The sequence below is a fragment of the Cyrtonyx montezumae genome, unplaced genomic scaffold (genome assembly GCF_038088225.1).
Source record: "Cyrtonyx montezumae isolate F1298 unplaced genomic scaffold, pur_monq_1.0 scaffold_14, whole genome shotgun sequence".
In the NCBI taxonomy this organism is placed as follows: Eukaryota; Metazoa; Chordata; class Aves; order Galliformes; family Odontophoridae; genus Cyrtonyx; species Cyrtonyx montezumae.
Window position 1 is genome coordinate 9,678,433 of NW_027071870.1, and position 144,179 is coordinate 9,822,611.

The 144,179-nt window shown below is 39.2% G+C and overlaps 1 protein-coding gene across 2 annotated transcripts; it reads right to left on the bottom strand.

The window, feature by feature from the left end:
* Positions 1-13,553: 13,553 nt before the first annotated feature.
* Positions 13,554-116,925, bottom strand: MPP7 (MAGUK p55 scaffold protein 7). Of its 2 annotated transcripts, XM_065731425.1 has the most exons (16): positions 116,786-116,925; positions 104,335-104,453; positions 80,392-80,469; positions 75,849-75,929; positions 54,336-54,467; positions 47,378-47,459; positions 46,366-46,451; positions 44,558-44,632; positions 43,785-43,981; positions 43,202-43,266; positions 26,110-26,280; positions 20,249-20,329; positions 18,400-18,493; positions 17,211-17,319; positions 15,647-15,790; positions 13,554-14,233 (listed from the first exon to the last, which is right to left on the bottom strand). In XM_065731425.1, exons 1-16 carry the CDS (start codon positions 116,820-116,822, stop codon positions 14,054-14,056), a joined length of 1,731 nt encoding a protein of 576 aa, XP_065587497.1. In that variant the 5' UTR covers positions 116,823-116,925; the 3' UTR covers positions 13,554-14,053. The 2 variants fall into 2 exon arrangements, with proteins under 2 accessions (XP_065587497.1, XP_065587498.1); XM_065731426.1 differs by lacking the exon at positions 13,554-14,233 and having other exon boundaries at positions 15,701-15,786.
* Positions 116,926-144,179: the final 27,254 nt, after the last annotated feature.

A 144,179-nucleotide genomic window follows, 5' to 3' on the forward strand; every position in this document is an offset into this window, starting at 1 on the left:
CGATTTGTGCAGTGTCTTGCCAAAGCTGATTTACTCTGCTAAGAAATGGAGTAAATGAGACAGAATGCAGCACGAAGTGATGTGGTGAAGCCGCTCCCTTTACCCAGGCTGGCTCCTCCTGAGCTGCTCTGGTGATCTCTGCTCAGCACCGTGTTGTGTAGTACAGGCACTCCTTGAGTGGCATTGATGTGCATGAAAAGTGTTCGAATAGGGACGGACTGATGAACTGTACTTATCCTTTCTTCTCCAGAAAGAAAAACTGTCCTCGGATACGTGCAGAATGTACAGCAAAGCATGTCTTCGAATACCTACGGTGTAACTGTCATTGCAATTGACCTCAGGAATGTGATTCTCTGAGTAAACACAGAAAATGGAGGCAGCGCAACTGATTGTAATTAAATATAAGTGGCTAAGCACAAATCTGTGGTATAAATAGATGTGTTAGGGCTGACAGCAAAAGTCTGAGTTCAGCTTACATCTGAGTTTTTGCATTACTCATGTAAATCAATGTTCTCACTTAGCAGAGAAACCTCATAATTTACCACTAGCCATAAAGTATCCTCTCTGTAATCAGTGGTGATTCTGCTACAGAATTATTGTGCAGAGCACCCTTTCTCTCATCCATATCCTCAGCGTGATTGCCGTATGGTTTGGCAACCCAACAGAAGATTATCCAGTGAGCTCAGTACCCCTCTGTGTGGAAGGACTCAGCTGCCCTAATTTGGTACAAAACTTCCATTCAGCTTAAAGTAAGCAAAACTGGAATTGAGTACTCCAAATGCTGAGGGACTGAGTGTGACCTTCAGGGGAAGAAAATGATTTCTATCTATCCTTCTGTGTTTAGATTTCACACTGAAATTCAGCACTTTTTATTTTATCTGGAAGTGGAATGCACTTATTGCTGTCTGCCATATGGATAAGAGTAAAGGATGATGCGGTCATTCTTCCTTCTCCACTTTTTGGTTATGTTCATACTTTGCACTTGAGACTGAGTGCAAACTCTATTTAGATGCATCTCAAAATATTTTGCTGCTTTCTGATGAAGTGACCACAGCCTGCCTACAAGGCAGACTGGAGCTGAGGACACTAAAGCTGTGGCTCTGGGTTATACAGGAGCCTGAATGTTTCATGGCTTGCTCCTTCCTTGGAGAGCCCTACAGGTTCCCAGTGACCACCATGGGATGGCCTGGAACAGCTGGCAATGCCGAGAAGATGCCAGAGCACATAGCGTAAAACGAGCACCTGCAGGTCTGTCCTTCCTGGGGCTTTGAAGAAGCTGGAGATGGAAGTTCAGAGAAATTGAAGCACTGGCAACCAGCAAACTTAGAGGACCAAAGTGATAGAACTGAGGGAATTCAGGTTTTACATTTGGTCAAGCAGAGGTTTTCTGAATTGCTTTTGTGGATTTGGATTGCCTGAGCTGCACCTTTGGTTCCTTGTGAGCATCCCGAGTGTGTGTGGCTCTGTACTCCAACAAAAACACAGGCTGCATCTCAAGTACACAACAGGAAGGAAACAAATAACACTTTTTCCATTGCAGTATGTGATCACAAGGACTGAAAAAAAAACCTCATGCAGTACTCTGGTCACTGACGGAACTAATGCCTATGGTGGAACTCAGCACACCGCTATTGAAGCAGGCTGCCCCTGTCGTTCCTCTTTTGGAATGGGCTGCCCAGGGAAGTGGTGGTCACTTTCACTAGGGTGTTCGAGAAGCACGTAGGGATGTGGTCAGTGGGATGGCAGGGGTGGTGCTGGACTAGGTGATCTGAGGTCATTTCCTTAAGAATCCTCGAGGATTCTCTGATTCTTCTGCTTACATGGAACAGATGCTTCCAAATGTGATGTTTCACAAAGCTATGATTATCTAGTGGGGAGACAGAAGAAATTTCTGATAAAATATGGTAAACAAGCTAAATAAATGGCACATTTATAAGAAATCGTAATTTTCCAGGGCATTTGATTAGAAGTAAGATTGAAGAGTGACAGACAAAATGTATTTAAGCTGACAAAGATATATATACAACAGAAATCTGCAAAAGAGTATGCTTTCCTGGCCTCTTTTTTTTCATGAAATCTGTGTTGTTTGTTTTCTTCTTTTCCCTCTTGCTTTATGGCAAGATAGCTGTGTATAGAACTGCTATACATTTTTCCTTTAATTTATGATCTATAAGGTAGATCACATCATTACATAAACCATCCTGTTTTATTTTGAGAGTAAACAGAAGCATCATGCATCACTTCTAGACGTATTTTCAGTAAAGTGTCTGATGTATCTTTTTCAACTTTTAGCAGCAGAGTAAGGCAGTATTTTTAGTATTGCCTTCCTGCTGTACAAGGCTGTGGGGAGAATACACAGCAGCCATTGAATCCCTAACAATTGCTTTGCATATAGGCAGTAAAAATAGATGTACTGATTCATTAATGGCATCGGTGACTGTTTGGGCTGTGATGTAATATGGCCATTTAAAAGCTTAAAAAAGTGACCAAGTGCAAGGCCAGACACGTGCTGAACAGCAGTGCAGGTTAGCAGAAGTATTTCAAACAGTGTTGCTCACAAATTCTCTGTATTTAGCTTGACATTTTCTGCTTTAGTTTTAGGTACAAGGAAGGACAAGTGTGAGAAGTTTCCTTCCCCCTCACAGCTCACAGCCCTCCAGTGTACTCTCCCTTTTCTCTGCCTCTTCTGCCGGTGGGAGCATGGTGCACAAGAGCTCCCCTCGAGATTCCTTCCTGGGCTTGGAGCTTCACAGGGACAGCACTGCAGGTAATTACTGGCTTTGATCCATCCACCGTGTGGCTCCTCAGAGTAGGAATGAGTGCAGTGTGCACTTCTCAGTGGCAGCTATTGGTAGCGATGCATGAACAGGCAGCAAACAAGCAACATTTACTTGCAGAGTAGCCTGCACAATTATCTTTTCCTGGAACAAACTCATCACAGTATGAAAGCTGAATTTGCACAAAGCACTGTCAGAAGCATGGAGCTGAGCAGCCCCACAACTCCTTTCTTACTGATACCTTTCATTTTTAGTAACAAAAGATGCTGCTTCTAACTGTAATCAGTACAAAATCATTTCTTGGAAATGGGACACACAGCGTGCTTTCTTTGCTCTTAAAAGCTACTTGAGAGCAAAACAGGTCTAAGCGCTTTGCACTTACAGTAAGTATATTCATTTTCACTAAAATTACTATGAAGAGAAAAGATTGCCACAGGTGGAAAATCAAAGGAGAAAAGTGCAAAACTTCCAAAGGGGTTCATGCTCTGCACGGCCATTCCATGGTGTGTGTTTTATGGGTTATTTGTACACAGCACAATCCATGCACCTTCTCTGCTCTGTTACTTCCATGTTTGCAGGCAAACAGACCGCTTGGGTTTAGCCTGGCAGCTGGGATGAACACTTCTAACACACACATGCTGCAGTCTGACTGCAAACTGTGGTGTGTGAGCGGGCGTCTGCGAGAGCTCAGGGAGCGATGGGCTGCTCTGATGGGAAACGGAGGCTTGCAGCGAATCTGAGACGCTGCAAAAGGTTCGGAACATGCATTTAACTAAAACTGGATGTTTCTGAAACAAATTATACCAATCATTTATAAATGTAATCTGAAAGCACCGTGGCTCCTGGCTTCCGTTCAGCCGCTGTCTGGCAGCACGCTGTGTATCATCTGCAGCGTCTCGTCCAGAATCCCAGCACCCTGGCTTCAGGGAATGTTCTAAATCTCCCTAAATTCTGATGATTCTGATGTCATTCTCTAAGCTTACAGTGTTCTTTCGAGTGACATCAATCATGGCCCAACCTGGCCTCTACTGCCGCAGATGACAAAGGCTCCTATTTTTAAACTTTCAGACAAATACAGCCTGGATAACTTTTTTGGGGCCAAAAATACGTCAGTTCAGATCTCGCTATTCCGAGTGTATTCTGTTCTTCTGGGATGCTTGTCAGCTGGCCTATTTATATCAGATTTATAAGAAATGAGATGTGTTTTCAGAAGTAAAATAACAGACTTGGTGAACAGTGCTTCCACCTTGCAGTATTAATAGAATTCCTGATAATCTGTGGCAAAATTGTCAGAGAGCACAGAGACTAATTGTACAGAGCCAACAATTCACTCTGCATGGTGGTTACAATGGATAAATGGATAAAAATTATTTGTGTGAGTGCCTGCAGTCTCTTGTAAATGTCAAATAGTTTCTTGGCATTCTAAAGCGCAGGCTGCACAGCAAAAGTGGGAGGGCAGCATTTTGTATGAATTGAAATGTGTAAATGTGATTGTCTTCTTCAAGCACCTCCGCATTTCACTGTTGGTGATGACCCTCGGTGCTGCCAGGAGTGCTGCGTGCCAGCAGCTTACCGTGTCTCTTTTTTTGCATTCAGCAAAGCAGGGACTGTTTTACATTATATAAATAAGATTTTACTTCTTGTGTAACAAGGTATTTACAGAGATTCCCCACAACCACTTCTACGTGGAGAATGCTGTAAGGATTCACAGCCTGTCCTCCGCCGTTCCGTGAACGAGGAGTTTGTTCCATTTGTGCTCCTTTTATGTAACCCCAGCCACATGCGTCCATCCTCATGGATCTCTGTGCTGTCACTTCAGCTCCTCGCTGCTCCCTTTCACCAGCCAGCAGGGCTCAAAGAACACCTGGATATATTCTCATCTGCTATTCCTTGAAGCATTTACAGAATGTTCTCGTGCGGAGGATTTATGATATTTCCTTGCTTCACCCCACTTGTGTACTTACCATACATCTGCTGGGCTCTGCTTTTTACTCCACCGTAGCAGAATGATGCACAGGTGAAACCGCACTGACAAAACTATTAATATTTCTCTAAAACAGATCACTTATATTTAGTACAGCTGACGTGTTGCTCATTGTTCTTGTTAATACCCGCGTTTATTCCAGAAGTGTTGTGAAATGAAATCATCAATAAGCCACCAGCTGTACAAGTCTTCTGAAGCCGCTGTCGTCTGGCTCTGCCTTACGCATTGCAAAAACATGCAGAAAGGCTTAGAGATAGCTTCAAAAAAAAAAAAAAAAGGGAACAGGAATATCCAGGTGGCTTTTTTACTGTGGAATACAATAGAGTTTGGAAAGTATTACACAGAAATATAACGAAAAAACAAGATACGCATTTACAAGTTGAACTTATAGTGCTGTGCCCTCGGAGCTGAGCCCAGCCGGCAGGCACAGCGTGCTGCGTGAGTCCACAGGCGGCAGCCGACAGCACTGGGGACACAATGTGCGTCTGGCAGCTCGCAGGAGTGCGTGGCAACACAACAAAGTACTTAAGCGTTAAGGTTAATTAAGGTTAATTGCTCTGAAATTCAGGTTTGGAGAATTCTGCACTGGGTGTTATCTGAGATGGGGTGAATCGTGGCCTACATCCTGAGAGCTCTTGAGAGCCTTTGAGAAGACTGGGCAGGAACATGCCGTAGGTGTAAGAGAAATAAGACACTGGAGAAGCTGAGCAGCACAGGGCATGCCAGCCTGCTTTGCACAACTCTGCAATTTACAGTAGGCAGTGCAGAGAGTCCATAGATTTGTCAGCAAGTTCATTATCGTTTGCTTATTAGGGTTTATTTGAACCCAAATTCACTCCCAGATTCCAGTCATAGAATGGTTTCGATTGGAAGGGACCTTAAAGCCCACCCAGCTCCAACACCCTGCCATGAGCAGGGCTGCCCCCACCAGATGAGTCTGCCCAGAACCCCATCCAACCCGGTCCTGAATGCCTCTAGGGATGGGGCACGCACAACCGAGTGCCAGGCATTGATCCAAAGATAATAACCAAGCAGCTTCCCACATCTGTTGGCTCACCCGACTACTGACCATCGCTGCTGCTGGCCCCAGTGCCAGGCCCTGTGCCTGCGGGAGCCCTCAGCTGCAGCCCATCGTGGGCGGTGATCACAGCGACCACACAGCGAGCACAAAGCCGGGCAGTACATCAGCCAGGCCTGGCAACAGATTACAGCAGCTTCTAAGCAAAGATCACTCTTCATTTCCCAGGCACAGGAAGACCAGAGGTAAAACCCTGATACTGTTAAAATCAAAATGAAACTTCCCAACCAAGTTCAATAGCACCGCACTTGTTATCCTCCACCATCTCCTCTGTGTTGCGCTTAACTGCATAACCAGGTGCGGATGAGCCCGGCTGTAGGAGGAATTCCTACTGTCGCTCATTTAGGGCTTGAAGTGGTGTCAGGTATCTGCCGATATTTCATCCCTGTCCCACACCCCTAATACAGAAAGCAGCAGCAGCCATTAGATACGAGCAGTGAAGCAATCCAGACTAAGCACTTTCCAATAACACAAAATGAGGCAATTTACCAGGAAGAGAGGGAGTTGCATTAGCATGAAAAAAAAAAAATCTAAGTTATTCTCAAGATGCTGAAAGAGAAGGAAGACGGAAGACTCATCAATCTTGAGCACTGGAACTGTGAGGATCCATAAGGATTTTACATGACACCAGTGAACCCAAGCCAAGGAACCACTGCTGGAGCTGAGCTGCACAGGAGCGGCATGGCACAGTTGCCTCCCTTTGCGCAGTGCGACAGATCTCAGATTTAGGGAGAATCTGGCCCTGTGAGTTTTCCATGGACATTGTGATAAACAAGTGGCTGCTGTTGGGAGCGACCCACAAGTTCCTACAGAAAGTCTGCCTGTGAGCATGAGGGAAGTTTACGGCTAAGGATGCACAGGCACAACAACCATGCACTTCCCAGGACGCAGTGAGCTGACTGTAGGAGAAGGCAGGTCCTGATCCTTGAAAACTCACAGAAATGTCTTCACTTGTTTGGCCTGGTAGCTTTGTGTGGTGGGAACTTTTGGGATGACATTTATACAAAGAGCAAATGCTTTAAGACAACTCTTGCCTTCGAGCAGCCAGAAGAAAAAACAGGAGAGTTTGGAATCATATCAATAACATCTGAAAATTAGAAGTGTCAAATAAATTGCAGAAGATCAAAAATGAAACAATATTTTCCTCTCTTACTCAGTTATTTTCCAATCTTATCTGAAACAGTATTTCCACTTCTGAACATGGCCCATTGCACCATGACTGCCCTCCGTGGCCCCAGGGCTGCAGTGCCCCATCCCGGGGCTGGCCTGGGGAGCACAGCTCAGGAGGGGACACACGTTAGTTGGACGTTTGAAGGGAAAATAGAACCTGATACCTCTGTTCCCACAGGATGACACCACGGAGACTGTCTGCTGTAAAATGAAACCTGCGGGGTGGTGTTTTACACCACAGCGTCACATGAAAGGCAACAGAGCCCAGAGATATTCCTACACCGACGGATCCTGCATCTCCTGACAGCTTCACATTTCTCTATTTGGCAAGCACAAAATTACAGTCTATGTACAAAGCAGCCTTTTTATTTAGAGAACAATTAAGCTAATCCCAGCAAGATTTCATGTTTAACTAGGTTTGTAGCAAACACATTTGTAGTCTGTGTTCAATCAAGCTCTTTCGACTTTTACAAAATAGGGGAAAAACAGTGGAGTTGAAATGTAAAAATCTGCACTGCCTGGGATATGTGCAAGGCCTGAGTGAGTACAAGTGCTGATCTAATGGCTGAAATGTCAGCATTTTATCAGATGGATGTCTTTCTTTCGTTAACCTTCCAACTAAGCAGTATGCAGCTTTTGAAGACCCGCCTTTTCCATCAGAGTGATTTGCTATATACACTGCAGCTCTTGATAAATTCACACATGTGCATATGCCTGCACACATGCACAACACATAATAATAAAACAGAGTTGATGTTGGCATAAGGGAAACGTTTGCTGCCCTCACTGCAAGTCACAGACTCATGGCCCTCAAAGTCTCACCTCTTCTGAAGTGTGGTGCGAGTCTGTGTGGTTGTCGATTTGCTTTGAGTTTGGGTCGGATCCAACTGTGGCCAATGATGATCTGAATTCAACGAAGTCACATGAAGATAATAATTCAGTTTTGTTTCTGGTTTTTGACAAAACAATGGTTCAAATCAATCTTTGGTTTTGGTTCTACTTCCTGCTTAACAGCTGTGTAAAGAAAAACATCTGGAGTAACGCTCCAGTAGGGCCAATAACTGAGGCTGCTCTTTCATATTATCCAGATAGCACCAGTAATAACGAAACGTTCAGACCAGTCTTCAATAACAAGAAAAACAAACCCAAAAGCTCAAAAATGTTGTGATTTACTCCTTGTGGCAGCCAGGACTACAAATGGGATTTCATGTTCACCAGCAATGGAAGGGCCCCTGTCCCAGTGCTGTGGCTCTGAAGGAGTGTGGCCCAGCACAGCCAGCACAAATACAGCCAAACTCTCTCCTCAGCCCAACCTACAGCCTTGCCATCCCAGGGCTGCACCCAGCACTGAAGCCTTGCAGAAACCCCCAGTCCCTTGACCCTCCCTGAGGTGCTGGATCCCAGCTGCCTGCCCTCTTGCACCCACACAGACTCTGGTGCCATCGTGGTGAAAGGCTGAGTCCACTGTGTCACTTTGAAGCCTTTTGCTGGGCCCATGGATTGGCTGTCTCTGTTTTAGTTCACTCAACCAGGGCCTCCATTTTGTCCCCACGTTCACACAGTGCCAGTCTTGATTTAGGAGCAGGCCTCCTGAAGCTGCATCACAGTAGATTTAATGGGAAAATCATCCATACACAGCACACAAAGCTCTCAGGGAGAGTAAGAGGTTCTGTGAAGTGGTCTCAACCCATGCTTCCCGTCTGTGCAGTTTCCACATCATAAAAGTGGAAGTTTTTGATCATGAATTGTGGTGACTACTCCCAGCACCAGCCCCAATTCAGGGAGCCATCTTTTCTTAAGAACAGGCCATTAATGTGCACCTAGGAGAGGGTGGGGGGTTATGAAATGTTGCACACACAACAGATACAACTGCTCCAAGCTGACATTTTCTTAAACATTGGCTCCTATAGCCAGGACTGGCTGCATAAAAATAAAATTGCTCCTGGCCTGTTTCATCCCACACTGCTCTTATGAATCCAGAGCTCTTGTTTCTCCGTGGGACAAAACACTGCCCACGTGCTCTCCACCTGGATCAAGCTCTTCTGTTCAGAAACACACCGCCTCCACTGGGAGATAAGTAAAAAATGTCTCTTGACAAAAATGTCCAATTGTTGGTGCCTCGCTGTTTCCGAGGATGAACCAATTACTGAGACTATTCAACTGAATCTGTACAAGGCCATGAGGAAAACAGAACGCCATTGCTATGGCTCAGCACAGTTCGGTGAGCTTCTGTTAAAGATGCATTATTTGTACTCTTTCTGTAAAAGTTAACGTGAGGAGAAAACAGCAGCAGCCTCATCAACGCCACCAGGACCAACAGTACTCCTCCTGGGTACTACGTTTCAATTCCTCCAAACTAATTTTGGCTTTGCTGACCAGTAAAGATCTACTGGCACTTGTTTATATTTACTGAAGAGGGAACAGAAACCACAGAGCATAGCAGCCAGCTTGCTGAACTCCTCATCTGGTGACTGACAAAACAGAGATGGTTTTCAGCAGTGTCCTCATCTGTAACATTGCCAGGTCCCCTCTCTACCACACCACAGACCTGCTGCCTGCAGAACGCGCACTCAGTCCCTCCAACTCTGCTTCCCCAAGTCTGAATACGATCCTATCAGACGCTCGTGACATCTTTGTTAAACCACAGATCTAAATTTCACTGGAGGAAAATCATAGCGGGCTTTCTGTTTCTTTAACATAGTTAACTCCTAAAAGCATAAATAGTTACAAAAGAAACTGTAACTTAATTTTATTTCTTACCAAGAAATTTTCTAATTTTTTCTGTGCCACTGGAACCTTCTTGGGAACTCTAAAGATATTTATTCTTGTACTGAAACACGTAGCTGGCAGCGTTGTGCCAACAAATCTCAAAGTGTTTGTTCAAACAGACATGTGTGTCCCACCAACACAGATGCCAAACAAAGTGCTGATAGTCACGGTTCACCCTCTTTGTTAAAGTGTTGGACGTCAGCTACACAAATGGGTACAGTATTTTATTGTAGAGATGCAAACTCATTCCATGCTGTCTTCCAAATATTCAACTTGTATTTCAGACAAAGACACCAAGAGGGAAAAAGCACCCAGCTGCCTAGAGCTCCAAATGCTCTCATTTGTACTGTCATTTAAAATAAGACAAAATTTAAGACCAGACCTTAACTGTTTCCAAATGTTTTTGTGTATGCTCCTGCTGAAACCTTTAGCCATTAGCATGTGCCAGAACTCTCAAACAACCAACGCACACTGTGCTCCTTTGACTTTGCTTTCAGACATTTTTCTGTTGAACGCTTGTTGTCACGCATTGATCATGGTAATATATGATAAATACTTAATGACTTTGAGAGCAGTAAACTGGGTAAACTTGGGTAAACTGCCAGTACAAGTTATTCTAAACACTGATACACTGAAAACTCTTAATCCTGTGGGGAACGACTGTAGACACCACGGTAGAGGAAATGCATTCAGATTATAGTTTTAATTGTAAATCTCTGAAGAAACGATTCATCCTTTGAAACAATCCCACAAAAAATCAATACTAGCTTTACTGAGGGAAGAATTCTGCATGCACAGGAGAAACCTGAACCTAAATACATGTGGGAAATGCAGAACGCCGCTCTGAAACAAAACAGAAGGGGCTTAAATGTGTTCTCTCTCATCCTAGCATGTGTTGGGCTTTTATTCCTGGAAAAGATGTAACGCAGTACAAAAAGCAACTTAGTTAAAGTATTATCTTCCCTAAGGGGCAGGAATGAGCACAGCCACCCCCCTGAGCTGCCAGCACCTGCACTGTCGCTCCATGCGCTGTGCAGGCATGGGCACAGCAACGTGTGCCTGAGCTCCCGCACTGCACCCACCTCACAGAGCAGTGGGACAGTGGGGCGGCTGCAGGAAAGGGTCTGATGGTTCTGAGGGAGAATTTGCAAACAGAAATGAGAAATGTAGGATTTCAGTTGCTGCTTTAAGTTGCTTCGTGTTCCCATTTAAAGATCATTGGCGTGTGGCAGCCAACAGACAGACCTACGAAGTAACTTCTTAGGCAGTCTTTTTGTTGGTTTTTTTTACAGTCAACACATTTTTAAGTCCCTGTGTTTTATGGTGCAAATTGCAGCAGAGGAGAAACCACCTTCTGTGATATATCAATAATTTATTGTTTTGCATAAAGAAGGTAAGATCAGACTCCAGGTAAGACATCAAGCAATGACCTGACGGCGAATTCAAGTACAGAGCTTGGTACAATATGAAAAAATAGTAACCTTTTTATGACTATGGCAAACAGCTAGAACACAACAAAAACATCTGCACTTGACTGTCAAAACACACAGTTCCCTAAAAACCTACACAACGCAACTCGAATATGTGGAATATTGAAACCACCTTGAGTCGTCTTCGTTCCCGAGTGTTCGGAGTCGGAGCACGCAGCCCTCCCCACGGAACCTCAGAACAACGCAGCACGTGCGCTCGGAGCAGGTCCTGTGCTGTCAGAACTCGTGGGCTGAGACATCTCTCTGCCTTCAACTTACATCATCCCCGCCTGCCTCGCGGAGCCCAGAGGCTTCTATTTTTTTTCATTTTTTGGAAGCAACCACTGCACTAACATTGATTTTCAAGAGCAGTCTAGTGATTTAACTAACACTGCCTCTCACTGTGCGCACATCTTGCTCTGCAGGATTTATGTTTTTGTGATTCCCTTCCTTTGCAGGTGTTACAACTCAGGACTCGGCTCCTGGCCCGCAGACGAGGCAGGCAGCCATTCGCCTCTTAAGTGCCTGCAGGGCTGCGCCGCGGACCAGAGGCAGCGTCTCCACAAAGGCGGCAGAGCGCAGCGCTGCCCGCAGCTGCCCAGCACACAGCGCTGCAGAACGTCCTCCGAGACCACACCGACCCAGGAATGGGAACTGCCATCTTTTTGTAGAGGACAAAGACAGACAGCATGCAGGACTGCTCTGGACACGGACTTAGGACAACATTCCAGCGTCTCTTTCTTAAAGAGAAAAGCAGGTCCCTTATTGGGAGAGTTATTCTACACTGATGTGCAGATACACTGCGGGTCAGAAGCAGCGCTGAGTCACTCATTAAGGACAAAAGGCTGGAAACTGCCAAACCCCGAGGGATGCAGAGTGCCCCCTCTGAGCTGCTGCTTGGAAGAGGTGGCGAGGGCGCTCGGCTCTTTGCAGGCAAAGGCTCGCAGGCACCCATTTCCAAACCCCCGCAAGAACGGTTTGATTTTCAGTAATTAAAAAAAATAGAAACATTTTCCTAACCCACATAACACCCGCATGCAATTAACTTAGTCAACAAATCTCAATTTATGTTACAAAATAAGTCCACCAGAAAAAAAAAAAAAGTGAAATTTGACAGAAGTTACATTACAGCAATTCCAACACAGCGTTGACCACACTGAAATTCTGTACATCTGTGACTTCTGCATAAACATTTCCAGACTTGAGGGCCTTTGCTGCTGTCCCTTGCATTTCATTTGTTTTACACAACTCTAAGCAATGACCCACAAATTAAACACTCATTTAGAATAAAACTGCAGAATCTGATGGCTTTATCAGCACATGGACCGAAATGAAATATTTACATGGAATGTTGAGCTCAATTTACAGACAGTGTTTCGAATTACAGCCCTCGTAATCTGTTTAATAAATGATCACATTGACAAGAAATTTAAAAACTTAACATCCCTTTTCAACCTTTCCATAAATATATAAAGTTTCACTAAATTCTTTTTCCTTGAAACAAGACATCTATATTCTCTTTACAGATTAACATGAAATAACTGTTACCTGTTTGAATGCCACAGATGCGATGACCTGAATTTACAAGCTCCTATACACACTCTGTACTTACAGACACATTGACAACACAGCTCACAGGTGTTATGTGGTCTTTACAGAGGTACTCGCTTCCTGCGTATTGGTAGTAAGGAAAGAAAAATACCAAATTATCTATATTAAAATACATCATCTATGATACATTTGCTTACACTGCCACATCAAATTTAAGATGAGGTTTCCAACTGTCTCTGACCACTGATGGAGATTTTTTGCAATGAGGACTACAGCATTAATTTGTCCCTGGATGGAGGCAAGCTGTCTGTTACACTACTAACACAAGTACCACTATGTACCAAACAACAGAAAGAACTGCCTTATTGCAACTGCTTCCCACATCTCCACAGAGAATCTCTTCTGAAGGGAAAACTGTTCTAAGGGATGCTAAAAATTCTTGGTATCAATTTAAAGGGAAAAAAAAAAAGACTTTAGTTGGTTGCTACTCGTACTGCTTTACCACGCATTTTACAGAAGATTAATCCCAAAGACTCTGAAGTTATGTACATAGTAACCCTATTTAAATAAATATTTCTGTGAGTTTTCTTTGTTGTGCCACAAAGCATGCATGAAAATATCTTCAACCCGTGCATGCTCACAGCAGGGATTTTTACAATTGAGCCACTAAATACATCCTTTCTTTCATGACTACGTAAGTGCAAAGGATTACTGCAATCACTCTGTACATGTAAGACAAGGGCTCACATCTGAAAAACTAAAAACACTTATCTCGCTGCACATCGGATGTCTTCCTCATAAAAACGTTGGTCACTTTTGCCTATTTCAGTTCTCTCAAGCACTTAAGGGAGAATAACTTCCAAGTGCTGATGTGCTTTTTATGAGAGCAGTTATACTTGCAACCATCATCGTGCTGATCTCCAGAATTAATTACTATCTTCTGCAGACTCTCCATTAAAAAAGCTTACCTTGGAAATGGACGTAACAGTGAGAGATGTTTGGCAGTTTTGTTACATGAGTATTAGCTCACTTTACTGAGCGTAGAAAGACTTCGGTTTGACCTGACTGTCCCAAAACTGTGAACAGGAGGATTGAAGACACAGGAAAACAAGACCAGTGCCAAGTACGTGAAGAGTGCACTTGCTGCTCAGGTAGAGTTAGAAAGCCCTCCTCCCAAGAAAATGGCCCTTAAGTATTGCCTAACCACGCTCCACATTTGGATCGGGACGCATCGGCCGCCCACGTGTGGGAAGCGCTACGAGTGCAGCCAGCTGACGGGAACCCAGAAGGTTTCCGTCTCCAGTCTGTCAAAGGTTGCCTTCAGCTCGCCGTAGGCTGCTGCGAGGTCATCGTTGATGATCACCTTATCGAAGAGGTGGCCGTACTGGCTCTCCATCACTTGGGCAGACTTAATCATCTCTTGAAAGTCTTCTTCCTAATGAGATCAGTGCAAGGAACAGTCAGTCCACAGAAACACGTCAACTGATTTTGTGACGAATGTGAAAGTGCTTGCTCATGGAAATGGAAACCGTGCTTTTTTTAAAAAGAACTACAGAAGCTACCCTTCCAAATTGTCTCAGGGAACACTCCTACAAGCCAATTTTGCTCCACAGGCAATTCTTTCATCCCTCCCCTTGCAGTAACACACTAGGTCACCAAGACGTGTGTTAGCAGTGCCGTGGAAAACATTTCTAGCTGTTTACTTTGATGATGCCTTTAAAGTTTCATTACATAAGTCTCGAGTTGCTGTTAGCACGTGATATACTATGAGGAGGCCTTTATTCTTTCAGAAGCTTGGCAGGAGCTGTCTTCCTGTGCCTCTTTAGTCTTGCTTGGGCCTGGTTGGGTACAGTTCTATTCATGTCTGGGGAGGGAACAAACCTTAGAAATCTAATTGATGACACAACTATGAGTAAAATGGTCCTAACTGAACAGTGTCCTGAAGATTGCTCTTAACAAACTCCTCTTACATGTTATAGATGACAGAAAGCATTGTTATAGCACATTATTTCCAAACTATTTCAAAAGCATATTCCAGAAAGACACAGTCACAGAAATAAAGAGGCGATACTGTACTGTATCTTCTCTATCTGAACTATCCATGTCTGTGACCCCATTCAACTTAAAACAGATTAAAAACAGAATCTAACACTTCCTAAATAACAACCTATATCTGGGTAAAAGAAAATCAGACACCCAGTAAATGTAGATCAGAAAGTGCAACCGTGCTTGGCTTCAGTTTAGCTTCAAGTAAAACAATTTTTCATTGTAATTCCAGGAAGTAAATAAGTTACTGCTGGGTAACAACTAATTTTTTTTTCCTAATTATTGACAAAAAGCAGCATTTGTTCCTTTTGCTTCCTTGGATGTTTCATATTCTTTCTTAGAATATTCATTTCCCTGTAACATTTTTTAATTGTGTGTCTTATTTACAAACGTGGTCTTTTTATTAAGGCAGCATTTACTCTCAATTGATGCTTGATGTTTGAGTTTTCCTCTGAATTTAAGACTCAGAAATAGACTTGATAAAGCAAGGAAACTCATATACTTAAATAGAAACATCTAAGCCCATATGCTTTTTTTTTTTTTTTTAAGGAAATCCACAGCATTACGAGGATTCTTGAGTTACATAAACTCACACCGAGGACCACAGACGTGTGAATATCCATGAGCACAGCAAACAATGAGAACATCACAGCAAGTTTAGGGTGACAGAGATTGGGAAATAGCATACATGTTGAGTCTAAGCCCTGACAAGTACTGTGTATGAGAACCAGCAATGACCTTTATTTCCAAGGTAAAACAAACTCTTAAGTTCTCACACTTTACCATGTTTAAATATACTTACTGTAAAGGGTTTAGCAGTTCCCCTATCATCTTTACTTGAAATAATCTTGGCATTTTTTCTGGTCTCTCTCAAGCGGTCAAGCGGTGGAGGCTTTATAAATATAACAAATGGCTTAAACTCGTATGTCCGTAAGTGTTTCACTGTCTGGGAAGAGGAAACATTTTAATTAATTAGCTTATTTCTCACAATGGAATTTTCCATAGTAAAAGAAACTCTCTGCTAAGCAAACGGACCCCACTGCTAGAAGGCTTTCAGTCTGTCTTTCAGTTACTGCCATCCCACTGTGCTGATCAGCACCCACTCATACAAGGAGAGGTTTCAAGTGAACGGTACGAAAACTCTTTGTTTCCACAAGTGTAAAGTAGTGCCCAAGGCAGCAGGAGGATGGCAGGCAGGGCACAGAGTTCTGAAGGAGCAGAAAACTCGTACGTGTTTTAGAAGTAACATTTTCTGTACCCATGAAAAGCAGTGCGAGCAGGAGTCTGTGGCACCTTCACAGAAGGTGAGCTGCTTCTCTTCAGTGCTGTGTACTCACTAAATGGCCCCCTGCTGCTTTCTGTTCCTGAGAGAGAGAAGTGATGCTACCTATGAAATTTGAAGTCTACAACTCCTACTGCAGCACAGCATGGAGCAGGGATGACCAGTCAGCTTTCGGGCATCTTTGCAATGCTAGGGCTCACGAGAAAACAACGTGCCAGAGAATGTGATCCCAGAAAGGCACAAAAGCCCGGGTCCTCTGGAGGATTCAGTGCTTCACTGAAGAACTGGGCTGCACTGGACACACACTGAGCCCCAGAAGCCCCAGCCCAGCTCCCCTGGTGTGAGTTTGGCTTCCTCAGCTGCTCCTGTGCTGGCACAACCCACTTGCTGCTGCTTTAAGGCAAAGCTCCACATCCAAAAACACACCGGGAACTGCTCACAACCTGCTGGGGTTCGGAAGCCACAGGCTGGCCACCCTTGGAGAAGAAATACTTTGGCTACGTTTAAACAAACTTGTCCAGCTCCTGGAAGCACTGCAGTTATTAGTAGCATAAAAATTCCCAGTGGAGCTGTTCAGCTGGTCTGAAAGACACAGGCAGGGCAAGAACAAACGGTTTAGGTGGGAACGTTCTTCACAGTTATCTGGCCAACAATACACCAGGCGTGTTCCTTAACTCGTGTCTGCCTTATGAAGACACTCTTTGCATGAGCAGTGCCGTGAAACATGGGAGGGCAGCTCGGCTGCATGGCAGCTCAAAGCCATTCTGAGATTTAAGTTTCAGAGAGAACTTCTAATACAAAACAGCAAAAAGACGAATGAAAATTTGGAAGCATTTTATAATAATGCCTCTGGTATTACGCTATGGGCTTTCAGTACAATAACTGCTGAGCTGAATACTTGCAATATGTGCAGAAGTATCCTTCTCCTCCCTTCAGCAACTCTTACTGTGGTAAATTCACCTGGCAAGCCCACCCGACAGCAATTCAGGACAGAATAAAATATTTTGGGGGGGAACAGTTAGGTTCCTGAGTCCTAAAATGCAACACGGAGAACTACAAGATTCCAGAAGATACGCATACTTACATGAGGCTGCACGTCCAACAGGCAGACTTTGTTTTTAGCCATGACTGAGCGAACAGAGTCTAAGCTGGTACCATAGTAGTTGTTCTTATACTCGCCATACTCGATAAACCTATGGCAGAAGGTGAAAACATTAGAATCATTTCCATTTTCTGCAGCAAAAACTTATCAGTTTGGTTTATAAGATCTAATTCAGGAGCGAATATATGTTCTTTTACATTTGAGTTTTACCATGTTTTACAAAGGAAATGCTGTCAAGTACTTCAACATGTCAATTCTAAGAAATCTTCTGTTTTACCACGTTCAAATCAGTAACACCTGCTTGTATTACAGTTAAAGAGAAAAAAGCACTGTAGTCCAACAGCCCACTAATGTTTTCCATCACCTCTTTTTCTGAACTAATGCAATGCAATAAAACAGTGGATAAGCTAAACAATAGAAACTACTGAAATTTCATTGCACACTACAGAATATCCAAATTCCATCTCAGAAGAGGAGGAGGAGCTACAACAGTGCTAATGGAACCAAGGTGGCTGCTTATGTGCTATAAAAGCACAAGTACAATTTGCCAAAAAAGCAAAGCCGGGTTTGAAGTTCCCATAAAACCCACAGCTTTGTGTCTAATACACTTTTGCCCTCTGAAACACTGGGACAGCATTTCAAGCTGCAGTATTTTACAGGCTGCTAGAGAGCACGATGCTACCATTGTCTTCATTTGAGCTTAATTTCTGGAGCGCTCACAGACAGGGGCTTCTCTGTAGGTCTCTAAATTCAAAAGCACAGGAAGTGCCTGTCCTGAAAGAGAGCAGAACTACACAAACATTGATTCAAGCACGTTTGCAGCACGTCCAAGCCTCCCTCTCCCAGTGCTGCAAGGCTTCACTGCCATCATGGATTATGTCCTGTGAAAGATAGCTCCCCCACCTCAACACCTACAATTTCAGTGTCTTACAGAAGAGCTGAAGTACTGAAACTACTCAGAAGCTCAGAAGCATTTGTGTTTGCATGTATTGCTTTTTTCCTGTTTCTTTCAGCTTCTTTGCGCTGCTTATGTATTGAATCATAATTTTACATCTTCAAATCACTACAGTTTACATCCACTTCAAATTATTATCTAAAATCACAACCAGCCCCATTTTGTAATACCACCATTGTCTTAACTGTGGTTCTAGTTAAAACCTCTTCAACATACTTGTTATTCTGTACGTCCGTCTCAAACAAGTGCTTGGAAATGAAAATGTATTCAACACCATCGCTTTCTTGGCTTCTCCTCGCTCGGGTAGTGTCTGCAGTTTCGTTAAAAGGAAAAAAAGAAAAACACAAAACAATATAATGTAATCCAGTTTGGGAAACATTGGGAAGCCCACAGCCCTTGTGCAATCCTCAGCACAGCGGCTCTTCGCTCTGACCGACATGAGGCGGCACTCAGCACGTGACAGGACTGGGTTTAAAAGCACGCACAGGAAAATAAACTACTGGACAAGTGTCAGATTATCATTTTTATTAACTAGCGGTGCGATCCAATAAAATGAGGACAGCTGAATAATAAAATGAGCAGCAGTTCGTAACAATTACCCCAACCTTGCCACTCGTTAAACTTATTAGCATACAGGACCATAAAGGGAAACAAAGTTCATCAACCCGATTTATAAAACAGAACATTCATTAACAACACTTGCAGCTCTGGTATATGGAGCATGACAGTAAAGAGACGGGGCGTGGATTTTATCATTTGGTGCTTTCTGTTTTCCGGCGATTCCTTTTTCTTTCAGTGGTGTTGCATTTTTATTTGCACTCTTTGCTTTCCTTCAAGCCCAAGGCATTTGCTTACAAACTTACTTGTGGGGTTGCCACTTATGGATAACGAACACGTTTAAAAACCCTATTCAACACCAGATGGGTATTACAGCATCACATACTCTTCGCCATATCCGAACGCACACAGCCCGCTGGCAGAAACACAGCCTGCAGTGCCATTTGATGTCTTGCTCTTCTTAGGTCGACACAAAGAGAAACATTTCCAAGAACACCATTTCTCCATGCAAGTCCTGGCTTACTGAATTTCAGAAGGATTTCTTTACTTGTTTGTTTTAAATTATAACCACAAATTTGGAAGAGAAAGGAGAAAAGGCAGCTTGATGAATACTGGCAACTTCTAGAGAAATACTTCTGGGCAATGACTGCATATGCTTCAGTGTGTTAAATATTTGGGAACATCTGGCTTTTTTGTTGTCGTTTTCAATACCCAGCTAGGCAAATATTTGCAAGTGAAATGACTTGCTGAAAACAAATGTATTCGTTTTTCTACCTATCAAATCCATTCGTATGTATTTTTATAGAATACCTGTACTTGTAAAAAAACACATGACAGTATTTCCTGAATTCAGCGCTGGACCCATAATCTGAAGGATCCCTACAGGAGGCAAAATTACAAACGAAACAGACCAAGGAATGGAAGTGCAGCTAAGACTGTCATGCCCTCCACGTGAGAGCAAACCCAATGAAGTACTGCAGAATTTAATACAGAACAGTGTTGTTCATTATTGTTCAGATTATACGACATGGTCGGATGGGGGAAAGAGGAGAGAAAAATCCCCCAATCAACTTTTCTGAAGCTAATCAAAGGGATTAAAATCATTTCTTCACAGAGGTTCAGAACTGTTTATCATCCATCTTTATTTTTCAGCCTAATGTAGAAGGGCATTTTGCTGGAAGCAAGCATTGCTAACAGAGTACTTCTCCCCGCTTTGCAGCTAAAACCAACGTGTTCTTTCGCTGAGTTTCATTTACCAAACATCGCTGACATCAATCATGCTAAACTTGTAGTAAAAACCTGCTGCAGTGCCTCTGAGCCAAAACGCCCTATCAATTTAATCAATGCTACTTAAAATACTACTGCAGCAGCACTTTCAAAAATTAGAAAAGTAATCTGGATGCCAAGCATGCATTTAGAGACTCGAATTTAAAAGTGCCTTAAGTTAATGAAATAATAAAGGGAACCAAGTGTAGCATCAAGAGGATAGAAGTGTGTTTCTACTTACGTGGCACTGTTACGCCGTAATGCTGGGTGTCACTGATCAGCAGTTTTCGTTTAAGTTCATTCAGCCCAACCCCTACTGGTCCTGAAAAAAAGAAACAGTGCCATTTCCCAGCAGCCAGGTCTCATCTTCAGGCACAAGTGCTCTCCGAGGTAAGACCACAGGGCACACAACTATAGCATATACTGTCTTCTAAGCATTTGGAAACAGCTATGATTATAGCCTCTCCTAGGATATACAGTGCTGACAAACACGAGGGGGCAGCTGGCAGCTTTTCTGGCCTGACTCTACCACTGGAAAAAAAACAAAAACAACAGGGAAAAAGTTGAATCATAGAATCGTTTTGAATTGGAAGGGATCCTTAAAGGTCACCTAATCCAAAACAAAGCAATTTCTCCACTACCCTCAACACATCATATTCCCATCCTTGTCCCTACCACAGACTTGGCACCTTAACCTTAATAAAAATCGGCGTGGCTATTCATTTTGCCAGAATATCTCAAACTCTCAGATCCTCCCAGCTAGCAGGTGGAGGCCATCCTCCTCCTCCTCTTCAAGGGGTCAGGCCAGAAATGAGTGCAGAGGAAAGAAGGGCAGCTCCTCCCCATGCACTTGGTACTCCCTAGGTCGCAACCCACTTGGGGTGCTTCTGTTTCCTTCTTTGTTGATTTTCTTTTAAGCTCTGCTGGTATGCTGCCTAAACTGGTCCAAAATAAATGTATCCCTCTTCATGTGGCTGCCAAAGGGAGACCACTCTTGGAAAGAGGTTGGCAGGAAGAAACAATGACTGCATGGTTGTTTTCTGACCCATCCCCTCCACCTCCACCTGAGTGCTGCTGTGCTAGAAGTTACTAGGGAAGTATTGCTTTTGATTTTTCGGTTGCCCCATCTCTCAGCCATTCGATAATGGTTCTTAGTGTTTCTGCAAGGATACTCTGTCCTGTGATATCCCAAAGGCTTCATGAGGCAGCCACTTCCTACCCACAGGAACCCTATTTGGTGTGGGGGGAATTCATGGTGATAAGTGCATGAAGAAGCCCGGCTGTGGGTTCATGGGTTTCTGATGGAGTACTGGCTTTGTCTCCACCAAGTCAGGTCAAGAGCAAAATGTAGAAGAGAATCATCTGAATCAGATCCCAAATGATACGAGAATAACATGTATTATGGAAAATTCTTACTATTGTACGTAAAGTGATACAACCATGCATTCAGCTCTTTCCAAATAAAGACACTTGGAGACTAGAAATACAAAATGTAATAGACATGTTAATGAAACAGTGATATGCTGGTTAATTACTAATGAGAGTCTGGCATCAAAAACCAACAACTGATGCTTCAGCACCTTCTATTTTGGATCCACCCTGTGTGAAGTTAGAAACACACAATGATGAAAAGCCAGTGTCTCCTACTATCCCCAGACTATGGTTGCTCTGTAAAGTCTTAGAGTTTCTGCATTTATAATTTTATATGTTTACATAAGTTAAACACACAACTACATTTCAAGTTCCATCTCTGACCTGCCAGTAAATTAATCTATCAGTAAGTATAAATGTTTATTTAATATGGTGTACAGCAGCCTCTACTGGTGCATGTCTGCAGAGAAAAGCAGTGTGTCATGCAGATAATGACATTACTTCTGTGCTTTTTATTTTTTTCCTCTTTTAATGGCACAGCTATTTCAACAGCAGAAAAGTAGTTAAAATTCTCAATATATGCTGTTAACGTTGAATGAAACAAGTGGAATTCAAGTAAAAAGAATCATTAAAATCCTTTCAAGCAAAAAAATTTTTCTCAGTATATCTACACAAATATTTCCTTAGACTATACACTGTCAAATCAACAGCACGCTTTCAGCTCTGTTTATATATAAATAACCCAGGCTTCGCTTACTGTGATGGATGCTTCAGAAACTTAGATCAGAGCTGCTTTCAGACCTAAACCTCATCTCCATGCTGTCTCCCTTTCCAGATTACCATTGTAAACTCCTCTTTAAATTTAACTACTGGAAGGTGTAGATTCTTGTTTTTCAGCCCTGTTTTCACAGAACTTTCTTAACTATAGCGTTTGGACTCTGAGAACGGATTCCTGATCAGTAATGCCCTCCACTGTGCTTCTTTGTGCACCACATCTCCTGAGTACAAAGAATACTTCTATTCTGATCCTTATTTTCGTGTTGATTCTACAAAGATGTTAGTTTTTAATAATTAGAATCTGAATCTGATTTGACCTAGAGAATAAAGCACCAGGATTAAGAAGAACAATCCAGATTCTCACCGCAGAACGCCAGGCAAGTGGGATACCATAACTGTAGCATTATTTTAGTGTACTACAGCTCACCCCTGGCAGCAATATAAAGTGTTACAGTGACTAATTCAGTGATACTTTGCTTCCTTTGCCTTCTGTTCCATGCTACGTCAACCAAGTAACAGTAGTATGCTGCACAAACTGTTAACCTAACTCATCTTGCTGACAGTCACTTGCAAACCACCACTCAGTAGCATTTGCAAGAAGTTTTGTACTATTCAGACACATCTCGAGAAATTTGAAAAAAAACTGATAGAATAAGTTCAGGTCTCAGGAAGATTAATTTCATAGGTTATTCTTCAGCTGCAGGTACAAAGAGATCTCCTAGAAGTCTGTTTTTTTGCCAGCGGTCCTTCAGAATAGATTCTGGAGGTCACGTGGTACTACCTCTGCTGAGACCATAAAGAAATGTAGAAAATGTGCACTGACAGAGGTTCTGTGTCTCAGTTATTCCTCCTCTAGTAAAATGGATCCGTATGATGCAATGACTATGCATGTTTGTCCAACTATGACACAATGACATATGAAGCAGGAAAACAACATCATTTTTCTGTTTTTCAGTAAATGTGACTAGCAGTGGGAATGTAACTCTAGACTGGCTGCTCACTGAAGCAGTTTAAGGTTTTCTGATTGGCAAGGCGAGCCAACGAAGACTTCTGAACCACGCTGGTCTACCTGTGCATTCAGCCAGGAAGTTTTGATGAAGGTATCAACTCTAAGTCGTTGTTGTCCAAATGGTTTACACGGAGTAGTATGGTCATACAGTAGGTTACTTTCCTGCAGCATTGCTACAGAGCTCTCATTACAGAGTAAATGTAAATGAAAATTCTATCATCTAAATGGTATGTTTCTTATCAAAATATTCTGCCTCGCTTGGTAAGGCTGCCAGGTATCACAGTTAGGATGCAGACAATACTTTTGAAGACCTTAAGGATTTTCTGTAGCCTAGGAATGGTTAAGTTATCAGAACACTGGTCACATGACACTGGTAATTTCACTTTTAGCAGACTCATCACAGTCATAATACCTGAGAGACAGCACAACACAAGCATCTGTAACATTATCGCTCCAGATTCTCCATTATTTTAGCCCCAAGGATATCCAGGGCTTTTTTCATAAGCGTACATTAGCAGACACGGTGAAAGCTGGACAAACTAATACATCTAGCTGAGGCTGAGACTCATACTGTATCACATTACAGGGCACTGAAAATTACTATGCATGCAATTTGCATTCTGTAAATTACAGCAGATCAATTTAAAATGAGGCCAAAAGAAATTTCTCCTTCGCAGCTGTCGAACTCTCTCTGACTAAAAGGACATAACAAAACCCCCAAAGCCTTCCAACAGTAAATTATGCATTAGACACTAGCATAACACAGCAGATATTCAGTGTCCCCACCAATTAAAGCCATACATTCATTACCTGTCCCTTTGTTTTCCCCCTTTTCCTGTGTGCTACCAGCACACAGACTGCTTGCTGCATTCACTCTGTGTACCTGTGTTGCTTAGCTCTGCTACTTTTTCCACATTTTGGCCGAGGCATTTTTACAGTGTTGGCCAGACTTAAGCTGCTCTTAATATCCAGAGAAAAACATCAGAATTACTGAAGTCTGCAATAAATTTCTGGGCTGCTTTTGTTACTAAAAAAGCGCTCTTTCTTTATTTGATTTATTACAACAAAAATCAAATGAAATCTCTAGGTATTCTTTAGATCAGACATAACACTATTTGTTATAAAAAGTCTACTTATCACACTTTCACACCGCATTTTGTTGATGCAAGTGTAAAATCAACTCAGCCATGTTATTACTTGTTGTGCATAGCCCACAATCTCGCAGTGATCACACTAGTAGGTGGCTGAGTTTTAGTTCTAGAAAGTGACAGAGCTGTTTATTAACAACTAAACTTAATGTTCCCTTGGATGTGACTGATATAAAAACATAGCTACTCAACAGTACAAAATAGACTGTGATAGAGTCACATTTCTCTGCTCTGCTGCTTTTAGAATGCAGGAAACTAATGACACAACAGCCCGCGTGCTACTGTAAAAGAAACAATAAGGAATGAGATGTTATTCGTTGGTGGTAATGGTTTCTCTCACTGGGGCTCCAATGGCTACCTCTGAAACAGTTAAGATAATATACCTCCTCTTTTTTTTTAGGAGACCAAGGCTATGCATTTTGATTAGATGATAAATACTACAGGGAACCTATGGCAGTGACAGACTACAGAGGACCAGAAAGCTGAGGGTGACATCTAAAGACTTCTGCAGCTAGATTTACGTCTGTTCTTGGCTCAGAGAAGTCCTCCTCTCATCCACCTTTCTCTCAACCTGCTTATTTACTTGATCTAACACAGTAGGTTTTGTTGCTCTCCGTGTATATGTTCTGTGTTGACTGACCAAAAGTATTCATTCCATTTTTTTCATCTTTTTCTATATTGCTATACTGATCAGTCTTTAAAAGCAGAGCTCTACCTTAATCCTTATGAGTTTCTGTACAGACTGACAACCAGGTTCAGAACGGTAGCTATATTTAACATACCTCCTTTTATTTTAGCAAGGCTAGACGCTGTCTCCAAAAGCATCCTTACACACTAGTTGGGATAATCTCTGTAAACTGGTGGTCTACGAGACAGGTGAAAACTGAATGGGTGGTCACACTCAAAGGGCAGGGGTTGCTGGTTACTGGTCTGTACTATTCTGGGTGACTTACTGCAAGTGGAGCTCCTTGGGGCTTTACTCTGGGATGTACCGTTCCATACCTTCACTAAAGTCTGGAGGAGGACACAGAACAGCCCTTGTTGAGTTTGCAGATGCCAAGCTGGTTGATTTAGGTGACTCGTCTGAGGATAGGGCTGCAATTCAGAGAGACCTCAGCAAGTCACATCAGTGGGCTGGCAGATCTCTGGAAAATTTGACGAGGACAAAAGCAAAGTTCTGCACATATGACAGACTGCAGTACAAGACGAGGACTGACTGGCTGTGGAGTGGATTAGATGGAAAGGACCTGGCGGGTCCGGGTGGCGACTGAGCTAAGAAGGTGACCACAGGGACACGGCAGTGAGGAGGGCTATCCTGGGCCAAATCAGCAAAGGGAAAGACACTAACTGGAGGGAAGTGATTCAGTTAGACACTGCAAGGAACGATCAGCCCATGTTGAGCCCTTTACTACAAGAAAGATGCTGATAAACTGAAGCAAAGCCAGTGAAGAGTTTCTAACATGGCTGAAAGACAAAGCACACGAGATGGGCTGAAGGAACAGGGCTTGGAGAAGAGGCTGGTTCAGGGGGACCCACCAGCACCCTTCCAATACTTACTGAGATCTACCCTGCCTCTTTACTGAGGTGAATGGTGGGAACAGAAGAGAAGACAGAAGGAAGACCAAAGGGGTTGTCATCAGAAACCTGCTCTGAATTGAGGATTGCTCCTGCTTTGAGAGGGAAGTTGGACTAGCAGTCCTCCTAAGATCTAATACAACTGGAAGGATTCTGTGCTAAGTATCGTGCTAATCAGCAGTCCTTTGTTTTACCAGGTTAAAAAAAAGGAAAACAACTTACCAACCAAAACTACAAGCCTGTATTTGTCATTAGGTTGTCGTCTATATTTTGCAACTTCTTCATATGTTGGGATATCTGCTGTATCGTACTGATCACTCTTCTTGCACTCATACATAGATTTGTTTGTTTTTTTATCTTTTCTGCTAAGGCGAAAGCTTCTTCTAAAACCAGCTGCAATAAGAACAGGATTTTTTCAAAATAAGAAAGCAGGTCTATCCAAAGCTGAAAACAGTCTTTTCCAAAGGCTGGAGGACTGGTGCATGAAATAAAAAAGCTCATTGTATATTTAATAAGCCATGGCACTACAATGATTTTTTGATGCTGTTTTAAACTGTATCAGATGCCCACTGAAACTGAAAAATTAGGATTACCAATTAAATCATGACATTTGCAACAAGTTGTAAAAATAATTCCAGCAAATTGTTAACATATTTAGATAATTTGAATATCTTACACATTAGTATGCATACACAAGGAAAACATTCATGCAGTATGGACTCTGATACCACACAGTGCACTTCTGTTAAATCATCATGGCATACAGACACATTAAATACAACATACGAACACATCTGGTGGTTGAAAAGATTAATGAAAATTAATTCCTTGAATAATTCTTTGTGCTCGACTCCACGCTGACACCATAGAAAAGCACACGGAACCTTTCCTGAAGATGTTTCAAAATAAAACCAAACACTGTTAGTTAAATCCCAAAACACAACGAAACACATTAGACAACACCAGTGCTGTATTACGGACATTTCAGCACTGAACCACAAGTTAATATTCCTGTTAAACTTGCATTTACAATTTCTAACTGCATCATCAATGTTACATCTCCAGCATCTACCTGCAAGATGATATTTCCAATAATCACAAAGGAGATTATCATGGGCATTTTCAAGCAGAGCAGCATTAAAAAGGCTCCTAACTCTGTATTTTAAAGACTAATTTAACTCGTTTGTTAATGATCATGTTACAGTTCTTCTGTAAATCCTTTACATTAATTTTCCTGTATCTCTATTCTACTACTTTTGCTCTAGAAGGACTGCAAAACTGATTTCATTATTTGGGAACAGTAAAGTCAAATTCAAACTACACTTCGAAATTATTGAAAAAATCCTGACACCTTTTTTCCCTCCAAGAATATTCTGTAGGACAGTAAACATACACAAACTTCTGGTGACCCCAAATTTTTCAGTAATACATTTTCATAAACTTGTAAAAACACGTCTGTTTAGGTGTTTGAGAAGTAGTCATATTACAATTCCATCTTCAAAGGCAGTATCTGGCAAATTCAAGCCTCACTTCTGCAAATACTTAGAAGCAAAATCTTATTAAGCTTAGTTACAGGCTTAGCGTGTTCTGCACTGTTCCACTTAGCATAAATCTTTGCAGAATCTGGATCAAAAATGACATTATCCAAATTATTTTGCTGATATAAGTCTCTACATTGATGGGAATTTACATACGTGCAATTAAACATTCAAAATACAAATAAGTAAAATAAAAATTGATGAAGTGCTAACATCCACAGAAGAGGACAACAGTATTTTTAAGAGTGGGAGGTGGGCTGAGATAAAAGAATGACCACTGAATTACGCTATTTTCTTCTGCAAATAAAGAACACTGGCACTGAAGTGACTGCAGTGAGAAAAGTCTTGTCAGAATACCGATAACTGTAAACGCATCCAAGGGGGAGCCCAGGCAATCCTGTCCAGAGTGAGAACCCATTAGGGGGCAAGGATGCCGTAGGGAGCTGGCTTTAGCAGTGGGGTTGGTCTTGATCTTTAGAGGTCCCTTCCAACCCTTACAGTTCTGATTCTGTGATGCCACGTAACCACATCTAACTGCATACACAACTGTATAAGGAAAGGTTACAAGTAACACCACAAATACAGACATATAAAAGGGGGTTGTAAATTTCCTGAGGTCTCATCTAGAAGGCTCCACATTTGAAAGCTGCTCTAAAAGCAAGCTGAAAATTGCTTTGAAATCTGTACTCTATAAGCACCTATAGAAAAAATAGTAATAATAATTCTTTTCCATTTGCTTCTCAACAGTTAAGAGAATAAAGAGCTTTGTCACAGCATACAGCATGTGCATGTCTACAGAAGGTTCTGTTCTGTGCTAGAGGGCCAGCAGCTCCCAGCTCCATTGCTGAAAATGAGGGGAGGCAGCAAATGAAGCCAAACCAATCCCCTCTGTACCAGCTGGGCTTTGGTCTTACAAACATCAAGAGCTCCACGCCTCTGCGCAGCTGTCACACAGCAGCACGTTCACCCACAGCTCCTTAAGTTCAGCTTAAATACCTGGAGTCTTTTGGAAAAAATATCCTTTTTGCTAAATCTTCACGATTGATTCAGTGTCCACTGTTAGGTTCTAGTAAGACCTCCTGTAATGTATTCCTGCTGTCTCCACCCACTCTATCAAGATTCCATTAGCAAACCACCAGGACGTGGGTTATTCAGGAATTTTCATTCTTTCCTCTTAAAAGAGAAAAGAACTGACTGTGTGTGTGCGTGTGCGCTTGTAAAAAGGAGAAAAGAAGGAAAGCTGTAGGTGCAACCTTTATGCTTTGTCCCTTGTTGCTTTTATAGGCTACAGATAAAGCATCACCAAGACTCAGCTGACACAGTTCCACTGCCGCTGTGGGTTTCCTTGATGGAAATATGCAGTGTTTCTTTGCCTGAAACTCACCAATAAAAATGAAACTAGTAATAATTTCCTGTATTTTAAGAATGTTCAACAAGTTGACCAAGGGCTTGCAGGCTGCAGGAAAGCTATTACATTAATTAAAAAGAACACCCAAATACTGGGGACACAGGCAATGAAGGAGATTCTCAGCATGGCAGATTTCTTTGCAGCGTGCCAGTGAAAATACTCCGTAGAACTGCATATGAGATAGCTTCATTATTTGAAGACTATTGTTAATCTGAAAGTTGTTTCTTTCTGTTCCTCATCATCCCCGTCTGTATAGGCCAATACACAGCCCCAGGAAAGCTCGCTTTCGGCTACTTCCAGAACTAAGGAAAATGCACCGTACAGAGAGAAGGGATGAGACTGTTTCCAATATACCCCCATCTTTATGGTACTGCTACTGCATTCCTTGAAACATGACTCTCCTCCTCTCACATCTGCCATTATATACCCTCACATTTGTGGCTTAACTGTACTATGACCTTCAGAAACTGTTTTATAAAGAACTGTTAATAAATATTTTCTATTCAACTCTGCATTTATAACAGCATTATATCTTGGGCAGCTATGACCATGTAGAAAGATTAAGCTGAACTGAAACTACGGTATACTCGCAAGGGAGGAGCACATTTGTGAGCAAGCAAAAAAATGCTCTCATAGTGTTTGCATATTTCTCAGTTTAGGAAAGTGAAAATCAAACTTCACATTTAACAACAGAGCATTATTAAAAATACAGTGAAAAAATCACTGTGGAAAAACAAAAGCAAGATTGATTTGCAATAGGAAAATAAAGTTTCTATAAAATGATTAAGCTTGAAAGTGAACTTCTAAAAGGGAACAGAGGGAAAAAGTGTTACTTGCCCAAGATATTTGATAAAATAAAACTCAGTGAATATGAAAGGAGTTGCGACCTTTACTGTCTGCAGAATGTGGATATCAGCAAAAATTAATCTTAGTTGCCAAGTATGCAGACTATAAAATAAAAGGGGAAAGTTCTGTGACTACACAACATAAAACTGTGAGCATTAAGAAGCCTGCAGCAGTTCACTGGTTCCAGCTCTACGACTAGAAGCTACTGAACGTGCTAACCCATAAACTGCCCCGGAATGTCACAGGTTTGGTGAAATAGCTGCTGCGAAGAAAATATGAACAGCAAATGTTCTCCAGCTTCAAATGCTTCCAAACCGTATGGCACTTCTCAACATGAAACAAAAACCATGAGCTGTTCCTAATAACTTCCAGTAAGGGCCAACTACAGTCCCAGAGAAACTACGTCTCTCTCTAAGATTAAGAAGGTAAACACACAAACAAAGCACATCTAGAGTAAAAGCCCGCTTAGTCTTTGAAACGCTAGCAATGTACATCCGTACATATTTGCATAGAGAAATCCACTCAGACTTCATGCAGAAATCCAGACTGAAAACTGGCAGTGCACAGATATAACCTGTCCTAAAATACTTCTAAAGGACAACAATGTAAACTGCTGCATTTCTTCACATTTAATAAAAAGATCCTAAAGAAGGGAACAAAAATTGTGATTATGTCGAGTGAACTTAAATCCACTCAAATATGTTTACGAAAGAAGAAAGCTAATTGCTCAAAGAGAAACTGTGCTCAGAGGAAGTGCTGTGATTCACAGCCACCTGTGCTCCACGAATTCGCCAGTAAGGCTCCAGAGTGCTACACAGCACATACACGTGCTTTGTTCATTTTCAATCTCTAAAACAAGGACCGAGGTACGTGTTAACTCTGTGCACTCTTACACTCTTACAGAACCTGTAGTGAACAAATGGAGTTTATCTGCAAATGAATTTTACAGGTACTTTTGGTATTCACATGGCATACTATTGACAAAAATAACCGTGGCACCGTGGTCATTACACCAAGGTGCAATATTTTCTGAGATATTTCTGGATATTCTTTTTCCCCTTAAAATATTGGCATCTTTTATACCCGCTCGTATAGTATTTCCATTGTTACACAGGAACTGCACAAACACACAGCAGACTTCTTACCCCGCCTGCTTCTGGACCCATTCCCAGCTAGCACATTTAGACAGGGTTAATAAAAATTCAGATTATGTCTGGATTTTTAAGACAAAATTGAGACTAGTAAACAGATGATATTCATCTACATTTACTGTACGTTGATAAAGGTTCAAGCAATGTTACTACATTTTAAGCTTGGCACAGTCAAGGTCCTAATGTTCTCCCCAGCAGTTCCTCAGGAAATTACAGCAGAAACATACGATACTACACTGTAACTTAAGCATTAGAATTCGGTGAAAAATTGTGAAATTTATTTGAGTCACTTTAGAGGGGAAAGTTCAAATTAATTGCATGAAAACCCTGAACACATAACAGATCTGAACCCAAAAAGTAAAAGCATTCTGCCTTCTGAAACCTCTTCGTGACCACCTCACACACATCTGAAGTACACATCCTTTCAGAGAAGTCTGGATATTCTGGTTCACAGATCAAAACCCACAATAAGCCATAAGACTGAATTAAAAATCAAGGACAAAACATAGAACTGTTGTGTTTCATTTGGTGTGGTTATGCAATATCAAAAGCAGCATGAAATACGACTTACTGTTTTGACTTTACAAAGTTGTCAGAGCGTCTATACTTTGAAAACTTTCTAAAATTTAGATGTGCAAAAAAGTCACCATAGTTAGCTCCAAACACAAGGTAATACAGCTCAGCTCCTTCATTATCAGTTTAGGGAAGTCAGACTGCCTTGTTCTTGTCACAGGTTACAGCACACAGACAGGCAGTTAACTCAGGTGTCACAAAAACATCCAGAACTTGGTGGTGCGACCCAAGCCCTTCAGTGACTGTGTTTGTTTTGTTTTCAGTTTAGTGTTGAGACTTCGTGTTACAGTACTGAAGACTGCCTGGAAATTAAGTTAGTTAGTGAGCAAGGACAGCCATAAATGCCTACCATCTTTCAAGAACGCCCAGGGTTCACTGCAGAAAAGAGTGCTTTAAAACATGGATGGGCATTCAGAGTACACTGTTTTCAAAATCAGATTCACTGAGAAGAAGCCTGATGCTTCCTGGGGGAGTGAAGAGTTCTTGTGCTCCTAGCTTTAGATAGATCTCTTTTCTGTGTGTTGTTGTGTCTTCCAGCTCCCATCTCTGTCAGCTTACTTCCAACAGCACAGACCCAGCACAAGAGGGCTGCAGGGCTCTGCGAAGGGATGATGGCTCTCCAACACATGGCAGCTCTCAAAAGATAAAGCTGCTACCTGCACTGTGCACTTGTTCTCCAGTAATATCTATAAAGTTTTGCCTGTATTAATTATACCTCATCTTCATTTTTTGTTCTCTGCATCATGAACATTAGTTTCTTTCTCAAGACATCTCCTCCCTAGATGATGGAGCCATTTGGCAGCTGCTGACCCCCATGTTTCCATTAAAGGGCAATAGTATTAAGATAGATTTTGTTTTGCTGCCTTCCTACTCATATAAAGCAGCACTCCACTAAGATCTGATAGCCTGATCCTGAAAATCCATGCTACCTGTATCTGCAGCTAGAAAGAAAAGATGGAAAAAAATCTTCTTCAAAGAAAATATCTAATAACGAAAACGTAATGCAGCACAAATCACATCCAAAGTGCTACTTTACAAGGACGCCTCAATATCTCAGTGCAACTGCTATTGAGCATGAATGCAGCTGATCTACTAACAGAGCTGAAAGTTTCTTTTCAGCAGTCAGATGACCGTTGGCTATTATGTGAATGCATGATGGAATTGTACTCCACTACGGTTTTGAAAAGAGATTAAAGTTCTTTCAGTTAGACAGTTCATGTGCTCCTGGTGCTGTTTATACACCACGTTTAAAAACAGCATACTACAATTTGAAAACCACCTCTGATTCACAGGCCTGGTTTAAGGTGTTTCAGTGAGCCTGATCACTTGGATGTACTAAAGCTCTCTGGCATGTTTCTTCCTGTTCCGCTTGTAGTAGGAGGATGAAAGCATTGGGAAAAGGGCTGGTTGCCACCACATCCACTCCAGCCAGCCTTCAGCTGGCAGGAATTCTGGACAGTTTCAACTAAAATATTTTTACATAGCTTTTAAAATGGCACAAATTAAGAAGTTGAAACATATAATGGAACATTCACCTTTTTAAAATGTTAGTTTTGTTTGAAATTCGGAATGCTGGAGCTGAAGCCAAAGGACTCCTTGCCCTTCTCCTTCCCACTCCTCGCAATGATACACTGAGCTCAGACTAGCTTTAAAGCTAAATTTAAATGCTTGGGTTGTTACGACTTCTTTTATTTTGTAACATGGAAAAAGAACCAGTGACGACAAATTTGCTTTGTACTCTTACTGTACGATTTTGTGCTCACAAAACTGGTAGACAGACATATACAAAGAAAGAAAAAGTAAGCAAAACTGGGATAAAACCTTGGAAGCGTGTCTTTAAAGTCTTAAGCTTTTCATAATAATGTAACCTTTTTGTTGCATTAAATGCATTGTCAGTATTTCTAAATAGTCAGTATTTCTCCCAGATTTATTTGTTTTTTATTTAAACACTGTTCTAGTACCTAACTATTAACCAGATAGTGGCATACCACACTACATAAATCCTTTATGTCAAATCCAATGAGCCATTTTTAAAACCTTAATATTCATGCTTTTCTCATGCACAGTATTACATTTGTATGCAGATTACCCCCAAGAGCAAAGTGGACACAGTAGTTCCAGGGAAAAGGAGCTGAAAGAAAAGAAGAGATTGTCTTTTGTAACCAATTGCTCACCTAGATAGGATCCACTGTTGTGACCAGCACATTCAGCATCTTCTGGACGAAGGGTAAAAGCATACAGAATAAGAGCCAAGAAATAAAGCAGAACAGTTAGAAGCCCAGCAAAAAATACAGAAGTACTTTAAAATGACAACTGTACAAAGCATAGCACTAGAAAGCCTTCAATAAGCCATTTCCTTAAAAACATAAAACAACATTTATTGTTTTATATTTCAGCTGAAGATGTTCTGGGATTTTGCAGCATGCACACTGATCTTTCCAACTTCTCAAGCGGGATTTTGATGACAGCAAACATTCGAAACAGAATTCTTACAATGTATTATTCACGCTTTATCAGTTAATAGAAATTATGAAGCCACTTAAAAGAAAGCAAAATGTATTTGATGTAAATCAAGCTTTTTCGTAAATTATACATTATCAGACTGCAGCTTTAAGTTTTGGCTCACTGGATTAGACAGAAAGGTTTTTGATCAAAAACACATCCTCTCATTTGATATAACTATCATGTATATTTTTACATACCGGAGGCCCTTTGATCACAAATATGAGCTACAACTTCTAATGCTTTATAAACAAAGGCCTCTTAAGTTAAAAAAAAAGGAATACGAGATCAGCTGCTATTACTTTAACATATGCTGCAAGCATAACAGTAACTGGCTGCACTCGGAGGAAAACCAATAAGGATGATACTGCATGGATGAACTTTCTACCGTCTCAGAGAAATACTTTTTCAGTATTAATTAGAAATGCAAGACTTCTCTTGGCCATGCAATTAAGTCAGAACCACCTCCTTCCAACCCAGCCCACCCAAGTTCTGTGCTGTTTTTTTATGATCTACTTTTCTTTACACATCTTCCAGCAGTTCAAGAGAGGGGGAAAGCAGTTAAAAACAACAGTTCAAATAATACATCTTTGCATTAAGCAACCAAGAGCATTTTGGTACTTTCATCTTCTTTAAAATGATTCAGTCTATCTGGTGGCAATATAGAAGCAGTATACGTACAACATCTCTTAGAAACATTTGACTCCTTTTCAATTTAATTCTAAACACATGTTCTCTAAATAAAATTATTGGGCTATGCAGGGAAACTTTTGTACATGTACCTTCAATTTCCTCTGAGAAGCACAAAGGAAAAATAGGAAAGGAAATCATTAAATGGAGTGAAAGCATAACTTAAGAAAGAAAAGTTAAATCTAAGAAGAAAAATGCACCTACCACACTCAACCGCTTCCTCATCTTAGAACAGCCAAAAAAACAAAGTATTATTGTTTAATACTTCATAAATAGGAAAAAAATGTAGCTATGTAAGCTACTTTCAAATCCTCGACAGCACCTATTATATTGAGGCATTTACCATCACACCGGCACCGCGTTTAACTTACACGTTTAACTACATTCAAAGTCAGAAAAAATATTGTGTGTGTGCCACAAGCTTCCTACAGGAGATCTTCTACTTCTGGTAGCAGTGCTCTTCCCCACTTGTCACAGAAGATCTCTTTTGTATTAAAGGCAGAGTTTGTTAATTCTATTTAATCAGTCTTAACCTAGAATTTCCAAGAACCAGTACCACAGATGTGATCTGGGTATTTTTCTGCACTTCAAATACCAGTTGCTACTGCCCTTGCAGCTGGGTTTCCGAGGTTTCTTTTGTATTTTTTGGAATGTCTATAGCTGTAAGCTTAAATAACGCTGAAGGAATTCCTATACTCTGTCGTTATTTCTCTGACACCACACTAATATAATAGATCTACTTAAGACTTTCTGTTTACCCATAGTAAATCAATACATTTCTGCCTCCTTGACAGTGGAAAATTCCCATTTTTACAATCATTTTAGGGCTAGCCCATAAAAGTAACATATAGATACATATAATGGATTTTTGTACACAGTGATATTAGATATTGAGGTCTAGATTCATATGGAGATTTTACAGTCTAGATATGATTTAAACTTCCTTTGAAGCCTGGATAAATAAATCTGAAATATACACATTTCAAAAGTTTCCATCGAGCTTGTCTACCCTCGGAATGTGAATATTCAAGAGATATCTTCTAATCTTTCATGCATGACTGACATTTCAAGCAAAGGCTGTGGCAAAAGCTGCCTCTCTATCTGAGCAGAAAGAAGAGCTTTCCCATTTCGTCCCATAAAATGGATACAAAAAGATCTTCTGCTTGAGGGCTTATTCTAAAAAGATATTAACTTAAAGACTTCTTTAAATGACATTTAGTCTATCACTACTCAAGGTGATCGTATGGTTTCAGTGGGCTGCAGTAGGAGAAAAAGAGGTACGTGCATATAGGTGTGCACTCACACAACTCTGCCTGCATGGCTGGGAGATGGTGGAGCTACAGCAGCTGAGCTAAGACAGCTGAAAAGAACCCAGGCTTGTGGCAGGAAAGGGAATGGTCTTAATTCATTGATTTAGTTCTTAATTTGATGCTATAAATTAAAGATGTTAGGATTCCCAAGTGAGCTAGCTGATGCCAGAAAGCAGAAGCCAAAATGTCTACAAGTTGAGGTTTAATTCTGAGAAGGAGTTTTGAAGTTCTGCTTCTCTCCTTTTTCTTTTTTTTTTTTTTTTTGTTATAAGATTTTCCTTCTTAATACCGCTCTTGGCTTTCTTGGGCTCCTCCTAAGGTTGAACATCAGAGTTTATAATAAAAAATGTGGGAAATAAGTGGGTTGTCAGAGCTTAATGCAGCTACAGAACAGTCATCACCACATACATCCAAATTAAATTTTACCAGGAATTGTACTAGGGCTATTATCTATCCCTATTAAAGTCAGATATTTTTTGCCAGTAAACTTCATAACTATCACAGCTCTGTGTGAATCAGCTGTATGTATGCAGCAGATATCTGCAGATACATGTCAAAAGTTCCAAAGTTTGGAGAGATGGAAAGTTAGGATAGGACTGCTCAGGTCAGTTTTACTAAATTAAAGCAGCGTGGGAATGGAAGCAGACATGTTTATCTGGAAGGAAAAAATGTGAGACTAAAAGAGGACACAGAATAAGGAGGAAGAAATCTGATGGAAAATGGGAAAATAAAAGCAATGATAAAAATATATTAAAAAAAACAACAAAAAAGGACAATATAGAAGAAATACAACACCGAGAAAAGGAAAAAAAAACTGCTAAGTACTATTTAATGCAATAAGGGAGAAGTTGTTACAAAGAAAATATTCACGAAACAGACTCATGAAACAACAATGAAGTAGCACCATGCCATAAGTGAGATAAAGAAATAGGAAACACAAGTGCAATGGAAGCTTAGGACAGAAGTGGTTTTATTTGTTTTAGAAAGATTTCAAGACAGCCAATATGCTACACTGCAACAATGCAAAACTGTAGTACATACAGTGTATTTTTGTATGTATTCCAACTGAAAATTATTTGGACTGATTTTGGGGGCCTCATCTCAACTATATTGCTTTAGAAGCTCACTTGTGCCTTCTCAGAAACTTCCAGAGCTCTTTGGAACAGTCCAGCACCAGATTAAACTTTTTAACTCCTGCTGACTTTCAATCATATTTCATCCAAGAATCTCATTTGAATGTTTCTCAGTCTGAAATTAAAACCAATAGCTCAGTGCCACATTACATAATCCCTGACATTCTATTTCACTCTACTGAAGAAGAAACTGTGTAAGAAGCAGTGTAATACAATGACCTGCATTACAATGAATACAGTAAACAGTTGACTTTTTAGTGATGCACCACACAGCAATTCCCATTTATACTGTTTTTATCTTGTATGGTCCTATAGGTCAAATGATACACATATGTTCACGTTATGGAAAATATAAGGTGATTTGATTTGATTATCTCATAACATCATCAGATAACAGCATCTCAGCAACATGGAAAATGAAGAAAGATAGTCTTGCGGTGAAGGACAGAGCAAGAGTTTATGAGATCCATTTCCACTTCTGTCTCATGTAACCTTGGTTCAAATGCCATCCAGCTTCAGGTTTCTTTAATTTCTCTGTGGCAGTAGGAAGCTAGTATTTGTAAGGAAAGAAGACTTCTGAACAAAGATGCCAATGTGCTAATTTAACTCTAAAGGTCTGGCGTATTTTTTGTTCTTAATCCTAACTACTTGCAGGTGGGCAATTAAGAATCAAATAGGAACACAGAAAAATACTCAGAAGAAAGGCATAGCTAAGCCCGAGCAACGATTACAACAAGCAAGAGTCCTACTATGCATTTATCCTAAATGTTTGGTCTTCAACTACAAGTGGTACACAGCATTCACTTGTTCACCACGTTTAAATTCTTTTGTTTGCAGAACACAATCTTCAATTCACAAGGCACTCATCTGTGGATCAACTGGGTTACATCTTGTTTGAATGAATACCATTTGGCTGCAGTTAAATCTTTCCTCTTGCTCATACAATGCCAATCACATATGGTAAATCAAAATTGAAAGTAAAATAGGTTTTAAGTCCTTGAAAAAACACATGATGACTTTGCCACAGAAAGCATTTACATTTAGCTTTACATATACAGAACAAATGTATTTTCAAGAAAAAGTCATCTCTAGGCAGCTCTGTCCTGTGTGCATCGTACCTGCCCATATGTACACACAGAGCGTGGACACACCTATGTCATACATGTACACATGTGCATGTACTGAATAAGTTAACAGAAGCTACTGACTATACTAGTATGAAATATAAAGTTACCACTCATTTTCATACCAGAGACAATGCATATATACATAACAACACCTGCTATGAAAGCAAAATTATGCTGAAGGGATATAATATCTAGGCTGATTATTGCAGTTCATAACTGCAGAACTGTAACCAAATTATTTGGTTATTATCCAAAGAAATCTACTTCCCTCTCTCCTTCCCTCCCTTTCCCTTACCCTCCCCTCAGAAAACCAGCAGTTGGTCAATGTTGTATCTACAAATTAAGGTAAAAATTAAAGTAAGCTACAAATGTAAAAATTGCCACGTTTCCTGGCAGCGACTATTACAGTTAGAGCACGATTATTCTTTGTATTCAAGTTAGCAGACTGGGAGCTATTAAATGAATTCTTCTCTGTATGAAATCTCTTGGCACTGCTTGGACTAGATGCAATGAAAGAAGACTTCACAGAGCCAACTGTGGCTACAAAGTTGTGCCCGTGCTGAGTTCCTAAAGCCAGGAATTCTGTTAAGCTCTATTCAGGAATACCATAGAAGCAGATTCCATCCAAGCTGGCCTTCAGCCATGGCTAACAAGCTCAGACACACTTCAGTGGATTTCATGCAGTCAGCACTGCCCCCTCCCTTCTACATCTCAAAGAACACTTCATGCCCCATGTCAGTGTCAGGTGTATGGCAGGTGCACTCTTCCAGCACAGCAGGGTTAGTCCCACTCAAACAATCTCATGCATCTCTATTCCTTTACTTCCATTCCATTTATGCTGCTCCTTCTCATTATTTTTCCAATACAACTTTCCCATAGGATTAACATACAAGGAACACCGCTTTCTGCTGGAAATTTGTTGATATTAAGTAAGGAGAGAAGGGCTGAAAAGGCTTGAGGGGTTTGCTATCCTCTCATCATTTTTGTGCTTGGAAATAATGCTATCAATTTGTTCAGCGGGTCAGTACATCTAACTGCCACTTATCTCAAGCTTTTAAAACTTTTTAAATCTTATTGAAATTACTGAGAGGGCTTTATAGCCATCAACAAAAAACTGAAATGGGTCACAGTTCATATTAGTGATTTTTGCATTCATAGAATCACCAAGGTTGGCAAAGACCTACAAGACCACTCAGTCAACTGTCCACCTATCACCAATAGCTCTCACTAAACCATGTCCCTCAACACAGCATCTAAACGTTTCCTGAACACCTCCAGGGTCGGTGACTCCACCACCTCCCTGGGCAGCCCATTGCAGCACCTGACCACTCTTGCAAAAGCAGTATTTCCTAACATCCAGTCTGAATCTCCCTGTGTGCAGCTTGAAACCATTCCCTCTCATCCTATCACCAGTTACATGAGAGAAGAGGCCAAACTCCAGCTCACCACAACCCCCCTTCAGGCAGTTGTAGAGAGCAATAAGGTCTCCCCTGAGCCTCCTCTTCTCCAGACTGAACAATCCCAGCTCCCTCAGCTGCTCCCCATCAGCCCTGTGCTTCAGACCCCTCACAGCTTTGTTGCCCTTCTCTGGACACACTCCAGAGCCTCAATATCTTTCTTGCAGTAAGGGGCCCAAAACTGAACACAGTACTCGAGGTGCAGCCTCAACTCATTCACTGTTTCAAAAACTTTAGCAAAACAATTATGTTAGTGTTTGATTTAAACTGAATCAAGAAACAACTGAACGACAGTACAAATATTGACTATTGCAATGCTCTCACATAATACTGTTATTTGCCCTTATTTGATCACTTCAAACTTCATCCTCTATGGGGTTGTCTAACAGGTTGATGGGCAACTTTTGCCCACTCATACTTCCACTGTCCTTGTTTCTTTTCCCCATCACCCTCTATTTCTCCTTTTCTTCATCCTTAATACTAAATTTCACTTCTACACTTCTTTCCTTATTCTAAAACTAAAATTGAAATAGAAAGAAGTCTTCCCAAAAGTAATGCAATCTCGCTTCCTGCAGGATTTGAAACATAATTAACAAAGCAAATCCTGAAAGATGTTAATGTTACTGGGAACAGCTGTTGATTACATTTCAGAGAGATTTTCTAGTTAAATATAACAGCTCTCCCCAATTCTCAACATTGCCTTGAAGAGAGACAGAAAAAAAAGTTCTAAGATAGTTCTTGCATAGAATTTTTACTAATTTTTTATATTATCTTTGAGGCAGAAGGACACTACTGCTCTGAAGCCCACCTAGGAAACCAGAGCTGATTCATACTGTCTTGATATTCAAGAAAACAGAATAATCATGTTCAATTTTCCCTGTTAAAAACATGTCATGTATCTAGATATACTCCTCATTACAAAAGGTGGGATGTGGGGGAGTTGACTAAACAGAGCAGGCTGGCATCCAGCACTACTTTCCATTTCTCAAGAAGGCTTCCTAGTACCTGCCTCAGTCCTCCCAGGAAATTGACTTCTATTGGCAGATGTGCTAAAAGCAACAGGGGTTTGTCTTTGGGAAGCTACAGGGTATCATCACTGGCAAACTTCCCTTTCCATCCAAACTGGTATGGAAATTCAGGTTATGTGACTGGGTGGGACCTTCTACAGTAGCAAACCTTTCCCTGTATAGCTAGAAAGATCTACAGAGCATCACTCTCCCCAGACAACTAGCCCTCCAAACAAAGAAGAACCTTGCATCAAGATGAAATCCTGTTGCACAGAACTTAAAAAAACAGATGAAATCAAGCAATACCAACTTCCTACCTTTCTACAAAGGAGTTTGCTAAATAAAACTTTAGACATGCCCAATTCAGCAAAGGGAAAAAAAAAAAGATGGCAGACCTTTCCAATTTTCTAATCACTACATCCCCTTCCTTGCACATTCCTGATATTGGCAATATGCTGTTCGTTCAGCTGAGTAATGCACTGCTTTCCAGCATCTCCCAATTTTGGAATGGTGTTTACTGTGCAGAAGAATAGACAAGACCTCCTTATCTCACAGTTTCACTGCCCTGCTTGGTAAGTAGAAAAACCTCCCTAACTTCAGACAGGTGTAGATTGTCCCAGCTTTTACTGAATCTTCTTGAAAAGCCAAGCAAGTGGAAGGGTCTTCTGAGAACAGCTCAAGCAATATCCTAGTCATGACATTTTTCTACAGGTGAATTATGGTCTTTAAAACTGCTTTCACAATGAAGGAGGCAATTTCCCTCCCAACACTAAAAACATGTTTGATCTTCGAATAAAGAGATGGAACTCAGAACAGTACTGCCTCTCTCCCCATGGAAATCTGGCAGATTTATCAGCAAATTGTCCTCTGAAGAAGATAGGAAGAGAGAGAATGTCAGATCTCCATTATCATGCTGTCTTTCCTTCTTAAAGAATCACCTCTGTTTTCTAGATGATAGTTGCATGGATCTAGCCTTGTTTCGAGAAAGTCTAAAAGAGAATGGTAACAAGTATGCTGTTTCACTTAAAGGCTCTGTTGTGCTTTAAAGGAATAGGGAAGAAGAGAGGAAATCTCCTGTCTTGTTTAAGGTACATAAGACATAGTATCAGCATGAAGGACAATAGCAGCCATCATACCGCAGGATTTATCTGGATTGTAATTATGGCAATTCCAAATCAAGAAGAGTGAGAAGCATCTTGTAAAACCTTTCACTTGAAGGTCACTAAAAGGATGCAGTCCCTTAAGACGGGAATGATGCAGTGTTGCTGCAGCTGAATTACTTCTTCATATGCACCACTGCCCTCTTAATTCAAGAATCTGGAAAGCTCAGGGTATTATCCAGATTCCAGTACAGTGGGCAGACATAAATAGATATAAAATGGGATCAGACATTTTTCCAAAAGTGGGGCAGAGCAGACCTTGAATCTAGTAAAACAACAGATTTACTACAAACCAGAGAAACTCCTCTTTGTTTCTGACCTCTGTAAACTGCAAATGCTATAGTTACTGTAACTACAATTGAGGCCTTTCAAGTTAATAGCATTAGGGCATACAACCAATGGTGAAATGGAATGAAAGCCAGAAAATGCAGATTATTAGAAAGCTAACATTAACCATCAACATCCAGAACACAAAAGCCATAGAAAGGAGTTAGAAAAATTGCAACAGAAGACTCCGTGAGTTTTAAGGTTAAGGGCATTTAGGTTGGAACTTAGTATGCACTGTTTCCCATAATATCCATACTTGTTTTATTCTTAGAGAATAAAAGATGGGTGGAATCTTTGACTATTTTCTGAGTACTTCTAGTTGAACTCACAAACATTTGTATTTATGATTTAGATCCTACTGAAGTGTGATAGTTTCTAACATTGTACTCACTGTTATGAATCTGTACAACTGAAAGAAATAACAGGTCAAGTAAAATATGCAATAATACTTAAAACAGATGTTGATGTAAATTCCAGTGGAAAGAAAATATTTGTTTCAATGTATGCACTTTCTTACAGCTTATTTTTCTTACATTGTGCAACTGCAGTATTTAAAAGCAGAAACTATTAAGACTGAATTTGCTTAAAAAACAGTACGAAGTTGTTCCATGAAAGCCTGTCAAAGAACTGAGTGTTCTGACTTATAAAAAATCATGCTCCTTCATAAGACACAAAAAATTACTAACTATATGGGGAAAGGAAGGGAAGAATAACCAATCTTTTATCTCACTCTCAATATAAATTTCACCATATCCTTGCAGTCTAAATTATATAAACTGTTAAGCCAATTCTGCACTGTTTCAACAGGAAAAGAACACTCCTCAACCTTTGAAATTTTACATATCAAAACATTAATTGGGCTCAGTGCTTTGAAAACAAAGTCAGAGGGCTAGGAATAATTGTTGCTGCTGCTAAACCTTTCATTTCAGCTATTACAGTTATCTATTTTGCTTCTGATACAGTGTGATCAAGTAACTATTGTGCCCTGGAAAAATGCATCCTCTAATTACAGCACTGAAACAAACTGCTATTTTATAAGGTTAGAGATCAAGGGTATGGTTTCTTTTCCACGTTAGCAGACTTACATGATTTTCTGTTGGAAATTTTCAGTGGCTGAATCTGCACTTCTGGTCTTCTTAGTGCAAATCTCCTATAAAATGGGAGGTGGTAGGGTAAAGACACAAACTCCTTAGATTTCACTGCAAATTAGGGATTAATAAACACTTAAAATCATGAGACTATTGCAAAATATCCAGAAGACTTCACAAGAAATGAACTTTAAACAATGCAACCTACGTACAATGTAAAAATCAAATTCTGAGCCTCAAATTTTTTGCGAGCTCTCCAAAATCTGCTGCAGTTCGGATTTCTGCACAGTACATCAGTGTGATTGCAGATACTGATGTGCTATTTTCCATATGTTTTTTCTTTCAATCTGGATCGGTGTTATCCTACCAGTTTTTGTCATTACTAGTTGTAGCCAGACAAATAAGGAAATCCAAAGTATTTCAGCAATAGGTTTCCAAGTTCAATTGTCTTGCTACAAATGCAGGTTTATCATACCCTTGTAATCTACAACCATACATATGACAACTATGCTAACTTGGAAAATAAATTATTTCTTACTACAAAAGAAAGATAATGAAACTATGCTTCTCGGTAGCTCACCTCTCCTGGAAATGCTTTGAAGGGATCAAGCCTGCTCTGGGATTGGCATCACCTTCGTGTTTGGCCTGCCACCAGGTTGCATCATCCTGGCTCATGATCTGAAGGATATCTCCTTTTCTGAAAGCAAGTCCAGCTTCTTTACAAGGGATTGCTTTATCCTCATTAGGATCATAGTCAAATAGGGCTCTGATAAACATCTGAAACAAACAGTGCTCTTTCTTTAGAATCAAAGTATTAACTCACAGGTAGCTCCCATTTTTGCTTACACTATTCAAAAACATTGCATTAAATAACGTTAAGCAATAAACATTTACTGCTGTAAAACATCCCCATGGAAGTCTAACATCAGAAGTTAATAAGGAAACGTTTTATCCATTGCTCCTACAACCACAATCCTTATGTAGTAAAGCTTGCAAGATCCAACTCCCACAGTCAAAGAGAACTTCACACTTTTGGGCAACAGTGTGCTCATATGAGGAAGGGAAGATACTTCTGAACTAAGGTGTTACCAGGTTTCTTTTGCCCACAGTATGATAGGAGGAATACCTGGAAGCAAGCCAGGTGCTCACAGGGGATGAGGATTACCTATGTCAACTTCATGGCTGCAGAGCTAGGACTCACGTGCAAACCTATCACATTAGTATCACATTAGAAAAACTGAGAACTCTGGCACTAAGTCATGTTCTTGGTCTGTCAACTAAGCAAACAATGTTGATCTTCAGCAATAATGTTCACTTCAATATCTTGTGAAATATTCTTGAATACTTGCCTACCTTGCCTTCCTTTGATGGTGTTTCTTCTTTCACACTGGGTATAATTTTAAATGTAATTGCTCCTTGAGACTGAGCCTGTTGAACATTTAAAAAGATAATGCACAAAGAATTAAACTGTACTTTTCAAAGAAAACTTAAGGGAAAAAAGACAAATTAATTCCAAAATACTCAAAATATAACGTGTCTTTCCTCTCTCCAAACATGACTGATGGAGTTCAACAGTTTCACTGTAGAGAACTTTGAACTGCAAAAGCTACAAGTGCCCACTGATGGGCAGAGATGGGACTGCTAAAGCCTGGTGCCTGCATGTTCTGGAGGTTCCACTTCTTCACAGAAAGCAGCAGCACACGCTACAGCTAAAATATGCACATATTAGAAGCTACTGCTGGACTACTGGCACAGTTCGAACATCTCTGGAAAAATCTAACTAACATTTCATTTTTCAGAAAAACCTGATAGAAAAAATCAGATAGGTTTGTGCCATATTTATCATATAAAACTGTTGGGGGGGATTTATTCTTTTGGCAAGTAAAAGAAACTAGAAAAGAAAAATATTTTTGAATAGGCTACGTGTACTAAATGGAAAAAAAGCCCTCCACTATAAATCTTAAAACAAGTTAGCCATCATCAACCACCTCATCCATTCATCTTTTCCTGTATCCCTCTATAAGTGTGTCTGGCTACATTTTACTTATTAACCACAATATATTCCCACTGCCTCCGTGACATTTTGCTATTGAAGGAAGTGCTAATCAGCTGGAGACTCTGCTGCTATTGCATGCAGCCGACAAGTTTCATAAAACTCAGAGTGCAACAGACAGCCAATGATTTAAGCAAAATGGAAACAGGCCTGTCCACTACCAAGTGAGACATACTTCTGCCTGCATGTCTGCGATCCAAGAGCTCACTGTTTGACAAACAGCAGCCAAGGTCTTATTTCACCAGCCACAGGGCTGGAATCAATAATTCTGTTACATTTGAAATAAGCTCTAACTAGCTTTTGATGATTATATTGTACCTCAAGGAGGTAAATGGGGAAATTGTTCACACCTTTTGTAGTGTTATTGTATTTCTAGAGATTTTTAAATATTAATTTTTGCAGGAAGATATGTTTCTGTAGGGAATGCAATGCCATAAAGTGAGTACGAATATCACTGGGCTAACACTTGGAATGAATCATCCTGGTTACTGAATCAGAGGGAACTGCCATTCATCTTAGTAGGACAGTAATGTATGTATGCATACAGAAATGACTACACCATAAAGAGCCATTGTGACCCTCATCAGACCATTTGGTGTAAAAGTATTACATATTTCTGGAAGAATCAAAATTACTTAATTTGCAATAGCAATCCCTAAGAAAGTAAACAGGTTGGCTTTAGAGACTATGCTCAGAGAAGTACAAACATAATCACACATATATCACTATTTACAAATCCTACTCTTAATATATTATCTATTCTTCTATCAAGTGCACATATTATGAATTCATCTTCACATGGAGTTAATGAGTTAGAAATTAGTAAATTTAAACATCTGAATTCAACTCATGGTTGTGTCTTAAGAACTGCAGGTGATACATTGAGGTCTGCAACACACCTACAGCCATTTGGTCATTTGTAATTGCATATATCTAATATGTGGAAAATAATTCTTTTTTAAAGAGAAAGGAAATGGAGATTTGTAAATGATTGCACTAGAAGAAAATGCATTAATATAACATACAGTATTTACTAAGAAACACGTCAGAAATGTTAAGTATAATTATTTGACTCTCCTGAATTAATTTTAAAATGTTTGTTATTTACCAAAATGTGTATTATTTCTTCAGGTTTTTTATCATCGACAGGAATCCCATTCACCTCCCTCAGTTCATCACCAACATGAATAAGACCTACAGAAGGCAAAAATGAGTTGTTAAATGGTAGCTATGTATAACACAAGTGCTGTCAATATTCAGCTTTTTTTTTCTCTAAGCTCTTACTTAAAAGCAGGGATATATGGTGAACACAACTATGGCTACTGTCCCTGCAGATAAGCTTGAGATTGTTGATTTCTTCTTTCACCTCTCTTCCTTCCTCCTAAAAATTAGTAAAATTTCTCTATGACTTTTCCAGACTTTAGCAGATGTTTGAAAAATACGCGTGCCAATTCTTTTTCTACTCATACTACTTGCTGCTACACAGCTGCAAGTACTGCAGAGATGACTTAAGCTGTGAGTGCTAATTTGCAGTACAAATGTTTCCTGGTTTAATGATATTTACACAGATTTACTCACTATCCCATCTAAGTGGGAAACACAGCTCTCTTGGGTTCTCTTCAATGAAAAGAGACACACTAGGAGTGTAATTCAGGATCGCCTGCTTGAGGTCCTGAAGATTTTGAGCATCTGAAGCTAAACACCAGGATTCAGGGGTGGTCTGGTACTTTAATAATTACCAGCAAAACTCCAAAAGGATGTACTAATATAAAATAAGGCAGCCATCGTGAGTTCCTCCATCAGTAGGTTCTAACACGGGCTTGTCACATCACTTCTAAGTGGAATTCTTCAACTGAAAACAAACAATGATAAATCTCCAAACAAACAGCATCCAAAAAAACCCCACCAACTTTCTCCATCTGCTAACGCAGATACCTAATTGCCAGAGAATTTGGAAAAAAAAATCTGCACAAATACTTTCACCAGTATCACTTGGAAAAATTATCCAAGCCCCAAATTCTTTTGATACTGATGTATTTAATGGGTATGAAACAATCCCATTTTACCACATCTTCTACATTTTGTAACTGGAATGGCTTGTGCCAAGAAGCAACACTTACCACTTCTATCTGCAGCTCCTCCACGCATTATCCTCGCCACCACGATTGCACCAGAATGTTCATCCCTTTTAATAGTAGCCCCCTTTCAAATAAAAAGGTTTCTTGGTTAGTTCAACTATAATTTAAAGAACCTACACTGAAAAATATTTGCTATGCAAAAATGCAAAAAGTTGATACAGTATCCCTGCATGAAGAAGCCAGAAAAGACAAGTAAAGAATTAGAAAATCCGTTGTTCTGTTACCAGCCTATTGAAATGTGTCCTTTCCTTCTTTTACTGGTGAATTCGGTATGCAAACTGCTTTCCAAAAGCACAAATGATGCAAAAAGTTTGCTTAGCAACTCAGTGTTAACTGTAACTGTAGGCTATTTGAGTCTGGTTCTAAAATGGTGCGAAACCCAGAAACGCTAAGTTGTGCCGCAGTTAGGGGCTTGTTACCTACCATGGTTACAAAAGGATTAGCTGTGATCCTAATTACCTGGTGTAGGGAACCTGCTTTGGCAGGGGGTTGGATTCGATGATCTCTTGAGGTCCCTTCCAACCCCTATGATTCTGTGATTCTTTGATAATAGTTGCCCTTCACAATCAGAGCAGCCCCTGCAGGCACTAATCCATATTTTGCTTTACACTGTTACCAATACAGCTGAAAAATGCGGTGTAATACAAACAGAAAAAGAGGCCCAAAGTGACGAGTAGGAATCCGGCAGTGGCAGAAACAGGAAGAAACTGGAGGACACCAGAGCCTGGAACTGCTGCTTAAGAGGCAGTGACACTTTGTTGAAGCAGAGTACTTCAACTCTAAGCACAACAATGCTCTGTGTACACTGCCATCACTGATCAGCATTTCTTCCATCAACAAAGGGTTGTGACTGAAATAAGGCAAACAATTTTTTCTCTTTGTTTTTTGACTAAATAAATTGCTTTTATATGTAGTTTTCTGTATTTGATTAAACACGGGTACTACTTCCAGCATTATTTCATTTTTTAAGTATTAAATGAACATAAAGATGAAATATATACAAGTAAAGGGGATGACATTTTACTACAGTTAACACTTCCACCAACTGTAAATAGGAAGTGTTCCTTCCTCTCTGCCTCTAAAATGTAAACATGACACATTACATGAAAAATGGGAGATCAATTTATTTTTAATACATGCAAGCTGCATTTACTGCAAATAGGAAAAATTGCCTCAAAAAAGCTAATAATGTCACTAAATTACTATGTTTTGTTGAAGCTTTAAACAACTCTACAGCAACATTTATGCACTTTGTGCATTTTCTTGTACATCCTAAGTTGTTTTGTATGAAATTTCATCTGCAAGGTAATCCTGCAATTTGCCAAGCTTATTCTTATGCCCTGTATATAGCATTGATATTTGTGGGCATTTGTTTGTATTCCTTAATATAATATAAATTTTAAATTAGTCTGCTCTTCAGAAAAATGAGATTCAGCTGCAGCTATTCTCACTGTAAAAACTCACAACTGGACTTTGAGCAAAATGAACAGAGCAGTATTATGAATGTACAAACACAGCATTAACCCCGCTAGCCTGTATCTCAATATCAAGCTCTGACTTTGCAGCAACAGCAATCAATTTTGTTGATTATTAAAACCTGTAAAGCTGCACCTGTTTAAATGTACATTTTTATTTTTAACATATCCATCAAAAAGAAAAGCATTAGGAAGATACAACCAAACATAAACCCAGGACTTTTACACTACACTGTCCACATGAAACAGAGGCTCCCTCATTCATCACTGAAGAAGCCCTGAACGCAGACACTATGCTATTCTGCTGGAAGTTGATACTGTTAAACTTCATTGGATGCAAAATGCAAGCCATGGCTGACAGCCAGCCACTGCCACCACCCAGCCACTGCACCCCTCATGCCAACATTGGAGACAGTTCCCCTTTCCTTCTCTTTGTTTTAGGATCAACGCTAGAATGAGCTTCTGTGGAATTTGTAGCACTGACCGAAATGACATCTCAAAGTAACAGAAAGGCTCACACCAATGTGCAATGGTCGCTTCATGCAGTTACCACCACCAATATCAGAGTCCCATAATAATAGAATAGCTTGGATTGGAAGGGACGACAAGGACCAAGTTCCAACCCATTGCTGCAGGCAGGTTTGCCTGCTGCTACATCAAGAACTAGACCAGGCTGTCCAGGGCCTCATCCAACCTGGCCATGAACACCTCCAGGGACAGGGCATCCACAACCTCTCTGGGCAACCTGTGCCAGCTCCTCACCACACTCTCAGTTAAAAACACCTCCCACTGACACCTAATCTAAATATTTCCTCCTTTAGTTTAAAACCATTCCCCCCTTGTCCTATCACTATCTACCTGTGGAGAAGTTGATTTCCCTCCTGTTCATAATCTTCCCTTAAATACTGGAAAGCTGCAATGAAGTCTCCTGGCGGTCCCCTCTTTTCCAGGCAGAACAAGCCCAGCTCTTTTAGCCTGTCTTCACAGGAGAGGTGCTCCAGACCTCAGATCACCTTTGCTGCCCTAATCTGGAGAATATACTGGCACAGATTAACTGATTTGTTCCAGCAAAGGTAAAAGGTAATTCGAGATTTTCACACTAAGCACAAAATCAAGTTAGAAATTATTTAATCCAGGCTACATAACTGTTAATAACTCCTTTATGGCAATCTCAAAGTGAATGGTTAGACCCATAGCACTGTTTGAGTTCATGTACTTTTGCTGTACCTACAGAACAGAAAGTAAAAAGGGAGTTGTTTAACCTCCTCTTCACTCCAAATTTGGAATACTTAAAAAGAAATCACCAAACAAATGGATTTATTTTTGAGCACTTGAAGAGTTGATATTTTGAAAAAGCAGCTTTCATTATTCTGCTGCCAGCCCTGCTTAAAGTATGAGGTATATATAATCTAGCAAGAATTTATTATGAGATGTTCAGTCCCAGTACTTGCAGTTACATGTGCAGTGCAGCTCCTCATTTAGAGCTTCAAAAATGGAAGAAGGTTAGGCTGGACCTTGAGAGCTGGAAAATATTTTCAGTGTTGCTGGCCAAAAGTGTAAGTTACTCTAAATGAGACATATACACATGTAATAGCATAGCTCAGTTTAAAATACTTCTAAAGGGAGAAATAAGAAGTTAGGAGCCATGTGGTGATCAGACTGAGAAAACGTTTAAAGGTATACCATGCAAAAACACTACAAATAATACAAGGTCCTTCAGCAAGGAAGATTGTTTTTAATGTAGAAACACTTCCTGATGAGCATCACTCAAGAGTTTCACAAATGTGAGCTTTAACAATTCATCCATTTATCTGATGGTTCCAGAATAGAAACATCCTTTTTTCAAGGAAAAAAAAAGACTATTCTATAAAATAAATTACTAATAAGAGAGTATGAAATATCAGGGTTTTGTTTTTTTGTTTTTTTTTTTACATAATTTTATGTTAAACAAAACTGTATGCAGACATTGAATGTAAAGAAGTACTTCAATAAGGCCTATTTTAATACATTCTTCATTTAGGATGTAAATGAAGACATCAGTTACCTATCTTACAGTGTACAGTTACTTAAAAGTTGATACCCATGCACATTAGACTATGCACACTAAGGTTGTTCCTACACCCAAACCAATACTACATATAACATGACTGGGTTGATTAAGTAACAAGAACTGAACTGTAAGGACTTAAAGGAAGAGGCACAGAGGAAGAATTGGACAATCTGCATCAACAAACATGCATGTGATTATTTTTAATCACTACAAATTGTTTCACTCGAGTTCAGCTACGGAAATCAGATATCTAGTTCAAATTAGGTGTGAAGACTATTGCTGTAGTTAATGAAAATAAGTAGGCAGCTCCAAAGAATGAATCATTCCTTCGTTAGGAGATGTATCTTAAATAGAAGGAATGATTTATTCTCTGGAGCTGCCTGCTTTTCTCTTGACTGTAGAATAAAGTCCTGGAGAAGTGGACTTAGGCATAAGTAAAAATGCTCCATGCTGTCAAAAAGCCTAATTGCAATCTGGTGATTTTTGGACAACCTCTACTTCTCTATATGTAAGATTTTGAGAGATTCTAAAATTAATTTGTTCAGACAAAATTTCCTAACACATGATCTCACCTCACTTGAGCACGAAGCTTTTTGAATAGCATTTGCTAATAGAGCATTTAGAAACAAAAAACAAACAAACAAAATGATCTGTGGATGGATGAACCAGAAGCTTAAATTCTCTCTCACAAAAGAGGTGGAGAAAAGTTAATCAGTGACTTCTGAGCTCAAGAAATCTGGCAAATAGAAGGCCCTCCCACAAACCCTGTTTCCCTCTCTTGTGAGATGATTACTTCTGGACTCAGGCTTCACTAACGTGATTAACACTGGTGGGTTGCTTAACTCAGAGAAAAGCACAAAGGAAATGTGCTGCAGTTTTGCATTAAAAGGTCACTAGATATACTCCAAAGAAGTTCAAAGTGTGCCTAATTCACTTCACAGAGCACTGCTGAAAGTAATCCAAAGGAGATATTAAAAGTCAAGAACTTCCAGGACTTCCAGCTGATGTAAAGCTTACTCCACTGCAGAAAAACAATCTCTGCTACTTGCTTACCAACAGAGAATGAGAATGTACTCGAGGTGAAAGTAAGTTCAAGGAGCTCAATATCTTCAAGTCAAGAAACCAGGAAATTTCCATCCCAGAAAAAATACTGTATGGCCAGTCGCAAATTCAGTAGCAAGAATTCTGATATAATTATGGAAGTGAAAGTTGCCTTTACAGCTGGGGAAGTGTGACTAGATAAACTGGACAAGCAGAGACTCAGCCAGGAACGTGCAAGACTTCAAAACAAGCTCTGAAGGAAAAGCAATTAAAAAGACAGTAAAATAGAAAACAAAATTTTAAATTAGGGCATACCATGGCATATCCTTTCTTTAGTAAAGCAACTACAGGAAACTTAAATGCCATGGTTCTAATATACCAAGTAAAAGACTGTATTTGATTATTCTGCCATGCTGTATTCTCTTAAGACCTTATTTGAATCACAACACGTTTCTTCTCACTCATACTTAAGAAAAAAATAACAATCTGGTGAAGACCAAAAATCAAAAATGTTTGGTATGAATTGTGGCGATGGTATTAAAATAACAAGGAAGCATAAATCTGCCACACATAAATTAGTATCAGACATCAACAGTGATACAAAGATGGATCAAAGGGGAATTATCGAAGAGGAGGAAGGAAGAGGATAATATCCTCCTGGAAGTTTCCTTGGAGAATAAGCAACATGTAAAGCAGAATTTACCACAGGTTGTTCTTTAAGAACAACAACAAAAAAACAGCAAGATAGGCTGGGCATTTGGAGGGTTCAAAAGTGCTCCTTTCCCATGCACTTAATGTACGTTCTTAGAAACATGAACCGAAGGGAAGCTTTACCAGTCATTTAGGTCAAACTCCTGCTCAGAGCAGGACTACTGTCAATGCAAGATGAGGTCAGCCATTGCCATATGACACAGGCTGGAGATACTACAAAGTCTCTGGCTGGTCTGCTCCAGAGCTGCATCTCCCACTGAAAGAAGCGTAAGAATTTTTCTTAATTCTCACTAAACATTCTAGGGCTGTGTCTTGTGGTCCCTGCCTCACACCTTACCATCCTTCACTGGTAAGAAGACTTTGACTCTAATGTTCTTGAATGATTCTCACTCTCAAGTGGCTGTGGGCTGCAATCAGCTTCTTTCTACAGAGATAACTAAGTCATGGATGCCATTATATGGCTGTTCTCATGTTGATAATTAAAGCAAACAATCTCTTAAGAGAGGAACTGAGTTCTCCCATGTGCTCATTTCATACTGTATTTTCTGATTTCTTCATATCTTTCAGAATGAATATTCTGACACCAAAGCAAGTTTATTATTCAAATAATTTCTTAGATTAAAAAAAAAAAACAAAAAAAAACAGAACACAGTTGACACTACTGAAGCTATGATTTAAATATTTTGAAAAAAAAAAAAAGAAAAAAAGAAAGAAAAAGGATGGTTAAAGTGTTGAAACAAACCAAAAACTTTCCATATGGTCAAACTTCTAATTATGTCCACAGGCATCTACAGTCTATCAAAAATAAAACTTCTTGTTTATTGATTCCAGAAATCCATCAACTGTGATGGAAAGATCTACTGAGAGACATGCTATCCCTGTACATCTAAAAGAGAATCACTCTCTGTCATTTCAAGTGTGGGGTTGTGGCTTTCTGAAAGTAATTTTGCAGATATTTCTTCAGGATTGCAATCCATTAAAACAAATACCCAGTATAACATAAAGCAAAGCCCTTACTGATTTGTGGGAGAAAAAGAACACAGGTACATTTTATTCAAGATTACTTCCACACTACAGAAAATAAAAACAACCAAATAAGTAAAACATTTTAATATTCTTGTAATACAATCTAGGTTTAGTCCTTGCATTTTTCCAGATATCCCCATGAAGATATTAACTTTCTAGTATTCATAATCTGAAGTACAACAACAGACATCTTAAATTTGCCCAGATTTCAATTCAAGCATTTTAAAATATGTTTTTATGCTTTCCTTTCAGCATATCAAAAGGTCACTTTTTTTTTTTTTAAACACAGGCACAGTTCATAACGAAGGTCAAGATTTCTTTGGGGATTCATTCTCCCTCTCTCATTTTGAAATAAGTTTATGATTCAAATTCAAGATAAAAGATGACTGTATTACCTATACAAGTGCTCAGACTGGCCCACAGCTGTATAATGGTAAGACACCATGAATGAACAAATTCTTGCTGTTCATTTCATGTACTTTACTAATAATAACTAATTCACAAGTATATTACTGAATGTTATGAAAAAACATGAACAATGCCTATTTACATTCATTATCAACATTATAATTCATTTATAAAGCAAAAATTCTGCAGGCACATTAAAAAAAAAGGAACAATAGAGGGGAAAACTTACCAAGGGTTCCCTGTTTTTGACAAGTCTGATTATTTTAACTGAATCTTCTTCCTCGTCAATATCGTCAGGCATGGGAGGCAAGACAGGATCGTAGTTCTTCTGAGCAACAGTATCATGTACAGAGAGCAAAGCCTGGAAATATTAACAGTCACATGTTATTTGGCATCTGAAAAGTTCATGAAAGACAAAGCAGAAGCTATTATTTATAGCCTGACTCAACTAGTGTGATGCAAATAGATTGAATATAATTTTTCTATATAATTTTAACATATGTAAATGGTGATTAAACAATTCTGTAGGGTATATCTTTTCACACACGCAATGTATGCACCTAGTAAACTGTGGATATAGTTATAACACATGAAAATATTGGGTGCTTCACACATTAGCTGAAATTACAATAATTATGGTTAGGAGAAAACCTAAGTTGCCTAAAGTAAGAACATTCTACTCCTCCTCAATAGAAGTTTCTTCAATACACTATGTAGTCCAATGAATCAAATAAGCAAAATAAGCACCTTCCAGTACATCTGTTCAAGGATCAGGTTCATGACATTAAGCTACTGCCATTCCCTTCAGAAGTACTCTGGAAGCTGACTTGGTTACTGGATCCCTTTCATGCTCACTCCCTTTCATACATGCTCCAAATTATCCTAGGAATGTTTAATTTATTGTGGAATTCATGACTGAGATTGAGGAGCACAGTGCTCAAACGATTTGGCTTACCAACCACCTGTCATGTCTTGCCCCCTTTCTTTCCCTTTGTAGTTTCTCCAGTTCATGCGTGGATTGGCCAATAGATTTATTAAACTTTGTTGTGACACAAGGCTCAATCTTAACAACATAAGAATTTATGACCTTGCCAGAAACTCAAGAGTCTTGAAAATCAAAGGAAGTTGGAAAGCTTGTTCAACTAAGGCTTAAAAAAAACTCTCTCCTAATCCAAAATTCATTTCTCTTTCTAGATACAGAGCTCTTAAAGTTCTTTTCCATTTTGAAAAGTCTACAGGATCTGTAACATCTCTTAAACTGGTGAAAAATGGTTATCTAATGCTTTTTCTTCTCAAATGGAAACTATGAAATAGAGCAGGAGTAACAGCAACTGCCACACTTAGGATTATAGCTACTGCTTTCAGTTGCTTCTGTTTTCAAGTATTCGCTCATAAGCACTTGAATATTTTACATACTGACCTGACATCTTTGCACATGGAGTCAATATTACAAAAGGTATAGACAGAAACCGAAAGTAATTTGCACACTGATAACCTTACCTACCATAAAAATGAAGTGTTTTGGAAAATGTTGAGATGTTTAAGATTATGTAGAACAAATCAACCTTGTTGCCATGAATGACATGAAAAAGTATCACATCAGTGACTGTTACAATGAAGCTAAAGTAACAATTATAATAATAAAGGAGAAACACCTTAATAAATAAGAACAGAAAACGGTCACATTTCTAAGATGCTAGTTTACCTGCTACTAAAGATAACATTAGACTAAATATATAAATCATGAGAAACCTTATGTTCTCAAGGATAACACAAATGTTTTAAAAAGCATGTTACGTTTTCATTGTGCTGTTCCTGGACTTCTTTACTGATTGAAGAAGACTCTAAACAACTTCCAGACAATGCTACACGCTATCCTGACACAAACAGATGAGAAAGATTGCATGGCAACCCTGAAATTCTGCAGTTTCAGTGTGAAGCCAGGTCTTTGGCACAATAAACAGAAGATGACTGTGAATGCCTTATGAAAATTTGTTATTTTTGTCTTCCTGATTTCTATTCATTTTGCACAATTTGATAAAAACATTTTATCACTGTAACAAGTTATTTTGTTTTTCTTCCATATATATCAACTTGAACTATGTACCATTGCTACCTGCTAGGTCTCTCTCACAAAGATTTGTTTTCCTTCAGGTCTCACCTGAAAACCTCTGGCTAACAATTATAGTTCCTCATGGAAATGTGTACTGTGAAGCATTACAGCTGTAAAGACCATGCAGTCACACGCAGTGTTCTGATGATGTATGTGAAACATCAAAGAAACACTAAAACAAAAGTAGCACTTGCTTCTACTCTGAGCTACTTACAGTTCAGACTGCTAAAACTACCATTCTGCAACTACATTTTTCCACATAAAGCTAGGGCATATTCACAGACTGGTTCAGCTTAATGAGGTTCTATACTGCAGTTTAAAATCAATCAGGCAGATAGAAAAAACAGATGAAACTAATCTAAAGTACCAATTCCATAGTAAAAGGCAGCAAGTTATGTTCAGAAGTAACTACCCTTGACAATGAAACTTGAAAACCAGACTGTATCCAATACCAAACAGAACAATGCTATCAGTGTTAATAAGATGCTTCCCTGCTTTGACTGCCAGATCGTGCTCCCGAACACAGCATGCAAAAGAGCCACACGGCACAAGTATTACAATGCAATGCCAGTCAATGTCTGTTCCTTATGATGCTTTTTCTTCACTCACTCACAGCAACTGGAACTAATCAGTCCCTTCCCTCTCTCTCCTAAAAAACGTATTGAATCACAACATACTATACTTTCCCCCAAACTCAAAGTAAAGATACATTCTTCAGGTAAGAATATGAGGGCCAGAAAATATGAGCTTTCTCTTAGTCAAGTCTTCTAGAAGAGCATCACAAGCATTTACATGCCACATGTCTGAACATACTAAGATTTCTTGCCTGCTCATCTTCCATTTCTTCTTTTAACACATTATCCTTTGTCATAGTAGTTGCTCTTGAATAGCAGTAGAAACACTGCACAATGATTAATCCACAAGTAAAACTTATAAAGTTGTTTTGATTTCACTTTATGTTTCAACCAAAGATGATCAGAGTATGTCCTCAGAAGAACTTCCACATGTTTCATACACATGAAAAAACAACTGTACTCACAGAGCAAAGAACCATTTCTTCAGCAGCTTCTTGGGACTGTGTGTTTAATCAGATGTATGCTTAGTCCAAAAAATTATGCATCAGACTAGGCTATATAAAAAAGCAAACAAATTACAGCCGCCAAGAAATAAACCTTGGATTCTATCCTGAACAAGATTTACACAGAGTAATTGTGTAGTAAATTCATGAGGCAATGTAAAGCCAGAAATGTTCCCTTTTTTGTATATAAGAAGTGATTAACTTACTTGTTGCAGTTTTATACTGCATGATATTCATGTTTGCCTAGACAAGAAACTGCAAAAAGTGAAGAAGATTTTTTGTTTGTTTGTTTTCAACTGCACAGCTCTTCAGAACTATGCACAATGACTGAAGATCAGGGTCGTGCATATTTAAGCACCACTGGAAAAAAAGATTTTATTTCAGCTCTAAGTCCTAGGCTTATGATTCACTAATGTAAACATGGTCCATATTTAGAACTTGAAAGAAGGTATGATTCAAACTCCTGCACTACCTAAATATAAATATTGATGTTCAGCTAAATTCTTAGACATGATCTAGCTGGAAATGAATATTTTCATCAGATCTCTGAAACGTCTAATAACTAGTGCTGTATTTTTCATATTACAACTATCACTGGTCATTTCACAGTTTATAAATCGAAATTTTACACTATCAACTTACACAAAGAAAATCTGACACTGAAAACATTTGAGGTTCTTTTTCTTAAACTGTTCTGAAACGTTTAATGTTTATTTAAATTGAGATTGTTATTAAAGAAAACAGTTCCATGTTTTGAAAAATGTGTATCATTTAACTACACTGAATACATTTTTGCTCCTCTAAAACAATGACAATTTTCATATTACTTTTTCTTCTGTTTACATTTTGAGATCTGCATGAATAAAAACACCGCCAATAACCATGAGTTGTGAGCACAGCTCCCCTGTATTTAAAAAGAAAAACATAGCTCTGAGTACTTAAAAAAAATCTCAATTTAATCTTTCCTTTCAGAAATATTTTGCCTTTACAGCTCTATAAAAACATTTTAGAAATCAGCAAGTTGAACAAAGACATGAGACAGAACGGATAAAGAAACAAAAGGACCTTTCTTTATCTCCTTGAAGAAATGTCAGATTGGAAAATTAAGTAATTAAAAGCCAAGACATTATTTCTAAAGCTGTGAGGAAAAGCAAGCAGCTGCAACACATTAAGCCACCACGAATCCCTCTGCTTGCTACTCTGCCTACAGTGGACATGGCTGTCCTGGCAGCAGTCAGCAAAACACCAAAAAACAGCCATGACTTTGCTGACCACAGCTTGGATCATTGGTACAGAATGCATTTCTTGGTAGTTCTGAGCTGCATCAGGTGAGACTGAGACATTTTCCCACCTCTTTGCTTGTTGCGATGATACTAACTTCCACTGAGGCTGGAGAACAGTGAGCTCACCTGCAAGCGCAGCAATATGCCTGCCCCTCAGCTCAGCTTGCAGAGCTCTCATTCTAGAGAGATGTTGCTGTATTTTATTTTCTTTTTAATAAGGTTACAGAAGAAATACAAAAAAACAAGTTGAAAATATCACTAGAAAAATTATTTAACACTGGAAAGACTGATATATGAGGGGACTGAATACACTGAAGGACACTGAGCACTGAAACAGAAGGAGGAGCATTAAAGTTAGGGGAGCTAGTTATATGCAATAATTCAGAATACAGAAGAACAAAACCAGCAGAGAGCTGAAACCTAGTGGTGATGGCATCCAGTCTCTGGGCACAGAAAAGAAATAAGACTGGAGAACAGCTTAGAGAAGAAAAGACTGACAACATGAAGTAGTTAGACTCAAGCCGTCCCATTAAGAACAACTGGTAGGCAGGGCTAAATGAACAGGGAGGTAGGAAGTTAGGTAAGGAGAAAAAAATGGAACAACTCTCCTTCCTCTGCAGAAAAGCTAGTCTTCAAACTAACTATCTCAAGTTGGTAGGGTGGACTTTGCATTGCTGTAGAGCAGGCATGTACAAATGTGATTCCCCTAGCTCCACTCTCCAACAAACAGGAGGTTTTGAAAACCTCCTCCACTGCCTGGAGCAGAAGTACATGTAACCACAGCCCTGACAAGAGGCAAGGGCTGTGTGAGCCAGCATGGGTGGGGACATGCAACAAGAGCGCACACCAGAACGGGTGCCTCAACTAACAGAACAACCATAGTGGCTGAACAGAAAGCAAATAATAAAACTACAGGCAGATGAAACTTGCTAGTGCTGCTAGTGATCAAAGAATGGCTGGGATAACAACAAACTGGAATTTTTGGGGCAGTAGAAGCAGTGGGAGTACACAAGCTACAGTAACTAAGTGCCAGGCAGAAATGGATTAAAATTCCTTCTGAAGGAATTATCTAATCAACTTTCTTGTGGAAATCTGTGGTTTTCTGCTCTAAATAAAATTATCACATGAAATGCACATAGTACACAGTGCTAAAGAAATCATTTAACTTCCAAGGAAATAATGTATCCTACTTTTGCTGCCGAAAAACACACTATTCAATCAACATAAGCAAAAAAAAACTTTGACAGTGATGGTAAGAAAACTGAAGAAAGAATTAGGCATGATCTTCCATTTGCAACCAGAAAACCAACAGATCTATTAATTTACAGAAGAAAAAAAATCACTATGGTTAATTTACTTCTTTCCATACCTCAAATATTGTATTTTCCTATATATCCTTTACAAATCTCCCAGTAAAGATATATATTGTGTGAGAAGACAGCAGTTAGGTATGTATATTATAGAAAAAGTATTCCATGTGTCACTGTCTCATCTGTTCTCAAAAAAGGGTTGCCCTGAAGTTCATGCTTGTCCAGCTGGCAAATAAATTCCTTTCTCTTCCAACTTGACTTTCATGCAGTTGGGTCACAGTAGTGATTCAAAATATTTAAAACACACACAACACGTATGTGGCTTTCTGTTCTTAACATCTACCGTATATTAATGACCTTAGCATAGCAACAACTCAATAGTAAGTATGTATTACTTTTTCCTCTTTACTATAGTGGACTTCATTTCTGAATATATGAACTTCCTTTCACAAAAGCCTAATTTCCTTGCCTTAAAATGTAGTTTCTTAATTTAAAATTCACCAATCTGAACTGATGGGTTTACCTGCAGCTGGCAGTCAGACTGCAATAGCCAACAGAAAACTGAACTTTCGGCATCTTCAGACTCCTGTTTCCTTTCCCTCATTGTTTGGATCCCCTGGAGACATTTCCAAAGTCAAACTATTCTCAGTGATCACAGAAGCATGCAGTCCATCCATGTCATCTGGTAAAGGTGTTAATATTCTTCCAGATGACAGCCCTATGTTTTCCTCGACTGTGGATCACAGTAGAATAACCTCTGATTTTAAACCAATACTGAAGAACTTGAACAAAATTTCTTTTACATTCACAACACAATTCATGTAGCTAAATTGTTCTTGGCACCTTAAGTCCTATTTAAGTAACTTCCAAGATCACAAAATAGAAAAATGCCTAGACATCAGCCCTCTTCCAATATGTTGGAATACATCAATTCCTTAGAACTGGTAGCATCCTGACCATATTAAAACAGTGGGCTGATTGCTTATGTTTTAAGGGTTATAGTAAATGGGGTTAAATCAGGCTGGCAGCCAGTCATTAGTGGAGTTCCCCAAGGCTCCATTTTAGGACAAGTTCTCTAATGATTTTAGAAATGATCTGGATGTGGGAGTCTAATGCATATTAACTGAATTTGCAGATGATACAAAACTAGGAGGAGCTATTGACTCCCCCCACGGAGGAGAGATCTTGCAGAGAGAGTTTGGCAAATTAGTGGGCTGGGGAACCACAAACCAGTTGAGGTTTAGCAAGTGCCAGAACTGGCAGGTGGGACAGGGCAGACTGGAGGATGAAAGACTGCAGGGCAGCCCTAAAGAAATGGGTCTGGGGGCTCTGGTTGATGGCAAGGTGCATGTGAGCCAGCAGTGTGCCCTGGCAGCCAAAGGGCAACCGTGTCCTGGGGTGCACCAGGCCCAGCACTGCCAGCAGGCGAGGGAGGGCATGTCTGCTCTGCTCTGTGCGGCCTCAGCTCCAGCACTGGGTGCAGCTTGGCCCAGCAATATAAGGACATACAACTATTTGATAGCATCCAAAGGAGATGGTGAACGGTCTGTAGGACAAGATGAAAGATGAGCAGCTGAGGGCCCCGGGTGTGCTCAGCCCAGAGCAGAGGAGCTGAGGGGAGCCCTGATGGCGGCTGCAGCTCTCCCAGGGAGCGGAGGGGCAGCGCTGAGCTCTGCTCTGTGTGACAGCGACAGGGCCCGAGGGAACGGCATGGAGCTGTGTCAGGGGAGGGGCAGCTGGGGGTCAGGGAACGGTTCTGCACCAGAGGGGGATGAACTGGAGTTCAAGGAGTATTCAGACAGTGCTCTCAGACAGCAGGTTTGGCTGGTGCCGCATTGAGCCAGGAGCTGGATTTGATAGACCCTGCAGGTCCCTTTCAACTCAGTATGTTCAATTATGATACCACTATAATATATGTCTGCAGCAGTAGCATGAATCTTTTCTTAGCTGAGCAACACCTGAAGATCCTGCCTCACATAAAGCAAAATAAAATATTGACTAAAGAAAAGTAAAAGGAGAGGATGCAGTTGCCCTTTCTAAACAAATGTTTTTGAGATGTGACCCACTTTTTACTTGACAACAGTGTGGTTAAAGCCTTTTAAAAAAATGGGAAAACTTGTATTGATCTGTGAGGCTAAATGAATCTGAATATACTTAATTCCTTTAAATATATATATGTGTGTGTGTGTGTGTGTATAATATATATACACATTTAGGATGAAGATTTAAATTCAGCTACAGAGTTTTTATACTACGTGGAAAGCTAACTAAAAATATTAATCCTGTTTAGTTTTTTAAGATGATTTGTTTTGCCTGGTTTGGAATTTTCCCATATTGAACACCTTGAAGTAGTATTTCTATACATCAGTTGCCCTAATTTCAAACATCGTTTTGAAAAACTGAAAAGCTGAAGTCAGAATGATCTTCCCCATTTTATTACTAGTATGTCATTACTATTACTATATTTACCCTGACTCCCAAACAATCGTTTAGAAAGGCCATAAGCAACATAACAAGTAGGAGAAAAAGCTGTCAAATTCTGGTGGACCTCCAAAATATGTGTGATAAACAAACTCAGATTTACAAACCATGAAGTTGTGGGAAGAGATACAGTCTTGCCACTGACTACAAATCCAGTAATAAGAAGAAAAGGAGAAAAATGATAAAAATAATCGTGACATTGTACAGGACCACTGTTGAATAGATTCATCAATGAACTAGAAATGAGAGGACTGTTTAATTAGTGCATGGAGAGTTCAGGTAGAATGTGGACTGGCAACTGGAAGGGAAAAGCACCAGCGAAGGAAAAAGCAGACTTAAAAGTGACAACTGGTTTTCAGTGGCAGAGGCACTATTTGTTTCACACTGTGCAGTTTTTCCATATCACTAGCTGTATAGAGCTGCTATGTCAAGGGGATGTGGTATTATCCATAGTGATTTTTTTCCTCTTTGTATATTACCAGCTTCAGTAACATTGCCAACTTTTACGTGCTATGGGTGAATGCTATATGTATGCCATTCAGAAATCTTACATGCATTATAGAGGATTAAATAGTGTGGTAAAGTGTGTATATGTAGCCAAATAATTAATTTTTTTTTGCCTGTCCATTATTTTTTGTTTATTATTTATTTTCTCCTGCCAGCTTGTCTGGCTTTAATTTTGTTTACTTTATCTATCACTTTGTTTATTATATCTTAGCTGCCAGTGAGCATTTTCACTTCCATACATCTAAGACAATGGTAACACAGGCTTTCCTCTTGACCTCAGCTCTCTTAACACATGAGACAGACCTGAGAGCCATTCCAGAATAGCATTATGTTTGTTACTTAAATATACTCATAAGTATTCTTTCAGTTCGGTTCTATCATTTTACATCTTTGTTTTATGGCATGCTATATATTGTTATGTGCTATAATTCTTTTAAGAGAAGTACATGAAATCACCTCAGCCTCTCTGCTCTCCTTTCTCCTGGTCTCATGCAAATAAAGGCAGGAAATACTGGGTAGAAGGAACTCACTCATGTCCTAACAAAACTCCCCAGCACTGTCCACTCTCCTTCTCTCCCAGCCTCATGGTTAGCGTGCTCAGGACATTGCTGGCTATCCACCAACCAGCATTATCAAATCATCATTGCTATGTTCCTTGCTTACTGTTGTGGAAATGTCAATATATTAGATAGGTGGAAAATATATTCTTCTTTCTTGATGGCATTTCACAGCATACCACACAAAATCAAGTACAATCTTGCTAATTTACTATTGGCCTTTGATTTTGCAAATGGTATTAGGTCACTTCACTGTTGACATATGAAGTACATTGTGCTCAAGCTCATTCTCCTAACTACACAGTAAAATCTTTTAACCAGTCCTACCAGCAAACCTCAAAGACCATTGACAAGTAAATAGTTACAAATTATGGACAATTATGCTTCCTAAACAAATATTACAGACTGTGTTACTGTACGTGAGCATGAATATTTCATTAAAAGGAGAAAAGTTTCCCAGGACATGACTGAAAACTGAAAACACTGGTGCAGTCAGAGTCAAAAGGTCCTCCAAGTGCTTGGGATGCAGTAACAGCACAAATGGAGCTCAGATGTTAACTGATCTGAAATTTGTGTTTGGCTTTTCCAGATGCAAGACCTGAACAGTTGTAGGCAAATCCCAACAATTTCCAGCGGAAAATGTTGACTTTGCGGAAACCACATATTTCAATGAAAAAGCCCTGATGGAAAAATCCTCAACAAGTCTGAAAACAAAGGAAATGGTAGAAAGAGGGCAAGGTTTAGGTTAAGATCTTTTTAAATTATGTTACAATAAATGTTTCATAAAATTTTCGAAGAGAAAACAGATTTTATTTAGTATTATTATAGCCCAATATTTTCCTTAAATGCTTTGCATGTTACAGTTCTTGGAGAAAAAGTTCTTGAGTCCTCGTGATCAACTGCTTTGGAGTCGGCACAGCCGGAGCTGCAGTGGCTGATTGAGGTACAGGGTGGGTTTTCGGGAGGTTCCAGTCTCTCGGGAACCGAGTGAGAGCAGGCAGTCCCAACGGCTGTTCTCGCGAGAGGTTAACGAAGCGTTAACGAGGCGCAGGTGTTAACGAGGTAGGTGTTAACGAGGCATAGGCGTTGCCAGGGTTTCAGCGCCCTCGCCCACACTCCTCAGCTGATTAGGGCTGAAGAGGTATATCCCTGAAGGGCTCAGGGAGGGCCGCGAAGTATCACATTACAAATCATATCTATATATATATTATTATAAACCATTATTTATTTATTTACTCTCAATTTTTTTTTTCGTTTCTTTGTTTTTATTTTTTTCTGTCATGGTCTCTACAAGACAGAGGGCTTGCCTTAAGAAGGCTGTGGCGACCCAGACAGAAGGTCTGCCTAGAAGCGTGGCTACACAGGTCTCTGGTTGCAAGGAGTGTCAGAGCCTGCTACTACTAGATGAGGGTGCTAAGCAGTTCTCCTGTGCGAGGTGTGAGCAGGTGGAAGATCTGCTTAACATGGTGGTTGAATTGAAGGAGGAGGTTGAGAGACTGAGGGCCATCAGGGACTGTGAGAGGGAGATTGACTGGTGGAGTAACTCCCTAGAGTGCCAGAGAGAAAGGTACCAGGGAGATCCCCCACAGTTTCTGGTGGACTCCCTGACCTGTCCCCGTAGGGCAGAAGGGGGATATCTGAGGGATAGGGAGGGCTGGCAGAGAGTCCCTACTTGGTGCCGTGGGCGATCTCCCCCTCTGCCTCCCCAGTGCCCCCAGATACCCCTAAGCAATAGATTTGCAGCATTGGAAGTTGAAGAGGTGATAAGGGGTGAAGTGCAGGAAGATTCCCGCAGGAGGTCACCAATGGCAAGGCAGTCACCTCCGTGCATTGAGACTGCTGCTACTAAGAAAGAAAGGAAGGTGATCGTAGTGGGTGGCTCCCTTCTAAAGGGAACTGAGGGCCCCATTTGCAGACCAGACCCAAACCGCAGGGAAGTGTGCTGTCTCCCTGGGGCTCGAATCAGGGACATTACTAGAAGACTCCCGGACTTGATTCGCCCCACCGACTACTACCCATTACTAGTAGTTCAGGCAGACTGCAATGAAATATCTCAGAGAAGTCTGCGAACTATGAAAAGAGATTTTAGGGGATTAGGGCGATTAGTTCAAGGGGTGGGAGCACAAGTGGTGTTTGCTTCCATACCTTCTGGGGCGGTGAAGGACACAGAATGGGCTAGGAAAACACAAGTGATGAATAACTGGCTGAGAGGTTGGTGTAGAGATAGACACTTTGGGTTTTTTGACCATGGGACAGTTTACTCGGCTCCTGGCCTGTTATCTGTTGATGGGACACACCTATCCCAAAGGGGGAAACGAATCCTAGCACAGGAGCTAGCTGGACTCATTGAGAGAGCTTTAAACTAGCTGTGACGGGGGAAGGGGATAAAACAGGGCTCTCCAGTAAAGCGCCTAAGGAGGCTGTGCTGGAAAAAGGGGTGAGGCAGATATCTCAGCTGAAGTGCATCTATACCAATGCACGCAGCATGGGCAATAAACAAGAAGAGCTTGAAGCCATTGTGAGGCAGGCTAACTATGACCTTGTAGCTATTACAGAAACATGGTGGGACCTCTCCCATGACTGGAATACTGGGATTGATGGCTACAAGCTCTTCAGAAGGGATAGACAGGGAAGAAAGGGTGGTGGCATAGCTCTCTATATCAAAGAGTGTTTTGATGTTGAAGAACTAGTGGTTGGAAATGACAAAGTAGAGTGTCTATGGATAAGGATCAGGGGGATAGTCCTTAGGAGTGACATCGTGGTGGGGGTCTGTTACAGACCACCTAGTCAGGATGAAGAAATAGATGAGATGTTCTATAAACAACTCGTAGATGTTGCACGATGGCCAGCACTCGTTCTCATGGGGGACTTCAACTTCCCTGATATATGCTGGAAATACAATACTGCGCAGAGGAAGCAGTCCTTGAGATTTCTAGAATGTGTGGATGATTGCTTCCTGACTCAGCTGGTGCAAGAGCCTACCAGGGGAGATGCCTTGCTTGACCTACTTTTCACTAACAGGGAAGGACTAGTAGGGGATGTGAAGGTTGGAGATTGTCTTGGCCAGAGTGACCATGAAATGGTGGAGTTTGCTATTCTGGGTGCCGTCAAGAGGGTGACTAGCAAAACTATTACCTTGGACTTCCAGAGGGCAGACTTTGACCTGTTCAGGACACTTGTTGCAAGGGTCCCTTGGGACTTGCTCCTGAAGGGTAAAGGGGTCCAGGAAGCCTGGATGCTCTTCAAGATGGAAATCTTAAAGGCACAGGAGCAGGCAGTCCCGGAGTCCTGTAAGTCAAGCCGGAGGAGCAAAAGACCAGTGTGGATGAACCGGGATCTTTTGTTGAGACTCCGAGAGAAAAGGAGAGTCTATGTCCTCTGGAAGATGGGTCAGGCTACTTGGGGTGACTACAGAGAACTGGCCAAGATCTGCAGGCAGAAAATTAGAAATGCTAAAGCCCAGCTTGAAATTAGGCTGGCTACTGCTGTAAAGGAGAACAGGAAACCCTTTTACAAATATATTAACAGCAGGAGAAAAACTAAGGAAAATTTCCCTCCTTTACTCAACGAGGCAGGCAATATAACCACAGATGATAAGGAAAAGGCTGAGGTTCTCAATGCCTTCTTCACATCTGTCTTTAATAGACAGGACAGTTATCCAAATGGTACTTGCCCTGACCTGGAAGTCTGGGACGGGGTGCATAATGCACCCCCTGTGATTCAAGCAGAGACGGTCAGAGATCTTCTCCTCCATCTGAACTCCCACAAGTCCATGGGGCCAGATGGGATCCACCCAAGGGTGCTGAGGGAGCTAGCAGAGGTGATTGCCGAGCCACTTTCTGCCATCTATCAGCATTCCTGGTTATCTGGAGAGGTCCCACAAGATTGGAGGCTTGCCGATGTGACTCCCATCTTCAAGAAAGGCCGTAAGGAAGACCCGGGGAACTACAGGCCTGTCAGCCTGACCTCGGTATCAGGGAAAGTTATGGAACAGATGTTATTGAGGGAGATCACACGTCACGTGCATGGCAATAAAGGGATCAGACCCAGCCAGCACGGGTTCACCAGGGGCAGGTCGTGCTTGTCCAACCTCATCTCCTTCTATGACTGGGTGACCAGACAGGTAGATGAGGGAAAGGCTGTTGATGTAGTCTACCTGGACTTCAGCAAGGCCTTCGACACGGTCTCCCACAGTATTCTCCTAAGGAAACTGGCAGCCCGTGGTGTGGACAGGTTCACTCTTCTCTGGGTGCAGAACTGGCTGGAGGGCCGTGCCCAGAGCGTAGTGGTTAATGGAGTTAAGTCCAGCTGGCGTCCTGTAACGAGTGGTGTCCCCCAAGGGTCAGTTTTGGGGCCCATCTTGTTTAATATCTTTATTGATGACCTAGACGAGGGAATTGAGTGTACCCTCAGTAAGTTTGCAGATGACACAAAGCTGGGAGGATGTGTCAAACTGCCTGAGGGTAGGGAGGCCCTTCAGAGGGATTTGGATAGGCTGAACAGCTGGGCTGAGCAAAATGGGATGAGGTTCAATAAGACCAAGTGCCGGGTCCTGCACTTTGGCCACAATAACCCCATGCAATGCTATAGGCTTGGGGCAGAATGGCTTGAAGAATGTAGAGAGGAAAAGGACCTGGGGGTGTTGGTTGATGCTCGGCTCAACATGAGCCGGCAGTGTGCCCAGGTGGCTAAGAAGGCCAACAGCATCCTGGCCTGGATTAGAAATAGTGTAGCCAGCAGGAGCAGGGAGGTGATCATCCCCCTGTACTCAGCTCTGGTACGGCCGCACCTCGAGTACTGTGTTCAGTTTTGGGCCCCTCACTACAAGAAGGACATTGAGGCCCTGGAGCGTGTTCAGAGAAGGGCAACAAAACTGGTGAGGGGCCTGGAGCACAAGTCTTATGAGGAGCGGCTGAGGGAGCTGGGATTGTTTAGTCTGGAGAAGAGGAGGCTCAGAGGAGACCTTATAGCACTCTACCACTTCCTGAAGGGGGGTTGTGGTGAGGAGGGGGTAGGCCTCTTCTCCCTGATAAGTAATGACAGGACGAGAGGGAATGGCCACAAGTTGCGCCAGGGAAGATTTAGATTAGACCTCAGGAAGCATTTCTTTTCTGAAAGAGTGGTCAGGCACTGGAATGGCCTGCCTAGGGAGGTGGTTGAGGCACCATCCCTAGTGCTGTTCAAGAAGCGTTTAGATGAGGTGCTAAAGGACTTAATTTAGTAGTTGGGTAGAGATAGTGATAGGAGGATGGTTGGACTAGATGATCTTATAGGTCCTTTCCAACCTTATGAACTTATGAACTTATGAACTTATGAAAAAATGCCTGCTGTTTCCTGCCTAGTAAATTATATTGTCATTTTTCACCAGTAACTGTAAGGCAGCTTTATAAAGCTCTACTGATAAAAGCTTAAAATGTTTGCTTTTTTTTAACAGAACAAGTAATACTTGGATCACAACAGTCTATTAGGACAGCATACAAATCTAGTAAGGCTCAGGCAGCGCAGGTATCAGCAGTTGTTTATCAAATAAAGACCGGGATTTACAAGCTTCCAACTAAATATAAGAAAAACAAACAGGATAGGACAATGAAAAAGGTACACTTTAAGCTAAAATAAACACTTTTTGATTTTTTTTCTCTTAAAGGAACCTGAATAAATACAGGGAATATTTAAATGAAGAATATTAGCTCCTCTAGTTGAATTGTCTACCATTTTCATTTTAACTCATGGTAATATCCTGAAGGAGAGCCAAGAACATACTTATTTGATGAAAATGTTTACTAATGCAAATTGTTTATTCTTGGTGAAACTGGAAGTCAAATGCATTTCAAATGAGCTGCAAATAAAACAGCAAGTTTTATTTATGTTTATCTGTGTATATAAAACCTTTGTACAGTTTTCTGGTATATGCATTTCTGGTATATGCCATTTCAATCCAATTAAAAAAACAACAACAAAAAAAAACATAGTTTAAAGAATTGCTATTTCAACATTGAAGTTGTCCTTGGATAGATTAATATGAAAACATTCCTGGTCATATAAGAGAGGTTTTCCCTTTACTCTGCAAGTTATCTTAAAATTACTTCCAAAATTCTATACATTCTATAGTAATAAAAGCAAAGCCAAGAAAAATACTTAAAGAATGTCTATGGCTTGTTCCCTGCATAGCTACAGGTACAGCTCCCAAAGTGTTCCATATAATTTACATTCCCTTGTACCGTGATGCATTCAAGTCATTCACAGTCATGCCTTGTGCCTTGTTTGTATACCTGCTTCATGTTTCTAACTAGCAGCTGGCAACCCTTTCACTGTACATAAACAGAAGATAAACTCTGCTGAAATAGGCAGAACCACCACTGGCATTCTTCAGAGGTTAAAAAAGTTAAGTTAAAAAATTTCCTTCAGGACATAAGATGTATAAACATCCTTCAGAATAGTTTTAGCAAAGTGGCAAAGGCTTTTAAAATAATTATTGTTCTGCTTAGTATACTGACAACTGCAAATGATGTATTTTATATTAATTTAAAATGCACAAAATTTATCATAACTGGGATTAACGTCAAATGATAAATTTCTCATTTTAATGCATGACGATTGGGAAAGTAACTGCTGTTATAAACACAAAGTTAAGAGCAAGTGAGATACAAATGATATATCCAGAGTCTGTGTCAAAGTGAGTATAACAGATAAAATTGTTCAATGAACTAAAAGATGGTCCATTGTTTTTACAGACTTCTTATTTTACAGATGCTTTAAAGAAAAAAGGATTTAAAATGTTAATTCCTACAGTTTATTGCTTCGGTTTTTCAGGTTTCCAATAACATAAAGAAAAAAAAAGTGGCACTGTACAAAAAGGAAAGTTTTTTCCAAGTTCTTAGGAAAGAAATTGAGAGCTACTAAAGAAGATAATTTGAAAGCTTTAAAATATTATATGGAATATGCAGATTTAACCAATACTGATTTTTATTTCCTACTGTATTAGTAGGATATTGATTTCTCTGTTTAAGAGAACATCAATATGAGAAAGTCACTGTGAAGATTTTATAGCAAAGACTAAAGACGTAGAAGAACTATACAAGCATCAACTAAGCTGTAAAATACTCTGTAAACATCTCAGAAATCTAAGAATATTGGAACCTTCTGAATGTATTCATTATTCAATTTAAATACAACTACAAACTAAAATATTTTCTCTCCCTCTTTCAGAGTTGATATCAGCTCCTAAAGGAGAAAGTACCAGCTAGATGTGCAATTTCACCTTCCTCACTCAAATTATTTGATTATATTTTTAAAACGATGTAGAGAATTTTCTGGAGAAAAAGATGCTACTATTTTTCCTACTTCCTTCTAAAAAGCAAAGCAGTTTGATGGTAAATAATACTGCTCTAGGGCTATTTCTGTTTTCATATTTCATTGAGAAATGTATAGTGAAAGAAAGATGCAAATATCTACAACAGAAATACTTAAGGGAAAATATTCTTTATAGTCTCTACATAGCAGGTTAGAACTGTAGGCAAAGTTCTAAGTCATGTCAATGAAATTTCCTTGATACTTGAAATGAAAATCTTAGGAACTAACTTACACTGAGAAATGGAATCTGAAGAATTTTTTTCAGTTCAGGTTTCCCAAACGTACAGTTGAATATAAAATAGGGGAGAATTTTTCAGCAGCAAGTCAGTACTCAAAACATGCTCCTTAACTGTTCTCACTGGAGTCCAGAACATATACTCACTTTTAAATGACAGAAAGACACAAAACATTCACTTTCTGAATTCATCTTTGGTTAAAAAGTGCAGAGGATCAAAGTCCTACCACTAACTCTTACAAAACTTTTGTTTAATTTTACTGTTAATTCAATCCCCTCCCCACCCCCACCCCCAGATGAGTACTCTCCAACATTAGCAGTAACTTCAGTGTAAATGTCCTGTCCATCAGTAAAACTGAAATGTAAAACACAAATCTTAAACACACAAACAATCTTTTAAATGTTTCCTTCATAAAATAAGTAAGGTAAGCTTGAAAGATGGTGAAAAATAATCTAAATCATGGTTACACCTCAGAAACTATGAATGTCTTAAAAAGTCATTCCAAGAACTGAGAAGAAAGCCAGAAGCAGGTTGCAGTATTCTGCTTCCAGCCAGTCCAGGAATTATCACCTTCAAATGCAGCACGCTACCCCTGATTTGTACTGAATTAAACTTTACATGCAGCAGCACTGTCCTTCATTGCCCCCCATTCAATGCTTATAATGAAAATAGAGGATAGCTGTTTTCTGTAATTTGCACAGATTACCTAACGTGCAATGAATTTAAAGCACCAATTCCATTGATGAATAAAGTATTAAAAGAAGCCTTAACACAGTTAAATTAAAGGCCAGAACTGTCTGTCAGAGAATTCACTTGGCCTACAGTTAACCTGCCACACTTACCTTTGAGCTACTTTATTGCAACTGAATAGAAACACACAAATAAAATGCCAGTAATCCCTGCATACTGCACAGCTATAGGAAACACAAGCACAGCAATACAAGTTTCAATACAACTAACTCTACTTCTTTGCCACCATTCTAGCTTTCACAAATTCCTAAGCTGCTTTTTAACAAGCAACTTGGAAGAGTTTTTATACCTGCATACATACAGGCTGGAAGTGTAAACATTTATGAACTGTTATCTTGCTGTCAGAGGTTTATGGGCTGGTTCAGCCTGGTTCTGTGATGATTGGGGCAGAGGACCCATGGACCCAACACCCCAGGGAAGAGGAAGAGGGAAAGAACAGTGAAATGCCGTCCCTTTAAGAGCAGTTTCAAAAGAGAAAGCTTTTGGGTTTTTTTCCTCTTTACTATAATAAGCTGGCAGCACCCAAGAAAGGTTACAAATATCCCAGAAAAATTGGCAGTACGCCTGGACTCCAAGGCCGTGTTTTGCAGTACAGCACCTGCAGTACAGATAAGCTTCCTAACAAGAGAGAGATTCGCTCTAAAGGTACATCTCTACCTGGCTAAGGCAGCTAAACCGCCCCACATTGGGCGCCAAAAATGTCAACAGTTTATGGGCTGATTGGGCCCAGTTCCCCACAGAGCCACATCCTGGGGAAGGAGGAAAGGGAAAAGGGAGATGGGCCTAAAAACGAAACAGTGGCAGCAATCTGAGGAGGAAAGCTAATTTACTAAACAAGATATCGGAATGCAAAATAACACAATATAATACAATATAATTGGAATTAAAGCTAATAAATCAAATAAAATGGGCAAGAGAGAGTGTCCAGTAAACTGAAGGCCTTACACTAAATGCTGAAGGCGAGACGGCAGCGAGCTCCCAGTGCTGGGTCAATCCCAAAGGAAAGAAAGCGTCTCGTGACATGGAGACAATTTTTACCTTTCTCTCTGAGCAGAAAAACATAAAAATACAAAGCAATGCAAAGTCCCCTGGGGTGCGTAGTTCTTCTCTTCTGAGACAGGTATGCCCATAACGATCAATGATCCACGCAGCTGGAGCACTGACTCTTTAACTCTCAACACACTACATGATGTTATGATGTGGAATACTACTAACAAAAATCATAGAACCATGACACTTGCTAAACTGATTTGATTGCACATTTGGGATTATGACACAAATCAGCTGAATTAAGTGCTTTGCTGTACTTAATGTTTTCTGAAAGTGAGATGACTATCCATTCTGATGAGTTAAGTTCTGGACAGCTTAATAATGAAACACTGCATTCAACTTGACTCAAGGTCTAAGATACAGGAATACTGTTCTTGTTGATAGCTATATCAAGGTATAACACATCTATATGTCTTATATATGTAAACTACAATTCTTTACTAACCATTGGAAATTAAAAACATACACTGCTGGCCTGTGTCCTTCGACTGCAATTATATTTGAAATCTGTGATGCAAATGCAATATTCTACGTGCAGATAAACAAACCTACTTGATTTCTTCTCACCCAACTAAACTTTCTAATAAATTTCAGGACATTTTGAAAATCTCAGGCCTGATAAACGTAATTTTTCCTGATAGAGTACCTCGCTATGGATTGAAACCATTGAACAATAAAAATATTATGCGCACAATCAAAGCTGGATATATCAGCTGGAAATGCTTAGAAGTGTGTTTAACAAAATATTGTAGTACCAAATGAGAATATGCAAATATTCATGTAATCATGCAGTTGCTGTAAAGACCTTACACAACCAGACCTGTGCAAGCGGTGCTGTAGTGCAATAAACTAATCCTAGGCATCTATAATGGTGCCATGAATGTGCTACAGAAGAGCTGGAGGCAGTGGAAGCACTCCTGCTGGCTCTAGATAGCACTGTGGTTATAAGCCAGGTCAGGAGAAGAGAGTTTCCCCTGCAGAGTAAAACACAGATAGCTTAAATCAATTCCAAATTAAGTCATATACAAATTTTCAGATAAAGCCTATACAGCATCATTGGAAAACATGCATCAGTTATCCAAAGTAATTTCAGATGCATGGAAAAGTTTTGTTCTGGACATCATTTTGTCCTGGGTATCTAGAAAGAAGGGCGAGAAAATGTTCTGCAAGGTACTACATTAGCTCTGATTCAAGTGAGCAGACTAAGGAGAACTACTGCAATTCCTTCATTCATTTCCCCTTCTGCCTAATAAAGAGGAGGGGAAAGCATCTAAATGGCCTGTGAAATGCACACAGCACACTTGCCTTGTCAACGTGATGGAGACAGCAGTGATATTTACCACCTCTTCCAGTCATGTCTGACAGGAGATGGTGGATAGAGAAGACAATCACTAGGAAAAACAGCAGGCATACTAACAGTTCTTACCCTTATCATACACAAACACCTGCAAGCCATGCAGGGCAGCAAAACCTGACTCTTGCTCTGGGTGAACCAATGTGATTGTGCAAAAGACTTGGGACCTTACAGCCACCAGTTCCACTTCCTACAGCCAAGAAAGATATCTGCTCAGTTACTGCTTATGTTCAAGCTTATTAACCCTAGTGAGGGTAAGGCAAATCTTCTAAAACCCTGCTGAGATTGTCGCATCTCATCTAACAGCTTGAATGTAACAGCAAGAGTGAGAGAAATGGGCAGCAAGAGTGAGAGAAATGGGCAGCAAGACACTGAGTGAAGGAGAGAGAGCAAGTAAGAGAGGGGAAGACAGCAAGGGCAGAGGAAGGAGGCAGAAAGAGAATAAAAGAGGGAGAAATGCAGCAGTGGCAAACCAGCAGTCTTTGGATTCAATTCACTGAAGCTTCAGAAGCATGACATGCATGGACCATTGCTAAAAAAATATCCACAGTGACAGTGAAGATCTCTGCAATTTGATGCACCAACTTTTTCTCTTATAATAAGCTACTGCCAATACTCAGTCCTTCAGAGAAAAAACAGCTCATCGCTTTGCAAACTACAGAACAATCAACTGTGCAAAAACCTTTAAAAAGGAGGAACAAATGATATTTGGTTTAAAATATTACATCACTTCATGTATACCAGGGTATGTCAGTTTTTAACAGCAGTATTTTATAGGGAGTATAAAGAAGCAACTGTCTTACATAGTACTCCTTTCCACACCACAGTTTTTCCTCTACTTATCAACCACTGCATTTAATTAGCAATGCAAAATGCACCTAGAGCACTAAGTTGTTTGTTATTCTTTCTTTGTTCTTCAGAGTGGAAAAACAGCGTGCATTAACAGTACACAAGAGGTTTTGACTGGATGTAAGGAAACAATTTCTACTATGAAGACAATTAGGCACTGGAACAAGCTGCACGGAGATGCTGTGGAATGTCTGTTCCCAGGCATTTCCAAGATCTGGTTGGGACAGAGCCCAGAGCAACCTGCTCAGAACTCAGTGTTGACCTACTTCAAGCAGGATGATGGACTATGGAAGAGACAACCTCCCGAGATCCCTTCTCACCTGAGTGACTCTCTCTGGTTTGAGGCTACTGACAGATGCACTGCGGTGAACCCCAGAAATTTGGCAGAAGTTTTCAAAATTATAATTTTTTTAAAATATCCATCAGGAATCATTTTCTTAATATCAGGTCATAGCATTTACACACAGTGCAATTAAATCAACAGCATGAATGATGATCTTTTAGTAAATGCACTTTTAAAACAAATTTCTGATGAATATGCAATAAAAGTAATCACAGGAAAAAAAAAGCAAGCATCTGCTTTTTGCAGTATGTCTCATAAATAAACAATGCTCTTCCACTAATTTCCTTTTATAAATATTGGTAACAGCATAATTTGCTGGCCATGTTAAATGTGTTCTTTAATAAAGGGTATTTCCTATTAACATCGTGTCCCTTTCTTGGAAATGCATGCACTTGCTATGGCAGACTGAACCCACAGAGCCTGAGAAAGCAGCTGCATACACCCATGCAGTCAGTGCTGTGCAGGTGCAACACATCCTCACCTTGAGATTGGGTTTTGACAGCAGTTTCAGCAGTTCTCTGATCTCGCTGCTCAGCGGCTTGCTCTGCAGCTCCTCAGCCAGCTGTGGGGGAGATTGAATTGACACGGAGACCATTAGAAAGGCATTGTTTTACCCAGTGCATCAGTGACAACCAAGAATCTATCTTGTTCAAGGTTATTACTTTCCAGCGTGTTCAAACAGAAGCCAGCATGAAGAAAAACACCATCAATCACCATGCTTCTCTTTCTGGCCCTCAGCGGACCAGATTTAAGCCAGGCCTTTCGGCTCAGTTTAACACAAGTAATCATTTCTGGCAACAGTGCAGCCAGATCACATTCTGATTTATAGCAATGAGGGCAAATCCCAGCACTTCATTTAAGTGAATGGTCCTTCGCGTGCAGACAAAGGACTGCTTGTAAAAATGACTGGATCAAACTTTGACACTGTCTATAAAAAACAGTTTCGAATGAGGTGGTGAAATCCACACTGCTTCCAAAAACCCACAGTAGCTGTGCTGTTTAGGAGTGGGATAAGAACGCAAAGTGCCCCTACAGTGCAAGCAATCTGAACCTTTTATTATGTTTACACATACACTGGAAGCAGCTTGTTAAATGTGAAGCAGGTTAAACATAATATAGTTTATAACAGGTCATCAGCGATTCAAGCCCCTAAAATGCACAGACTATGTCCTAACAACAAGGTCAGTAATTTACGTTTGGTTATATTACAAAACTGTGGTTCGGTGAACAATAGAGCAGCAGTCTAACTTTTAATCCCATGGCTATTTGGCTCATGTTTTTAGTTTTTCTTATCATGACATTCCCAGCTAATTTGGACTCAAGAGACATATTTTACTACAGGATTTCAGACTTCAACTATTTTTCCAGAAGTAGGAAAAACTAAAACATATTTTAGAGCACTGAACTGTAGTTTAAGATTCTGAAGCTACATGGCTCATAATCCACAATGTGATTTCAGATAATCACTCATTTTCTTCAAACTAAATCAGTATCATAAAAATGCTTCTAAGAAAAATTGGTTATTTGGAGCAAGTAATTGTATTCATCTAGCTTAATTTTAAAGTCTTACGTGCAATTTATATAAGTTTTCAATCTAAACCTGTATAGAAGTACATTTTGCAAATAATAATATGTAATAGACAAGGCTAGAAGCAGTTATAGACAAAAACAAACATGGTTCAAATACTTTTTTCTTTTTTAGCCCTCAACAGAAGGCTAACTGAACTGACAGAAAAATTCTGCACATGCACTCCCATAGTCTTATACCTATAATTCATAGACAAAAATGTTGAAATATAATCAGTGTTAATCGCAACATTATTCATGTAACCATACAAAAAGATTAGAAAACAATTGCTCTAGGGAAGGCCAGAATGAAATACATTCATGCACATAAAGCCAAATACTGAAATAATCTGACTGCAATTTAGCCCGCATGTTCTATGGAAAAGCTCTGCAAAACAGGCAATAATCTGTGATAGGGATGACAGCAGTTCAATGACACAGGTTCCCCTTTGCTCTCTTCTCATTCTTTACCTTCTTACCACAGAATAAAATCTACTGATTTGTGTTTTATTGATCAGGACTAGCCATCAGTCAATAAGAATGACTGCTTCGGTATTTCTCTCCTGGGTGACGTATATGAGCAGTTGTAAACTTTGTCCTGGTGGTGCAAATGTAAATGCAGGTATGTAACGTTTAGAACAACAAGAGAAAGAATATTTTGTTATGGCTTTAACAGACATTTGAATCTCACCATAATTTAGAAAATACTTGCTCAGAAATGAAAAAAAAAAGAAAATTTGTTTTCACTCACATCATTTATAAGAATTTTCCAAATACTCCCATAAGAGTCCTAAAGGCACATGTAACACCTTGTGACATCCAGAGAAGCAGGAAGACAGAACTATGTTACCAGATCTGCAAACACCTATCACCAGAGCTGCCTGATTGCTTCTAGGAGATTTGGACTGGATTTTTATTGTCTTATTTTTACTGTTGCTAGAAGCAGTACAAGCAATATGGAATATTTTGGATCACCTCACATGCCAAAAACTGCAGGAAGAGAAAACTCTAAGATTCTCTGCTGAAGGATCTACAACATTTTACCAAATCCTTAATAAAAACTTTGGAGAGAAGAAAATAAAACAGAGGAGGGACTCAGATTTGGAGTGAGTTTGGAGAGATGGGGAACAGTGGTTAAAGTTTGAAGTTTCTTGATGAAGTTGTAAAACCTCTTTTGTCAGTGCTGGATTTCTAGCAGCCTAGGGCATTATGTGAAGTACACATCTACAGTTTCAGTAACATTTATATGATTTTCTTGAAGTCAAGAGAACTGCATCAGAACTGCTGCTCCAAAATAACAGGCAAACAGAATCTCTGATGGATAACAGTCACCAACAGCAAGGCGTGGGAATGAACGGCAACGAGGAAAAGGAGAACCTTCAGAAAATAGGCCTAGTCACAACTGCTACTTAAAAAATTGATTCAAAATCTAATACCAAACACAAGAATAAAAACACACTCCTTAAACATTTTATAGTTACACTAGCAGCATCCCAAATTCAGGTTTTAAACAGGAAATATGCACCCAACAGTAAGAATATCTCCTTCTTTGATTAACTATGAGGGAAGAATGAGGGAAAAAAAACCCTTGTAATTTAAAGCCTACTGAAATACGGTGTTATATCACCAGCAGGCACTCCAGTCCCTGAAGCTGACACTTACTCAGATGAATGGGCCAAACACTGAGTGGTGCTTCAATCGTAAAACTCCACGCTTTGGGGGAGTACAAAAATCACTGTATGTAAATCCACTTCCTCAAAGTTTGTTGATAGCTACTGAAACAAAATCCTGCAAAATGCTAACCTGACTTCAGCTGCCAGAGGACATCCCAGTTCCATAGGACGGTGCCCATAAAACCAGCTGTTCAATTGTACGTAAGCAAAAACAAAGTGCCTGCAATAGGATCATTAAAAAAAAGCAATGCTTGGAAACAGCAGATGTCTAGAGATATTAATGTCCCAACATATGTACATTTTAAAAATACTGCCATGTATAAATATGCATAATAATACATCACAGAGTAGGGGAAAAAAAAACCTGACCTCTCTTAACTGAAGAGTGAGAGACTACTGCAGTTTGGGGATATCCAACACTATATATTTTAAATGGAGCTGAACAAAGAATGAGGTTGCTCAGCATTTCTGAAAATATCAAGAACTATGTTTTGCATCCAAAAATAAGAAATGATTCTTATTAAGAATTTTAACCCATAAATCCATGAAACAAAAGTTAACAAGGATTATTAATATGTCATCAGGAACTTAATGAAGAGCATTTCAACTGGGTTTCTAATTTTCAAAATTACTATCAACATTATTCAAAACTACTTGAAGGTTAAAAAAATATTGCTAATATATGCCTGATGTCAAAACTGATGCATTATTATATTTGGTATGTTACAGGATATAGCTCTCCTCTTACTGAAGTTTGATTAAATTACATTCTATCCCTTTTTCAATAGACCTCAAATGCTTAATTTAGTTTTTCTTTAAAATGTTATCATTCTACATTTACAACATTAACAATTTGTATAATTTCAAAAGCTATGAATTATATGAAAGAATGGTTAAGATTTTAAGACATTTGTAAAATATTTGAAGTTTCAAACATGCTATATTTGAAAGAGATCCTAATACTTATGCCTTTTTCCAAAAAAACAACCAGAGATCATCAAGTGCAACAAAGATTTCTGGATTTCACCTAAACCACAGTTTATTAAACATTTCTCTGTCCTGGCCTACCTCAGGTTCAGTCATAGTTTATACAGGTGTGTGCACAATTCATCTGAATCCTAGAATTAACCAAATAGAAAGAAATAGCAGGTTGGATTTTTTTCTTTAAAATAAAAATTATAGTAACAGGAAATTAACTACTCCATCAATGCTGACCACTTCTACAATTTATTTTTTGGTTATGAAGGTAATTTGGAAAGCTCCAATATCCATAAATCACTACTGTACTTTCTCTGAAATAGCTTTTGTGTGTTGTTTCTGGTTGTTTTTGTTGGTTTCTTTTTTAACAAGCCCTCTTCCTAGGCATTTCATATGCTTCATTTCTGTAGTATTATCTATCATTTTTCATGCTCTGTCAGCAGCACTGCTATCTCATTTGTCTTTATTTTTCCAAAGCATTCCTCTTGTCTGTGACTTTCTCAAAACATTAATAGTTGACAGCTTTTTCCCTCCCAGTAGAATTCCAACCTGTAATTTCTATTACGTAGTTACTAAAGCAGAACAAGAGGCTATCTAACATGCAGTGTTTTTATAACAGGCAAGTGAATAAAAATCAAAGTAATATCAGCAACAAGCCCGGTGATGACAGCACCTTTGGAAACATTTGCAGCTTCTTATGATTTCAGCTCAGAGGATTACATTCGTGTGTTTGCACTATGAGGAGCTCTGCTTGCAGACAGTTTTTTGGGAGACTTGGTACCAGTGATCTCAGCAGGGGACACTTACATCATCTGCCAAGGCTGCTGCACCGTGGAGTATGGGCACAGGGTTCTGTTTTTCATAATAATGCAGTTTTTCATGAATCTAGAAGACAATAGTGCAAAATGATCAGTTTATTTAGCAGCATGAGAAACATTACAAAACATCCCTGTTGAGCTAACCGATCTGTTGAGTGCCTGTAACTAGAGAAACATCCTTATAGTAACCTACAGGCAGCAGTCATGTACATGTAATTCATCATCATCCTCTGTTGAAGTGCTAAGAATATGAAATCAGATGGAAAAAATGCTCAGTATGTAGACCAACCCACAGAAAAACTAAACATTTGTGATTTTTCTCTCCCAGCTTTCTATGTCCATATTTCTAACGTATTGCTTTAAGTATCAATTACATTTTATATTGCTGCTGAAAACACAAAGCATAAAGTGTTTATCCCCAAGATGGATATAAAAAGCCCTGTAAATTATGATTTATGAAGTGAAATAATAGCCTGCCACCCACATCTTGACAGACAGCTTGGTGGAGTGGCTGCCGTCATTAGAATAATTCAGAAACAAGGGTAAAGTAGTGCTAATATGAACTCTAACACATCTGAAAGAGAAAGGCAGTCCTTCAGCAAGCTAAAGGCAGTTAGGAGCATGTAAAGTTTTTAATGAGGAGTCATCAACATTAAAAATGCAGCATGCTTTGGTTCTCTCAAAAGGGGAAACGATATACCATCACTTAAATATACAACCTCTTCCCTCCTCCACAAGTCACTCATTTCAAAATTTAGAATTTTTTCCAGTGTGAAAGCTTAAATGAGCCAAAATAATTTAAAGCTTCTAACAAGTTTCTTAGAAGTTATTTCAGAATGACATAGAGTGATATATTAAGCCTACAATTTCATTTACACGATTTTCCTCAAGATACACAGTCATACAAATCTGAATTCAAATGGAAAAACAGAAGACAACAGTAGATTGAACTGAGATGCAAATGCATCTCACCCTGAGGTTACTACATTAGTACTGCTGCTTTGAAGAAGGCATGGCCTCCAGATGCTTGGAGGAGTTGCAGAAGCAGCAGTATTTGTGCTTGGCAAGGGGATATGAGGTCTGGCAAGGAACACTGGACTCAGAACTCTGCTGAGGAACCCCTTGAGTCCTTGAGGTATGGGACCCCTGATGATGCCTCACATTTCTCTCCAGCTCCTTCTTTGGAATTCCATCTGAGTTCCTCAGAACTACACCCACAGCAAGGTCGTGCCACGCAAATGATGCTTGTTGCTTATATTGCTTTCTGATGGTCTTCGTAACACTTCCTAAGCCTATACTTGCTTTACTCATTTAGCCTATGAGACTAAAAGCCATCCTGAAGTAAAGTCCATCTGATATTTGTTGATGCAGTGTGGCATAACAAGATCCAATCCATAGGCGATTCCTTCATCATTTCCATAACCAGGGTAAGACAGTTTCTCTTAAGAGGTTTGCTAAAGGACTGGAGTTCTGATATGCCACGATGAAACACAAAGAAAAAATACTGTAAAGTGTAAAATCATCTCTTCTGAACAGGATTAATAGAAACTAAATGCAAGGCAGCATTTTTTTCCAGAACATGAGTTTGAATTGCACACAGCATATGTAGACATTGTTTACTCTGAAAAGTAAAAGTAATCCATATTGAACAAAGTATAAGTGACTGGAAATCCTCATATTTCTAGCATACAAAGCACACAAACTAAACAAAACAAGAAGCAGCAGCTCCCTGAGTTTAGCAGAAATTTGATTTTCTTTGACTGTGAACTTGAGTGACTAAAAGGCATAATAAATCCAACTCAAATCCATCATTTTCTTGATTGCTTTGACCAACATCTTGATTTTTTCCAGGCTGAGCTTCCATCAACTTCAAGGTTAGAAGCTGTCTCCTCTGCTACCTTCTTGCTCAAAGAAAACAGAGAAGCCACTTCTAATGAAGCTGGTTTTACACCAGACAACCTGACAGCATCAGCGAAACTGTAAAAGATGCCAGGACATTCCTGTAAAATGTGTTATAAAATTGTAAATTTATGCAAGAAAAACTAGGTTTATAAGAGAAGGTACTAGGTAACTTCAACAAGTTAATAGCTCTTCCTATTCACAGCAAAAGGCTGAAGAGAAATTTTTATTTTCCTAACATTGGATATCAGAATTCAGCGAAGCATTTAAGAAAATTAGTAAGATTTTAATTGATTATGGAGGAGTTACAGATATAACTGCCTAAACAAGTCTGGTGCAAACAACCAAAGACAGCCAAGGAAGTGAGAAAATCTAACTATAATTACAGAACAGTTCTGGATATCGAGTTTTGCTACATCAGAGTAGAAGTTTTACTCATTTGCTGTAACAGCACTACACTGCTTTCATTAAGAAACCTTACACGTTCTCTGGAAGAAGACAGTGCACCCTCGGCACACTTCCATTCAAGTTGCAGCACAGGTGTTTTTTTCTGAAAACACCTGATGTGACTCAATGGGCCTCATTTGTTAAATGAATCGCAGAGTGTGTTTCAATCAGATCTTTATGTGGCAGTATCTTTCACTTCTTTGTAATATGAAGGAGGTGCATATGCAGATCTTGAAAGAACACTGTTCTATGCACAAAGCTGCAATCACTGTGCAATACAGGGATTACTTTTCAGATAAGTACAACATTAACACTATACCATAAAAACTTTCTGGCACTCTCCTACAGATACCGCCTACCTCTAACTTCTGGATAACCAATGCATTCATAATTTATGCAGTGCTTACACATAATTGTTTCCTGAATGCACTGACACAAGAGGTTTAGTGCAATTCAATCAGCAAAACAAAAGTTTCAACGAGGCAAAAATATGTTTTCAGGTAGCTCCTTCTCTCTAGGTGTCCAGAAATGTGCTCCTGGATGATTTGCTCCATAATTTCCCCACAGTGCACAGTAAGGCTGACCCACACTGTATTTTTGTCCTGTTGTTTTTTGTTGTTTTTTTTTTTTTTTTCACATGTTATCTTTCAAGGATAACAGAGCAAACTTGTGTACTCGCCCACAGCCTTTCAATTTCCCAGACTTTAGGGGGATAGATAACTGCATTTAATTACCACCACCTTCGGAAAACTGCCATACGCACTGCCAAACTTTTTGGAAACTTCTCCACAATCTTTCCAGCCAATTATTTATTTCTCCAAATTTGAGATTTGTAAATCATGCTCTTGTATCCACAATTAGCATTATATTTCCAAAATTCAAGGATTACGTAACTAGAATTTAGATTTTTAATATGTAGATTTAGTGGCACCACTGACGAGAATGAAGACAGTTCAAGCTCTGCGCCCCTTTGCAAACGTCACTGAATGAAATTCAGCAGTAGTACAGATTACAACCACCTCAGAAACACTTCTAAGTAAAGTATGGGAGCTGATTCAATGTGGAAGAAGAGAAAGCATTTACTATGCAGAACAAAACATTTCATAGTTGCAGCCATCTATTTGAGCTTCATTCAAAATTATTCTATTTTATAGGAAAGCCAAAGTTACTTTGTACTCTGCTCTGGATGTCCAGTAACTTTAATGCTATTGCCATCTCTCTAGTAGAAACCTCCGGAACCAATGGGGAGTCTAAGTCTGTGTAATGCTTTAAAAAATAGAAAATATAATACATATGCTACAAGTTCTTTTGACATTTAAGTGTAAAGCTGGAACCCTGAAAGTATCTCTTCACAGATGAGACAGAGTCTGTTAAAGCAAGAGTTATGTATTGTAAACAAAACATGTAAAGCTGTTTTGCTGAACAGATGGCTAAGTTGCTGGAGTTCTTGGTTTTTTTTGATTTTTTTTTTTTTTTAATGAATACCTATCCCTTTTACTGTAGGGGTCTTTTGGTACACTTAGGAGGCTCTGCAACACTGACATCCTACTCACTAACTCCAGAGAACAATTCCAAAAAAGGGGAACAATCATTTGTAAACTTACACAATTTTGGCACATTTGTAGGCAAAGGAAATTGTGTCTGGATTTTCCCAGAGATTGAATTAAGATTTCTATAACAAAATAAAGTGGAAACAAGTTTTCTGCAGCGTTCCCAGTCTGGACTATTTCAAAATCCACACAGAATGTTCTGAGTCAGAAAAACTAGTACCTTGAGCAAAGAGTCCTACCACACGAGTTTAGTTTCTTCTTCAGATTTCCTACATTGCATGGACATATCATTTGGCTGACAAAACACAGGGAAGAGGACATCTCAACTCTTTTGAGATGGAATCCTCTTAATTCAAGACTCATTCCACTAATATTTAGTGGGGTCAGATACAATTGTGTAAGCAGGACTATTCTGAAAGCCATTACATAGGACAAAATAGTAATTTCAAGGCCGCAAACAACAAACCAGAATGGGTATCCTGCAGGTGTCCTATGGTCTAAGGTTTATGATAAATCCAACAGAAAGTTTTCATCTGCAAAGTTTGTGGAAGACTTAAGTTGGAGCACCAAAATGGACCAAGTACTGTAGTCTGGGGCAACACATACAATGACATAAAAATGCCTGAGCAAGCACTAGAATTAAATCTTACATACAGAGTAAGTTAATGTGATGCTTATTTTTTTTTCCTCCAGATGACTTTTACTTCTTATATGCATTATTCAATCTATCTTTATGAGGAAACAGCAAAGAAAATAAACTCAACAGTTGTGAAGAAAACAACACACTTGTTGTGAAGAAAACAACAACTCACTTGTTGTGAAGAACACAAACAAGAACTCACTGAAGAAACAACAACTCACTGTTGTGAAGAAATCAACAACTCACCACACTTGTTGTGAAGAAAACAACAACTCACAGACAACATCAGCACCTCTGGACAAGAGCCTTTTTTATATCAATGACACTACCATGACAGTACACAGCAAAGATGATTTTGTGGGAAGTTTGTAAGGACAGTCATGCAAAGACAGAGAGCAATACTGTATCACATCAGAAGTTTCTGCCCTGTTCTGTTATACGAACAGTCTCTTATCCACAGATGATCTAGCTGGATGAGATATTTCAGTATGGAGATAAGATACCTGCAAAATTTGGTTAATAATGTGCATGTGTGAAAACATGCAACAGTCTGTGTGTAATGCAAAAGAATGAATGCACTGAGGAGGAAGTCACCAAACCATATTCACCATTTCTGGAATTTTATTCCAGACTAGCTTAGTTAGATCTGGTCTGCCAAACAATTGTTAGCAGCTAATCTCATTTAGTTTCATCAGAAAGGAATCCAGCTCCTCTGCTGGATTACTGGTACTTGCTGACACAAACCAAAGCAGCACAGGCTGAAAAGGTAGGCAGCTGCCTTAAAAAATGCACTCCAGATCTGAACTGGAACACTACATCGACTAAGCACCAAGCTGTATCCAGAAGACGAGCACGGTGAATACTGTTACATGAGGTCTGTAAGAGTAGAGAGAACATCTCCCTCATCTGCTCTCTTTGTTACACAATTCCCAGCATAACCACAGAAGTATCTGAAATAAATGCTCTGAAATACAGCCACACAACTTCTGTACCATTTGGTTATTTGCTTGCATGGATGCATAACAAAAGATTCTCTGGTGAGCATGTTAACAGTTCATCAAAATTTCAATTTAAGGTATGGTTTACAAGAAAGTCTTTAATTCCACCAGTGGCACCACAAACCGGGGAGATGCAACTACAGAGAGGACTATGTTTACACTGAGAAGCCACAACACATATACAGAACGGCAGAAGAAAACAGAAGAGAAACTTGTCAGGGAGTTAGTGCTCGTTTTGGCTTCACATGTCCTGTGGCTGTGGTGACTGCAGCAGAAGAACTCCCTCCAGAACCAGGCTTCAAGGCACACATGACCTCAAAGAACACATTTATCAATAATCTCAATGCCTACACAGATTTCAAGATGAGAATTAGGGCTTCAATTGATCATTAGTGACACTAGCTTAACTTTGGGATTTAGACAGTGAGTTCACTAACAACTTTGAGACAAGGTAAAATGAAGTTCTTGGAAGAAAAAAGAAATGAAACAAATGAAAATTGCTATAAAAACACGGCAGAACTACAATTTCATCTTATCTACATTGAAAGAGCGTGCATGTTTTGCTTGAAGTAGAATTTTCATTAAAACATCATTTAATTCTCTTCTTTTCTCCTCTCCAAAAGCTAATGTAGCAGATGAAAGGAGCCAGAACAGTCTTTTTTTCCCTTATTTTCATCATTTAGTGGGTGTCTATTTACACAATACAGAAATATGGGCTGAATGCAAAATTATTCATCTTCTTCCAAACCTTCCTATTGTACTTATCATTGCAGCATTGCCATGCTAATGAACATAAACATAAGAACAACCGTGTGCTGTGATGAACATATGAAGTGTAGGAAAACTAAACAGTAAATCAAATGCAAATTCACATCAAATACTCAACACATTACCTTAAAAACTGACTTTCTCAGAACACGTATAGCTTTTAAATCAAATTCTACTCAGCCAATTGACTTGAATTATAGTTAAGAGGCACAGAACATTGCTAAGAATTTATCACTATGTATTTTAGAAAAGAAAAACAAAATAAAAGTGAAATAAATCATAGCTACCTACTCTTAAGTTTATAAAGAAAATTTCATTCCCAACAATGATATTAAATTGCCTCAAATATAAAACAAAAGTTCCAGGGTATGAGCCAATATTAAAAGATGGTGACTAACTGATTTCTTGCTTCACCCACACATTACTGAGTGACAGTCTGTCAATTCTCTATTTGTAAAATGGAAAAGTAGCATTTCCTTCCTTAATGTGTGGTTAAAAGCAAGACCAGGTAAGCACTATAAAAAGAGCGTGCCACAAATGTACTTCTGTTTGGGTAACACGGAATGTATTAGGGTAGCTGATGAAGGGCAAACACATTCATCAGGAAGAAAGGAACAGACGAATCTTAACATTATATTATGTTTAATATAGAAATTTTGCCAACATGACTTTCTGTATAAACATACAGAAACTGAACAGAACAATTTCAGAAAACAAAAGAGGCCATGTACAAGACAGCAACCTCCCTTAACCTTTTCTTTGCTCATAGCCAGGTGATCAAAGGCAAGTTCTGCAGATTTCTAACAGTACACTTCAGGTAACACACGCTCAAGAAACTAAATTCTGCCAATGGTCATTCGTGGCACCTTCTCAGGGATGTAAGTACTATGGACAAAACATGCAGGGCACATGAGCACAGGACACTGAAATATGCAAAACCAAATCAGTGCACAGGAGAACTAGGAGGCGCTGCCAACAGTAGTTTCTTTCCTTTTTTAGCACTTTTCCTAACCAAGAATCACAGAATCACAGAACCATAGGGGTTGGAAGGGACCGACAGATCATTGAGTCCAACCCCCTGCCAAAGCAGCTCCCTAGCCCAGGTTGCACAGGTAGGTGTCCAGGTGGGTCTTGAAAATCTCCAGAGAAGGAGACTCCACCACCTCTCTGTGCAGCTGTGCCACTGCTCCGTCACTGCACTGTGACAAAGTTCCCACGCACATTTGTGCAGAACTTCCTATGCTTCACTTTGTGGCCATTTCCCCTCGTCCTATCACCACACACTGCTGAGAAGAGTTCGGCCTCGTCCCTCTGCCTCCCACATCTTAGATAATTATATACGTCCATTCGTGCAGTAAAAAATACAGCCTGACTTATGACCTTGATATGTAACAGTATTTTCTCATCAAAGGCTCTCTAACAGCAAGCAAGGACAGAGGGAATCTTGAGGGGTCATAGAAGTTCATCCAACTACCTGAAGGAAAATCATTTTACTTAACCGTTTAGCATTTGCTAATAATGTCCACTCTGAAAGCTCTTAACTGCACTTACCACTAGGAACATTTTCCTAATTTCTAACATCTTTTTACTTTGCTGTTAATTGATTTCCAAACTTCTCATCCTATGCTGGAGAACAAATTAGCTGCTTTGGCTTTTTAATAACCTCTTCAACTTTTCAAATTTCATAAAAATTTGAATTCAATTTCAAATTTATAAAAATTTAGGTACCTCTCCAGTCATTTCTAAGTTAGACTCAAACCCTTTCAGTCTCCCCTAATGGATCATGCTTTGCAGACCTATAATCATTTCAGTGGTTCTCTTCTGGAATGTCTAGATTCTACTATTCTGTATTCTACTTAATTAGTGACTGTACTTTATTTTGAATAAAGAAAATGTTTCCTATTTTTACTTCTACTTTCTCTCATGGCATATATTTTTTCAGGCTGGTGCCTTACATTCAGTTTGCAATCCATCAATGATCAATCAGTACCTTTTTTATCTTAACTACTGATAAACAACAGAATGTCATATAGATTTCATACAGTTAATCACTGTAATTCAAGAAGGATGATAGAACTACTAAGGTTAAAGATTAAAATGGCAATTACATGAAATTTGTATTTCTTTATTCATTGTCATTTACAAATAGAGCAATTTATTATCTTTGTGACTTTTAATCCCTTTATAACTTAGCTTGTGAGGTATTGCCCTTTTTTCCTTTCATTTTTTAAAGCTAGTGTTTTATACATACATAGATGCATACATATTTAATTCATTTAAAACTTATCTTACTTACCACATCCCAAAAAAAGAAAAAGAGAAAGTACTAAAGAATATGAAAATTTGGGACAGAATGAATATGCAAGCATATGGTAATAAGACTGATACATTAGCTATTTTATTTTTGCAATGTCAAGCAGAACAGATTAAATGTTGGCTGCAACCCCACATATTCCTTGCAGAGTTTCTTAAAATGTTTATTTTTCTGTTAGAAACACTTTTCACTTTGAATTCATTGTTTCTTATACAATAAAATAAAGCTGCTATTATATGAGATTTCACAGACTTCATTCAAACATGCTTTTTTTTCAGTCAGTAATAAGAAAAGGTTTTGATGACTTTGCTTATAGGAAGAGTGTCCCTAGGTAGGCAGAGGAAGTTCAGACCAAAGCCAAACAAGTTGCATTTGCTCCAAAATAAATTTTCTTACCCCTTTAAAGCCAAACAGCTTACATGGCTACCGTGTACAGTATTTCCAAAACTATTTTTCTGCACTTTTAACCCCATTTCTAAAGGAAAGAGCATCAGAACAATTCCAAATTTGAATGAAGCCACTCTCTTGTGTGAGGTAAGGACATGAAGTTCTTGAACAGAACAAATAAGAACATAAAAATCTGTATTCTTTGAAAGAAGTAATCTTCAAACAGAAGCCCATGGATTTTAAAAGAACCCTTCAGTTTTAATGCACTGCATTTCATAAATGCATTTGCGACTAAAACAAAATTGGAACAGTAAACTAATCACATATCCATCTGAATTTGCTAAAATAAAAATATAAAATAAAAGTATATCAATTCTTCTTTGAAACAACACACTGGTATCTCCAAAACACCTAAAATTTGGTAAAAGTTTCAAGAAAAGTTTCAGAAAAGTAATAATGAAGTTGAACAGGAGACTAGTTCATAAAGTGCTCTTTGCAATTTACAGCTCTTTACACTTCTGTCTATATGCTGCCATCTATTAGTACAGTGCCCACTCACCAGCCCCTTTTATAACAACTTTAATAAACGTCACTTTTTGAAAAAAGGTTAAAGATTTGAAAGAAATAGAGATTTTGGGAAGGGTCATGTCATTGTTCTTGTTTCTAACTCTTCCTCCCATGAAGACAATGGCAAGGATTAGTAACACAAAACAGACCGTACCTTTTCCTAAAAGCAAACTTCCTCTCTCCTTCTGTGAAAAAAAAAAAAAAAAAAAAAACACCAAGTTTCTGCATTCTTGCTGTATGGTTGACTCAAGGAAATACTTCCGTGCAGTGCTACAGACATAGAAAACATAGGTAACATACAACAAAACTGTCAATTTGCAATTTAAATGGTAATAATACTCAAGATTATTACACCATTTTTTCTCCAAAATTTCAGAGCACATTACTACCAACCAGTTGAGGTTTAACAAGAGCAAGTGCCAGAACTGGCAGGTGGGACAGGGCAGACTGGAGGATGAGAGACTGCAGGGCAGCCCTAAAGAAATGGGTCTGGGGGCTCTGGCTGATGGCAAGGAGCATGTGAGCCAGCAGTGTGCCCTGGCAGCCAAAGGGCAACCGTGCCCTGGGGTGCACCAGGCCCAGCACTGCCAGCGAGCGAGGGAGGGCATGTCTGCTCTGCTCTGTGCGGCCTCAGCTCCAGCACTGGGTGCAGCTTGGCCCAGCAATATAAGGACATACAACTATTTGATAGCATCCAAAGGAGATGGTGAACGGTCTGTAGGACAAGATGAAAGATGAGCAGCTGAGGGCCCCGGGTGTGCTCAGCCCAGAGCAGAGGAGCTGAGGGGAGCCCTGATGGCGGCTGCAGCTCTCCCAGGGAGCGGAGGGGCAGCGCTGAGCTCTGCTCTGTGTGACAGCGACAGGGCCCGAGGGAACGGCATGGAGCTGTGTCAGGGGAGGGGCAGCTGGGGGTCAGGGAACGGTTCTGCACCGGAGGGCGGTGGGCATGGACGGGCTGCACGGGGCAGTGGGCGCAGCCCCGAGGGATGGAGCTCTGGGAGCGTTTGATCAGTGCTCTCAGACACTGGGTTTGCATAGAGCCGGGGTTTGGACTCGATGATCCTTGTGGGATGTTCAGCGACTGATAGCCGACACAGAAAGTACTTGATATTCAAACCAATACTACTAAAATGACTTCTAATCTGAAACATACATATATATATTGTAACCTCATTTTTTTTTTTTACTTTACAACTTCTGATTGCGAGATGAAGATTTTAATGAATTATTTTACTGACATAACTGCCATATAAATAACATGTCTTGCTAAGTAACTTATTTAAATATACTTTTACTTAAATAACACTTCATTCAAGCAGGAAAGAAATTACAATTCCTACTGATGCCCTTCAGTTTTGTAGAAACACAACTCTGTAAAATTACACAGAAAGTAATGAAACCCAGATGGAAATAATCCTTACTGCAACAATCAAACAGCTGATGTTTCTACAATGATTCTAAATAGAAAACTTGAGGAAAATCTTATTTTATTCAAGACACTGATGAACTTAGACTGATCAGAGTATTTATATTGCATATCTATCTATCTATATTGTATATATGTATACATATATATATATATATAAATACTTAATGCATATGTACTTTTTTTCCAGACTTGAACATAATCTGGATACCATCCTTTTTAATAGCATCAAGTGTGTTTTAATAATGTAGGAAAGGACTCACAAAATGCATACTTAACCAATGTGAATAATAATTACTATTATATGTGAGAAATAAAACAATCTAAAACATCAGAAATTGAAGATTTCTTCAAGTCAACCTGACAGATTTTAAGAAACATAAAAGTTTCTTCAGCTTTATCAGAATTTTTCTTTTTTAATGGCACAAGAGCTACTGTTTTTATGTAGCCCAAATGGCAAAATTTTTTGTTACGGAGTTAAAATTTAAATATCTCTAATAAGTTTGAGAAGACTTCTGTCTTTTCTGTAGTCACCATTCTTTGTGGCAGAATAACAATCATTTTTTAACGTGAATATCAGATGTGCATATTTTGAAGAAAAAAAAATCCTATACCTTATAAAAAGAGAAAAAAATAATTACACTATCTAATAAGAAGGGATAGAAACACACCAGATACAGCTAGCAAGAAAAGAGAGACACCACACTGACAGCTAATTGATTGTGTTTGGAAGCTATCATCTGAAGTGCTCCTAAGCCCAAAATAGACAGTAACAACTGTAACCTTACTTCTGACAGATATATAAGAAAATTGCAATCCTGAACGATTCATGACTTGTTTTAATTTGATTATCTAATTCAGCAACTTAAAATAATAACAATAATAATATTTCACTATTTCCCAATGCTTTGTGCTACTTTATTGATTAGTAAGGAATCATAAAGTGAATTTTAATTTACAGTACTTTCCATACCAATGCTAATGCCAATTTATGTTAAATTATTCCCAGAGTCAGAATACTTCAGTGGTATTGTGCCAAGAATGTGGAGAAATTGCTTAAAACAGGACAATAAAAAAAAGAAAGAAAAAAAACATTTCCAAATAAAGATGAACAAGTGTATAGTTCTGACGTGCCAATTACAGTTAAAGAAGATTTAAAGTGGGATACATTGAGATTTGCTGTTGGAAATCTGCTAGGGATGGGAGGGAGCACTACACAAGAAGAGCAGATTGTCTCAAGATCACTGCTAGTAGGACTACTTAATGGATTCAGGATTTCACTTAGATGATAGAAAAAATATGTATGTATGTGCCTAAATTGAATACTTCTGATAAATGCTCATTTCTTCAGAAGACAACAGCAAAAACAAGGTTCCATATATTAACAGTAAAAGGTTCTCTATTTGCTATTCAATTTGCCCAATAGTCTATGTAAGCAACTTGTTTTGTAATCTTAATTCCTCCTGATAGTACAGTTTGGAAGCACTCACCACAATTTTGAAATGAGGTCTTTACTTCTGCATAAAAGCGAAGAACTGAATTTCCATTTCATTTTTCCAAAGGTAAATGATTTCCACCGTTGTATAAGAAAGAACTTTCTTAACCCTGCAGTAAGCAAGCAGTTTTCTAATGTGAATAATGGCTAAACTGTCCTTCTCATTGTCTGATAGATTTTTCAGACTCCGATCACTTCGCATCTAAGGTTTTACACAAATGCTGACTGAACGTTACTGAAAGAAGATAGGGAACATGCAGGAGTCTCTATGTGCAGACTGCAAAACCTTGGCGTAAGTTATGCTTTTTCACTTTCACTATTCAGGCAGAGCATGCTAAATTTAAATAATGAAGAGTTTGATTTATTCCTCCTTAATGCAGTAAACACGATCCTCACAGTGCTTTAGACAATGCATGTTAGTCCTGGTTCCAGTGCCAGTCAGGTTCCCTGAGTTCCTAACACTGAGGAGATCGCTTCTGTACAGTTCATTACGCAGAATTAAACTATTGAAAACACAACAAGCTAGAACCACAAATAGGGACATATATCCTCTGAGTTACATATATACGTGCACATAGATTTATCAATTAGCACCATCTAGTGGGGTCGGTACAATTTATGCAGTATGAGAAGTACATGGCTCACTGTTCAGGTTTTCCAAAATTCTCGGCAACGTGTTAGGATACAGCACAAGTCATGTAATAAATAAAGAGACTGATTCGGGGTTTCCTTTTAATTCATAACATTACATTACTGCATTACAGTTATTTTTTAAGGAAGCACGTACATGAAGATGGGAATCTATTAATAGGAAGAAAAAATAAAAAACCAAAAACCTTTCAGACATTCCGACATGTGCAAAACACAATTGAATAACTACTTTTTTATTACTACTTTTTTTTTTTTTTTAATTTTGACTCCTCTGTTCTCCTATGATAAATTTAAAGACTGGTGGATTTTTCTTGGGAAAAAGCTACTGCGAAGGATCCATCAAAGAAAATAACACTTATTTAAAGGAATACAAAAGTCTTCATCATAAAAATTATGCTGTAAACACAACTTTTGATAAAATCTGATGAAAGTACCACAAATGCTGGATCGCAACCCAAAACACTAATAAAATTACAGATTAAATACTTCAGAAAATATCCAAATAATTGATTTAAAAGTGTTCCCTTGCATTAAAAACAGATGCTCAGAACTAACCATGCTCATTTATACTGTTCCTCAAATATGAAATCTACAAATTGGTTTTCTGGTTAGTTTTCCATTAAAAAGCTGTAGGGACTTAATTTCAAATCAAATTTGAAAAAAGCTACCAGTGATAGTCCCCTATGTGTCAGCTGTATAACCTATGAACCATATCTATATCCATCTATATATACGTATGTATATATATATAGTGGTTAGTAAAGGGTGGTCATCTGTTCTTCTACACTTGGTACTAGGTGTAAATTTTATTTCTGTTTCTTGAGTAAAAGCTCAGAAAAACAGAAATGTGAAGGGGAAAATAATTAAGACTGATAAAAAACAGCAATATATTTTTTTAAGATTAAGTTCTGATTTACACTTAATGATTTAATAAATTGCAGATATTTATCCACCTAACTTCAGTTGAGCTTCCCTACCAAAACTGAAAAATATTGAAGCACCCTTTAAGTTTGTCTGAGATGAACAGACTCAGTGAGACTGAGAACAAGAGGTCACTTAACAACATTCTTAAAGGTTTGAAAAAAGTAGAAAATCATAAGTAAAAACCAGCATATTACCAAAGAGAAGTCATGATAGAATGGTTATTAAAGTGTTATTAATGATTATTAAAGTGTTTTTAAAGTGTTAACAAGACTAATAAAGGGAAAATAAAGACACAATGTAAAGGAAACAAAGGTCTGTCATAGATTAAAAGAAAAGCACTTAGCAGTATAAATGTAATCATCAAATAATCTGGTTCTAAATTAAAAGACCAATCCACATACTCAGAAAACACAGAAAGAAGAGGCAATCAAGCCATGGTTCTTACTCATGGTTTCCTGATACGCAAAAAAGAAAAATATTTTTTCCCCTTAGGAAGAAGACAATAATAACAGTGTAACAGTTTGGGCAGATTATTAGTTAGAAATGGCTAGAAAATGATATTTGAGAATGAAAGAGCACAGTCATAAAACTACAAATATTTTGCTGCATGGCATGCACTATGGCATGATTTGTAGTTAGTGAGTCTGTGATTAACAGCGTCCCAAACTTCAATATTCCGTCTCATTATTTCAGATGCCAGAGCAGCATGATTACAATCATGGGTTACTTTTTTTCCTAGAATGTTTGTAACTTGGAAGTTCAAAATTGTGGGTTGATTTATGGTTTCATCCTGATTAAAGCTGTGTGTATCTGTAGTGTCATTGCTGGACTATTTAATCACTAAATCTCAACAAAAGCTGCTCTTTTCCATGAAATCCAATCTGCAAAGTACATTAAAATTCAAAATATTTTATGAAGATGATATCCATACTAAATGTAAAGCAGTAGCAAAGCGACACTTTGTAATCACTGGATGGTCTTCAGAGGACCCTTGCAACTCAAACCACTCTGTGATTCCATGATAAATGAACGTGCGTGTGTGAGAGTCAGTGAGAGGTAGCCTGCATCTCAGAGGACTCAAGGACTGAACAAGCACCTGGGTAAAGTGCCCTGGCTGTTTAGTTGGACTAAGCACCAGCAGTGACATTTGAGGAAACTGTGAACACAGGTGTATTTATAAACCTAGAGAGGAAAGATGTGAGGGTTTTTGCTGGTGAACTCCCGCCCTGATCAGCTGGAGAGATGGAGAAGAGGAGGCTCAGGGGAGAACTCATGGCTCTCTATAATTACCTGAAGGGAGGTTGTTGTGCGCTGAGGGTTGGCCTCTTCTCTCTTTTAACTAGTGATAGGACAAGAGGGAATGGCTTCAAGTTATGCCAGAGTAGATTCATACTTGATGTGAGGAAATACTTCTCCGAAAGAGTGGTCAGGTTCTGGAATGGGCTGCCCAGGGAGGTGGTGGAGTCACTGACCCTGGAGGTATTCAAGAAATGTACAGATATTGTGTTGAGGAACATGGTTTATTGAGAACTATTGGTGATGGGGAACAGTTGGACTGGATGGTCTTGTAGGTCTTTGCCAGCCTTGGTGATTTGATTCTATGATTCTATGTTTATATCAGACCAGTTGGCATTTAGGTGAGTGATGGCACTGCTCAGTCTGTGGTAGTGTCTCTGTGCAGCTGAGCACCTGGGAACAAGCATCCAGCCTTACTACTGGTTGGATCTGCAAAAGGGAACAGCAGAGGATGAATCCATTGGTTTGGGACTGAGAATTCAGTTCCTCAGAAAGATTTCACAACTATTACATCCCATTCTTCTTATAAATCTTAAGATATTTTTGCACTGCAGAAGCTTGCTCAGGCAGTTAAAACTATCTGTTCTAAGAAGAAACATCGTCCAAGACAGTAACAGAACAAAACAACAAAAAAATTAAGCATACCCTTCCACAATCTCCTACAGAACATATTTTTTCTCATCTGCCACAATAATGACTCCCAGTCCAGAGGAAAAAAATGCTGTACAGAAACAGTTTAAAATGACATTATCATTGGATATGTCGGATTCATCAATCTACTTAGCAGCTTATGAGAGCTTTGATTGGCCTCAGTGTCTTACACAAAACACATACCACTTTGGTTAAACAAATACAGTACAAGCTTCACAAGACAAGAAAAATCCGGGTATGGCACCATTTTTTTCAGCAGGCTGGTATACTGCCCTCTGCAACAACGACATTACAAACTATTTGTCTTAGAAGGATTTGGATTTACTTCTTAATGTCTAGAGCATTTTGGCTGGATTTCTGCTACTCTTTGGAGGTTTCCCAGCAGAAACTTTAAATCAATTACTACTGATCCAAAAAATGCCTCCGTCTGGAGCTTAACCTAAACCAAAGTTTTTTCACATTCCAAAGCACTGATTAATTCACAAGTTTCAAGTAGTAGTCATAGGCCAATATTTCACACCTCTGTCTTAATAAGCTTATCTATTTTATTTTTCATTTCAAAACTGTCTTGGTTTACCATACCTGCAGAATCTCTTATCTAGCCCAATTTCTACAGCTTTTATGAGACTAAACTGTCAACAAGCCCATTTAATTGCAACTGTAGAAACTGATCATGGATTTTTTTATTGTTATTATTTTTAACAACGTGGGCTGAAAGAGGGATATGTTGACAAGAACAAGACTTCCTTATAAAAATCTAGATGAAAATTTCAAGTCTCTACTATTAAAAACATTAACAGCTCTGATGTAGAAGCTGCAAGATGCTGGTGATACCAAATATCAAAACTTGTGGCAGAAGTTGGCACTTTCAGTTAAACTTTAACTAAGTAGTACAGAATAAAACATACAAATATATATATATATATATATAATTTGTGCCCACTAGCTGCTTCCCAGTAAACAAAGTACAACCAAAGCATATTTTTGAATTTCACAAATGATTCATATTTCACTGTAACCTCACTAACACATCCACTTGGCACTAACTCGATGTGCATTTTCTCTGAAAGAAGGTTACACTGTCCAACACTAAGCTTCACCACTTTTTCAGTAAGCTGGAGTTGCAGTCTTTCACTTTAATCAAGGCACAGATAAGCACAGGGATGTATGTATGAATGAACGCATAAGATAAAACAAGTGTTTTCATCAGAGAGAAAGTCTTACTATAGTACATGAATAGTGTGGATTTTTAGCTAGGGTTTAAAACAAAACCATTTTTGTTTGTGTTCTGCTTGATCAGTTATCACTTGATGCACTGCATATTTACACAATGAGAGCACAGGCAAGTGAGAGGAATCAACACACACGTGCTCCAACCAGAAATTTCCCAACACAACAACAGAAGCATTTGCTCAGTGCCTGGCTGCTGCTTACCTTTTCCTTGAATTTTCCATGGCAACAATATCAGTCTGAATAAAAAGATCCTAGAGTATTTTCTATTAAACTTCGATTAACTTATTTTAATTAACCTGATTACTGTACCCACGGAAATTAAGTTTAAAGGCAGCTGACAGCCTCCCGCTAAGAGTGATCTCTCCACTTGCAGATTTCAATTGCTGGCTATTGAACACATCTCCAAAAATCACTTTGGCTTCGAAGTTATGCTTTAAATTCATGTGGCATTTCATATGGAATAACACTTTGCATTACATTTTTTTAATGCAGTAATTTTGATGGAAGCAAAATGACTCAATGTTTCAATGCTAATTACTCCAGATACAAATGCAAACTGTTGTCAGACACCATCAGACTTTCTAATAGCATATTTTTTCCAAAACAGTTTCATCTTTAGATAAGCAGGAAGCACATGATCAAGATTTATTTTAGTATACAAGTTAGATCATTACCTACGAATACTTTGTATGAAAAGAGCACTGAAATTCTGTATGTACAGACCAAAGTAGGCCTGGATTTAAAGAATAAGAAAGAACTGCCTTCTATTATCTAGTCCATCAGTATTAAAGAGTTCAATTGTAGTAAATTCCTTCTCCTCTCTCTTAAAATAGTGGAAGTTTTTAAGCCGGCCTAGCTGTCCACATCTGTCCATTATTTGGACAGCCAGCATGACAAGAGTGAGAGCTTTATTCAGAACTCTTTTGCACGCCTTCTCCGAATCAAAGATGTAAATTCTAGCATAAGAATCAATCTTTCTCTAAAGCAGAAAGAACAATTATATTTCATTGGCCATGAATTGGTCCCAGCTGCCTGCCAAGCCCTACACTCCCACCTCCTCCTCCAGATGGCCAGGTGGTAAATGCTTACTCACACCACCTTCTCCTTCATTTTTTCCCCCATCTCCAAAGTAAACAGCACTTCAGAACTTCATAAGAGCTTACAGAACTACAGCCTGTTCCCATTACCTGGGAGGTACAACTTTTTAAAAATAAATATGATTGAGAACCCTGCAGTAAAGAACCCTAAGGACTTTGAATACCAAAGCTACATTTTAGTGAATGAACTATCAGTTTCAATAATTCCATCAACTCCAAGGTGGTCTGTATATCTCTCCAGGTCTACAACACTGTCCTTTGAGCCCAAAATCCATTTGCTGAGTTTGATTTAAGCTTAGGAGCCTGTAACCTTTGAATCTCCAGTCCCGCTTTCCTTTCTACTTTTTTCAGACTTGCTGTAATTGGATAATGCAGCTCCTCTGAGCTCCTCATGAGCTACCTGTTTATGTCTGCCCTGAAATCACAAATGCTTCTCACCATTCCTTTACCAGGTACAAGGATACTAGCAACCAAAGCCTCTCACAAACACATCCTGTTCTTTCCATACAACAAAGCAATTAACAGGAAAAAAAAAAAATTGTGAGCTGCAGAAACAGATTTAATGAAGATTGTGTTAATATTACATAAAATTCTACAGAAAAGTACACACAAAGAACCAAGTAACTTTGATATGTTACAAGTAAAAGATATTCCAGTAATAGCTTTTAGCTTGAAGTACAGTCAATATCAACTTCACTGGGCTACCATGAAGAAGGCCAACTCCATCCATCTAATACATCCTTCTTATTCACCACTGCCCTTGTTATTCATTGCCACCTACACAGGTATCATTCCCTTAGCCTATGGGTCATTCTCATCAACTGTTTAGAGCAATAAGTCCAGAAAAGTCACAATTCATATAAGCACGTCTGTTTCCTCTATAATTTTTGGGAAGAACATCCAATTGTGAGGATGCTGGAGCACAGACTCAGGCAAGAGCATTCACCGTGAAGATGCACTATGTGGCAGGAGTATGGACAGGATTAGTGTAGCACATATCTGGAGGTCAGTTGCAGAATGGCTGACAATAGTATGGATGGGGAAGCTGCACCATATGACCCCTCCTTGCGTTCCACAAGAGCCACCAAGATGGTAAGATTTGGGCTATATAATCATTTGATTGAATATGCGTGCCAAATAATTTATACCAGGATATACTCTTGACTATTCTATTTTTGAAGATTAGACTACTTAGAAAAAGTTATTAGCCACTGACATTAGAAACTTTAGTACATACTAAACAACATCTCAGAACTGCAAACCAAGTCACATCCAAGTGAAACTAATAGAAAATTAGCACTAATTTATAACACCTTTCCTATGAGGACAGGCTGAGAGAGCTGAGGCTGTTCAGCCTGGAGAAGAGAAGGCTCTGAGGGAATCTAAAGGGGATCTACAGGAAAGAAGGGGACAGACTCTTTAGCAGTGTTCATGGTGACAAGTCAAGGGGAAATGGTTTTATACTTAACAAGAGTAGATTTAGGTTGGATATAAAGAAAAAGTCTTTTACAGTGAGAGTGGTGAGGCACTGGAACAGGTTGCCCAGAGATGTGGTGGATGCCCCATCTCTGGAGAGTTTAAAGGCCAGGCTAGACCAGGCTCTGAGCACTGACTGGGCCGTGGATGTTCCTGTTCATTGCAGGGTGTTTGGACTAGATGGCCTTTTAAAGGTTCCTTCCATCTCTATGATTCTTAAGTTTTGCAGGGTCAACTACCAGAATACTATACAGTCACAATGAAATCAGAGTAGATTCACCAAGTATTCCTTACTTTTTGCACTAGTTATTTTCTTCTCTAGTGCTACATACTGCTTTCTGGATGTATGATGTCTTCCCTATCAAGAGAAACAGCAACACTGCATTGTTTTCATAATCACTGAATCACAGAATAGCTTGGGTTGGGAGGGACTTCAAAGATCATGTAGTTCCAATGCCCCTGCCATGGGCAAGGTTGCAAACTGCTCAGTTTAGATCAAGCACTAGATGGGGTTGCCCAGGGTTCCATCCAGCCTGGCTTTGAACACCTCCAGAAACAGGACACCCACAACCTCTACAGGGAAAGTATAGAATTGGCTAAAGAACCGTGCATGTTCTGAGTCAGCCAAAGCCAATTGGTAAAATGCAATTGGTAAGAAGTATTTTAGTAACAGCCTAAGAGATTGGCTTCCTCAGTGCTTGAGAATTACAATCACAATGAAAGATGTTTAAGGCTACAGTGCAAGTAGAAGCATCAACTTGGAGCTTAGTATATAAACAGTAAAATGTGTCCTGTGCACTAACAGCAAATTAACGCGCATGGAAAAGAAGTTAAAAAGGATCTTCATTTATCTCTGCTCCTCTAAAAAATAATAATAATAATCCAACACAACCAGAGTATCATGTGCTAGTTGAGATTTCAGTTAAGTTAGTACTTGTAATTATTTGAAGGATCATCTCTTCATGATCTTTTTCTATAAATCTCTACAGAATTACTGGGATCTCTACCATATTAAAAATAATGAGAAGTTTAAAGACTTCTGGTAGAACTTAAGAGACTTATGTAGTAAGACGAGGAAGTAATAAATGGAGTGAAATGCAGACAAACTTTGAACATTTACTATCCAGAGACAGTTTTCTCTCCTGAACTGTCAACAGTGGTTGTGGGTTTGCTTTTCTCTACTTTGCAAACTTGAATCTAATCAACAGATTATTTTATTGAGAAAAAAAGAAAGCAAGACCAGTTGCATCAGTTTTTGCTGGTTTTACTTACTTCAGTAGGAATGTATTGTAGGGAACTATCCAGTATTTGCAGGGGAATGGACTGCATGATCTAATACAACTTTTCCATTTCTGACTTCTTAGAACAGCTCAGGCTGATCCAAGCTCACAAAAAGATTTCTGTCCAACAGTACTGAATGAAGAGAAATCCAAGGCAAGGTTTGGGGCTGGGTTTGTTTGTTTGTTCTTCCCCTTTTCAGCATGAAGACAGCAACAGTAGCAAACTACATGCCATCACGTACAACCAAACTGAAAACACTCTGATGATTAAATACCAATAACATTTAGAATATCTGTACAAAAGGTAGAAAGTTCATTTTATACTTTTCAAGCATTTTGGAGCACTTTATCCATTTTAAAACCTAGAAAAACAGCTCATCTCTGATACTTGCAATTATTAAACACTACAGTAAGATGCTAAGCTTTGAAACTTTTATTAAGCAGTGTGTCTCTTTTAAATTGAGAAATACTAGCATATAATTGGTAGCATACCAGTGCTAATTTTCTTCCAATTTATGAAGTTTAAAACCTACACATACCATGATCATAGCATCTTTGGCTCTAAGCTAGTGCTTCTTTTTTTTGTTACAAAATATCTGTCATCATTCTCTGCCTGAGAAATTGAAAACATTTGTCTTTGCAAGAACGGTTGACTTTAAGAAGTAACTGCTAGGAAAAACAGTCTTTCAAACAAGATACCAGAACCCAGAAAGGTTTGGCACTTCTAAAGCCTTGTAACAGGGAAAAACTATGGCAGATGAGATCGTCTCCTTTGCTCTTACAGTTCCATTCCAAAAAAGCTACTCACTGCCTTGTCTGAAACTTGATAGCACCCTGAATAATCCTTCTAAATTGAGTTAAAGGTCAAACACATACTATGTTTCATATACAGTTTTGGGACACAGATATGAACTAGATAACCTTTTGAAAGTTCTTCAGGCACTATTTTCTATAACATGGCCACCAGAAAGTGAGGTTCTACGTCCTGTGACATGCACTAAGTCATTCTAGATGCTGATAAAAGCCTCAGTTCTTATAATTAAAAAAAAACAAAACTGGTTTTTGAATTAAATTATGGTGGTGTATTAAAGAATAAGCATAACTAGTGAACAATAAAGATGCAACTTCAAGAGACAAATCTAATTTAAGACAGTGTGAGTCGTAATAGGACCTCAACATAACGGCTCACAGGTTAGGAATTACACATATATTTAATTCTTGGTCCTAAAATATACAAGATAAATAATAAAGACTGTTGGAATACTTCAGTGTCTTCTTGAAACTGCAACGAGATGTTCATTCACTGAAACCCAAAATTTCCCAACGGCCTGAAGAACCCTTTCTCAAATCCATCCTGCAATACCAGTGAGGGCTCCCCACTAGTATGAGAGCACAACTTTTCCAAACTGAGAGTACACTCAAGATGAGTGTCATAATTACAGTTGTTCTATGCTTGTTTTCTTCTGCAGGAAGAGACACAAGGGAGCATGTGAGTAAGTTCAAAAGGTTAAGATTTTGACTCAATACAAAATTAAGAGCAAATGTTGAAATTTTAATGTTTCACAGATCCACACTCATGTTCTAGACAGCCTTCTTTAATTTCCAATCCAGAATGAAAACTAATTTAGCTCCTGGCCTAACTTTTAGCTTAGATTCACACCGCTGTCAACCTACATTAGAAACATAACTCAGTGTTTCTCAGTGACCTTCTTAGCAAGCTGAACAGACAGATGAATCAAAGCAGCAAGAAGCCCAGGAAGTACCACACTTAAGAAATTTTGATTGAGACAAGTGAGTATTGGAAAACACTGTTCCTGTGTTTGTTGCTTTGGTGTACTTGTTTTTATTCTTACATGCAATTACATAGCTAATTTGAAAATCTTGGCCAAGTCCCAACATTATCAAATTTTTTCTGGAGTAAGGTTGCTGAAAGAGAGGGGAAAAGGTTACATCAAAATAACAGCTTCAGTTTTAAGCCTCCTCTAGATCAGTGACTGACAACTGCAACAAATTCTACTCAATTACACTGAAGTCTGGATATATTCAAGGGATGGGTTACCACCAGTTACTGACTCATTTGAGAACTAAGAATTTCCTTACAACTCAAATTTACTAGTGACTTGAGCCACATTTACCATGTTGAAGGAGTAGAATATTTCTAATCAGCCAACTGGTCCCATTTTTCTTCTTCAAGCAATTTTAGTATTATTGGGGTTGCTCTGCATACTTCCATGGCATTCTTTGATCCCTTGTTGCTGATCATTTTTGTAGCAGGACACTTTACTCAAGCATTCTTCCAAACTTATTTTAGGTTGTACTTTAGTCCAACATATTTATGCTCAAAACAATTTTAAATGGAGGCAAGCCAGTAAAAGAAATAGCTTACTAGAATTTCAGTTGACTTTGTTAAAGGAAATTATTTTAAATTAATGTGGCTACTGAACTCTTGCCATACTTGACCTCAGAAAATATATTCCTTCTAATTTTTGCTGTGAACATTTATTTATTTAAGCTAAACTCCAGGTCTTGAATGTTGACCATAAAGAAGGCTCAGATTTCCTGCTACTATTTCATACTCTCTTTTTCTAAACAAGGGCAAACAACATATGTTTGCTGCATTAGCATTATACTGCCAAAACATCACTCTCAAATGAAATCATCTATGTATTTTTGGTAGAATCTTATTTAACAACTTCCACTCTGACAGAAACAGAGTTAAAACAAGGCTGTTTTGTTTTCACTGAGCAAGTTTTATCACTGGTTTACTAGATGGCGCTCAAAACATTTTTCCATATGCTCTTCACAAAGAGAATCTGACTTAAATGTGGTTTACCTTCACCAGTGAATGAAGGCTTTTTTCACCAAACATATCCCAGAGGAAGGTCAGGTCTTCCTGGCTGTCCACATGTGGCTGCAGCTGGGCTGGCAATGCAGCCAGCAGTTCATACAGACCTATAAAATGAAAATAAAACACAAAGTGTAATCTAGAGGTGATCTCATTAATTTCACTTAACAGTTCTGTGTAATTGGCTGCCTGGAGCATGTCATTTTAACTGAATAGGGAGTCTGGAGTATCCAGCATAACATTAACTTGTAGAACTAAAAAGAACATTTAAAAAAAATTACTAAAAAGAAAGTATTAGCAGTGTACTTTTTACCTTGTCACAGTTGTCGAGCTCCTATATCCATATATATTTACACAAGGCTACAGAGAAATTCGTAAAGGTTTTTTGGGGGGGGGGGGTGAAGAACAAAACGAGAAAAAAAACATACATTCCTTTGCTTAATCGTTATTCCATTTCCCTTGATGTTAGCCAAAGAGTGAAATGAGTCATGAATAGGAAAAACTTCCTTAAAAGAACAGAAACTGGATAGGGTGGTCCATTAAAAAAGGGTTCGTGGTTTCTCTAAATATTTCTTGCTAATATATTGCTTAATATTTTTTTTTATCCCATGTTCAGCAGGAACCCATAGCAAGACAAAAGAAACTGTTACGTTATGCTATTAAACCTTAAAAAACAAAAACAACACAGCTTTCCCAGAAACACCCACAGAGTAATATTTCAGTAATATTTTTAATTCACAGGTATTTAAGATTATCCATAGGGTTAAAGCAATTGCTGCTCCCAGTTATTTGTGGCACACCTCACCAGCAGGCTCCGAGGGGCAGACAGTAGCACAGTGTTCCACAGTAGCATGCAGCATAAAATATCCATCATGCACACAGGCTATCAAGCCGCTGTCCAAGAAATGTAGCAACAGTGTTTGCAGCAGTCCTCTTTAGGGAGGTAACCTGGCATGAGCCGATATCAATTCATAGCACATGTTTAATTTTCCAGTGGGATTACTTGGGGTAAAAAGGACAAAATGCCTTTTTTCTCCTGTCTGCTGTCTACAAAAACACCAATAGTCTCCCGGGATCCAAGATACATGGTCCTGCTATTATTTTTAGTCTGAGTAAGTGCTGCTGTTTGTCACAAGGACAGATTTACAAGATATTCTGCTGGTAAAGAACATTATTCTATGTTATAGGTTGCCTATCGTTATTATGCCTCTTATCTCCTGAAAGCTTATGACTTCAAATATTTATTAGTAAACATAATTTCACAACCTTTCCAGGTACCACACTCCCCCTTTCAAAATTACATACAGCACCTTCGGGATCCGATTATTTAACATTTTCATGTTTTTACTGCCTTTCAGTAAAATATTCTGGAAAAAAAAACCTTCCTTCCAGATACATTCTTTTTGTGGTCCAAGAGTTTTTGGTGGTTGACATTCTTTTTCTTAGAATCTTGCTTTTATTTAAATCTGTTCTTGTTTATGCTTCAGAAATACTGTAAAAAGAGGATATAACTCAAACCACTACAATTTTGCATGGACAGAAAAAGAAAACTTAGGTCTTGCCAAGCAAGACTCCATCAATGACTGAACGCTGAAAGAACAGAAGTTTGAATGGGACTTCTGGCTTTTACTTTCTGGATTATTAGGATTTCAGCACTTGGTAAAAAATAAAATAAAATAAAAAAGTCACTTAAGAAGTGGATGTCACAGTAGTTAACAGCTGCAAAATGACATGAATATTACTTCAGCTGCAGAAATGAGTAGGAAGAAGAAATATTAAAATTGCAAAAATGTATCTGATTAAATTCACTTCATTTTTAAGAAATATATAGAGAAAATTAAAATTTCTTTACACTCAGCCTTATATTTCTGTGCAGAACTACTTTTGTTACTGCAAATACACTTACCTCAGAAAAACCTGGAGGTTGTTAAAAAATGGAATAGAAAGCTCAATGCAAGCTTATACTGTGACATAACTGTTTAAGAACAATTCACATATGCCTTTCGGAGGAAAGAAAATATGAACTTTAGCCACTCCCTTCACATAGGAGATGTACAACAAAATAAGCTTTTTCTTTCTTGTTCCACCAAATCTGCTTAATTTGCACATATAATCTATCATGAAATCATTCTACATTTGCAAATGCAGCTTCTCAGAGAATTAAATCCCTGGTGAAAATAAGTTTCTTGATGGGTGAGCTCTTACGGCAGTGATACAAGGTAAGACTGAACGTGCCCGTAGCGAGACTGGGTTTTACAAACAGAACTACCTGCAGTCCAAGACAGAATAGTCCCGTGGGTGCTTCCATTCCTTGGGGTTTCCACATTCAGATAAATAGTTGCCATGGGTTCAGTCTGCTCATATAGCCCTGAACTGCCCTTTCCAGGGAAGTGAATGTTCTTCTGTCTCAGTAGCTCCAGTGCTAGCTTTAATAGAAACGTACCCAATGTACGCAACTTTCTGGGGAAAAGGAGAAAATCAGATGGGTCCCAACTTATTTTATCCAATTCTATAGTCACGTTTCAAGTGCTGCCCTGCTTTAGCACTGCAGCACAGTGTTTATAGTTTTGACCCAGAAAAGGAACAAATCAATATCCAGCTCTTCTCTGCAGCAGGACAGCCCTGGCTGTCCCACACCCAGGGAACACCACACTCCTGCTCTATAGACCAGAGCCACAGGCCACTGCACGCAGTGCAAGTTGTTCACTGCTTTTACCACTGCCAATCTGCTTAGAACAGATTTATTTTTTTAAAATTCTTTCGGTGCCAATTTGAAACAGTGAAGTGTTGCTAAAATGAGTTTTTAAAATGTTCATAGGTATGAGCCGTATGCTGACATGGACTGTGACATAAATTAAAACTGCATTAAAAGCCACAGGATGAGATGTAGCCTTGCAGCAGCAGAGAGCTGAACAGCCCGGGCCGTGCTATCAGGCTCAGTGCGATGCCTTCTCCTCACACCTCTGAGCCACATGACACACACAGATCTCCTGTTAAAAAAAGTATTTTGCACACTTTTTTGGACAGATGCCTAGAATTTAAACTAACACACACACAAAAAAAAACTCTTTAAAAGGCTCTAGAAGTTGTTTAAAACAACAAAAATCATGAAAAGTAAAAAAAAAAATCCTGTTGCTTTTTTTTTAATTCATTATTATAGCAACACTATAAAGAGCCTTACATTTTGCTTCTTTATACACTGTTGCTATTCTATTCAGGTTCTTGTTTTATTTTATTTTATTTTAGTCTAGTTAGGCTAAATTTAAGTAGGTTTTATATTTAAAATGAATCAAAGGTCCACTGGGATTTTGTAGTATCAAAATACTTGAGGTGTCAAAATTCAGTAAAGTAAACATGACTTACACAAGAAAAACTCATTTACTTCTATTTTTAAAAGCAGAACATTTATTCAAGGGTCTCAAATGACCTGAGCATACATCACAAAAATTAACAAAGAGTTTAAACATGGAGATGGATGACTACTACCAATTATAAAAAGGAAAGTCAGACTGGTCTGTCCTACAGCTTGGGGAAAAAAAAAATTGAAAGTAAAAATCACATCACAATGTGATCATTTGAGGACTTTCCCAAATCACTGGAACAGAGAAGGAAAGAGGGTTCTTTGTAGATTAAACATGATCATCTAACCCAGTGGCAGTAACAGGAGTCACTTCCAGAAAATCACGGGAACTCCTACTTTTAGATACCAGCACACTGATCATGTCATATAAACTAGGTACAGCATCAAAGTTGAACTGAGACGTGAACCACGCAGCATCCCTGCAGCACAGCAATACTACTAAAAGGAGACAAGCATTGTACACAGCAATATCATAAAGCCCTGGAAGAGAGGAGGGAAAAGTTTGCTGGTGCTCATATGGCCTATTAAACCTAACTACCTGAACCAAGATTAAAGCAACATAATAAATTAATACCAGATATACGACACTTTTACATGAAATTTATTTCTCCCATGAAAAGTGCCACAGGCATTTAAAAAACAACTAGATAATCATTTGACAGAAATAATCGATGTACACTATGCAGGTAGATAACCTAATAGATGCACACAATCTAAAATGAAAATTTGCAAGAGCTTGGATGGGGAAACGACTCTGAAGTTCCTGGACTTGTTGCATACACAGATTAAAACAAAATGGTTGCAAAATAAGGTTTGTAGAACTCTGCCAGCTCAGACTAAGGAAACAATTTCTAGGGAAAAATCCAATGCTTGAAACCTCAGCATTACCCCTGCTTCGAAAAGGAATAGGCAGCTTTCACACTTTGTTCTATTAATACACGTAGACAGTTCCTGTCTTCAGAGTCTCTTCAGTTTTCCCTAACTTCAATTAATACAACTTAATTTTACTAGATCTGAGTAACAGTGTATGCAATATTGACAATTCCAATTTTAAAATGCCTCACCTAATTTTGCACATGCAATAAGATTTAAAGCTAAGACGCGATGGAAAGCTTTTAAATCAGGAACAACAGGACAAATAATTTGTCAAATTCCAGAAAATTGCTTCTTTCATAGTGTTCTTTTCTGCAGGAGTCTGCTTGTTCCTTGGAGGAGAATAAATGGGGAACCATTTGATGAAAGTGTTCCTGCACTGAACCACTCACACTGCAGATTCCAGATGCTCTACATTCTTGACATCAGAATGGAAAAATTTACTGTTAGTCTAGAGAAATTTAATATCACCATTCTTGTCATATCCTTCATAGCTTCATTATTAAGACAAGTCTGTGGAAGCTATAAACTACTGCTAAATGATAAAAAATATGGTCTCTGCGTTCCATCACTCTTGCGTATTACAGGAAAACACCAACTTAGTTTTGGTTAATGTAAGGAAAAAGCTGGAGACAAATGGATGCACATTTGTTTTCATATGCTAATTAATTTCCTGATTTAGCATTCTGAACAATGATGCCAGACTTCCAATCAAAAATTTTTACTGTAACTGAGGGGTAATAAACACTAAAGAACATATATCTAAGCCCAGAACAACACTGTAAAATTTTATTGTGTTAATAAAACGGGACACACCAACCTTTAAATTTTCCACTTTGTCAAAGGTAAAATAATCAGCACCATTTGCTGCCATTTATAATAAGCTGACATTTTTTCACATTTGAACTGTACTTTACAGTTCTATAAAGGATCAGACAGCACTCTCCTTACACAAAGCAAACAGCTCTGCAACAGAAACCCTTGTTCTGACATCACTGCTGCTGCATAATAAAATCAAAGTCACTAACTCTGAATATTGAAAGCTATTTCACTCTCAACTTTGAGATCAGTATCTGTGCACAAGTTCAAATGAAAACATATTCTGTACACACATATATTGGGACAGACAAACTCCACTGTCCTATCAGAGGGGAGCTGTAAAAGGACTACTGTGTGCTCAATCTTGTATGCAACAAATCGTTCTTTTTTATGCTTTTTAATTAGATCAAGAATGGAGGATTAGTGATACTGAAAGAACGTACAGGGCCTCAGCAATTGGTCTTCGTAGAACGAGTGACTAACATGATTCTACCATGTAATTTAAAAAAGTTTATTTTTTTGTAAAAAAAAAAAAAAAGATTTAATGATTTAATCTAATTTTCAAATAGTACAGAAGACTGAGTAGCCCAATGCCCAAAGCACAGGTCATCAGCATCTTTGGAAAAATGTCTATTCTGTTTTATTTCCTGATTCATAAAGAAGTGAAACGCTGAAACCCTTACAGGTGGCACTAATTAAAATATCGATGTTCTGTTTTTTTCCTAATGAAAACAAGAACTTTGTAAGCATACCCTCATAGAACAAGATTACTTATTCAGTGAGGGCCGTACACTATTTTAATTTTAAAATTGTACCCAATTTTTACTCCTCCAAACTGCAGTAATTTGTTAAGCCACCTTAAAACAACATTATGACAGACAATGTCAAAAGTAAGCAAGCATTTAAGCCCACCACTTCTAAAAATATTATTCCCTTCAAAATGGAAAAGTCTTTAGTTTTGGAACTTGGCTACAGGAGCTAAAGAATCCACAGTTGTTTGAAACAGTTATTGGTCTTTTAGGACTTGTCTCAACATGTGTATTTCAGATTTAGCATACCACATAGCGGTGCATTCTGATTCGAGTTAAACAGTTGATCCCTACTTGCATTCATATAGACTAATACCATGTTGTTCCTTGTATAGCTCCTGAGATCTGTTTCAAAATTGAAACTCAAAATATAATTGCGAGGCACTGTATCAACAAGGATACTTTGAAAAACCATAAAATTGCTTTCATGAGCTTTCAGAAGGACTATTTTCTGCAAGAATAACACAAACGTATAACTGATCTGAAGTGACCTATCAAGCAGAAATTAATAAGCAGTTTGTGGAAAGCTCATACAAAGATCTGACGTGTATGTTTTCAGATACTCTTGGCCGCTCCAACGAAGCCTGCATACTGTGGCACCTTGAATAACCTCGACTAACTGACTGCTCCTTTGTACAGATGTCAGCCTGGGGAGTCTTAAGTATTTATATCTAGATCTTCATCAACACTAGAGGAGGCAATAGCAAGTATCTGGCAGGCAGTGAGGAGAGAACTCATTCCAGCGCTAGGATGTCAGAAAAGAATCACCGGGCACACTCGGCACGTTTAACCCTTTCCTCACAGTTTGCAAAGCATACTAAATGCTGCATTTCACATTTGCAGAAGGAAGTTACGATATCTCACTAAGATACTTCCAACAATAGAAGACTATTTTTAATGGTTTTAGTTGTACCTAAAACCTACTGATTACTACATAGCTCAGCCTTTCGTATCGTGTCTTAAGAGTGGAAGAAAACATCCCATAATCTCCACGACAGAGACAGCAGTGCCAATGCCCCAAAACAGGCTTGCAAGTAGCTGTATCCTTTCAGCATTGCATCTCGCTGTATGACTGAGTTCAATGCTTAGCATTCAAAACAAGTTATACCATCCCATCAGTCACATACACATGCCCACAAATTTTGATAGAAAAATTTACAGAACAATATAGAAATACAAAGAGCTTTAAGAAGGCAAGCGTAACATGTCTGTTGTACCAAAGGTAAGTTTATAAAAGGCAGCTAAGAGTTACATTTTGTATTTTACCCTTTACATTCCTAACCTGCATTGAGGTATGGGTGTCATGTTTAATGGGTATGTTATTTTAAGAGCCGAGTCATATCTGAACTCATGTTCCACAACAGGCAACTTAACAACTGTTAGCAGGGAAGCTTCTCACTACCTGAAGGCAGTACTAAATTTCCTTCAGATTAACAGCTTTGGTTTTATTAAAGCAAGCAATACTTGACCTGATGTTGGGCTGAGAAGCCACAGAACCTTTCATTTGACAGTGAAAACACACGATACATTCTGCTAGCCGAGCTGGATCCCAGCAGTTACACTTGTGCATTACAACATCACAGTCTGCTTTTGTCAAAGGATGTCTGGCAGAAGCAGGAATTGTCAACCATTTGTGTAATTACAGCTTTTGGTCCAACCACAGTAGCTATATGTTTAAGCCTTTGGTTAGAAACAATATAGGCTGCCATACTTTCACATTTGCCACAGAACTACACATTGAGCACCAAGAAGAAAAGAAGCGCACAGCCGTGCTGACAGACCATTTCAATTTGAAGTTGAATTTGCATCCAATGACTGCAACAGTTTTAAAGAGTTTACCACCAGTAAATGTAACTGCACACATTTTCTGATTCCATACTGCTGGATCAGCCTAGCATAAAGCATTAATCCAAACCAGGATTGTTTAGAGAAATTTCATTCTACTTCGAACAAATTTTCCAGCACTCACCATAAATACGCTGAAATCAAAATAAATACCCTTTTCCTGACACCAGAAATTCGTATTTTTGAAAATTCAACCTGAGAGCAATTAAAGCTGGCCATACGCCTCAGAGTTTCCCACATCTTTCACGTTAGCGTTAGCCTACAAGCCAGTTAATGCCTCTGGCAGCTGGAGATGGGGAGTTTTCAAGAAAACACGATAAAATATTGGCTCTATTTATTAATTCAGTGTAAGTCCTGCCCCAGCTAGAGTATCGGCTTTCATAAAGATCTAGCCCTATCTGTGCATTTCGACGAGGTGAGAATTTCAGTAGCCCCGCCGTCGCAGTGCAGACGCAGCTCGGAGCGGCACGCTGAGCCGCTCCCGTCAGCGCGAGGCAGCCCGGGCCAGCGCTCAGTCGCCCGGCAAACCTTCGCCCTGGCAGCCGCCAGTGGAACAGCTACTCCCAGAAATCTTTCCCCCATCATTCTCTTAAATTCTCTTCATCTCATAACAACGAACCCAGGTCTTTGGCCACTGTTTTATTACATTTTTAAAATGGTCTGTAAAAATAGAAGCCCCTGATGTCTAGCTCTCTCCTCCTCCTACAAACAGCTGGTTGAAAAGGCTGAAATGCTCTGCCTCTTCAGCTTCGTTTGCCCCTTTCCCCCACAAGCGTTTCTCATGCCCCCCTCCTGGCTCCACCAGCTGCTCCACTGTCTCATCATGTTGTCATGGTTTCTTTCCCCTCTCTGCCTTTTTATTCTTTTCATTATCAAACATTCTTAAAAAAAATATGTTGAAACTTGCAAACTTAGTGAAGTGTATTGCTGTAAATAAAGGGAACACGCCCATACCGAAGCAGCCAAAGCAAGGATAGCATCTTTCAGTTTTCAGGTGATTAGAAAAACAACTTTAAACTTAGCTCTGCTTGCAGCTCTCACTTTACTGGCAGACAGTGCACATAGATGATGGAGCTGTCATATCACCATCATGTTTTAGCAAAATATTTGTACTGGCATTCAGTACATGCACACCAACAGTATGCAGCTTTAGACAGAAGTCCAGATAATTGTTAAAGAGCCATAGGATATGCTACTTCAAAAATATCCTGTACTTCAAGCAGGTTTCGTAGCTTTATTTTGCATTACTACAAGACAGAAAATACCCAAACCAAGAGTATTTTAATGCCAGGTGAATTTACAATTTGGTTTGCAACAAACGTGGCTTTTCTCCATTTAAACAGCTAATGCATATTCAGTTTTATATGCCTATAACATTGAAAAAACCCTCTATCTGGCACAGCATTAGCTCCTTATACGTACTCAAGGAGTTAATGTAAGCCTTGCACGTTTTTACTGTCTATAACTCAAAATGTTCAAATTCAAGAACTGCTTCTGACTTTCATTATACTTATGCATTCACACAGTTTTACTTGGGGACCAAACTTGGCCATTAAATGTGATTTTCCCACTGACAACACATGAATCAGTAACATGAAGTCTGCTTTGCACATTCTTCTGCTAGTTGTTAAGGACAAACAGAGAAAGCATTTTTAAACTTAGCTGAGCAAGCTCACTACAGGGTTATGAGGAAAGAAATCTGCAACAACTTTACAATGTTTTTCACACTAAAACAACACAAAGCAGAGTGATGTCATCTTGGCTCCACAAAAGTCAGCAGTGAAGATGACATCAACTACCTTGAAGCCAGGACAGCAAGTTTGAATCTCCCTAAATTTGTAAGTGAATGCTAGACCTCAGACTTGCTTCACCAGCAGAAGTGCAAATCTTTCTTCTTGGCCTTTAAACTCTACATGATGGTCTCACACACTGAGTTCAAGTAGATTTTTAGAACATAATAAATGGTAAAGCTTCAAATGCAGCCACACGCAGGAGCTCAGCCCTCCAGTCAAAATGCTTGCTTTAACATAGCTTAGACCCAACACTGATGGGACAGTAAGCCTTAAGGAAGGAGTAGGGTGTTTCATAGGCTGTCAGCGAGATGAAAAAAAGCATTTTCTGTGTGCGTGTACATACACCCTCGTGCACAAACATAAGCTGGTAACTCATAAGAATGTTTTTCATTTAAACATTTTATATCTCATTTTGATGGAAGCAATTTGCACAAATCTGTTTTGCCTGTTGACAAAGTAAAAGCTACACAAAATTAACACAGATAGATCAACATTTAGTTGCATCAAATGTTGCCTGTTACGAATGATCTCCTGCTTTTGACAATGGTCTGATGTCTAAGAATATTAAAGCAAAACAAATGTCAAACAGTCCATGACTTGCAAACTTTCTGATGTTTGCAGATGACATATTTCTCTTTACTAATTCTCAGTAGAACTCTTTGACTCCTTTTCAAATCCCAATTTACTTTGCCAGGTGAGAACAAATACAGAAATAAATTAGGTTGGAGTTTTGTTTGAATGTGTTAATAACAAAGAGTCTTAGCAGATAGAGTAAATGAAGCTGCTCCTCTACGGGAGAGGAACATCACAGCCCCCATCAATTATCCTGCTAACTCCACTGCAGGAACACACACAGCCACCACCAGTTTATGCTGTCAGAATGGAAGGGCAAGAGGAGAGGTGGCCTGCCTGCCTTCCAATGGAAAACAACAAAGATAAGAATTGCTCCTCCCTCTTTTTTCTTTTTACCTTTTCTTTTATTTATCTCAAAGAGTAAGAGCAGAAAAACAGCTCTGAGGTGGATCATGCTACAGATTAAAAACCACTTGTATTACTATCAGGATAAAGACCACAGTTTGACATATTAAAAAAAATACATGAATATTTGTCATCACCAGTAAATAAAGTAGAAATACAGAGAAATAATTATCTTTCCCTTCCAAAAGCAAATGTTTACTTAAAGAAACAATTTACAACTTGCAGCAGAAAACCAACTGGGTTTAATAAACTATCAGTATTACTTAATCAGGAATACACAAATGATGTATAGCATACTTTACTGTTACAGATTTCCTGGGACAGTGTACATTTTATTAATTAGGGTGTGTGATAAAAAACAAGATGTATTCAGAGTAGCATGTGCATCAAGCAGCACATTGTTTTTGGAGACACTAACATACGATTTTAAAGTTACGATTTTTTTTTTCCATTTGCTGAAGTAGTTTTGTTTTGTTTTTACTAGTACTTTTGGGCATATAACATTCTTTAAATAACAATCCCAGAAATATCAGCAGCATCAGGCACCAGTCGTCCCACATTCCCCCTTACTATTCATCTCAAAATTGTCTTGAAACATCAAAAAGTATTTGGTCACATAATATATAAAAACATAATAATAAGGCAGATTTTGGAAGGACACAAATGAGAAAGGGGCAAAGATCCACAGCAGAAAATCAGCCCAGGATTGAGCTGACATCTTCCAAAATTCAGTTAGAATATGCTTAACAGCTTCAACTGCCACAGAAGTGAAGCACGTATTTCCGGGGGCAGGGGGGGGGAGAGAACAAAAGAGAGGTAGGTAGAATTTGCAAGATAGTAGTCAAATCCCTCAAACACAGCAAGTAGGAGAGGAAAGAGCAGAGGAAAAACAATAAAACCTCCCTCCAAAACATAGATTCATAGAATAGTTTGGGTTGGAAGGGACTTTTAAATGGTTAAGAGGAAAAAAAAGAAAAAGAAAAACCACTAACAAAAAGCCTCTTAAGATTCACCTTTTCAGCTAACAGAAGTCTTACGTGGACCTAAAACATGAGGAAAAAATAGTGCAGTTAACTATTTGGTCTATTTGAAATAATAATCAAATGCAGTTCCTTACACTGTTTTTGGATTAGTGACTTGAAATCTCCTTCTTCCTTTTCAAAATCCTGTCACTTCTTGGGCATAAAACTATGTGATCTAGAATAACAAGCAGTGCCCTCTCTATTGTAATTTCAGTGGGATGACCTATTTACAAAACATTCTTTTTGAAAAAAATATATTGACTTTATTTGTCCCTAGAACGGTGACAAAAATAACTGGCAGAGAAACTGCATCCGTAACAGCAAAATGAGATGTAACCTTTGAATACAGCCTAACATTACTACAAAGAAGGTTGAAACTATGGAAGACTACACTCCTGCACTCCCACTGCCTGCACTTGGTGATAGGAACTGAACTCCAATGTGGAAGGCAAGGGAAGGAAGAGAACTTGAGACAGTATTTTTCTTCTCCTAATTTGTTAAAGAAGTGTCAAAACTAAGTAGTCTGTGTTCAGAAATAACTCTGCTGATAAGTAACTCACAGAGGGGATAGTCTAGACTGCTGCAAATATTAAGGCATGTATGATATCATCATCTTTTTTCCTCCTCCTTTTTCAAGTTAGCATTGCAGGAATCACTCCAGGGTGAATCTAAATTCTTCAGGTCCATATATAGTACTGGGGGCTGGAGATAGGGAGAAAAGAATGGTGGGACTTACAGAAGTTATTATTGAAAAACAATACTGTGATGATTCATCTGCCAACATTAACTTCAGGAAGAAAAGGTTATGCTTGAAGAGCAAATTTAAGCATCTGTTAAGACCATAATTAATTACATTACTTGATGATTTCTTGAAAGAGCGACTGTAGACTTAACAAATAAGCTCGGGAGGAAACGTGCAGTCCTCCCTGGCTTGCATACCTGTGTCACTTCCAGATCCAGTTGATAACGCTGGCATGATTTAGTCTGCAGAATATCACACACGAATGTCAAACCAGTGCTCAGCGGCCAGAAGGCAGAAGTTAATTTCAGTTTAACTGCTTGCAGCCAACTTGTCTACAAAGATTATGCGATCTCCTCGTTTCTCCTAGAAAGATCAGAAACAGAATTTTACAGTTAACAACTTTGTTAAACTGCAAATCACTGCTGCTCATCAAACACAAACATTATCACAAAAGAAGCTTTTGATTTAATCTAAGTCTCACAAACCAACAAGCTTTTTGCACCTATATATGACTGTTAAGATTATTTCTGCAGGTGAAACAAGTTTTGCTTTTTTCAGTCTAGTCTGTGATTGCATTACTTCTCCCAAAAAAAGAAAAAAATATTGCTTCCATGTTAATTTATTACATGTTTCTATTCAACTTCCTTTCAGTACCTTTCAGTTGATTTGCAAATACAAAATACGTGTCAGATATTAATCCAGAAATATAAACTAAATTTTAAATGAAATTATAAAAGCCAGGACCGGAGCAAGCACTTATCCAGGGGAAACGGCAGCTTGATTTATGGAGCCATTCTCATGCTAAACCTATAAGGATTCTTTCCTCTAAGTCCCTACTATGAAGTCACAGTTTTTAAACAAACAAACAAAAAAAGATATTTGTTTAATTATTGCACGATCCTGGAGATACTGAACCTGGGTCTTTAAAGAGTTCTTGAGGAAAACTCAGCAAACATAAGGAAAGTACGAAGCAATTTCAAATATAAGTGCACATATTTAAATTCAGGTATGTTAAAAATATGAAACTGGAAGAGAAACTATGAAATTCTTTTCACAAGTTAAGTCTGGAAATGTTTACCTAGAGCAGAGCAGAGAGCGATGTGTTTGCAGGGAGAAGGAAGGGAGAAGGAGAAGCAGCAACTTACAGAAAATAAGGTATTTTCTCCAGATTTCAGAAAACAAAAAACATCCCTGAAGAAATAAGCCAGCACAGTTCTGCTCCAGCAGAAGAACTTAAACAAACAAGAGAATATTTTGTTGCTGCTGTTGCTGTATCTCTTTTACTTTTTATTTAATTTCTAAACATATTCATATTAATCAGAATGGCTTTTGAAGTCACATTGGCTTTGAAAGTGCATATTTTGGACACACTTGTAGTTGGCAGCAGTCTCGTGGAAGAGTAATATACAGGTGTTGTAAACACTGTATGCTGTTCAAAATTTTATTTAAAAAAAAAAAAGAAATCCACACATTGCTGAAAGCATTGTACTGCACCAAGGGCCATCCACTCTATGTTATTTATATGAAGTTTTAAACCAATTATTAAGATACAAGTTAGTTGTTAACTCATCCGGAGGTGTAAACGTACCATTTAAATAATCAGAAGGGTTTTTTATTCCCCCTAAGCATTTATCTGAAGAATGATTTTGCACGTCAGCTTTCAAGCCCAAGTGAATCTGTTTGGCTGTTTGTTTTACGAAGGGGAGCAAAGTGAGCGTTACAGCCCTGGATAACAACTTCGACAATTGAAAGGATTATCTGTTATCAGTTATAGGGATGACTGTGGCTATGGTTTTTTTTGTTTGCTTTAGTTGCTGAAGGTCGCAGTAAAGGAAAAAAAAAATTAAAAAAGCTTCATCTAAAAAAGCTGAATTTTCAAAAAAAAAAAAAAAACTTCTTGTTGATCAAGTCAGTACAAAGTCAATCAGATTGAATAAAATTTAAAACAGAGGTAAGGGAGCACTTCAGAGAGAAAGATCAAACAAATCTATCTGCAAATCTAGCCTGGGTGCAGCTCAAAAGGAAAAAAAAAGTCAGAAAAAAAACCAGAGTGGCATCACAGCCAAGAACACACTGTGCAAATTAAGAAAGAACATACTCGCTTTGCACTAATTCTGCTTGTTTTCTTTTGACCAGATACAAGACCCGTAAAGGGGAGCTCCTGCTCCAAGCTCACTTACAGTCCCGGGAGCAAGCACACAACCACAGCCACAGGGACAGATGGGAGCACTTTCAGTTTTCATGTGTGCAAGAAACTTGTTCAAACAAAGGGATTTCCTACTAATGGGACGTCTTTCATTTATATGCAGTTTGAGGTACTTCTGTATACTAGAGAAAAGCTAATAAAAACAACAGAAACAACACCTACACATGCAAAGAATTCTCCTTAATGCTGATTATTAATTAGAACTGCGGGTTCCTCCAAAAATACTCACTGCCCAACGTGAAAAGTGGTGCAGCTCGACATACATGTCATGTATTCCAAACTCGATCATACTCTTGATTTTTCTTTATTTCACGGTAAATCATTCACTATTAAAATAATTCAAGTTTCTTATTATTTAAGAAACTTATATATCACATAAAGTTATTCCCTCCAGATCCTAAATATATATTAATGAAAAATAAATGACCTGATGAAATCCTTACCAGTAAAATGCTTAATATTTTGCTGGAATGGAAGGGGGATTTTTTTTTTCTAACTTGCAAATTAAGGCACATTTTTGCAGCGATGATGTTATTTTCTTTGGCTCGCTTTGTTCCAAATGCTTTGGAAGTTTTTGCCGGAGCGCGGCCATCAGCACTGCTGGCTGCTGGATGGAATCGATTTGCTGCAACACAGCAATACCAGCTGTTACAGTATGTCCTGAGAGGGATTACCGAATATTCTTAAATTGAAGTTCAATCCATCTTTCCATAAAAATTAGAACCAAAAGCCAGGAACGTAACAGCAGTATCAAGTGCACCTGAGGCATTTACAATACCCAACAGGACCGTTACGACCAGCCTCTAAAAAGGGCTTATTTTTGAAATTTCATTATTCCAGTCGTACCTTGCTTCTATATATCACACTGTATCAGATTCATCTGGCAGCCACCGCGTGGAAACAGTGAGCCAGGCGCGGCTCCCGGCCGGCCCGCGGCGCTGCTGCCACCTGGCGGCCGCACGGCTCCCTCAGCTCCGGGCCCGGCGAGCCGAGCGCCCGGGAGGCGGCGGGCAGCTGGGAGAGCTTCCCGCTCCGCGCGGGTGCCCACTGCTGTAGGAAAGGCGCTGGCGGCGCCAAACGCGCTGGGTATAAGCTGTTTCTGGGGACCCCTTCACAGCTCTCCGAGGGAACGGTTTTCTTGCGTTTCACACAAACAAGAGGCCCCCTGCTAAGGTACAAAGGGAAGGGGGTAAATCCTGCTGCACACCACCTGTGTCACATAGAGGAAGGAAGAGACCAAAGCGCAAAGGTGCGCAGACCTACGCACTGCCTCTGCTTGAGCTCATCTGTCACTCTTGAATGGAAGTGGTCTCACACACACTTAAACTTAGTCAAGTTACTCAAGCAGGAAAACGCATTCAAATGTGGCTTTATAGCAAGCACCATACCTCCACAGACAACACTCGTCAAGCCTTGGTTTTACATTCAGCTCCCCATCCCAACCTTAATAAACTGTGTAATATTTCTGTCTGAAAGTTTGCTTTACAAGTTACTTCATATTTTTGGCACTACAGTGAGTATAAATAGATCTCCTTCACATTTTAAAGGCAGGTTGATTATTTGAATTGACTTAAGTCAGTTAAGATGTAAAAAGTATGAACATAATGTTAGGAATCGAGGAATAAAAATATAAAAAACAGGCTGTTTGATATAAGAAACCCACTCAGCCTGTTCTCCTAAAGGATGCTACAGTTATGAAGACTATAATCCTCATTTCCAGAACTAAAACAGCATGCCTGCAAATGGTATTTGAACCACCAGATAGAGATTTCATGCAGAGACAGGAAATTTGACAGCCATTTGGTCTTGTACTCATTGTGGGGCCTCCAGGAATTGAATAACTAGAGACATGTATACAAATCTCCTAAAACCTAGTCAGCACAGGAAATTGCCAAAGGAGGTTTTCTAGACTGGGGAAAAGTAAATCTACTTTGGTAGACAAAATATTAATTGACAGTGGTGGTCTACTCTTCTGGAAGATGTAATGAGGTCTACTGAATCCCTAATCCTCACTGAGGAAGCTTCTACCCACTCCATCACAAGGTCTCTGACAGTCTTCAGTTGTGGCCCTCAGCTGCCTTCCAAAGCTGGACGGCTGTGTCTGTAGGCAGCATAAGCACACGGTCAGCAGGAGTCCACAACAAAGTCGGCCTGAAGCACTGCATAGGGCAGGAGTGCCTGTGCCTTCAAACGTGTCCCAAACTGAGAAGGACAACAGCGGCCTTGGCTGACATCAGTGACATCACATCCATCTTCATCCACCAGATGAATGTGGGCTTTCTGCATAATACTTTACGATATTACATCAGCGTCCTCCATTTTGCTTAGTTTATGCAAACATTTAGCTTATTCTATGGGGATTTTTGATACAATCACACTTTGAGAATAAAACCTTTTCAGCTTCGTGCCTCAAGTTTAACTATGAAGCCCAAAACTTCACAAAAGAGACACCTCTTGTTTCTACTTAGCAGAAAACTTTTACAAATGGAGACATTCTGCTAAGATAGCTCCCTGTTTAAGTGCCAAAAGGTAGAAGCCAACCTTGACAAGAAAGAACTGTTTTATTCGCCATGTTATACAAGGCCAACAAATGACTCTGATAAGCAGTTATCTATAACTCATATGATACAGCATCCTTCCATGCAAACTGAACAGAGTTGGGAAGGATATGTGATTCAGCCCAGAGGTTCCTACTGCTCCCAGCTCCTCTACACTTAGACTAGAAGTCCCTGATTTCAGCGGAGAAAGTGCAGAAATCAAATTAGCTATGTATTCCAGTGGTGCTTAGCCAGCCTGCCACGATGCTGCTCTGACGAGGGCATTTCACTATAAAACTTAATGCACATGGCTTTTAATTACCCTAATATGTTATCTTATGGGGAAGATTTGTTCATCATCTGTACAGCTGATGTTTATGCATCACTTGAATGTAGGCAATCCAAGTTCACTTCTGAGCCAAATTAAAAAGTGTACACTTTAGAAAAAAAGTCATATATAGAAAAAGTATTTATCACCTATATTCAGTGAAAAAATAACCCAGTTTTAAAACGTATCTCAGTATTTCGATTAGAACTTCTCCACCGATTTCAGAGATCTTCAGAGAAAGTAACGTTTGAAGACACACCAATCTCTCTTGTAAGATGTCAAGTATAATTCATTCATCTTACATGAATGCCTTAAAACACAGCTTTGTTACACACAAGGTATACTCAATAAGAGCAGCACTAGATAAAATTGTGACAGGGCAGAACCATTCACAATGTACACCTCTGCTGTCTTTAGTACAAAAAGAAAACAACGTTATGAGCTCTGTTCAGACTCAGATTTTACATGTCAGTGTTGAAATTGAGCACATTCCTTTAAATACATACTCTAAGGCTACCAGTTTAATTTAAAACAGCATCAGTGTAGCTGATGTCAGATACTCTTAGACAGATTCCATTTTTTTGCAAATAAAACGTACCAACTGACAGAATAATATTAGTTTAATAAACTATTTTAATAAAGCCATTCACTAAAATGTGACCTAAGCTATGTTGCACATCAAAGGTGCTCTATGGGTTTGAGTTACTGGTTTGGGTACACTCTTAACACTTTTCCCTTAGCTGCAAACCATTCCTTTTCCTGGAAAAAAACAAAACCTGTCAGCGAGTACCACAGCCTCTCCATTAATTACCAGCACAAACAGTTTTGTTCTGGCACGGTTTCTTGACAATCTTTTTGACAAACGTAATCTGAAGTAAATTATAAAGACTCAAAAACACTGAAAAACTGAGCCTTCCTTAGCACACAACTATATGCTTTGTACCAAAGAACCCTGCAACTCCTATTTTAGAAATACATATATGATATTAAAATATGGATTATTATTCTATATTTTTGGGTGGTCCCATGCGGAGCCAGGAGTTGGACTCAATGATCTTTGCAAGTCCATTCCAACTTGGGATACTCTGTGAATACTACAATGCAGTTTGATTTCACATCTACAAAAGCTGATGGAAAATCTCCAACTAAGAGAAACAAAAACAGTACTAGGGCAACACTTAATAAAATAATAATGTTTCATTTAGTTATTCACAGTTTAGCAAACTATTTATGTCAGCAACATACTGAACATCATAGTCCTGAGGCTCAAGGAACGTGCCACATCTAAAAAATCATCCTTAGAAACATGTGAATATACAAACACTGGTATTTCAAATTCAGAAACATCCCCAATGGTATTAACATGTTATTTTTCCAAACTCAGAAGTACACCTCTAGAGCCAAACTGAGGGGGAAGTAGGGGGTTGGGAGGGGTATTTTACAGCACTTCCGTATGTTATGCTTGTTTTCATAGGAGACTGAGGGTTTGGCTACCCTACCCTTTCTAGATTACTTCATCTTCCAAACCTTTATTCTTTGTTGAACATAACTTTCTGTCAAAATGTGATATATGTTTTTCTTATTTTAGATGGAAGAGAAGATTGGGAGAGGGAGAACAGGAATGAAAAAGTAAACATTATGTATTTCTGTCCTCTGAGAGCAAAAGCAGAATAAACTCCACTTTCTCAACATATTTTTGTTTTAAAAAAAAATTCAATGTAATCCACTTCAGACTTTTTTAATGCTAAGTTTAACATTTAATGAGCAATCTGAAAAGTATATGCTTTTAGCTCAACTTTGGAAAACATCTTGATTTATTAAGTGATAATTTATTAGTTGCATCTTGAGTATAAGTAACAAAAACCTTCCTTACATGTACAGGTGCACAGTAAAAGTACTGCACATGGACAGGCAGGCAGCTAGTGGGAGGAAGTATGCACATTTGATTTCCCAATATTTGCAAGCAATGCAAGCCAAATTGCTGTGGGATGCTAAGTCTGTAAAAGAAAACAAAGTTGAAGCTGAATAGCAATGACATCTTCCAGGGCCTCTGCACTGTTAGTACTTCAAGCATGCCAGGCACTCCTTGCAGTCTTCTCTTCCTTGTAAGCTCCCTGTGACCATTCTTCAGCCCAGTATCTTTCAGTTGTGAGATTCCAGCTACTTCCAGAACACTTATGTGAAACTCTCCTCATCCTTTTCCTCCTTTGCAAGTCCTGAGATTGCCATGCCATCAGTTCAGCATGTGACTTCCCGCATGGGACATGCTTCCTAACAATTTTGTTTTCATTTCCCCATTTCCTTCCTTCTAGAATGGAAGGTTCCTCCTCTCAGTCCTTGCTCTCCCATTTCTACCTTGTTGTTCCCTGCTTCACACCTCTATCCACCTTACTCTCCTCCTTGGGTGGCACTGCTATGTATTCACTAGTCTTGCCGTGAAGCCATGGTCCTCTACTAACAAACCTTTACCCCTTTCTTCACCAACATCCCATGTCCTCACATAGTAGCAAATACTGTAAGGGAAGTAAAAACAAAATTTCTCCATTCTCCATTTCCACTCATCCCAACACTGCCTCAGCTCTCTATTTTTCTTTTTCTTCTTGCTTTCCAAACCTCTTCTTCAAGAGCAAGTCCTAGCTTTCCTACTCTCCAAATCTCAAATCTATGATTATATGCAAGTAGATAGGTAGGAGATAGGGAGATTGTTCTGCCTGCAGGTCTGTACCCCCAGGCTCTAAGTGACCTCATAGCAGGACTTCCCAGTGCTCTGACTTGCATGTCTATCAATGCACAATAACATCTGGAACATTAAAATTTTAGAACCAACCATTACCAAAGTTGCACATTATCACACAGAGAGATGCAGTCAGAGCTCACCTTTACTGCAACACTTCAAGCTTGAGCTACTCCATGAGTACAAACACTCTGCATGCTTTAATTACATAGGAGTTTAATTAGCAGAAAATAAATCTATTAAGATTTAATGACAATTGTCAGATCTGTCTTGCCAGCCTGTATGGCCTAAACTATAATCTCACTGAAATTAGAGTGCCAGCTGGTGATATTCAAGTCTTACTGTCTGATTTAAAATTGAATTAATTCAGAACTGAGTTAGTGATGGATGAAGAAGAGTCAGATTCAAGGCCAAAGGTAAACTGTATGGCAAGTTCACACTGCAGTGAAGACAAATTCTCAGATTTCACTTCATTAGGCCAAAAATAATCATTTGGCCAAAAAGTTAAAAAAAATCATATTCAATCTTTATGAAGAAAATAATTTAAAATGATAAAAGTTCAATAAACACAAATGGTACAGTACTTAACTTGGCAGCATTACCTATATGAAGAATTTTCTCTGTTTTTCTTGTTCAACTCACAGCTTAATACATTACTTTATGTATGTAAAAACCAGGAAAACACAGGATATGTGAAGAGTCCAAGTTAATGTTGCTGTTGGAAACTTCATGTTTGCATTTCCTGGATTTTGCAATTTCAGCTAGGTGAACAATACTGCATTGATTCTATTTTGGCATTTGCTACAAATACCAAAGTATTTTTTCTTATTTTGTCTGAATCTGAATAAATCAGAGAGCTAAGCAGTTTGATAATGGAGCATTTAATGCTTTCAGTTATTCATAGTGGCATCTCCAACTTACATATGTTGCAGTTTATTAGGCAGTCACAAAGATGGTAATATACAGATCAGAAAGCGTATCAGCTCCAGCAGGTGTAGCTAAATAAAGCTATAGAAATGTTCAAAAATTTGGATGCTTCTGAAATTAAAATATTGTGAATACTGAAATGTTAATGCAGCAACAGAAAACATTTTTCAGCAAAAATATTAATTTGAGATGGTGTAGTCCCTAATAGCACTCAAAATTAAAACAGGAACATGCAGCTACTGTACACTTCCTTATGAGAGGGTATAAAAGAGGCAGTTCAATCTTCCCTCTGGATTCAAAAGCTAAAATAACCAGAAAATTTAAAAAAAAAGAGGGAGGTGGAAGGCAGCTGAGGAAGTACAGCTGCTTGAGGAACCACATATGCTGTACAAAAATGACAGTTACTGCAAAGTAACAGGTCTCCTGCAGTACAGATGGATGCTGCTCCTTACATGAGTATCCCTGAGATGAGAAGATAAGGAAGCAGGCATTGGCTAGTGTTAATCTGGCACTCTCAGCTTCCACTTGGACAGATGATGCAAAGGCACAGTGCTGACAGAGCTTAGTTCAATCTATTTTTCTAACCATTCTGCATTTCCAGAATTAGGAAAATGTAATACTATATTCTTGAGATCACTTTAAAAGGAAGGAATCTAATAAGCTGTGGTCATCTCATACCTGCATCATTCTCACTCACTGCCCCCAAAGCCATCCTACAAAATTCTCACTGAAAACAGATGTTGAACTGCACCTTGCAGACCAGACCCTTGTGCAGGAATTCCTACTGGTGAGGGTGATCATTTCTGACCAGCAACTCACTCCAGAGCATTAGAACACATCCTGAGCCACTGGGATGTCCTTGACTATAGGGATCCTACTGCTAATTGAGCAGTCATGCCCTCTTGTGCCCAGCAGTGTGGCTGGCTTCTATATGGCATATTGAGAGGCAAATATTCACAGCTGCACTATGGATCTTCAGTACTGCCCAACCAAAAGATTATGGCAGAGATGCTGGCATTCATACATTCATACTGACTTAGAAAAAGTTGTATATGAAACCTTACAATGCTGCGTTGCATATGGTAGAGATGAAAACTACAGGCTGTAGCTGAATGTGCCTTAATATTAATAGATGTTGAAGTCTTGGCAAGATCATAAAAATAAATAGAAATAAAAACCCATAGAGTATTTTACTAGGAACTTCGATGGCTGTCTCAGCAAGAGCAGAGGTGTTACAGTTCCCTCAGACTGCAGTAACTTGTGAGGCCTCCAAAATCCAGTAAGACTGAATAGGAAAAGAACACGCAGTGTTCAGAAATCTATGCTCCTGAGCAGTTCACCCAGGTGGTGAGATGGATAGTGTCTTTCCACAGCTAATAAAGAACTAGGACACTTCTGAATCCAGTGTTTATGAAGAAGATACCAGAAGAAAAAAAACAGAATTAACTAACTTTTGAACATCAGAAGTGGATGCACTGCAGCATCTCTGACAGCAGTGGTAATTCAAACTGACTAATATCTATTAGAATGATACGTGCAACACTCTGAGGCAAGAAAGGGGATGTAACAACAGTCATCATTCTCAGGTTTGAGGGACTCTTTAGTGTGACACATGCCCAGGTTAACTTCCCAGAGAGAGTCCCAAAAGTCAAAGCATCTGCCCTGAACAGCTCCTCAGTCCTTGCTGGCTTTCCCCCACACAGGGCATTGCTGTGCCCTCCCATTGCTGCAGACTTGCTCCCTGTTCCTGGGCAGATGGCCTCACCAGCAAAATCACTGGAGATAATCCTGTTTATGCAGAATAAAGCATGATCCACCTCTTGGCACACAGGCAGTCCCCACTACAGGCCTAAGGCTGCCATTCCACTCGTGAGAAAATACATTCTGATACAGCATTGCCTCAGTCAGATTTTGTTTGGTTGCTTTCTTGGCTGTTGCTTTTATTTGTTTGTTTAACTGCAAAGAAACAGATCTCCAGTGCCATTCTCCCTGTCACTTTCCTGCCCTTGGGAACAATGCTGCATGAAAGACACAGATACTGCCTTTCTAAACTCAAGCGCCTAGAGAACTATAATGTTTTCTGAAGACATGGAAAATTGAAGATGCTACAAAAGGAGAATGCTTGAATGAACACAAACAGCCAGGGAGGCTGCTCCTTCCTACCACTTCCTACAGGGACAAGGGAAAAAGGATAGTGTAACAATAATTACAACTGGAAATTCTTGGAAAGACTCCCTCTTCTTCCCCTTTCTAAACCTATAATAACTTTTAGCCTTAGTACCAAGTCACCAACAAGGTCTAGTGTTATTAATAGCAGCTGTGAAAAGCTCAGGTGACACTTAGGTAAACAGATGATACTGGAATTGCAGTGTACACCCTCATTAATCATTGCTGTTCTGACCATAGCAGCAATATGATGCTGACAGAGAGGAAGCCTGCTGCCCATGGCAGCACAGAGCAAGGCTCAAGCAACACCAACATCCAGCTTTTGGAAAGCTGCTGCCTGCTATGGAGAGCTCCATAAAACAATTCAGGTATTATCTGCACCATGCAATAGCCATCAGCTTGTACTAGTCAAAAGATTATGGCCTGTACCAAGTAAGAATAAATATGATTAAGTCCTCTCGAACTGCTGCCTCCTCCTCACGTGGTTTAATTTATCTTGTACATGTAGTCACAATGATGTGGTAATGTTGACGAAAGGGTTGGGTTGCTCTGCTCATGTTTGCCTTTATGAATCATTCTTGCACAACTGCAAAGCTCCCCCAAACTTTCCAGGTAAAGCACGGTAAAGCCAGCAGAGGGAGCTCCTGCACTTTTAAGGAAGTCGGAATGGATTTCCTCTTTGTAACGAGGCAGTTCTCATTTCATGCCACACATTTGCATCTGGTCTTTTAAAGAGTAAATACACAGCAAGAATCTCATAGGAAAATGAGAAACAGGCATGACTTTAAAAAAAAAAAAGGTTTAAAATAAGTTTATTCCCTACTCATTGTAAACTTGGTCGTTTTCACATTATGTATACAGTATTGCAAAGCTGAAATCACATTCTCTGCAAACTGTTCAGTAAGTAAAAATCATATGTTCTATACACAATGTTATTTAATAAATGATTTTCCTAAGCATGAAGGGGTGCTTTTCCTGTTTTCTTTTTCAGTTGAGCTAAGCTGAACACAAGACTTACCTAGAATTATTTAAAACTAAGGAACTGGATGAAGATAGGAAACAAACAAAAATCAGAAAATAAGAAAATATTTACAATGAATTTACAAAATACAACAGTTCTATATTCTGCAGCAGTTGTTTAAGGTGGAAGCATTTGGGTTAGGGTAAATCATTTATTTCTCTGCTTTTCTAATGGAGATAAATGAAAAGTATTTCACCGATTTTGTTGTCTAATCCCATTATATTATATAGGCAATATTATCCAAATTGGATAACATTATCTAAACTTTACCAAAAGGTAAAATTATCCAAAATAAGTGTAGTCCACAAAGAAGTCACAGGGGACTGAACACCTTTTCACAGCCTGTTTCATCAGGATACATTCCTTGGACTTCACAAGATTCCTCACAGTGACACCTGTGACATTTCGTAGCTTGAGGGAAAAATCATGGAGGAAAAAAATACATCAGATACTGAAAAGGTTTTCCTCCAGTGAATTTCTAAGTAATTTCTCTTCAAAGCACACACAGAAAGTGAATCACTTGGTCAGGAATTGAACACATTTATCTCATGGAGGTAACTTATGTTTTGTGTCAGTGAAAACAAACTCATCCATGTGAGATGCTTATACTTTTTTTCTTTAAGAATTACTGAAAACGGAATAAAAACCAATATAAATTTTCAAGACTGAGCCAGTCCTTAACTTTTTATTTTTTTCTCTCCAGCAGTCAGTGAAGGATGTCCAAGAAATTTGCTGCAATAAGTTACTTTGTGAAAACTTGCTAGAAAGCATATGCCAGTTTCAAGAGGAACATTTTTAAGATATAAGACTCTGCTCTCTCAGTTCATGTTCCTTCCTGCAAATATGATGAAGATCTTCAGCCTTCCAGGTTCCCAAGCCCGTGACTTGACTTTGATGTGTGTTTAATTTTTCTTTGGGAAAAGTGGTAACATAATATATTTCTTCCCAAAACAAATAAAGCAAATTTCTTCTGCTCGTTACTGAACTCTATCAGCATTTCCCACACAACTCTCAGCTTAAAAAGAAATCTAAAACTTAGCATCATCATATTCCAGCAAACAATTGGCCATCTGGTTCATGGAGCTCCTCATTTCAGGATCTTAATATTCTTGAATGAATGATTTGTGCTTAAAAGCAGAATTGATATGCAGCGAGACCTACTCATCAGTGACAAAGTCAGCCTAACTACAGCAGTCTGTTCACCAAAGTCTGGAAATCTGGCCTCATGATAGAGAAAAATCATGCTTAGAATTTCCCTTTGCATCCGCTATGACCTTTAACTGGAGTGTTGAAGGAGAAGAGGAAGAAAAACAGTAAAATGAGCAGTAATATGTGCTGCCAAACTTCACATCACTGTCAGCTTTTACAGTACAGCAATATAATTATGCGGTCTAAATTTCATACCGTTACATAATTACTCTTCTCACTCATCAGTAAGCTTCAGATTTTTGGAAAATATTATACAGTATGCTATTTTTCATGGTAAATTATTTGCCAAAATATCACTGCCACAGCTCATTTCATTTATGGTGGTATGATTAAAACACGCTAAAACTTTTGACATGTCACTTAATGTCCACAAATATTGTAATTTTTTACTCTAACATTATACACTATTTTAAACAAACATTTGAACCTAGAAGTTAATTCTCTAAAAGTTATTAAGTGGATACCAGAAGATATTTCCTCACTGTGTATCCCAGCAGCAGGAAACAAAACAAAATAGCACCTTCCAGCCAAAAGCCATATAGGAGAGGCAAGGAAATGGACACACAGAAGCACATTAAGCACTCTGGGAATGTTTTTCAGTGCACTCCAAATTCTTGCATCCACCATCCCATTGGAAAAAAACAAGCAAACACAATGAACACGTCTGGCACTCTGCTGTCAGGCAGATGGACTAACAGGTTTGTTTACAGCTTGTCAGATAAAACTTTGCTAAGAACACTTGTGCTATTAGGTAGGCTAATCATAAGAAAGCCTACAGCTGGGAAAGTAAGGAGGCAGAGAAGAACAAAAACTTGCAAAGTAAAGGTGTGGAACTGAATTCCTCCATGCAGGAGAAGTTACACCCATTGAAACTCATCAAAGCTTGCAGAACGTTTAGAGAGACCAAACAGTGGATATGGGCAACATTTTCTGAGCAATGATGCCATCAAAGCAGCCGTGAAACAGTGGGTCACCTCCACCACTGCAGACCTTACAAATGCAGCATGCAGGCAGGCTCTTGTTCGTTGCTGGTGAAAGCACACAGCTAACAGTGGTGAACTTCTCTTTGGCAGAATGCAAAACCCCTTCAGGCAAACTGCAAACCTATCAGAACATATCAGGAGTTCTAGTAATGCAAGAAAGTCACCGTGTTAATACATAGCTTTTGGAGAGGAAAACAAAACCCATCACACCTCTTGTACTGATGGATAATATTAGAATAACCACAGTGGGCATGGTCGAGCAGCTCATCTTACCTACATTCAAGGAGTAACAACAGTTCTTACAGAACACTCATGGTCTGTCACTGACACCCTGTGATAACACTGTCACTTCGTAGCACAAAAGACTGAAAGGCAAAAGATTACAGCATGCCAAAGGAAGAGATATAGACCAAGGCTATTAATCATGTTGTGTGCTTGCATGGTGCTTGTCAAGGTGAGAACGCACGAGTATTTATTTGAACGATATATGTAGCTGCATGAGGGGCAAGTTAGAAAAACAGAAAGAAAAAAGGATGTGGAAATAATAAAGCCCCTGATTGTATGTTTAATTGTGAATAAAGGAAGTAAGCACACCAACTAGGCAATCAGAAAGGTTTTTGTGAGGAGTAAGTAAGGCTGCCCAACAAGGCTGTCCTACACTGGGTGGAGAAGGGCTGAGCTGAGTTAGGCCTGTGCTCATCCCTTTGCTTCCTGAGACATTAAGGAGTCAGAGGAGCAGCCAGCAGCAGGGCTCAGCTCGATTCCTGGAGCCAAACACCTGCAGTGAGCAGCACAGCCACAACCCCTCATGCTCCTCAACAGCAGAAAGCAGCCACCACCTCCTGGAAGTGGCTGAGCAGGACCTGCGAAGGGCAGCAATGTTTCGCACCCTCTCCACAGAAACAAGAAAAGCAAGAGCTGTGTTTGGGGAGCGGCCACTTCATTAAGATGTGGCCCAGCAAGTCAGGAGCTGGAATCTATTGCTGCCACAGCACTATACTTGGAGCTCAAAGATGATGCTACAAATGCACATGGAGCCTTGGGAGTGAAGATTTGGGGATTCCCACAGAAAGCACCCAACACTTCAACTAAGAGGAAATTTGCCATCACCTGATGGCAGGCTAAAGGCCACAGGCCATGGTTAATTCTTCTCTATCTATCATACACGTGCACATTTATACACACATAAACTTCTATGTCATGTATTCATATTTCCTACGCATCTTTCGCCTTATCTGCCAACCCCAAATGAACTCACCCTTTCCCATGAGTTTTAGCTAATCTGCAAAACAAAGTCTTCATGTGAGCAAGAGTGAAAGAAGAACATGAATTTCACAGGGGTGACCAAAGAACATGTCCTCAACATTGCTGAAAGCTAAGGGATGGCCTGAAAACACAGAACAAGCTAGTATCATCAGTGAATTCACATTCAAATTTATAGGTAAACTTTCTTAAGGACACCTGCAGTGCCCAACAGCTTCATCACAAAATCCTGCCTGGAAGTAGAAAGTTGCTCTGCTTATGAAAATCAAGCAAGCACGTATTGAAACAGCTTAAGTTCCCAGTTTGCTTCACCTCCAAGCTCATACTTTGCAATCACAAATAATTGTTCTCCCTCCTCCTTACACACTCCCCCAGGCTCCCACGTCACTCTCTGCACAGGCCAGCCCTGCTCACCGAGCAGCTCGCTTTGTCCTTACTGCCACATGGGCCATATATCCTGCAAAGCCTTCACACTGCACTGAAGTCACAGTGAATTTCTCCTTCCTCTGCATTTCCACAACTCTGCTTCAATATATCATAAGATATCAAAGCATTCTAATCGGTAATTTTTACTGTAACAAAAAAAGGAATTATAAAAATAAATGTGTTTCAGTCTATACTTGTAATAACAAGTGTCTCACCTCAGCTCAAACTGACTACAGGTAAGAATCTCTGCTAAGATTCATACTATGTGATTGTCTAGATTTCCAAGTCTAACAGAATAAACTACAAGAAGCTACAATGCATACTGAGTTTCCTGGAGCATCACACCCAATTACTAGCAGCCTTCTGAGATACACTCTTTCATTTTCATTTCATTTTTATTCTGAGATATTTCTTTCATTTAAAATTACTCACTTCAATGACTAGCCTAAAATCCAAGTGAAAGAGGAAGAATTGAACACAGGAATGCTTGTTTTAATTTATTTAAATAAAATAGCCAGCAGAAGAGTAAGATCTGCTTCTTCTACTTTCTTAAGAGACAGCAAACTGGGTGTATTCATTTAAATAATCATGCAGATAATGTTTCACCTTTGTAATGAAACTTCTGTGTATGTAACAAAATGTTCCCATAGGAATGCATACATGAAATTTAAATGATATAGAATCATGGAATGGTCTGGGTTGGAAGGTACCTTTAGGATCATCTGGTTCCAACCCCTCTGCTATAGGCAGGGACACCTCCCTCTAGAGCAGGTTGCTCAAAGCCCCACCCAGTGTGACCATGAACACTTCCAGGGAAGGGGCATCCTCAGTGGGCAACCTGTTCCAGCGTCTCACCATCGTCACAGTAAAGAATTTCTTCCTGTTACCTAGTCTGAATCTACCTTCTTCCAGTTTAAACCATTTCCCCTCATCCTTTCACTACATGTGCTTACAAAAAGTCCCTCCCCAGCTTTCCCTGTAGGCCCCTTTCAGGTATTGGAAGGCCGCTATAAGGTCCACACAGAGCCTTCTCTTCTCCAGGCTGAAGAGCTCAGTTCCCTCAGCCTGTCCCTGTGAGGGAGATGCTCCAGCCCTCTGATCATCTTCATAGCTCTCCTCTGGACCTGCTTCAACAGTTCCATGTCCTTCTTGTGTTGGGGGCCCCAGGAATGGATACGGTACTCCATGTGGGGACTCATGTGAGCAGAGTAGTGGGGAAGAATCACCTCCCTCAACCCACTTCACTTGATTCAACCCAGGATACAGGTGGCCAGCTGGGTGCAAGAGCACACTGCTAGCTCATGTTGAACCTTTCATCAATCAACACTCCCAGAAGAGCACCTCATGCTCTTAAGTCATTCTTCATTCAACCTGTATCTGTGCTTGGGACTGCCCTGAGCCAGGGGCAGGACTTTGCACTTGGCTTTGTTAAACTTCACAAGGTTGGCATGGACTCAACAATCAGGCTTGTCCAGGCCCCTCTTGATGGCATCTCTTCCCTCTAGTGCATCCACTTCACCCCTCAGCTTACTGACTCTGTAACTCCATCATAAAAGGCCACCAAGTTTGTCAGACATGACTTGCCCTCGTTAAAAAAAATGCTTTAGAGGAAACTAAATTAGTATTTATTTGCAAATAAATTTACAGATTCTTACTGTATTTACAGATAAGTTACTGTTAAGTCTGGTTATTAGAAAGCCACTGATGTCAAGTACTTCACACTCTACTATTGTTTTACTGTTTTCACACATTTTCAAAAGACTCATGCAAGACAGCACCAGTGTGCTTAACCCCCAGGTTTAAAGAGAAGGCTCAGATGGGCTTAGGTCAGGAGTATGGTTTAATCCACACTGCCCTTCTTGAGATGTTCTCATATTTAAGGTCACTTTAATGACAACCTACACATGCAAAAGCAGAGTTACAACTAACATAAGCCCTTGCTGAACACACCAAGGAAATTTGCTTTTAAGTGTTCACATCAAGATCTCTAAGTCAAGTGTCTATTGAGCCATACCTCTCGAGAAGTTTAATTACCTAGAAACACTAATTAAAGTCTAATTGAAAACCCACAACACTTCTGCTGCAAAGGCAGAGAACGATGCAGTTCTCCATCCCAGGAGGGCACTCCCAATGCAGCACTTCCCCTCCCCTTGCTTGCAGGCTTTTGCAATAGTTGCATGCCCTGCCCAAAACTCTGACAGCAACAGACATTGAGACATCTGTCCAGAGAAAACTGTCATTCGGGACCCACAAAACATTCACACAGACAGGACTACTTTTAGCTCTAAGTGCAAATGTTAGAACTCCCCAATGTTAGCACACCTAACAACCACTTTCAGTGCTGCTCTTTCAAATCTGGTTGTGAAGCAATGCATTCCTACAGTCTTCCCACACAAACTATGTACCTTATCAGGACACATCAGCACCTACATGGCTCACTGGGTGACCTGCAGCTCCGTGACCCACAGCATGGGACTGTGGGACAGCAACACCCAGCAACCCACAGCAAGGGGCCCTGTGATGGCAGCCAGGGACCAGCCCCACCATTCCTATATCCTTCAGGACATCCTGGGCTCAGCCCCACCTGGCAGGCCAGGAACACATCATGAGATTTGCAGGAAGAATGGAAATACAGCGCAATGTGAAACATGAAAAGATAAAAAATCTCCCTGCCCTACTTCTGAGTAATACAGTGGTACTCCAAAATCTGTCTAGAATAAACCTCTTGGTCTCCACACCTTTCTTCTTTCCAAACTGAAGGAGAAAATACAGGAAAAACATGTATTTCCAATTGCCTGTAGGACATTCAGAGAGCCCACAGCAGCTAGCCTGACACCAGGGGCAGAGAAGAACCACATCCAGGTTTGTTTGCATGCTACAGGGGTGCTGCCTTGCTCGGTAGGTCACAATGTTCTCCCCACTTTCAGAAAGTTGCCTGTCTTCTTTAAAAGAAGAGCTCAGAACAAGTTATGGACAGCAAGTTAAAACAAAAAACAAAAAACCAAAGTCACCTGCAGTTATGAAAGGAGCAGCAAACAGGATGGAACTTGCTGCCTTGCTGATCTGCAGCAAGGCCTGGGGAGAGTGCCAAGTTACTTAATCCAAACACACAAACAAGTTAATGATGACCTGAGGGAGCAACACTGGATTTACACATCAGAGGAAACACCAAGTAAGAGAACTGTTAAGAAACCATCTGTATGTCAGAACTGTGCACCAGCATTTCAAAAGCTGTTTAGTTCAGTCCTGGGACTCCCCAAGACTCTGAGCCTCCCCAGGAGAGCACCACTGCTTCCATTCATACAAGGATGGAAGTTTGCAATGGGAATTCAAAACCCAAGCAGCACCCAAATCGCCAGTGATCTTGCAACCCCCCATCGTGCACCTTCCAAGGACCAAAACAAATTCCTATGCTCAGCAAGTTCACACAGTTTAAACAAGAAGTATTTAACTTCTCTGTGATCTTTTTTTTTTTTTTTTTTTTTTTTTTTTTTTATATCAGAGCATAATGGAAAGACCAAAACAGCAACGTGGTCAGAGTTTCTACCCACCCAACAGAGAATTCTGTCCTCTGACTTGTTGCACTTTTCAACTGTTATACAAGTGGAATTGTTACACAATTTGAAAAAACATTGAGGAAATACAAAAAAAAAAAAAAAAAGTTCACATGACAGAATTTCCATATCTGAATATCAGAGGGCAGAAACCTGAATTCTTTGAGGAACAAAAAGTACTTGTTCACTCCAGGATTTATAATGCATATGAAAACATTCAGATCACAGTTAACTGCTAATGAAAGTTAAAAAAAAAAAAAAAAAAAAAAAAAAAGCAGTTGTCAACATCTGAGAAGATGGAAATTACCTTCTGAAAATGTTTTCAAACTTATATGGCAAAAGAAAAAAGCATGACTCCCAGTTCTGTAAGTAGAGACATCAGCTTCCAATCTAAAGATGGGATTGTCATACCTTCTTACACATAAGATAAAGAACTGTATGAAGCCATGACAAATAACTCCCAGAATATACAATGTATTGTAGCTTTCCTGGGCTCTCTGTTTAAAACCTCTCTCTAAAATCACGGTTAAAAAGAAATCTCTTGCCACTCTGTATTAGTTATCAGAAAATATCTGACATGAACAGAACCACTACAAGCCTTCTTGCTACTTCCTTCAATCACATTCATATGCTCCATTGCACATGTTTGTAGTTTTTTTTTTTTTTTCTTGCAGATACAGAAGAATGAAGCAGCACCAAATCCCATTTTCATGCTGAGCTGCCAGGAGTTGAGCAGCTCCCCACAAAGCCACCCCTCCTGCAGAACAGAAGCTCAGAATCCAGCTGCAGAAAGAAAAGGATTCCTGCAGTGCATGGAGAAAAGGCTGAGGAAAAGCAGCTGCATTTTCTGTCAACTTGCTTTTTGTTGTAGGACAATCTCAAGTGCCTTCAAAAACAAAAATACATTTTACATTCAAACAACCCTGATACTAAGTTATTTAGGAGAGGTCTCTACTTTCCCTCTTTCCTTCCTGTTTTTACACCAAGCATTAAAAACGCCATTGTCATAGATACATCCCAGTACTGTGAGGACTCTACATTTGCTTAGTATCCTTAAAAGCAGCTGTCCCAGTCTTCTGTATTTCACATAAATCTAGTAACTACGTAACAAGCTTTGAATTAAAATTCTGGGGATGATATTATTTTGCCTAGGGACTTTAGAAACAGGCTATGGATTTTTCCACTTTCTCTCCCTGCAGAAGCATGAAGGTTTCCCAGCTCTTCCTCAAGGGAGTAGAAGTCAGGGCCCAGCCCTTGCCCCTGCAACAACTGGGTCACAACATTCAACACCCATCACTACATGTGACTTGCACTGGGTACAGAACAGGGACACATGCTCTACTTCTGATTACAGGATGCTGCATCTCCTTTCTTTTTCCTTGTTGGGACGAAGAAAGAACCCGCAGCCTCCCCCCCCTACCTGCAGTTATCCTCCTTGTCCAAGATTCTTTTTAGAACAAAACAAATGAACAAACAAAAACTATTTCTTGCCAGAGAAACAGCAACAGGGGATCTTTTATTTATAGCACGGTTCAAAAGTACATTTCAATACCAATGTGTAAGTTAGGTGAACACAATGTAAATCCAAGTACATATGCACACACACAAAATTCTTCTGTGTTTATCCTAGACAAAAGTGAAACAACCATTTACAGCAAGGTGAGAGGTAGCACCATGGCACCATGTGCTCTTAACTCCATATGAAAGTAATCCCTATCAGAAGAACTATAATGTGAATGTGACGTGTGCTGTCACAATCAATCAACAGCTATAAAAAAATATAAAATATTTTATTGTATGTTTATGCTTAAACATAGACGTAAGTCGGTTTTCCCTGGCACTTCTGTTGAATATGGCAAATAAAATGTGAAGTTGGCACCTACAGCGTGTGAAGACTCAAGGACACAGGAACCAACTCAATTTATTACAGCAAGCTGTCTTTCCAGGGTACCTTTCATTCACGTTATGATAATGAAATTGTTATCTTTAAGCATTAAGTTTTGACCAATGTAATATCTTTTTAACTAATTCAAAATCATAGAGCTACCATTTGATCCTGTCAGTAAGATGTTTATGCACGAAAAGCATTTGTCCCTTTTAGAGAATAAATATTAATGAATGCACACATTAAACCACAGCTCTGTCACAGAATAAAGTCCTTCAAATTCAGCACTCCCTTAAGCAAGTCATTACAAGAAGCTAGTGCTACAATCACTTCTTAATTGAGCTAGAAATAAATACAATGTTGATGAAAGCACTAAGAAACATTTAAGACAGTAAATATTAATGGAAAAAGAGAAAAAATAAGAGAAATTCAGAGCACATATTAAAATGAAAAATGCCTTATGCAGTTTGTTAATAGGAAGTTGAATACATCTATTCTCTGGATCTTAGCAAATTGAGTTTGCCTTCTTTTCTTTGAATTCTATTAATACCCAGACATCATGATGCATAACAAGTCTGCAGATGCACTTGTATTTTGTTTCGAATGGGAATGTCTTATTATTGCAGACATCTAACTATTTTCATCTGTCTTACAATTTTACCCACATTAAATTTGTTAAATTGGAGCTTGTGTATATTAAAAGACTCAAGAAGCAGCTAATGCTAGACAACAAAATACGTTTAGGTTCATGTTTGATTTTTCTTGGACCTTATATTTTCATAATTTCAAGTAAGATTGTATCTTACTTATTTTCTCCACACCTGATCAACTTAGCTGATTAGTTGAAGCGAGCAATTTAATTTAGGTTTGGGAGTGTTATTAAGGCAGTTATGGTCTATAAAAGAAAACAGGATCTTAATAGCTCAGCATCTGTAACTGTGTAATTTCACAGCCTGTGACTTAGATCTTTTGACTATGAAAGATTTGCACTGGACACAAAGACATTGTGCATTTGTTCAACTGTTTGAAAATGGCTCCATCAGAATTTTCCTGAAATTAAGCTTAAACTCCAGGCTAACAAGCTATATTTTGTCCACTTTTGAAAATTAGAAGAGTTAAGTAGAACTACCAAATTAAGGTATATATCCTAAAAATAACAGTGCAGCATGACTTGCAATCCACAAGAGTTGCTTGGAAAGCAAGCACCTGGCTCTCCAGAATGCTCCGGGGAATGCCACACAAAACAGACGCTTTGAAGAGATGCAGAGATCATCCCTCAGCACTGCGCTGCAGAACAGACGATGACCCATTAAGCTGCAGTCAAGCTGCCTTGCCTTCATCAAGATCTTTCCACATGTAGAAAGGGAAGTTTTCAGAATCATAGAATCACCAAGGCTGGCAAAGACCTCCAAGATCATCCAGTCCAACCATCACCCTATCACCAATAGCTCTCACTAAACCATGTCCCTCAACACAGCATCTAAACGTTTCCTGAACACCTCCAGGGTCGGTGACTCCACCACCTCCCTGGGCAGCCCATTCCAGCATCTGACCGCTCTTTTGCAAAAGCAGTATTTCCTAACATCCAGTCTGAGAAGCATCAGAAGACAGAAATCCATTTCCCTTTATCTCAGAAGCGATCCCTTAGGGCAGCATGAAAGCAGGCTTGAAGACATTAGAGCAACAGCCTGGTAAAACTTTTGAAGCTGAATTATGCTGCAGAGGTAAGCACAACTGAATTTTACAAGAATTGACAAATGCTGCAATAATGAACAAAATAGTTAATACAGTCCAAAATATTTCAGTGTTCAAACATGTAAGAGCAAGCATATCTCATAGCTATTACTGCAGGATTTGAAATGATTACAATTTAAATATAGCATTGACATGAACTGAATTTGGAGAGCATTTTCCTGTTTATGAGCTCAAGTGAGAGACAGAATAATGGCATCATTCATAGCAAATTAAGAAAGGACAGAAGAGGAATGTTAGAAACGATGATGAAATTATGGCTTGAATTATATTATTCAAGAAAGCAAGTAATGTCCTTTATTAACAGTTGTAAGTTGAGATTTTCTGATAATTTATTTCTTCATTAACAGTAATACTAATGAAGTATTTTCCATTGCAATTTGACAACTGGATTTTTTTTTTTTTAAGAAAAGCTGATTACATGTTCAGACATCACAGACAAAGAATATATATATATATATATATATTTAATTAATGCAATCACATTTTTAAGTAGTTTCAGTCAGAAGAATTAATCAGAAGCAAGATGGCAATATGGCAAAACCAACTGAATAGATTTCACAATCTGCATCCAAACAGTATATAAAGAGGTGCAGGTGATGATTAAGGAAGACAAGGTGCAAATCATTCAGACTTTCTAAATTAAACAGATGTTTTTAATGCACTAAATCAAGTAAAAACAGTACTATCAACTCCCTCTTCTAGCTTGTCATTAAACTCAGCAACACAGCTCAACAGTGACAGGATTTTTACTTCCTCCCCACAAATCAAAATCCATTACCTTCTTTTTCCTGAAACCCAACAGACTAACAAATCCAATACACTTATTTGGTTTGCCTCCATTGAATGGACAACTGAGAAAATAGGAAGAGGAATCCCTTCCATTAAAACAGTATTTGTAGATCACGATTCATTTCAATTTTCAAGAAAGCCTGCGTTACTGTGCTGTGTTACTTTGAATTAATGATTTATTGGGGAGAAGCTTCTATGTTAGGGCTGACATTTGAACTGGACACAAGCAGGCACAAGCAAATCAAGCTGAGGCAAGCCTAGTTTTCTTGGGAGACAGGAAAGGTATTTCTATCATGACAAAAAATTGGGGATAGGTTCCCTCTACCCCACTAATTCCTATGAAAGCAATGCACATTGACATGAATTTCAGTAAGCTACGTTTGCTAAGTTATTCATATTTGATAGGTCAAAATCACCAGTTCTCTAGTTCTTTTCTCCTAATTTCAAGTGAGTTTTGTTACAGCTATTAAGAGATAAAGACACTGGAAACACACTCAGCTCTCCATCATTACATCAGTTCTTCCCATAAAGCTTCCTTTGCAATTACCTATGTGAACATCTGTCTTGTTAATGACAAAACAGACACTGCCCAACTCCTTCATGATCCCTTTTAATCTCAGCCTTGACAACCAGCTAACGCTCCTTTCCCATCCATGGAGCTGTGCACTGTCCATTTGGGGCAGCAACACAGAGTACTGGAGCCCAGAACTGGACAACTGGTGCAGAAAAGACCAGGATCTCCTTGAAAGAGTCCAGTGGAGGGCTACAAAGATGATAAAGGGCGTGGAACAACTCCCTTATGAGGGAAGGCTGAGAGATGTGGGGCTGTTCAGCCTGGAAAAAAGAGGACTCAGAGGGGATCTGATCCACGTCTATTAAATATCTAAGGAGCAGGAGGCGAAGGGACGAGGCTTGACTCTTCTCAGCAGTGTGTGGCGATAGGACGAGGGGAAATGGCCACAAAGTGAAGCATAGGAAGTTCTGCACAGATGTGTGTGGGAACTTCACAGTGCAGTGACGGAGCACTGGCACAGCTGCACAGAGAGGTGGTGGAGTCTCCTTCTCTGGAGATGTTCAATACCTGCCTGGACGACTACCTGTGCAACCTGGGCTAGGGAGCTGCTTTGGCTGGGGGTTGGACTGATAATCTCTAGAGGTCCCTTCTAACCCCTGCAATTCTGTGATTCCTCTTCCCAGTTATTTTCTTGCCCACATCTTAAAAGGAGTACCATCTGCTCCTTCACTTCACACTCCTTTCTTCTGTTTAAAGCAGAACAGTGCTTAGATCGTTATGCCCCTTTACCTAATACCCTCCAGAGAAATTCAGTTATAGATTTGTATGGGGACTGCCTAGTCATGGCCTGAATCACTGATTGAGTGCCTGAAGGAAAGACCCAGTCAGCTGTGGGAGCACAGGTGAAAGCAGTCAGACCTCATTTAACGGCTGACTGCCACTGAGGAAGGATCTCTTGTTGGAGATCCTTCCTTTGGAGTTCTTTCCCTGTGAGCCTAGATCCTTGGAGATGAGTGAGCATTTACTTTTCCTTCTTTTTGTAACATCTGCTTGTTTGTGCTGGTCCCTTTGTCTTTACAAGATTTCAAATGCTTGTTCAGTTTTTCTCCAATCTTAGAGAAATAGTATCTATAACAGTACCCTACAATGCTCAGAGTAGCATTTACGTTCTGTAAATTTCATTCTGTAAATGTAAATTACGTTCTGTAAATTAAAGGTTCATCATTTTTAAGTAGTTTCAACACTGTAGTTCCCAAAGAAGTACTGAATTCAATATTCATTGGTCAAAGCAGCAAGAAGGTTTTGTTTTAAAGCCTGTCTGTAAGGTGCCAGAACACATGATTGTTGGCTATGCAATGTAAGCCTTCACCTAATGTTCTTACTGTTGTTACTCTTCAGCTGTCAAACTGAAGAGAAATACCAATAAGCCACATAAATCTGCAAACACTCATTTAAATGCAAAGGAGCATCAGCCAATGTACTGAGGAATTACAAGCTTTCAAAAAAGCACTCATCTACCCGAGCAAGAGTGATGTTCCAGTGAGGTTTGGATTGTTACTTAAAAGTATTTGGATAGAGTATCAGCAAAGCTCAGGTCCTAGAGAATTTCAATAAAAAGGCATGTGCTAACATTATAATACTGCCTTCCTACTTCCAAATAACACTGAAGGAGAACACCCCCACTTGAAATATTTAATTAGGTAGGAAATCTAAATCTCATATCCAATTTTCTTTCACCAAAACCTCTTTATCCTCAATGTTACAGTAACTTCATTTATTCTTAACATTAACAGGTGCTGTTTGAATCCACTGCCAAAGAGAGGATAGGACACAAGCATAATATTACATTTGGAAACATGAGTGAAATTTGGCAGAAGCTAATGTGTGGAGGTATCTAAGACACTGCACATGTGCTTCTTGCAATGAACTGTGCCAAGCATGAAAACTACACCACTCTAAGGTAAGATGTCTTACAGGTCAGATGTATGGGCTGCACTCACTATGCTGCAGACAACAACGGGTACAAAAACCACATCTTTTCTGCTGTCACAATATTTGTGTCACAGCACACAGGTCATTCATAGCATGAAGTTATTCACTTAGGAAGACACCTACTGTCTCGCACAGAAATCCAAAAGATCTAGCAGGCTGCAGCTAAGAAGAAATATATAATGTTATTTTCACAACACTGAGTAACATTTTTCACATTTTTTTTTCCTGCTATCAAGGCAAGTAAGTCATTAAAAGCTAAAGTTGGCTCCGTTTCTTTCTCTGATAACTTGGGGGCAAAGGAAGTACAACTTCTGAGTGTTATCACGTAAGGAGCAGGCAATACAGAGATACACGTGTGGAGATGCACCCAGTATGTCTGTTCTTAGGAGCCAATGCTTTTGCAGTTTAGGAGACAACAAATTCCCCTTTTAAAATCTTCCATTTTCAACGATCTTGCCTTCTTTTTGAAGAGAAAGAGGATTTTTCACACAAGCGCTATGACATCACTTAGGACCTAAAGATAACTCTGTTTCTTCAACTTGGAAAGTAGCTTCACAGCTGGGTCTTCCATTACTGTCTGCACTTATGGCTATCAAAAGCCTGTTCCTGAGGCAAAACTGCAGGAAGTCATACAGTATTTAGTCTCTTATTAATAAAAAGATGTCACGAATGTCTAAGGTATTCCTTAGCTTCCTACTAACCGGGCTCACTGCACCAGTGCTCCACATTATGGATTTCAAATTCTTGCCAAAAAAAAAAAATAAATAACCACCAGTCTCTTCAGCTCTTGGCCCTTACATGCCCGCCTCCACTCTTCCGTAGCCAGAAGCCTTAACCTCTGTGAGCTACAGTGCTGAACATTAGAAGGCTTAAGTTCTTTCTTAAACCTGGGATATAAACAGTGTTAAGTGTTTGGTTTACTTTTTCCAACACATTGGTGCTTAGAATTCTAAATGGAAGGAAAGTAGGTCAGGTTTTCCTACTGAAGCTTTTTTAAACCCTCTAATTTTGTAGTTACATTCTACAAAACACACCTGCCTTTCACACCTGCCTACATCTTTCACCAGTACCTTAAGAATACAAATCTCTGAAGTGCAGTTCAATGTATCAAAATCCTTAGAAGTAGCAGTTATCTATAAATATTAGTCAGAAAAATGTAATGCAGTTTATGGTTCCTACCTAATAGACCTGATACACCTTGACCACAGATTTCTGCAGTAACTCATTAAAAATGCACAAAGAATATGTCTGCACAGATCAGCCATGGAATACTGATCTGAACATTTAACAGCCTAAGGGGGA

What these genes read in the sequence shown, in the direction of transcription:
- MPP7 (XM_065731425.1), bottom strand. Translation starts at nt 116,822, where the DNA reads ATGCCAGCGTTATCAACTGGATCTGGAAGTGACACAG. An exon ending in GCCTTCATTCACTGGTGAAG is followed by an intron (nt 80,470 to 104,334) that starts GTAAACCACATT and finishes ATTGTCTTCTAG; the next exon opens with ATTCATGAAAAACTGCATTA. An exon ending in CAGGCTTGTAGTTTTGGTTG is followed by an intron (nt 20,330 to 26,109) that starts GTAAGTTGTTTT and finishes TCTTTTTTTCAG; the next exon opens with GACCAGTAGGGGTTGGGCTG.